The 144,179-nt window shown below is 36.4% G+C and overlaps 13 protein-coding genes and 1 pseudogene across 16 annotated transcripts in view; 7 read left to right on the forward strand and 7 right to left on the reverse strand.

Moving 5' to 3' along the window:
- Positions 1 to 22,675: 22,675 nt before the first annotated feature.
- On the reverse strand, positions 22,676 to 24,688 carry LOC113780852 (F-box/LRR-repeat protein At3g26922-like). The gene is made up of 3 exons (XM_027326635.1): positions 24,635 to 24,688; positions 23,357 to 24,199; positions 22,676 to 23,229 (listed from the first exon to the last, which is right to left on the reverse strand). Exons 1-3 carry the CDS (start codon positions 24,686 to 24,688, stop codon positions 22,705 to 22,707), a joined length of 1,422 nt encoding a protein of 473 aa, XP_027182436.1. The 3' UTR covers positions 22,676 to 22,704.
- A 13,688-nt stretch (positions 24,689 to 38,376) lies between these two features.
- LOC113781380 (L-lactate dehydrogenase B-like) lies at positions 38,377 to 39,970 on the forward strand. The gene is made up of 2 exons (XM_027327298.1): positions 38,377 to 39,087; positions 39,336 to 39,970. The coding sequence occupies exons 1-2, from the start codon at positions 38,479 to 38,481 to the stop codon at positions 39,786 to 39,788; spliced, it is 1,062 nt and encodes a 353-aa protein (XP_027183099.1). The 5' UTR covers positions 38,377 to 38,478; the 3' UTR covers positions 39,789 to 39,970.
- Positions 39,971 to 43,738: 3,768 nt separating this feature from the next.
- On the forward strand, positions 43,739 to 46,625 carry LOC113779798 (NADH dehydrogenase [ubiquinone] 1 beta subcomplex subunit 8, mitochondrial). The gene is made up of 4 exons (XM_027325521.1): positions 43,739 to 43,998; positions 44,090 to 44,176; positions 44,316 to 44,411; positions 46,409 to 46,625. The coding sequence occupies exons 1-4, from the start codon at positions 43,861 to 43,863 to the stop codon at positions 46,463 to 46,465; spliced, it is 378 nt and encodes a 125-aa protein (XP_027181322.1). The 5' UTR covers positions 43,739 to 43,860; the 3' UTR covers positions 46,466 to 46,625.
- Positions 46,626 to 54,145: 7,520 nt separating this feature from the next.
- LOC113780853 (extensin-3-like) lies at positions 54,146 to 54,868 on the forward strand. Its single transcript, XM_027326637.1, has one exon. The coding sequence runs from the start codon at positions 54,146 to 54,148 to the stop codon at positions 54,866 to 54,868; it is 723 nt and encodes a 240-aa protein (XP_027182438.1).
- Positions 54,869 to 55,651: 783 nt separating this feature from the next.
- Positions 55,652 to 59,285, reverse strand: LOC113780854 (cation/H(+) antiporter 15). Its single transcript, XM_027326638.1, has 3 exons — positions 59,064 to 59,285; positions 57,434 to 58,429; positions 55,652 to 56,959 (listed from the first exon to the last, which is right to left on the reverse strand). The coding sequence occupies exons 1-3, from the start codon at positions 59,283 to 59,285 to the stop codon at positions 55,652 to 55,654; spliced, it is 2,526 nt and encodes an 841-aa protein (XP_027182439.1).
- Positions 59,286 to 61,183: 1,898 nt separating this feature from the next.
- On the forward strand, positions 61,184 to 62,839 carry LOC113779542 (36.4 kDa proline-rich protein-like). The gene has a single exon (XM_027325137.1). It carries the CDS (start codon positions 61,776 to 61,778, stop codon positions 62,631 to 62,633), a length of 858 nt encoding a protein of 285 aa, XP_027180938.1. The 5' UTR covers positions 61,184 to 61,775; the 3' UTR covers positions 62,634 to 62,839.
- A 3,204-nt stretch (positions 62,840 to 66,043) lies between these two features.
- On the reverse strand, positions 66,044 to 66,776 carry LOC113779557 (14 kDa proline-rich protein DC2.15-like). The gene has a single exon (XM_027325163.1). It carries the CDS (start codon positions 66,696 to 66,698, stop codon positions 66,264 to 66,266), a length of 435 nt encoding a protein of 144 aa, XP_027180964.1. The 5' UTR covers positions 66,699 to 66,776; the 3' UTR covers positions 66,044 to 66,263.
- Positions 66,777 to 71,616: 4,840 nt separating this feature from the next.
- On the reverse strand, positions 71,617 to 72,056 carry LOC113780855 (annotated as a pseudogene).
- A 5,513-nt stretch (positions 72,057 to 77,569) lies between these two features.
- LOC113781269 (putative lipid-binding protein AIR1) lies at positions 77,570 to 78,183 on the reverse strand. The gene has a single exon (XM_027327179.1). It carries the CDS (start codon positions 78,134 to 78,136, stop codon positions 77,747 to 77,749), a length of 390 nt encoding a protein of 129 aa, XP_027182980.1. The 5' UTR covers positions 78,137 to 78,183; the 3' UTR covers positions 77,570 to 77,746.
- Positions 78,184 to 83,399: 5,216 nt separating this feature from the next.
- On the forward strand, positions 83,400 to 83,792 carry LOC113781523 (14 kDa proline-rich protein DC2.15). Its single transcript, XM_027327475.1, has one exon. It carries the CDS (start codon positions 83,400 to 83,402, stop codon positions 83,790 to 83,792), a length of 393 nt encoding a protein of 130 aa, XP_027183276.1.
- A 12,422-nt stretch (positions 83,793 to 96,214) lies between these two features.
- LOC113781118 (protein NRT1/ PTR FAMILY 6.3) lies at positions 96,215 to 100,487 on the forward strand. Its single transcript, XM_027326970.1, has 4 exons — positions 96,215 to 96,456; positions 96,587 to 96,804; positions 97,280 to 97,845; positions 99,369 to 100,487. Exons 1-4 carry the CDS (start codon positions 96,339 to 96,341, stop codon positions 100,222 to 100,224), a joined length of 1,758 nt encoding a protein of 585 aa, XP_027182771.1. The 5' UTR covers positions 96,215 to 96,338; the 3' UTR covers positions 100,225 to 100,487.
- Positions 100,488 to 100,845: 358 nt separating this feature from the next.
- On the reverse strand, positions 100,846 to 111,099 carry LOC113779835 (oxysterol-binding protein-related protein 2A). 4 transcript variants are annotated; one of them, XM_027325571.1, is made up of 12 exons: positions 111,011 to 111,099; positions 110,355 to 110,917; positions 108,407 to 108,763; positions 106,547 to 106,643; positions 105,583 to 106,022; positions 104,862 to 105,017; positions 103,582 to 103,749; positions 103,321 to 103,461; positions 102,976 to 103,197; positions 102,755 to 102,868; positions 101,530 to 101,719; positions 100,846 to 101,281 (listed from the first exon to the last, which is right to left on the reverse strand). In XM_027325571.1, the coding sequence occupies exons 2-11, from the start codon at positions 110,757 to 110,759 to the stop codon at positions 101,540 to 101,542; spliced, it is 2,280 nt and encodes a 759-aa protein (XP_027181372.1). In that variant the 5' UTR covers positions 110,760 to 110,917; positions 111,011 to 111,099; the 3' UTR covers positions 100,846 to 101,281; positions 101,530 to 101,539. The 4 variants fall into 4 exon arrangements, with proteins under 4 accessions (XP_027181372.1, XP_027181373.1, XP_027181374.1 ...); XM_027325572.1 differs by having other exon boundaries at positions 100,846 to 101,437; XM_027325573.1 differs by having other exon boundaries at positions 100,846 to 101,448.
- Positions 111,100 to 130,971: 19,872 nt separating this feature from the next.
- Positions 130,972 to 131,878, reverse strand: LOC113780219 (probable lipid phosphate phosphatase beta). The gene has a single exon (XM_027326032.1). The coding sequence runs from the start codon at positions 131,827 to 131,829 to the stop codon at positions 131,182 to 131,184; it is 648 nt and encodes a 215-aa protein (XP_027181833.1). The 5' UTR covers positions 131,830 to 131,878; the 3' UTR covers positions 130,972 to 131,181.
- An 11,204-nt stretch (positions 131,879 to 143,082) lies between these two features.
- The window catches only part of LOC113779777, a 1,368-nt gene continuing 271 nt past the window's right edge, over positions 143,083 to 144,179 (forward strand). The window contains exon 1 of the mRNA XM_027325491.1: positions 143,083 to 144,179. This exon is cut by the window's right edge and continues 271 nt beyond it. Coding sequence (XP_027181292.1) covers positions 143,316 to 144,179 — 864 coding nt within the window. The 5' untranslated portion in view covers positions 143,083 to 143,315.

The following is a 144,179-nucleotide window of genomic DNA, read 5'->3' on the forward strand; positions in this document are numbered from 1 at the left end:
AAGAAATGCCTTCCTTTTACTTTTCTTTTTCCATTCTCTTTTTCTCTCTTTTTTTTTCTTTCTTTTCCTTTTTTTCTTCTCTTTTGCTTTTTCTTTCTTTCTGCATTCAATCTTTCCTTTCTTTCTTTTTTCTTTCTCTCTTTCCACTCTCCAGCTACATGACGGACTACCTAGGGCTCCTGTTCACCGCTCATCTCTGCCGCTTGCTACTCCCAGCGCCATCATCGTCATCCCTGCCAATTTTGTGTCATCAAACATGATGCAAGAACTTGGACGCCTATTTTCATCACGTGGGATTCAACCCTCCTTTTGCTCCAGACTCGTAGCCGATTGCTACCCCCTCAGTTTTCAGAGAAGTTTTGTTGTCCCTTTTACTTCATATTTTGTTCTTTATTTCTTACATTGAGAACAATGTAAGATTTAGGTGTGGGGGGAGAAGTATATTAGAAAAATGCAAATGTAGGTATTTTTGTTGGAAAATTTTTTGTTCGATTTTTTTTTTCAAATTTTATCCAAATTTTGCCTATCTTTGTGCATATTTGTTATTGTCCCTGATAAACGATGGTTAGACATCTCAAAATTTTCTATTGCTAAGATTTTATACTTTGACGCGTTAAGGATGACATGGTTAAGTTTAAGAGAGTCTTTTTGGTAAATATTTTAGATTTTGTAACTTTTACAATTTTTAGTTAACTTTTCTAGGTATTGTAAATATTTTTCTGACATTTTTCATGTAAATTGGTTTACCTATTAATCATAGTTCTCCATATTTGAAAAATGAAGAAGACGTGTGGTTTTTACTTTTATTTTGGTACTTATTTATGGATTATGTTTGGCTGCACTCCGCTAGTTGTCGTTGCCTAGTAATCGGGGGTTTTCACCAAAAATATCGACTTTCGCATTAAAAAATGGTGATTACTATGAGTATGTGATTTTTAAGTGATGAGAGTTGAGTAACTGGGTTCCTTTATTTGGCTAATATCAGACTTCGTGTCAAAAGGTTTGAATGGTTAAAGACTAAACATTCCTCAAAAAAAAAAGAGAAAAAAAACTCAATTGTAGGGATATTTTAGAAAAGAAAAAAAGATGTGCTAGTAGTGAAAAACGTGGAAGAATGCGAATGAATTGTTAGCCTGCTGATCCATGGAACTTAATGTTGAGATTTTGCTTAATAGTCAAACTATTTGCTGACAAATGTTGGTTGAATATTTTATATTCTTAAATTAGTTAATCGGAAATTGGAAAAGTTTTGGGTTTTAAAAGCTAACCGGAGAGATATTTTTTAGAGATTAGTCATTAATGCTTTACATGTATTTTAATTATAACGTGACAATAGATAATTTGAGTAATAACCATTGTTTGAACTCAATGACTTAGTAGTATTTTATTAGTTATTCTCATGCTTGAGGACAAGCATGACTTAGGTGTGGAAGAAATTGATAGATTGCATTTTTGTCATAAAATTCATGATTGTTTTCCCTTTAATTTTGACCAAATATTGCATTAATTGACGGATTCTACTTATATTTGGTAATTGTGTTGGTTGCAAGGATCCGAAACAAAAAAGGGATTAAAAACATGATTTTTACTAGATTTCTGCGTAATTCGACGTAGGCACGTCAAGGTCTAACTCTACATGTTCGGAAAGATTGGGATTTGGCACACGATCCCCAAAATTCGAATTGAAGTTGCAAGAGTCGGATGCTCCATCAGATAGATAATATTTGATTTCTACTAGGACGCTAGCTATTTTGTCTATTGAGGCGTATTCTTTCTTTTCGGATAGGATGAGATTTGTTATACTTTGATTCGGCTAAGTAATAGCAGTTTACTAATATTAGGAAGCAAGACCAGAATGGTATTGTCTTTTGCATTATTTTTCTTGTTTCTCGAGCCGAATAGAGTAGTGGTAGTAGTAGTTTTGGGTTTTGTATTGTTTTTATTTTAAGGAAGAAAACAAAGGATGGACTTCTTTCTCTTTTCCTCAAGAATTCATCTCATCTTTTTGGGGAGAATGGCCGCAGTAATAAGCTCCAATATTTTGTGCGTGGTGTTTTCCATGAAGATGAGCTAAACTTCTTATTCTAGTCAAGAAACAACAAAGGATTTGATTCATCAAAAATTGTGAAATCGAGTTGATTATTTTTATTTCTTTTATTTACTGGTATTTGTAAGTTCTCTGATTTAATTTATTATGGTTATTATTTTATTTGAATATCAAGGGTGCCCGATATTTAATTTAATCTAATTACCTAAAACTAGTTAGAGCAGTTAAATTCATAATTATTTAATTGATTTAAATTAGTGGTGACTGGCATAATTGGGTTTGTGTCAGGGGGGCATATGAGCTAACTTAAAATAACTCTCGTAGCGTGTTATTTGGTTTAAACAGGGTTTCTTTAATTCTTAAGGCAATTGGAAAATTGAACTCTTTGATCGTACCTAGGGTTATTTCTTGACTAGAGAAGTGATTAACGGTCATACCTTGATCACTAATACAGTAAGGAGAAATTGATTGTTTTCGCGTGTTTGATTGTTATAACTTGTTTATCAGCGAATAAATGAAATTATCATTACATCAATTATCAATTGAGTGAACCATTTTCGAAATTATTTCTTGGTTAGAGATTATCCATAATTGATTTAATTTTGTTAAATTGTCATTTAGTTTATATTTATTTAATTTATCTGAGTTGTTTAATTATCCTCAATTATATATAAATTCTCTAAACTTTGAGCTCTAGAAGAAATGAATTATCTCCAATCCCTGTGGATTCGACCCTACTCACCCTATATGCAAAATTTGTATTTTTCTTGAATAAGTATTTATTATTGTACAGACTCGACACCTGTCACATATAGCACATAGCAATTTGACCAAAATGAACCCAATAAATACACAGTAAGGATGCCAATGAGTCAAGTCAAATTCAAATACTAATATATTTGAGTTTGAGCTTGAAGATATTTACCCTAATTCAAACTTGAAATTGGCGAATATTTATTTGGGAAAGGGAGCCAATATCGGTGCTCTTATATAAGGGCCATCTACACTTTATATTAAAATATAACTATTACACTATCCCCACATTTGGTAAATAGTAATCGCCTAACAAGGAAGGGGTTTTGGTGAGAAGACTTCTAAGAATAAAGCAACATGGTCCTATTGAATTTGATTTAATAGTTTTAGCAACTTACTATTCCATTATCTATGAATTTTTTTGTGATTACACCTGACATATTTCTTAATTTCCATAAATCTCTTTTCTAGGCGCAAAGGCAACACTAGTATATCATTGGCACCAAATGAATAAATTGGGAAATTCCATCACAATATTATGACATATTCAAAACTATTTCTTGATGATACAATAAGTAAAAAGTTAGTGAACTAGACTAAAATATCCAAAAAATGCGGTTTAGATACAAATATTAACATAAAATAGGCTGTTAAAAATGCAATGCATTGTAGCAGGAACATGATTTGCCTTGAATTAAATCCAATAATAAGACAAAAGTGCCTTGACCTTAACAGCTTGTCTTACTTTTAAAGCTATTCCTTAATTGGTGGTAGCACAGTCCTTTATCTTGGTTGAAGGTAGGAAAGACCATCCTGAACTGTTTCCTTAGTGCATTTTATTATTACATTTATAGCCAGATTGCAAATTAATGCCCTTAGGCATAAAAAAACTGTATGCTACTGGTGTTATGACTAGCTTCCATGAGAAACAAAGGAACTAATTTCAAACTGTTGAAACTTTAAGATGAAGAATGGATGAATTTTACACTACGAATTTTTCAAGAGATGACTAATCAGAATCTGTGCTGCATATGTAAACGAAATCGTTGCAGTTGAAATCCCCTGCTTTTTCAACTCTCAAACAAACAAAAAAAATTCAAGAATTAATGCTTCTGATGAGTTCTCTCTATTTCAGATACTTGAATCTTTTCCAGAGTCACCCGAAGGATCAGCAAAATGCTCTTCATGATCTGATTAGCTCGATCCAATACCTTCTTTTCTATCTCTTCCATCTCAGCCATAAGTTGTTCAAGTTCATGCAACTCCAAATCTTCAACACGGAGCAATTTTCTCAACAAGAGGCAATTGACTAGTCACGAAACAATTGACTAGTGGGCTACATTAAAATAGAAAAAAAACAGTAGTTAAATATTTAATTTTCTAGTTTTGGATACTAAATTTATAGTAGTGAAATATTTATACTCCATATTGCTTATCTAACACATGATATACGGTAACGATAAAATTCTTTTCATCAGCTTACTGAAACCAGATAAGTTATGGGGTGTGGTGATCACATACAACAAGATGGGTGGACTTGTAAGATTAAAGCAACATGATCCTGTCGAATTTGATTTTAGGAAAAAAATGCACTTTTCATTCTCAAAGGTTGGGTTGATGACTAATTTCGTCCTCAAAGTTTCACCAAGAATACATTGCATCCTCAAAGTTCCTGAATTTTGGCAAATTAGGAACAATTGACAGAATAACACTCCATTTGGACGGAAATCTGCACGTAAGAAGCATGCCCCGTTAGAACCAACTTTGCACCCAACAAAAAATGGGTAAAACCTGTTCTTGCTTCATTTATGTCCTCTCCGCTCCTCTACTTGTTGTAGTCGTAAAAAAATTTCTAGCCACCCTCACCATTCTAAATCTAGTCATTTGCTGGCAAAAAGGTTGACATAAATGGTCGACATCCACTTATTTATGGGTTATAGATGACTTGGATTTGAGTATCTATCCAAATGCATTAAATTAGCCCAGCCCATTTAATTTAATTTAATTTTTATTTTTTACCTATCAAAAAAATATATAATAGAGGAAACCCTATTTGCAAAAATAGAGGAAAGCCATAAAAAGCTGATAGGTTGTTGTTTCTTTATCTTGTATAGAAACTACCAAATGTGTATAACTTTAATTTTAGGGATAATTCTAGAAACCTCATAGGAGGATTTTGACTATTGCAGGTAGGTCCCCTCTAATTTAAAAGATTACACCTACCTTCTCTACCATTAGCATTTCAGTAACAATATAAACCCACTATACTAAATTTGTCCTAAAAACCCTAAAATACCCCTTTGTTAGTTAGAAAGGGGGAAAACTCACTCATGAATTTCTTCCACATTGTGACTATTGCAATCGGCATAACTATCAACCTAACGAAGTCAATAAGCCACTTTAACTTAATCCTCATATTCTAATAATTTCGAAAACCCAACTTTGCAGTTCTAAAGTTTCCTGTGCAAATCAATTATGACAATTAACATTTGCATTCAACCTAATCTTTATCTTCAAATTTTTTTGCCTGAATTTTGCACCTAAATTGACCAATGTCATTATTCAAACAAATTAAAATGGATGCAACCTTGTTGATGCTAAAATAATCTAACCCACCAAAAATACCAACATGGAGCAACCAAAAGCAACATTAGAGACCACATTCTATGTTTTTAGGCAAATTTGATTATAGTTCTTATATACCAAAATTCTTTTTTTTTTTTGCACAATTGGTATAATAGTGTAATCTTCCTCAATCTATGTTGCTTTTTTAGTTATCATTTTTATTTTCTTGTTTATACTCTGTATCACCACCATTCTTTTCATCTTCATTTAGTTTGACAATAAATATGCTTTGACAACTTGTCGTTTAGCAATTTCAATTCAATAATACTTACAAAGAAGGAAAACAAAAAAAAGAGAGAGGATCTATTTCCATGATAATGAGGATTCGGGATGTATTAGATGGTTGTGTACATGGCGACTATAGAAAAAAATTGGACTATGAAATACAGGAGAGAAAAGATAAGAGAAAGGATCGAAGAGAGAGAATAAGAGTTTGTTTTATGTGGTAGCCGTTGTTTTAAAATGAAAGATTAGTCTTAGTTGTAGGTTTTTTAGAAATTATCTATAAGTGAAGGATATTATAGCCATTTTACTGCATGAATGGAGAATAGTGTAATTATTCAAAACTAAGGGAGGTGAGTGAAATTGTCAGAAACCTTAGGGGGAGGTTTTTGAAATTATCCCTTTCATTTATCTTGTCCAAAAATTATCACCTCTTTATAACTTCTTTTTTTACCTTCTCTAGAAATGAAAAAAATACTAGCTATGCATGGGATTCTTTATGGCCTTCTTTTATTTCCCATAAACTATCAGCTATTTGTTGCTTTCGTCCATTTGAAAAAAACTACAAGTTATTTATGGGTATGATTTTCAGTTCCAAACTAAAATAGGCATTATATAAAAAAACCACTAGCTGTTTTTATCTTCATGCTGATTTACATGTCAATAAGGTAAGAAGGAAAATGTTGGTAGAGTTTTTTGCCTTAAATTTTAACAATCCGAAGTAGCAACCAAACTGGATATTGTAAACAAATTAAAATAACCAACTAAAACGATCAAAAAAGAAGAGGCATAGGCTTGTCAAAAGTGCATTCGAAGTGGTCCTTGACATGGCTCCTACTGAATAAGGACCATAAACAAAATAAAGCAATGGTACAAAATTTAGAATCCAAAAGTTATAACACTAGTGTCTGCACTTCCGAACGGGTTTTATCCCTTTTTTGTTGGTTCTAACAGAACATACTTCTCACATGCAACTTTCCATCCAAATTGAATGTTATTCTGTCAATTGTCCCTAATTGGCCAAAATTCAGGAACTTTGAGGATGAAATGTATTCTTGGTGAAACTTTGAGGACAAAATTGGTCATCAACCCAACCTTTGAGGATGAAAAGTGCATTTTTCCCTTTGATTTTATAAGTTTAGCAAATTACAATATCAGCATTTACGAATTCTATCATGCTTACAGTAGACATATTTGTTATTTTCCCCAAAGGCAACACTATTAAATCAGCTAATTGACCCCAAATGAATAAATTGGGAAATCCATCATACTATTGTGAGGTATTTAAAAACTAATTCTTTTGATGATACAATAAGAAAAATTTTGTGAAACAAAACTTTAAAGTAAAATATCCTGAAAACACAGTGTAGACATAAATATTGACGTAAAATTGAACGTCAAAAATGCAATGCATTTTCTGTCCGGCCCTAAAAGCTCTTGGAGTACCGCCAATGATCTGGCGATTTCCGCGATTTCTCCCTCCTGATTTCCTTGTCTACTTCAATAGCTTGCTCAAGCTCTTCTGCACTGGATTCTCTACATTTCAATTCTTTGACCGGAATACCGTACTTGCTAGCTTCATCAAGAATAGCACTTTTTTGGGGGTTGGTGGGACTGTAAACAACTTCATGGGTGTAAGTCCCTAATTTCCTCAGTACCCAAACGCACCGAACATCAGATGGTTCATCTGATAACACTCCAATAGGATTATCTCCAATTATTCTCATCTTGCCTCTTAAGTCACCATTTACCATATCATTCCATTGATTCTTGAAAAATTTGAATTGATCGGAATGCTTCTTGATATCTTTCTTGATATATGGGATCTGATTTCGTGTAGCCAATTTCATTTGGATCCCAAGCTCTTGTATCTTCTGTGAATGAGTCTCTTGTTGGTTCAGCAACCATGCAAGATGGAGCAATATGGGTTTCAGTGTAGGATAGTCATCCCTTAAGCTCATAGGAGTGATCATTTTCGTTGATATGCAGACACAAAGAAACAACTGCTTCTTGTTTTTTGTTTTTTGTTGATATAGGGAGGGAAAAAAACTCCTTGATATTGAATCTTGAGAGATCAAGATTCGAAATAGGGGGAGAGTTGAACTTGAAAAGGGATGGAAATTGGAGAAGAGAAAAGGTTTCTCTGTATCAATACTTAATGAAGATGAAGAGAGATAGAAGAGGGGAAGCGAGAGGAAGGTGTTTGCAGAAGAAAAGTTTGGATTACAGAGAGTATAAGAATGATGATTTTGTTTAATAAGCAGAGAATTGTAGTAGAAAGTATGTGGTAGTAAGAAAGAAATGTAGATAAAGATGTATAGTCGTCCTCAGCTTTGGTTTGGATTCTGTTTTGAAAATATGCATCAAATACCACCGTTTCTATTAAAGTTCACTCCCAAATCCTAATAAGTTGTGATTTTTAATTAATACAATTTCCAAAGTTGTGATTTTTTGGTTGCAAGTACAAAATGTGTCAGGAAGAGATATAATTGGCCCCATACTAAAGCTATTTCATAACACCATAAATTAAACGGGACAGAAGTTATGGTTAATTATCTTCTAATCCTAATGGTTATATGACTGAAACAAGTTTGCGATTGTGAAGCTTTTGAACTTGTCTTCATGGTATGGGAACGAATTCTAGGGAAAAGAGCTGCCTGATGAGGAAAACACAATCTTTACTTAAATACTACTCTACTAGTTAGCTGTACTTCTTATGGAGTCAATACATGTGTTTGTGGGATAATTTTAGAAACCTCCTGTGAGGTTTTGTTACAATTTCACAGGTTTCTGTGAACTTTTGAAAATCTCATTTGCCCCTCTTATTTGGAATAATTTTGTAATATATCAGTCTAATTTTGCAAAATGTGAAATAAAAAACTGTTTTTGGGATAGAGAATTGAATTTTGTACCAAGAATGCTCTTTTTATTTCCTCCAACAATTTTTCTAAAGAAAATATTATGTCAATTAAAAGTTGAAATACAAAATTAAATAAATAAATAAATAGGGCATAGGTGAAATTTTATGCATAATGTAGCATTTACAGTAGCAACCTTAAGATGATTAGAAGCACCAATGGCTACTTCTTGTTACGGCTAATTTTCATGCTAACTGAACAGAATAAAAGTCCAACATCTAAGCCATGTACTATTGTATTTAGTAGTTTATGTTGCAACTAATTCCCTTTATATCACTCAATGGCTATTTGTCCACATCATAAACATATTATTTCCATGATCAATAATAAAAAGTATTAAAAAAAGTGTAGGTTTTATGTTACTTGTCCACCTACAACTGATTATAACCTAAACAATATCATCTAAGCATGATCAGAACATGTACCATGTAAATTACTTATAACCTACACATGTACCATGTACCATGTTGTTACGAATTAAATTCACATCTCTACCGTCTAAATCTACACCTTTAATGTATTAATCACCTGTGCCATGTAAATTGATTACTTATGCTATTAGTATTAAAAGTTGTATCTTGTGCAGATTTAAGATGGTGGGATGCGGATTTAACCCCTCCTTATTCATTCTTTATCACTTGTTAAAATAGAACATATGAGATTAAAATCACAACCATCTTGTCACTTGCCTGCCAATTATTGATCATGAATTCATTAACCTAAAATGTGCCATGACTCACGAGTAGATATAAGATATAACCAATTTGATGTCTTGTATGTCTTGTCAGAATAACGTGCCTTTGTACACCCAATTTTCTAAAGACAGTCGAATAAGTTTTTTGATTCAGGTTAATTCTGTTTTTTGTCATGGAGTGTAGAGAAATTGCAGGGAGATCTTCCTAGTCCAGCTTGAAGAAAGAAGAAGGCATGTTCCAGTTTACAAAGAAGGCGCGATTGATCAGCTTGAAGAAAGGAGAAGGCGCGACGTTAAAACCACGCCTTTTCCTAGCACAATTGAATTGTGCTTCTGTTATGAGCAAGTGGAGCTGATTATTCTAGAATCCCACGTGTCCTTACCTTATTGGCCTGTTTAGAAGTTAGTTAGTCCGGAAATGGCCATAAAGGCTCAAAGGCTCCTAGTAATAGCTAAGTTTTGTCATTTTTTCCAATTGGTTGTAAAATGAGACTTGGCTCTGCCAATCTCCCTCCTCTCCCTCGCACATTTTTTCCTTCATTCTTTCCCCTTCACTCTGAATCCGTTGTTTCTGTTTCTGTAATTGATTTCCCAAGTTTTTAGTGAGAAGTTGAATTCATTATTTTCCTTCAATTTCCTGTTCCATTCAATTTCTTGTTAAGAACTAGTTCACTGCTGCTGCAAATAATCTATCACCATTGCTGTAATCTGGTTCTATACCATAATAGTGGTATCAGAGCTTAGCTACGAGCCATTGGGATGACAAAATCACACGATGAGGTGTTAAGGAAGGATCTATCTGAGCTAGGCAATATGGTCAAATATCTGGAGCACAGACAAGAGTGCACAGAGAGAACACTTAAAAATCTAGACCAAAAGTATGAAAGTATGATGTCTATGATGGCACAGATGATGGCAAAGTTCAATGACAAGGACAAAGAGGCGGAAAGTAGCAGCTCCATAGGAGGACCCAAGGAAGGAGGTAGGAAGGGAGGACCCAAGTTTCTGTCCATGCTCTAGCAGGAGGAACTGAGCACAAAACTATCAGACTGAAGAGGATAATAAAGGGGAGAGCTGTCACTGCACTAATTGATAATGGCAGTACTCACTGCTTCCTAGATGAGCAGCTAGCTAGAAACCTGAAATTGGACAGTAGTGGACCTCCCTAGTTGTTAAAGTAGCTAATGGGGAGAAGGTACAGTCTAGAAGTCTAACTAAGCCAGTTTAACAGTATGGAAGATGCAGTATGGAAGATGCAAGGCTATGAGTTCTAGCACCAGTTTAACACGCTGAAGTTGGAGGGATGTGATATGGTGCTAGGAGTAGACTGGCTTGCCAAATTCAGTCCCATGGAGTTTGACTTCAAGGGGCTGAGTGTGAAGTTCAAGAGGAAAAACAGCAGGTAGAATTGAAGAGAGAGAGTGATCAGGTGCAACTAAGGTTGATAAAAGGAAGTAGATTGCACAAGTGGGCTAGGAAATAGGCCTATGGAATTTTGGCACAACTGAGTGCAGTAAATGAAGAGGTGCATGATAGTGATAATATATCCCCAGAGATAGAAGGAGTATTGTAGGATTTTGATAGGGTATTCAAGGAACCTTAAGGACTGCCCCCTGAGAGGAGTCATGATCATTCCATTATCCTTAAAGAGGGATCCAAGCCTTTCCAGATCAAGCCATACACATGTCCCTATGTTCAGAAGACTGAAATTGAGAGGCTGGTGCAGGAAATGTTGGGAAATGGTATCATTCAGCTCAGCAACAGCCCCTTTGCATCTCCTGTCCTGCTGGTAAAAAAGAAGGATGGCACCTGGAGATTCTGTGTTGACTATAGACAGTTGAATGAGCTGACAATCAAGAACAAATACCTAATACCCCATATTGATGAACTTTTAGATGTGTTGAATGGTTCCAAGTTCTTCACCAAGATAGACTTAAGGGCAGGGTACTTCCAGATCAGAGTCAAGGCTGAAGATATTCCCAAGACTGCATTTAGAACTCATCAGGGGCTCTATGAGTTCAAGGTGATGCCATTTGGGCTGACCAATGCCCCTGCTACTTTCCAAGGCTTGATGAACCAGGTGTTCCAAAAGCAGCTGAGGAAGTTTGTACTGGTGTTTTTTGATGATGTCTTGGTATACAGCTCAAGTTTACAGGAGCATTTTAAGCTTGTTGCAGAGGTTCTGAACATCCTCAGAGAACAACAACTGTATGCCAAAAGGAGCAAATGTGCCTTTGCTCAGACACAAGTGGAATACCTAGGGCACATCATCTCAGCTGAAGGGGTGAAAGCTGACCCTAGGAAGATTGAAGGTATGATGAAGTGGCCTAAACCAGAAAATGTAAAACAGCTGAGGTGATTCCTAGGCTTGACTGGGTACTATCGAAGATTTGTTAAGGGATATAGCAGTATAGCTAGGCCATTGACTGCACTGCTGAAGAAGGACAGCTTCTAATGGGGGACAGAAGCTGAAGAAGCATTTCAGAAGCTCAAAGGAGCCATGTGTGACACACATGTACTGGTCCTACCTGACTTCAACAACACCTGTACTGGCCCTACCTGACTTCAACCAACCCTTTGTAATTGAGACTGATGTCTGTTACAATGGAATAGGGGCAGTATTGATGCAGAACAGGAGACCATTAGCCTATATCAGTCAAGGTTTGGGGCCAAAGAATATGGGATTATCTATCAATGAGAAAGAATTATTGGCTCTAGTGACAGGAGGCACTACCTGGAGGGTCAGCACTTCATCATTAACATTGATCATCAGAGCTTGAAGTACTTATTAGAACAAAGGATCACCACTCCCCTGCAGCAGAAATGGTTAACTAAGCTCATGAAACTGAGTTATAAGATCCACTACAGGAAAGGCAAGGAGAATGTGGTAGCAGATGCCTTGTCCAGGAGAGGTGATCAAGGCTTGGAGTGCACTGTAATAACTACCATAGTACCAGAATGGATCAAAGAAGTGATTAGCAGCTACCAAGGGGATGACTGGGTGCAGAACAGCATCAAAGAGGTGTTATTGAAACTAGACCAAATTCCCAACCTCAGTTACCAAAATGGTGCACTGAAGTTCAAAGGGAGAGTGGTTGTGGGATCTAGAGGAGAGATAAGGAAGAGGCTGATCAACACCCTACATGACTCCCAATCGGAAGGACATTCTGGCATACAAGCAAGCTTCATGAGAGCCAAGCAATTGTTCTACTAGCCAGGCGTGTACAAAGACATTAAGACAGTAATTCTGGAATGTGATGTCTGTAGGAAATGCAAGGATGAACATGTGTCCTATCCAGGGCTACTGCAGCCCCTACCAGTTCCACAGCACCCTTGAAGCCATGTTACTATGGATTTCATTGAGGGATTGCCTAACTCTGAGGGGAGGGATACCATTATGGCAGTGGTGGACAGGTATACCAAATATGCCCATTTTCTGAGCATCTCACATCCTTTTGATGCCCCAAAGATTGCCAGAATATTCCTGGATGGAGTAGTCAAGTTACATGGAGTACCCCAAAGAATGCTATCAGACAGGGATAGGATCTTTACTAGTCAATTTTGGAGTGAATTGTTTACATTGTTGGGAGCTAAGCTGGACCTCAGTACAGCTTACTATCCACAATCTGATGGCCAAACTGAAAGAGTAAATCAGGTACTGGAGATGTACCTCAGATGCTATTCACATTTTGAACCAAAGAAGTGGAATCATTGGTTGACTATGGCAGAATGGTGGTATAACACCAGCTACCACACAGCCATCCAAATGACTCCCTTTGAAGCCCTATACAGGCAGGCACGCCCCAACTGGCTCTGGGACCATACACTCAGGCTAAGGTGGCTGTAGTTGGGGACTACTTGAGGGAGAGGCATAAGGTTGACATTACTCTGAAACATAACCTGAAGCAGGCTCAAGAGAGGATGAAAAGATATGCTGATAAGAGGAAAAGTGAAAGGAAGTTTGAAGTTGGAGATTGGGTGTACTTGAGACTACAGCCTTACAGGCAAGGTTCAGTGGCTATGAGAGGCAACACCAAGTTGTCAACACGATACTATGGACCCTATGAGGTGGTAGAGAAGGTTGGGGAGGTTGCATACAGGTTGAAGTTGCCAACAGGTTTAAAGATACACCCTGTTTTCCATGTCTCTCTACTGAAGAAAAAGGTTGGGAACCAAATTACACCTGTCTTGCAGCTACCAGAGGTTGATGGAAAGGGGCACTTGAGGGTCGAACCAGTTGCAGTGTTAGACAGAAGAATAGTCAAGAAAAGGAATGCAGCTGCAGTGCAATGGCTGATTCATTGGTGGGGAACAGATCTAGCAGAGGCAACATGGGAATTTCCAGAAGAAATTGGGGAGCAGTTCCCTCAGTTTCAATCTTGAGGACAAGATTTTTTTAAAATGGGGAGGCTTTGTCATGGAGTGTAGAGGAATTTGCAGGGAGATCTTCCCAGTCCAGCTTGAAGAAAGAAGAAGGCGTGTTCCAGTTTACAAAGAAGGCGCGGTCGATCAGCTTGAAGAAAGGAGAAGGCGCGACTTTAAAACCACGCCTTTTCCTAGCACAACTGAATCGTGCTTCTGTTATGAGCAAGTGGAGCTGATTATTCTAGAATCCCACGTGCCCTTACCATATTGGCCTATTTAGAAGTTAGTTAGTCCGGAAATGGCCATCAAAGGATCCTAGTGATAGCTAAGTTTTGTCATTTTTTCCCATTGGTTGTAAAAGGAGACTTGGCTCTGCCAATCTCCCTCCTCTCTCTCACACATTTTTTCATTCATTCTTTCCCCTTCACTCTGAATCCATTGTTTCTGTTTCTGTAATTGATTTCCCAAGTTATTAATGAGAAGCTGAATTCATTATTTTCCTTCAAATTCCTGTTCCATTCAATTTCTTGTTAAGAACTAGTTCACTGCTGCTGCAAATAATCTGTCACCATTGATGTAATCTGGTTGTATACCATAACATTTTTTCCTTTTATTTGTCGTAAAAATGTTTTATGTCAAATTGTGTCTTTAGTAACACCAAAGAGAAATGGTACTGTAGTCAATCCGCAACACCTTCTATCAGCAATAGGTCCTAATATTCTTTCTATCAAGGGAGGTATATTAGCATTTCAAAAGTTTTGGGGGAGACAAGTGAAATAGTCATAAATCTCGTAAACTTAATTACTCATTTTTCTCTCTCCTATTTAGCATGCCTAATTAAAACGAATTAATGAGTCGTATGGATATTTGGGTTTTACCCATGTTCATATTCAACTCTTCACTAACCAATTTTTTTTTCATAATTTCTCTCTTTTAACAACTTAATCATTTTAAATAAATTTTAATTATATTTTGTTACATTTTCCTCTGTCTTCTAACAAACTTTATTGTTATTATTTTTTTTATAAATTGACTTAATTTATTTTATCCATATATATCATTTTATTTGGTGTTATTTTAATTGTTACTTCATTAAAGTTGCTAGAAACTTCCCTTCATGAAGAAAATATGATTTGGCATCTTTGATATTTAGTTGAATAAAGACGCATAGTTTTCGGCTTTTAATTATATATAAAGTTAATAATCTATTCAAAGATTAATACACTACTTGAAAACTTAGATACAAAATATCAGTATTCACAAATATATAAGAAAATTATTTTTCTTTTGAACTCTTCATGCTTACATAAATTCACAACTAATACTAATATAAAAAGAAACCTTGCTACAGGTTGAAATGCTTGTATGGCAATTGGTCATGATAGTCAAATCCCATGTTTGAAGTCATCTAGAAAACTGATGAAGCTTACAGAAAGAAACCAACTACAACCAAGAAGTCACCAGAAGGATTAGCACTGCTCTTCCTGATCTGATTACCTCGATCCAATACCTTCTTTTCCTTCTCGTCCATAGGAGCCATAAGTTGTTCAAGTTCATGGAACTCCAAATCTTCAACACGGGGCACATTTCTCAACAAGCTTGGCATCATCTTTGAATCTGCAGTTAAAAGCCCCTGCTTTTTCCCCACTTTCCTTAAAATCTACTTCTTCTTGATTGGCTTAATTCTTTTGGCTTCGTCCCGCAAACAAATCACATGCTGGAACCTTTGCAGATATTTCGGACTTCTTCTTGATCATCATGCCGGAACTCTCATTTTGAACTCTCATTTTCTTCTTCTTCTTTATCATGCCTCACAGGCAGTGATAAAGACAATGGCAAATCCATCTGATTCTGATCACACCCGTTCCTCTTTTTACCACCAAGCATATATTGTACTTCTTGATGATCATCATATCATGCATGATTAGTGCTTTAACATTTGAGCTATGTCCGAACTCTGACGAAAACAGATGAATCTTGAGGAATTATCAATGTAATTCAGCAATGTTATTGAAAGAAAAAGGGAGAAAGAGAGCGAATGAGATGGAGAACTGAATAAAAGGGGGATTTGTTGAAACTGAACGAAATTGATTTTACATAAAGAAACTGTAAGGGTGGTTATCTAAATTTAACCACTGGTGAAAACCATCACCTATTGAACCCAAGATCTATATGGCGATTATTAAGAAATAAATAAACGATAAAATAGCGGAAGCGTACCTGAATCCATATTGATAACCTTGATACTTGAATCCCTAGAGATTTGGGGTGGCCTTCCAGATCAACAGGTATTCACCGATCCTTTGAGAGAGGCCTTTAGTTTCTCTCTGGTATCTTTCCTGACGATGGGATATCAGGGAAGAGGTATTTTGTGGTATTAGGGAATACGACAACTAAAACGATACCTGTGACCTGGGGACCATAACCCTATTTATAGGTAACATTCCTGTTACCTTTGGAGCCCTATTTCAGCCCATCATTGAAATAGGAGCCCATAAGTTTCTACACATAAAAGGGCCCACATCCTATTAGATACATTAAACCCAAACTATATTTGATCACTTTAATTGGGTTTAACCTTAATTGACAGTTTGCAATACATAATTATTCACATATAAGTCCAATGTTGGATTAAGGATCCAACAATCTCCCACTTGGACTATATGTGTAACCTTATAATTATATTTTGTAATTAACCGTATGAGCTCAACTTTACTGTCATTATCACAATGTATCTGCAACCAATTCGGTCCATCAATTACACCAATATAGGATCAAAGCGGCCTTTGTTACAATTTCGTAACTCGACCCATCAATGGTCACATATATCAATGCAATTGAATGACATGAATTATGATGTGGATGTGTAGCATGAAAATTTCATGTAATGTGACCAAAACATGCCTATTTCCAACTGGTCCACCTTAAATTTTATGAGATCAAACCATACCAAAATTAGAGTGCAAATAAATCCAAACTTTATTTATGCATAAAATATCCTTAAATCCTTAATAACTGAAAAATATCATAAGAGCATTTAAAATAACAAACTCCCACAAAAACTATACATCATTTAACACGACACCCATATGAGCAGTATGCTCATGAAACATTTTGGGTGGCAATCCCTTAGTAAGCGGATCCGCAACCATGGAGTTTGTCCCGATGTGCTCTATTGATAACTGTCCATTCTGCACTCTTTCTTTAACAGTCAGGAACTTGATATCTATATGTTTAGATTTGGTCGAGCTCCTATTGTTATTGGAATATAAGACTGCTGACTTATTGTCACAGAATAATTTGAGTGGTCTTTCAATGCCATCCACTACACGTAATCCTGTGACGAAATTTCGCAGCCAAATTCCCTGATTGGATGCCTCATAACAAGCTATAAACTCTGCAGCCATAGTGGAAGATGCTATGAGGGACTGTTCAGCACTCTTCCAGGATATGGCACCTCCAGCCAACAAGTAGACATAGCCTGACGTTGACTTCATAGTATCTTTGCATCCAGCATAATCGGAATCAGTATACCCAATGATCTCCAACTCATCTGACTTCCGATACGTGAGCATGTAGTCTTTTGTTTTCTGTAGATACCGTAAGACCCGTTTGGTTGCTTTCCAATGATCTAATCCAGGATTACTCAAATATCTACCCAACATTCCAGTAATGTATGCAATATCCGGACGCGTACATACTTGAGCATACATTAGACTCCCTACTGCTGAGGCATAAGGAATCTTTTGCATCTCTCTTTCCTCAAAAGCATTCTTGGGACACTGCTCAAGACTAAATTTGTCTCCTTTAGCCACAGGGGTGTCACCTGGTTTACAATTTTGCATGCCATACCTTTTAAGGACCTTTTCGATATAGCCCTTTTGTGATAGTCCTAAAATACCCCGAGAGCGATCACGGTGTATCTGTATGCCTAACACAAAAGATGCATCACCAAGATCTTTCATCTCAAAATTCTTAGTTAGAAATTTCTTGGTTTCATGCAATAGACCAATATCGTTGCTGGCAAGCAAAATGTCATCAACATACAATACCAGAAAAATATATTTGCTCCCACAGAACTTATGGTATATACAATCATCCACTAAATTCATCTCAAAACCAAATGAGATGATCACCTGATGAAATTTGAAATACCATTGTCGAGACGCTTGTTTGAGCCCATAGATGGATTTTTTAAGTTTGCAAACCATATTCTTTGGATCTCCTGATACAAAGTTTTCTGGTTGCACCATATAAATCGTCTCATCAATGTTACCATTGAGAAACGCTGTCTTTACATCCATCTGATGTAACTCAAGATCAAAATGTGCCACTAATGCCATAATAACTCTAAAGGAGTCCTTTGAAGAGACTGGAGAGAAGGTTTCTTTATAGTCGATACCTTCTTTTTGTGTAAATCCCTTAGCGACAAGACGAGCTTTGAATCTTTCCACATTGCCTTTCGAATCCCTTTTGATTTTAAATATCCATTTACAACCAATGGGTTTCGCACCTTCTGGCAATGGGACAAGATCCCAAACATCATTGTCCTTCATGGATTTAATCTCCTCATTCATGGCATCGATCCACTTTTGAGAATTTGAACTTTCCATGGCTTGACGGAAGTTGATTGGATCATCTTCCATCAATCCAGAGTCATCCTCATGTTCTTGGAGAAAAACAATGTAATCATCTGGCACTGCACTTCTCCTTTCTCTAGTGGATCTTCTTAATGGCACTGGTTCTTGAAGAGGAAGAGTTTGTTCTTCTATAACAGTTTGCTCTTCGACATTGTCTTGATTTGTTGTATCATGATCAAATTCAGGAATAGGGTCCTGAGCAAGAGTAATGACACCTGTGGGAATATTAATATATTCCTCTTTAAAGACAATGTCCCTTACTGTATGTTCTCCCCCAAACTCGACATCCTCAAAGAACCGGGCATTTCCTGTCTCAAAAATTGATTTGGCTGTGGGATCATAAAACTTGTAACCTCTGGATCTTTCAGAATATCCAATAAAATAACAACTAATCGTTCTTGAATCCAGTTTCTTTTCATTTGGCCTGTAAGGCCTTGCCTCAGCTGGACACCCCCAAACATGCAGATGCTTTAAACTGGGCTTTTTCCCTGTCCAAAGCTCATAAGGGGTTTTGATAGTTGCTTTAGTTGGAACTCTGTTAAGAATATATGCTGCAGTCTTAAGTGCTTCTCCCCAGAGTGACTCTGGTAAGGTGGAATGACATATCATACTCCTTACCATGTCTTTAAGCGTTCTATTTCGTCTTTCAGCTACACCATTCATAGTGGGTGAACCCGGCATAGTGTACTGTGGAACGATACCGCATTCCTCTAGGTATTTAGCAAATGGTCCTGGACGTTGTTCACCTGAACCGTCATATCTACCATAGTACTCACCACCACGGTCAGATCTGACGCTTTTAATTCTTTTGTTGAGTTGATTCTCAACTTCGGCCTTAAAATTTTTTGAACACGTCCAGTGACTGTGACTTTTCAGAAATGAGATATATGTAGCCATATCTTGAAAAATCGTCTATGAACGTTATAAAATATTGTTGACCATTCCAAGCAGATGTAGGAAATGGTCCACAAATATCTGTATGTATAAGTTCTAAGACGTCTAAGGACCTATTGGCTTCAAATCTCCTTTTATTGGTTTGTTTCCCCTTTATACAGTTAATACAATCATTAAAATCTGTAAAATTCAAGGGGTCGAGAATTTCATTTGACACAAGTCTTTCCATTCTCCGTTTGGAGATATGTCCTAATCTCTTGTGCCATAATGCAGCTGAATTCTCATTGGCTAATTTTCTTTTAACTCCTCTAGTACTCAAATGCAGAGATTCATTAAATGAGACAATTGTGTCAATTAAATATAGATTATCGTAGTGCATTAAAGAACCAGAGCCAACCAATTTTGAATCATGAAACAATTCAAATTTTCCATTTCCAAATGAACAGAAATAACCAAATTTGTCCAAAGCAGAAATAGAAATTAAATTCCGTCTAAATGACGGTACAACAAATGTCTCATTGAGATCCAAATAAAATCCGGTCTTTAACAATAATCTAAAAACTCCAATTGCCTCAACTTGAACTGTTTTGCCATCGCCCACGCAGATATATCTTTCACTATCATTGGGCTTTCGGCAATTCAGGCAACCCTGCATAGACACACTGATGTGAGTTGTTGCACCGGAATCTAACCACCATGTGTGTCTAGGTACCGAAGTTAAATTAACCTCAGAACAAACCAAATTAAGAAGCATACCTTTCTTAGCACGCCAAGCGTGATAGTTGGTGCAATGCTTCTTTTGATGCCCTTCAGCCCCACAGAAGAAACAACTATTCTTTCCCTGATCATTTGATTTCTTTTGTTGTTTCTTTTGTGGCGCTGTACCTGCAGCTCCTTTTTCCTTCTTTCTTTTAAGTCCCTTACTTTTATTATTAGTGGTTGACACCAGATGAGCACTTTCTGTCTGCTCTTGCTTCAACCTTTCCTCTTCCTCTACACAGTGTGAGATGAGTTCATTTAGAGACCAAGTCTCCTTTTGACAATTGTAACTCACCTTAAATTGGCTAAATTGTGTAGGAAGAGATATTAAAATCAAATGCACTAGTAACTCTTCGGAGAGTTTCAACTTAAGTGCATTTAATTTCGAAGCAAGATGAGACATCTCCATGATATACTTTCTGATATTGCCTTTACCACTATATTTCATTGAAACCAGGCGTGTCAAGAGCGTACTAACTTCAGCCTTTTCGTTCTTGACAAACCTTTTTTCAATGTTCTGAAGGAACTCTTTAGCGGTTACAGTCGTTTCTGACATTGTTCCCCTGAATGCTTCTGGAACGGCATTTTTAATGATCATCAGACACAAGCGATTTGATCTCTCCCACCTCTCATTATTTCTCTTTTCATCAGAGGTACTTTGATCTGTAAGAGGTGGGGGAGAATCATCCCTTAACGCAAGGTCGAGATCCATTACTCCAAGTACTATCAAGAGATTTTCTTTCCAGGACTTGAAGTTTGTGCCATTCAGCATAGGAATATTATTGATGTTGGAAGTAATATTTGTAAGATCATTCGCAACTGAACAGAAAACATAACATAATTAAAACAAGCTCACATAAATCAAAACAATAATAAATTTAAATAATGGTAGTCCCATCTCAAGATACCGATATTCCATTAATATTTCGTCTTTGGACAAAAATATTAACTAGTGAGTGATATCTTGGTGCAGTAATAAATACTGATAATAATAACATGTCGAAAATAAATTTTCCTTTGGGCCAATTTATAAATCACATGTAAAATCCAAATAATTATCACGTATTTATTACCACAAGTGCACATGTAATTTTATTAAATATGGACCTTCCTTTGGGCCGATCAATATTCATAAAATTACAAGTACTCAACTAGTTATATTCTAAAATAAATTAATTTTCATAATAGAGGTCACTTTGGTGGCATATTATTTCAATTAATTCATTCCAAAATATATATAATCATACCAATATTCAAATTTAAAATTATACAAATTAATCAAAATTTTGATCAAAGTCAACTTTAGTTAACTCTGATCAAACAATTAATTGAATCAAAACTTATTGGACCAAAGGTCCATATCCATAATTTGACCCAATTTATTATTCAAGCCCAATTTTTTTTTTTTAAGTCCATAAATACTTTATAAAATTATATATATAGTGGGCCAAACATATGGACTTTGTAGGGCTTAAATATCTTATTAGCTTTATTAGGGTTCACTTAAATTAAAGAAACCCTAATATCCTTAACATAAATATAGGCATATATATCCTTAAACAAAGAAACAGGTCAAACAACTCAAGTATTAACTAAATTAATACTATGGACAAAAATTGAAACTCAGGATATTTCATGTCAATTTTAATTCTTAAAACCAGGGAAAAAGACGAAAGACCTCCCGAAGCCAGAAACCAAATTGGTTTACAAAGGAAGTTGGCACACTAAAATACCAATGAACCGTGGCTAAAGTTTGATTACCATGGAGCCCACTTAAATATCATATCAATTCATATGTAAGAATTCATGGAGCCCACTAACTTCAAGTGTTGACCGAATTCATGAGTTATCTGATGTAATTGTACGAAAGCATAAAGACATCAATATGGATGAAATCACACTGCGTGCCATTAGAACAACAATTGTTTATCACAGCAATTCATACCATCAGCAACCGAGACTTCCAAAATAAATATCAAATCCGAAACATGAAGCCGTATCATGAAACAATTATTGAACTTGACAATGAACCACGGAACAAAGACTTGTTAGCCGTGCAAGCAAAGCCAAAATTAATCATAGTTCTATATGAACAAAAACTCAAAAATTATGAATTTCTAAATCCAAATTATTTCCCAATAATCAACCATATGGGCTCTGATACCACTTGTAAGGGTGGTTATCTAAATTTAACCACTGGTGAAAACCATCACCTATTGAACCCAAGATCTATATGGCGATTATTAAGAAATAAATAAACGATAAAATAGCGGAAGCGTACCTGAATCCATATTGATAACCTTGATACTTGAATCCCTAGAGATTTGGGGTGGCCTTCCAGATCAACAGGTATTCACCGATCCTTTGAGAGAGGCCTTTAGTTTCTCTCTGGTATCTTTCCTGACGATGGGATATCAGGGAAGAGGTATTTTGTGGTATTAGGGAATACGACAACTAAAACGATACCTGTGACCTGGGGACCATAACCCTATTTATAGGTAACATTCCTGTTACCTTTGGAGCCCTATTTCAGCCCATCATTGAAATAGGAGCCCATAAGTTTCTACACATAAAAGGGCCCACATCCTATTAGATACATTAAACCCAAACTATATTTGATCACTTTAATTGGGTTTAACCTTAATTGACAGTTTGCAATACATAATTATTCACATATAAGTCCAATGTTGGATTAAGGATCCAACAGAAACTACACATAAACAAGCACTCCAAACATGACAGTCTCAATAACAACAGAATAGTTCTGTTGAATTGGATTTTCAAACGCTAAACTATAATCAACTGGGCTCTGGGAGGTAGTTTCCTCTGAAGCTCCTTCGCACTTAGTAAAGCAGCTTCCCTGTTCCTTGGCATTGGACTGAGCTCTTCATTCCATGCTGTTCGAGTATAACGAGGAATTCGGCAATCAACTATGATCTTCTCTAGTGAGATGGCAGTCTCGAGCAAATAATTGGCAAGTTGAACATCGGTCTTGATCCCAGCCCAACCAACAAATTCGATCACGTTGAGACACTTGTGACTGTATCTCCTTGCTTGCTCTTCCCACTCCTTCTCACACACGTCTAACATTCCTTGGTTTCTAAATACTTCTGGATTTGATAAGGTTTGGTGTCTTGTTGCCCAATCAATGTCATACTTCAATGTCAACTTAATTAGTCCAGGAGATGCACCTATGATGGAGCTGAAGAAGAGAGCACTTTCATCGGCAACTGCTACAAATTTCAATTCCATGTGCTTAAGGTTGCTGAATTCCGGAAAATTAGATGGAAAACCTACGCATCTTGCTGAACCCTACACTCGAGATGTTAAAAGCAGAAGTTAATGGTTAAAAGCAAACCAGCACCAGCGAACAATTTAGGAAACAAAGACAAACAAGTAGCACATAAATAAAAATGCAGAAACTGTTAAACGATATTACCGTGAACCTCAGATCCAATTCCAGTTTCTCCAGCCGAGAGAGATACAAAGAACTTGGAGAATTGATGATGAACTTCTCACAGTATTGATTACTAAAGGAAACTAAAGCGAGTTCTGGAACTTCTATTAGGCATATGTTTATCCTTGGCCCGGCGTATTTGAAAGATACAAGACTTGCAGCTGAAACCTCAACATTCTGCAACTTCTGGCAATATCCAATCTCCAAGTGCTTCAACTTGAGTGACTGACCCGAAACTCTGAAGTTTTGCAGAGAGGAAGAATTTTCCACCGTTAGTTGCTCGAGGAAAGGACATGTTGATAAGAAGTATGCCAGATCTTCTTCAGTTATCGAAACAGACTTCAAGCACAGGACTGTTAGTCTGTCAAAACTCGGAAAATCAGAAGGTAAATCCAGCAACCAGGACGGGAAAGTATAGACACTATCAGAACACGTATAACATCCGGCAGCTGCAGTCAGATCCACTTCAAGCCTTTGGACTCTTTTCACGATGGCAAAGTCGATCCATTTGTCGACAGCAGTTGCATAAATATATGACCCGCCCAAGTCAAAAGCAATTCTCAGTCGTTCTAATGATGAACCTTCATGGGAATCTAAGACTTGATTAACCCAATCTCGATATTTTGGTGCTTCGATGTGGCGTTCTTTAACCCCATCGAACATAAGCCGCATTGTTTCCGATGCATCAAAATCCAAATGGCTACCATAAACTTTCCAGAGGTTCCTCCACCTACGAGAAAGGATACTTGTCCTTGCTGCCTCTTTCATCGCCATGCGTGACAATATGTTTCCCAGAATTTCTTCCGGCAACTGATCAATCCAATCCTGCAAAAGCAATATTTCCACATTCAAAAGACAGGTTTGAACAAGTTGTATGGTTAAAAAAAAAAAGTAAAGCTTAATCTCTAAGACACAATCAACATAGCAAGAAATACAAGTTTTGATCAGATATTTATCTACAAAAACGCAGGTGCAGATTAATATGCAAAGTAATATGCCCACGCTGCCAATATCCAATATTGGATATATAGCTAGCGAAAGAAGACGTGATTTCATATTCCAAAGTACTTGATAATTTAAAAGGCAACAAAGGAGAATGAACAATTCATCTTTTTATGATTGTTTTTCAATGAAAACCCCTAAAAATTAAAGAAGCTGATAGATAAGATAAGCCCAAGACGCAGCAGTGTGGCAAATAAGATAAACTCAAGAATAAACAATCTCAAAAGAAAAGGGAGACGAGAGGAGAGAAGCTTTCACCTTCTGGCGCGACTGCGGTGGTGCACTACGGGCCTTCTTCGCCTTTTTCTCCATGGAATGCACACAATTAGCTGCTACAATAGCCAAACTTCAAGACGTTTTTGTTGAACTTAGAATAGCCAAACTTCAATCGATGATTTAATGATCCTTAAAACCATCCATCAGCCTGGTTAGCTTAGCGTGGGGAAATCTTTTTCCTCATAGCAGTAGGAATTAGTAATGCTTAATAATTGCGGATTTGGATACATATTTGAAGCAGGAGTGGGTAACCAACCGTTAAAACAATAAATTGCACGGACACCCCTTGAGGTTTCGTATGATTACAATTATTTCCTTCAATTTTTACTAAATCGCAAAGAGCCTCTATTTATAGGGAACAGGTATTGATAAAAGTCGTTGCTTTAGTAATTTTTTTTTGGGAGGAAACATATGCTATTGAAATACACAACCTACTACCATTGCAAGGATAAATCAATTTAATTTAGGGGTTGCCCTTATATTACAAAGATACCGCTCTATTACAGTACTATTTAAGTTTTCAGGCATGTATGGTAAGTTAAAAAAAAAAAACACTAATATCACGTTGGCAGATCCCAAACCCCCTAATTTCCGACGTATTTTTGGAGCTTGTTTTTTAACTGCACTAAAATGTGATTCATGTGATCAACACTAAAAGCTCTTGGGTACGAATATTTTGTGCTCAGTTTTTCTATGGCTAGCAACATATAAATTTGTCAATATACTTGAGATGTTGAGCTAATACTTAGCTACTTAAAAATCTATTTGCTGAGTTGGAAATTATCTCTTTGTATCTTAAATCACACAAATACATTTTTTTGTGTAGGTCGTTAACACAAATTCATGCATTTCTTATCTTAGATAACTAAAAAAATGCGTCGTACAAATTATGAAATGTCACTCTTACTCGATTACTTATACTGATTATAGATTCTAATTTTGAATAATTATTTAATTTATGTTCTTTCTGTTTGTATTTAAATTATAAATTTTTAATAAAAAAGAAAGTCAAAATCCATAATCTACCAAATTATATCCTTCAACGAAATTATTGTAATGAAGTAGTATGTATACAACACATTATCTAAAAAGCAGGACTAAAAGGTGATTGGATTTTGACTTCACATATTGATAGGTTACATTTTTGTCATAAAATTCACAATTGTTTTCCCTTTAATTTCAACCAAATATTCCAGTAATTGACAGATACTACTTTTATTTGGTAATTGTGTTGGTTGTGGGGATCGAGAGCAAAAAAAGGGATTAAAAACATAATTTTTACCAAATTTCTATGCAATTCGACATAGGCATGTCAAGGTCTAACTCTATATGTCCGGGAAGATCGGGATTTGGTACATGATCTCTAAAATTCGAATTGAAGTTGCAAGAGTCGGATGCTCCATCAGATAGATAGTATTTGATTTCAACTAGGACACTAGCTACTTTGTTTGTTGAGATGTATTCTTTCTTTTCGGATAAGATGAGATTTGTTATACTTTGATTCGGCTAAGTAATAGTAGTTTACTAATATTAGGAAGCAAGGACAGAAAGGCATTATCGTTTGCCTTATCTTTTCTTTTTTTCTCGGGTCGAATAAAGTAGTAGTAGTAGTTTTGGGTTTTGTATTGTTCTTATTCTCAGGAAGAAACGAAAGGACGGAATTCTTTCTCTTTTCCTCGGGAATTCATCTCATCTTTTTGGGAAGCATGGCCGCAGCAATAACCTCCAATATTTCGCGCGTGGCGTTTTCCATGGAGATGAGATAAACTTCTTATTCTAGTCAAGAAATAACAGAGGATAATTGATTCATCTAAAATTGTGAAAACGAATTGATTATTTTTATGTCTTTTATTTACTGATATTCGTATGTTCTCTGATTTAATTTCTTACGGTTATTATTTTATTTATATATCAACGACGTCTGATATTTATTTTAATCTAATAACCTAAAACCAGTTAGAGCAGTTAAATCCGTAATTGTTTAATTACTTTAAATTAGTGGTGACTGGTATGATTTGATTCATGTCAAAGAGATATATGAACTAACTTAAAATAACCCTCGTAGCATGTTATTTGGCCAAAACAGGGTTTCTTTAATTCTTAAGACAATTGGGAAATTGAACTCTATGATTGTACCTAGGGTTATTTCTTGATTAGGGAAGTGATTAATAGTCGTACCATGATCACTGATATAGTAAGGAAAAGTTGATTATCATTGCATGTTTGACCATTATAACTTATTTATCAGCGAATAAATGAAATTATCATTGCATCGATGATCAATTGAGTGAATCATCTTCGAAATTATTTTTTGGTTAGAGATTATTCATAATTGATTTAATTTTGTTAAATTGTCATTTAGTTTTAATTTTATTTAATTTATTTGAATTGTTTAATTATCCTCAATTATATAAAAATTTCCCAAACTTTGAGCTTTAGAGTAAATGAATTATCCCCAGTTCCTGTGGATTTGATCCTTCTCACCCTATATACAAAATTTATATTTTTCTCATAGGTATTCATTATTGTACAGGCTCGACACCTATCAATTTTTGGCGCCGTTGTCAAGGACTGGCGTTAGTTAATTTGTTTCTTTTTAAATTCATTTTATTTTTAATTTTCTGGTACTTTTCTATTTTATGCCCCATTTTTTTTTTGTACAGGTGAATTAATTTTTGATCCTAAAATAGAGAAGATTCCATGTAGAGTAAGAAAGGAGACTAGAAAACACAAAGAGGAGCAATCAATTGCTGCATCTCCGAGGTTCCATTTAGAACTCGAATTGGCGGATTCTTTTAGTGCCATCTTGAGTGATTCTGATCAAGAATACGTCATCATGGTTAATGCTCGAACTTTGAGGGAGTTGGCTACCCCAAATTTACACCAACAACCACTTTGCATTACTTTTCCTGCTTTAGCTGATAATACCCCTTTTGAATTAAAATCTAGTCCAATTCACCTTTTACCGCCTTTTCAAGGTCTTCCAGGTGAGGAACCCCATAAACATTTGCGAGAATTTGATGTTGTGTGCACAAGTATGAAACCCCCTAGGATTATTGAAGAATAGACAAAAATGAGAGCATTTCCTTTTTCTCTTAAAGATTCAACAAAAGATTGGTTGTACTATCTGCCAGCAGGTTGTATCACAACCTAGGCACAGCTAAAGAAGAAGTTTTTAGAAAAATATTTTCCTACATCCAGAGCTGCCAGTCTGAGGAAAGAGATACGTGGCATTACACAGCATCCTGAGGAGTCTCTTTATGACTACTGGAAAAGATTCAAGAAGCTGTGTACTAGATGCCTTCAGCACCAGATAAGTGAACAATTGCTGATTCAGTATTTCTACGAGGGTTTACTCTTTAGAGACAGAAGCTTTTTAGATGCCGCCAGTGGAGGCGCCTTGGTGAATAATACTCCTCAAGAAGCTTGGGAATTAATAGAAAGGATGGCAGAAAATTTTCAACAATTTGGCACAAGAAAGGATGTCCATACTCGCCGAGTAAATGAGGTAAATGGCTCATCAATTCAACAACAATTATCTAAATTAACTTCGGTTATTCGACAGTTGGCTGTAGGAAATTTGCAGTAGGCCAAAGCATGTGGTATTTGTAAGGACACGAGTCATCCCACAAATAGGTGTATTACAAGATGAAGGAGTTGAACATGTAAATATGACTAGTCACGTGCCCGTGCCAAGAGAGGAGTATCAGCCATACTCTAGTACCTATAACCCAGGTTGGAGTGATCATCCGAACCTCATCTATGGAGGAAACAGACAACAGAACTTTATGCTAAACAGACAACAGGGGTACCAACAACAATATCAGTATCAGCCACAAGCTCCTTCTTCCAATTCAAGCCCATCATTAGAAAACATGATGAAAGAACTAACTGCTAACACTATGTGGTTCCAACAGAAAATGAAGTCTGACATGCAAAATAGTAAGGCTTAAATTAATCAGATGAAAGATAAATAAGTTAGATGGCAATATCAATCAAATCGTCTGGAATCCCAAGTTCAAGAAAAATTGCTATCTCTATCCGAAGTGAACCTGAAGAATGTAAGCGCCATGACCTTAAGAAGCGGGAAGGAAGTTAAGGGACCTGAACTCGTGACTTCAAAAGATAAGAATAAAAATCGGATCAAAAAGGAGTTTCAGAAGGAAGGAATGAGAAGTGTGAATTTAGAGGTAATTCATGATTCTATAATTAAAGTTAGATCTAATCCACCGCCTTTTCCTAATAGGTTGGAAAAGCCAGAAAAGCAAGACAAAGAGAAAGAAATTCTAGAGGTTTCGAAAGGTAACAATCAATATCCTTTTGTTGGATGCGATCAAGCAAATACCAAAATACACTAAATTCTTTAAGAACTTGTGTGTCAACAAGAAGAAATTGAGAGGGGATGAGCAGATCGTGGTAGGTGAGAATGTCTCAACGATTTTACAAAGAAAATTGCCACCTAAATGTGGGGATCCAGATATGTTTACTATCCCTTGTAAGATTGGACATTCTAAAATTAAAAATGTCATGCTAGATTTAGGGGTTTCTATTAACGTGATGCTTAAATCAATGTATGATTCTCTAAATTTAGGACTTTTGAAAGAAACAAGGGTAATAATTCAATTGGCTGATCGTACATTTGTTTATCCGGATGGAGTAATTGAAAATGTTTTAGTGCCAATAGATGGATTAATTTTTCTTGCTAATTTTTATGTGTTTTACATGGATGTTAGAAGTGCTCCAAGTCCATCACCCATTATCTTAGGAAGACCCTTCTTGAGTACTTCCCAAACTAAAATTGATGTTAGTAAGGGTACTCTTATAATGGAATTTGATGAAAAAGTTGTCCATTTTTATATTTTTGATACAATGACACATCCTATTAACTCTCATTCTGTATTTGCCATTCATGCTATTAATCTTTTTGCGCGAGAATTTCCTGAATTTAATTGTAGTGGTAAATTGAAAGTTGCTACGAACAAGCATCATGGGTTGAAAGCAACTTATAATGTGAAAATAGACAAAAAGTTAAAGAAGAATGTTGCATTCAATGGCGATCTAGATCTTGAAAAAATGCCACGAATTGCAAGAAAGCTCGAATTACAACCGAATTAAGAAATGATACTTTATGTCTAGCAAAAAATATTAAAGAAAGGCGTTTATTGGGAGGCAACTGAATTAGTTTTTAGTTCATTTTCATTATTTTTGTTTCAGAATTCTTGTGTTTTGTGTGTTTGATTTTGATTTTGTTAATTTAGTGGACGGAAGACTAGCCCTTCACAAGGCATATCTGCATTTGACTTACGGGTCCATTATTTTCACAAGTGCAGAATTTTAAGATTGACGTGTCTGCGTCTTCTGGACATGTGCAAAAGGAAGAAAATTCCCAAAGTCATGATCAGAAAACTCTCAGTCTTTATGATGTGCCCATGCTTCCTGAATGCGAGCTAGGAAAGAAATTTCACGATGTAAGGTTAGAAGACTCCCAGTCTTTTTGACGTGCCTGCGCCTTCTGATCATGCACTAGGAAGAAATGCCTTCCTTTTACTTTTCTTTTTCCATTCTCTTTTTCTCTCTTTTTTTTTCTTTCTTTTCCTTTTTTTCTTCTCTTTTGCTTTTTCTTTCTTTCTGCATTCAATCTTTCCTTTCTTTCTTTTTTCTTTCTCTCTTTCCACTCTCCAGCTACATGACGGACTACCTAGGGCTCCTGTTCACCGCTCATCTCTGCCGCTTGCTACTCCCAGCGCCATCATCGTCATCCCTGCCAATTTTGTGTCATCAAACATGATGCAAGAACTTGGACGCCTATTTTCATCACGTGGGATTCAACCCTCCTTTTGCTCCAGACTCGTAGCCGATTGCTACCCCCTCAGTTTTCAGAGAAGTTTTGTTGTCCCTTTTACTTCATATTTTGTTCTTTATTTCTTACATTGAGAACAATGTAAGATTTAGGTGTGGGGGGAGAAGTATATTAGAAAAATGCAAATGTAGGTATTTTTGTTGGAAAATTTTTTGTTCGATTTTTTTTTTCAAATTTTATCCAAATTTTGCCTATCTTTGTGCATATTTGTTATTGTCCCTGATAAACGATGGTTAGACATCTCAAAATTTTCTATTGCTAAGATTTTATACTTTGACGCGTTAAGGATGACATGGTTAAGTTTAAGAGAGTCTTTTTGGTAAATATTTTAGATTTTGTAACTTTTACAATTTTTAGTTAACTTTTCTAGGTATTGTAAATATTTTTCTGACATTTTTCATGTAAATTGGTTTACCTATTAATCATAGTTCTCCATATTTGAAAAATGAAGAAGACGTGTGGTTTTTACTTTTATTTTGGTACTTATTTATGGATTATGTTTGGCTGCACTCCGCTAGTTGTCGTTGCCTAGTAATCGGGGGTTTTCACCAAAAATATCGACTTTCGCATTAAAAAATGGTGATTACTATGAGTATGTGATTTTTAAGTGATGAGAGTTGAGTAACTGGGTTCCTTTATTTGGCTAATATCAGACTTCGTGTCAAAAGGTTTGAATGGTTAAAGACTAAACATTCCTCAAAAAAAAAAGAGAAAAAAAACTCAATTGTAGGGATATTTTAGAAAAGAAAAAAAGATGTGCTAGTAGTGAAAAACGTGGAAGAATGCGAATGAATTGTTAGCCTGCTGATCCATGGAACTTAATGTTGAGATTTTGCTTAATAGTCAAACTATTTGCTGACAAATGTTGGTTGAATATTTTATATTCTTAAATTAGTTAATCGGAAATTGGAAAAGTTTTGGGTTTTAAAAGCTAACCGGAGAGATATTTTTTAGAGATTAGTCATTAATGCTTTACATGTATTTTAATTATAACGTGACAATAGATAATTTGAGTAATAACCATTGTTTGAACTCAATGACTTAGTAGTATTTTATTAGTTATTCTCATGCTTGAGGACAAGCATGACTTAGGTGTGGAAGAAATTGATAGATTGCATTTTTGTCATAAAATTCATGATTGTTTTCCCTTTAATTTTGACCAAATATTGCATTAATTGACGGATTCTACTTATATTTGGTAATTGTGTTGGTTGCAAGGATCCGAAACAAAAAAGGGATTAAAAACATGATTTTTACTAGATTTCTGCGTAATTCGACGTAGGCACGTCAAGGTCTAACTCTACATGTTCGGAAAGATTGGGATTTGGCACACGATCCCCAAAATTCGAATTGAAGTTGCAAGAGTCGGATGCTCCATCAGATAGATAATATTTGATTTCTACTAGGACGCTAGCTATTTTGTCTATTGAGGCGTATTCTTTCTTTTCGGATAGGATGAGATTTGTTATACTTTGATTCGGCTAAGTAATAGCAGTTTACTAATATTAGGAAGCAAGACCAGAATGGTATTGTCTTTTGCATTATTTTTCTTGTTTCTCGAGCCGAATAGAGTAGTGGTAGTAGTAGTTTTGGGTTTTGTATTGTTTTTATTTTAAGGAAGAAAACAAAGGATGGACTTCTTTCTCTTTTCCTCAAGAATTCATCTCATCTTTTTGGGGAGAATGGCCGCAGTAATAAGCTCCAATATTTTGTGCGTGGTGTTTTCCATGAAGATGAGCTAAACTTCTTATTCTAGTCAAGAAACAACAAAGGATTTGATTCATCAAAAATTGTGAAATCGAGTTGATTATTTTTATTTCTTTTATTTACTGGTATTTGTAAGTTCTCTGATTTAATTTATTATGGTTATTATTTTATTTGAATATCAAGGGTGCCCGATATTTAATTTAATCTAATTACCTAAAACTAGTTAGAGCAGTTAAATTCATAATTATTTAATTGATTTAAATTAGTGGTGACTGGCATAATTGGGTTTGTGTCAGGGGGGCATATGAGCTAACTTAAAATAACTCTCGTAGCGTGTTATTTGGTTTAAACAGGGTTTCTTTAATTCTTAAGGCAATTGGAAAATTGAACTCTTTGATCGTACCTAGGGTTATTTCTTGACTAGAGAAGTGATTAACGGTCATACCTTGATCACTAATACAGTAAGGAGAAATTGATTGTTTTCGCGTGTTTGATTGTTATAACTTGTTTATCAGCGAATAAATGAAATTATCATTACATCAATTATCAATTGAGTGAACCATTTTCGAAATTATTTCTTGGTTAGAGATTATCCATAATTGATTTAATTTTGTTAAATTGTCATTTAGTTTATATTTATTTAATTTATCTGAGTTGTTTAATTATCCTCAATTATATATAAATTCTCTAAACTTTGAGCTCTAGAAGAAATGAATTATCTCCAATCCCTGTGGATTCGACCCTACTCACCCTATATGCAAAATTTGTATTTTTCTTGAATAAGTATTTATTATTGTACAGACTCGACACCTGTCACATATAGCACATAGCAATTTGACCAAAATGAACCCAATAAATACACAGTAAGGATGCCAATGAGTCAAGTCAAATTCAAATACTAATATATTTGAGTTTGAGCTTGAAGATATTTACCCTAATTCAAACTTGAAATTGGCGAATATTTATTTGGGAAAGGGAGCCAATATCGGTGCTCTTATATAAGGGCCATCTACACTTTATATTAAAATATAACTATTACACTATCCCCACATTTGGTAAATAGTAATCGCCTAACAAGGAAGGGGTTTTGGTGAGAAGACTTCTAAGAATAAAGCAACATGGTCCTATTGAATTTGATTTAATAGTTTTAGCAACTTACTATTCCATTATCTATGAATTTTTTTGTGATTACACCTGACATATTTCTTAATTTCCATAAATCTCTTTTCTAGGCGCAAAGGCAACACTAGTATATCATTGGCACCAAATGAATAAATTGGGAAATTCCATCACAATATTATGACATATTCAAAACTATTTCTTGATGATACAATAAGTAAAAAGTTAGTGAACTAGACTAAAATATCCAAAAAATGCGGTTTAGATACAAATATTAACATAAAATAGGCTGTTAAAAATGCAATGCATTGTAGCAGGAACATGATTTGCCTTGAATTAAATCCAATAATAAGACAAAAGTGCCTTGACCTTAACAGCTTGTCTTACTTTTAAAGCTATTCCTTAATTGGTGGTAGCACAGTCCTTTATCTTGGTTGAAGGTAGGAAAGACCATCCTGAACTGTTTCCTTAGTGCATTTTATTATTACATTTATAGCCAGATTGCAAATTAATGCCCTTAGGCATAAAAAAACTGTATGCTACTGGTGTTATGACTAGCTTCCATGAGAAACAAAGGAACTAATTTCAAACTGTTGAAACTTTAAGAAGAAGAATGGATGAATTTTACACTACGAATTTTTCAAGAGATGACTAATCAGAATCTGTGCTGCATATGTAAACGAGAAATCCCCTGCTTTTTCAACTCTCAAACAAACAAAAAAAATTCAAGAATTAATGCTTCTGATGAGTTCTCTCTATTTCAGATACTTGAATCTTTTCCAGAGTCACCCGAAGGATCAGCAAAATGCTCTTCATGATCTGATTAGCTCGATCCAATACCTTCTTTTCTATCTCTTCCATCTCAGCCATAAGTTGTTCAAGTTCATGCAACTCCAAATCTTCAACACGGAGCAATTTTCTCAACAAGAGGCAATTGACTAGTCACGAAACAATTGACTAGTGGCCTACATTAAAATAGAAAAAAAACAGTAGTTAAATATTTAATTTTTTAGTTTTGGATACTAAATTTATAGTAGTGAAATATTTATACTCCATATTGCTTATCTAACACATGATATACGGTAACGATAAAATTCTTTTCATCAGCTTACTGAAACCAGATAAGTTATGGGGTGTGGTGATCACATACAACAAGATGGGTGGACTTGTAAGATTAAAGCAACATGATCCTGTCGAATTTGATTTTAGGAAAAAAATGCACTTTTCATTCTCAAAGGTTGGGTTGATGACTAATTTCGTCCTCAAAGTTTCACCAAGAATACATTGCATCCTCAAAGTTCCTGAATTTTGGCAAATTAGGAACAATTGACAGAATAACACTCCATTTGGACGGAAATCTGCACGTAAGAAGCATGCCCCGTTAGAACCAACTTTGCACCCAACAAAAAATGGGTAAAACCTGTTCTTGCTTCATTTATGTCCTCTCCGCTCCTCTACTTGTTGTAGTCGTAAAAAAATTTCTAGCCACCCTCACCATTCTAAATCTAGTCATTTGCTGGCAAAAAGGTTGACATAAATGGTCGACATCCACTTATTTATGGGTTATAGATGACTTGGATTTGAGTATCTATCCAAATGCATTAAATTAGCCCAGCCCATTTAATTTAATTTAATTTTTATTTTTTACCTATCAAAAAAATATATAATAGAGGAAACCCTATTTGCAAAAATAGAGGAAAGCCATAAAAAGCTGATAGGTTGTTGTTTCTTTATCTTGTATAGAAACTACCAAATGTGTATAACTTTAATTTTAGGGATAATTCTAGAAACCTCATAGGAGGATTTTGACTATTGCAGGTAGGTCCCCTCTAATTTAAAAGATTACACCTACCTTCTCTACCATTAGCATTTCAGTAACAATATAAACCCACTATACTAAATTTGTCCTAAAAACCCTAAAATACCCCTTTGTTAGTTAGAAAGGGGGAAAACTCACTCATGAATTTCTTCCACATTGTGACTATTGCAATCGGCATAACTACCAACCTAACGAAGTCAATAAGCCACTTTAACTTAATCCTCATATTCTGATAATTTCGAAAGCCCAACTTTGCAGCTCTAAAGTTTCCTGTGCAAATCAATTATGACAATTAACATTTGCATTCAACCTAATCTTTATCTTCAAATTTTTTTGCTTGAATTTTGCATCTAAATTGACCAATGTCATTATTCAAACAATTAAAATGGATGCAACATTGTTGATGCTAAAATAATCTAACCCACCAAAAATACCAACATGGAGCAACCAAAAGCAACATTAGAGACCACATTCTATGTTTTTAGGCAAATTTGATTATAGTTCTTATATACCAAAATTCTTTTTTTTTTTTGCACAATTGGTATAATAGTGTAATCTTCCTCAATCTATGTTTCTTTTTTAGTTATCATTTTTATTTTCTTGTTTATACTCTGTATCACCACCATTCTTTTCATCTTCATTTATGCTTTGTTCACACAAATTTTTTGACCAATTTTTCTACAAGAAATACCCCTGGAAATGAGCAAGCAAGTGTGGAATCTTGTAGAAACAACTTTTTGTGAGTTTCAAGAGCCAACTTTGCCAACTGGAAACAACTTATTTGTGACTTGAATCTCTCTATAAATAGAAGCCTTGGAGGAAATTTTTAACAACTTTGGAAGGTTAGAGAAACTCCACAAAAATGTAGTCTTCACTAGAATTTCCTTAGTTCATTAGTTAGGGTAGATTAGTATAGTTAGTGTAGTTATTCATTCTTATATTTATAGTTAGATTTGGATGAAGATTTGAGGAGCAACGATGGAGAAGTTGAACCTCATGTGACAAGAGTGACTTCTCTCCTATTACTTTCTCTTTTGTAATTGAATTCATGTTTAGCTATAATACAAGTTTGGATTTTTTATCACGCTTTCCTAAAGTTTATGTCTAGAGTGTGGATGAACTTTTTATATCTTGTTTGTAATATTTACTTGGTTATTTGGTGATATTATTTTAAGCAGGTTATTTATCACTTTTAATCTAATTATGATCAATCGGCCATTAATGTGATAATTTTAAGGTGTTAAGTTTGCAATGAAAATTAGAATTTAACACTAGTTCAAACAAGTGATAAACCTAAGGAGTACACTCATGAGAGTGGAGGTGCACCTTGTGGATTTAGTGACTTGTTTCATATGAAATGAGCTTGTAGTTAGTTTCATAACCACGAGAGTAGGTATGACTTAGTTACAAGTATACTTGATTCACTATAACAATAGATTTCACATATATTAGGAAATTACGATATAACTAACCAAAATAATAGCAATCACTTAACCACTAATTTCATTTATAAGAATAGTGAGGAACTTCATACCTCTAGGAGTTTTATATTGTTATTTTATTGTTTTTATCTCATGTTTGTAGAGTAGATTTAATCTCTTGCATTTGTAGTAGTCTAACTAATAAAGGAGTTTGAAAATCATCAATAATTGATAATCTTCTCTGTGGGTTTGACTCTTAATATCCTATACCGTACATTTGCAAAAAATCGCGTGTGGAATATTTAAAAATTTATAAATATAAAACTTGATTGTGGATGAGCTAATTGTTATATATATATCCCGTGCTCGTCATCTTGTAACTTTTGCTTCAATCTACCAAGGTCACAAGTTTTTCTTCTACTAAACTACCTGTCTCAAGACTCTCTAGAGTCTCTAAAGATTATCTTCTAACTCCCCTTGATCCTCCAATACAATGTGTATTTATAGAAGAAAAGGCTGGGAAATGTTGTAATTGAAATGACTCAAAGTTTCCCCTTGAGCTTCACAATATTCCTCGAGCAACTTTCTAAAAAATTCAATCTAAAATTGAGCTAGAAAACTGTATAAAAACTAAGCAAATGGCTATACAAGTTGCATAGCCGCCTCATCAATACGCAGGGATGTGGATTGCATATTGCCTCGCGTTTTTGCCTCTCCTGTATTTTATTTTTTTATCTGCTTCAATCCAAAATGATGGGTAAAATGTAGACTGCCTCGCGTATTTAGGTCGCGTTTTGCTACGTAGAAAACTACACTTGTTTGTTTTGTCATCTCCAATCCATCTTCGAATCGCGTCAAATATTTTGCTTGAATTCTACTTGATCCGAATTGACCATAATTCACCAAATCCTACAACTGCAACAGGTTTTGCAGATTAAACTGTCAAATGAAAATTTTACTATAAAAAGAAGATGAGTGTACATAAATATATATATATATATAATTACAAGGTTATTTAAAAGTTTTCTTTTAGCAATGTTTATCATTATATTGTGTATGTATACCTTAACTTTGTGCTTGTACACCACGATGCTATATGTGAACAATAAAGATTGTTTCAAAAATTTAAAAAGCTCAGAAGTTGCTAGCTAATTTTTTTCTTCTATTTTGTCTCTAATCTCTTATTTGAAGTAGTTTAGATGATAGTTCTGAATTTTGGCCTTGCACTATACTTGTATTGAAGGACAATCTACTGGTTTTTCAAACCACAAAATTCTTATGCTATATGTAGAAGAGTAGAAGTAAATTTTTTTTCCCAATACGTAGTCCCGTGACCTTGTCATCATCATTTCTTGTTTACGTCTTTTTTTTCCTTAGCCCTTCCCAACTTTTTCCCCCAAATTAGCCTGAAATTTAAATGGAAAATAGCTGAAAAAAAAAACTCTGCTCAAACTCAAATATGAAAAAGATTACATTTTCTGCAAAATTTCCACCCGGAATTGAGCTGATGTATCAAAACCTACTTGCAAATGATCTTCAATTAAAAGGATAAGCGGCAACATTGGCTCCGCAGCTTATTGATGAGTTTTTTCATGCGCCCATAGGTGATCATTCACTCCCTCCAATCTAGTTTCCACGAAACCGTTGACCGTTGAAAATGCCAAAATACCAACTACCAACTACCAACGAATGAACGAACCTTCTTCCAGTTTCCTACTTTCCTTTCTTCTTAGTCTTCTTCTCCACTCCCTCAATTTCCAGTTTCATCAGTCTTTTCCCCTCCTCCAATCCAACGCCTTCCTATAAATAACTGCAACACTGCCACCCCACCACCATCTAAACCCTCTCCTCCCTCGCAAACAAAAAACTCTTTACTTCACACACACTCATATCACGCACAATGAAAAAGGCTGAATCATCTTCCACATTAGGCCCGGGTGGCCTAGACATCTCCAAAGCCTTCTTCAAACCCATTCTCAATTCCGCTCCACCTTCACCCACAAAAAGGCACACCAAAATCTCGGTCATCGGTGCTGGAAACGTCGGCATGGCCATAGCTCAAACCATCCTCACCCAAGACCTTGCCGATGAGCTAGCCCTCGTTGACGCCCAGCCCGACAAGCTCCGCGGAGAAATGCTTGACCTCCAACACGCGGCTGCTTTCTTACCAAGGACCAAAATCCATGCTTCCCTGGACTACTCAATCACGGCAGGGTCGGATCTTTGCATTGTCACAGCAGGTGCCCGGCAGATCCCGGGCGAGAGTAGGCTGAATCTTATCCAGAGGAATCTGGTCTTGTTTAAAAATATCATTCCTCCGTTGGCCAAGTATTCTCCGGATTCTATACTCCTGATCGTGTCCAATCCCGTAGATGCTTTGACCTACGTGGCCTGGAAACTTTCCGGTTTTCATCCAAATCGAGTTATTGGATCTGGAACGAACTTGGATTCTTCTAGGTTCCGGTTTTTGCTTGCTGATCATCTCGACGTCAATGCTCAGGACGTGCAGGCAAGTTTAGTTACAGTACTAGTATTAAGTTGATTAAACCTGATAGTGCAGGAATATGTTCTTTAATTGTAGTTTGCTTCTTTAACTTTTACAGTTTTGTTTATAAATTGTCAATAATCTGGCTCGAGAACGAGATCACTTTTCGGTAATGCTGTTATAAATGGCTAATATATATACATATATATATATTTATTGCATACGGTATTTGATTTACTTTTCCCTGTATATATGAAAATTATGATCACTAGGCATACATTGTTGGGGAGCATGGAGATAGTTCAGTGGCGCTTTGGTCAAGCATAACCGTGGGAGGAGTGCCGGTGCTTAGCTATTTAGACAGGCAGAAAATTGCGTACGAGAAAGAAACTCTCGAAAACATTCGGAAAGAAGTTGTGGAGAGCGCATATGAAGTAATTGATCTTAAGGGTTACACTTCTTGGGCAATTGGCTACTCAGTGGCTAACTTGGCTCGATCCCTCCTGAGGGATCAGAGAAGGATTCATCCTGTCTCGGTTCTTGCTACAGGCCTATTTGGAATTGATGGTGGACATGTTTTTCTGAGCTTGCCTGCTCAACTTGGTCGGACTGGAGTCATGGGTGTGGCCAATGTGGAGTTGACGGACTATGAAGCACGGCAACTCAGGAACTCTGCTACTACGATTTTGGAGGTGCAGAGCCAATTGGATATCGAGGACCTTTAATTCAAACTTCCAAGTTAACTGGCATTTGGTTTCATGAGATCAGATTCTGCATGGGGAATTTTTTGGACTTTTCAAGTTGCTTTCTAGGTTCTCATACCACTAATCTTTATTTTCGTAATTTTTTTAGTTTCTAGTTTCTCTTTTGCGGTTTCATGAGATAGTAGTATTTGTCATATTTCTTCTTTTGGTTGTGTTGTTATTGTCAACAGTTCGGAAATTCATCCGAAATATCTCTATTCTCTACTAATTGCAAATTCAGTGTTTATTATGAAACTAAGTTAAAATTGATGCTTAAAGCTGAAGATGAGAGGGACATGATTATTATAGTGTAATAGCTAAGAAATAGTATGGTTTTTTAAAAATTTTTTTTTTTTTGAAACTTGAGACTCCTAAGCTTACCCTTGTTTATTTATTTTCGGATTAATTATATTTACCTCCCTTATAGTTTTAACAAATTACAAATTAAAGCTTAAGGTTTGGCCAAATAATAATTACGTACCCTCTTGTTAGTACGACGTTTAAACTCATGGAATAGAATCCATGAAATGACGAAAAGGCTTCTGTACAAAATACTAAACTAATGTTCAATAACAAAGGGATGAAAGAGTGCCAAGTCTGAAATAGAATATCCCTACGGACTAAGATTAAGAAAAGATGATGGAAAACTATTTTCCTCAGAAATATAAAAGTTGCTGAAATTTGTGGAGCCATCCCATTGTGGCTGATCTTTAGGGGGATGAGGAAGATGAAGAAGTCACGTTAGAGCCCGGGGGTAATTTGGGGCTTTTGAAAATGTTTTAAGCTAACATCATTAGATGTTTAACAGTCAATGATTAAAGTAGTACCAGTAGGGGTGTACTTGTTATAAACTAATCAAAACAGAAGACATTATTGTAATACGGCCAAACCTCAAGGTATGGTTTATAATTTTATCAAACCCCAAAGAAGGTAAATGTAATTAGGATTAATCTTTACTACACCATCAGTGTATACACTAATGAGATTGGATAATGCCACATCATCTGAATTTGAATTTAAACATCAAATTTTGTATATGTGACGTGCATATAGATTTACTAGTGTATACATTGTAAGTGTATAAAAGATTTATTCAATTAATTAATCCTTTACTTTTTGCCGAGACCCCACCTTGCATTAATCCTTTGTCATTTAAGTAAAACGAAAGAAAGAAAATATATTTATGTAAGAGCCCGGTGCAACCCAATGAGTACAAACAAATTCACAATGATGCACAAAGATATATCAAATTTAAGCACAATAAAGAAAACTTAATTAAAGAGAAAAGATAAGAAATGCAAACCAAATATCAAACCAATAGCCTCTTCAATTGATGGCGATGCTAACCAAGATGTACAAGTGAAGGCTCACTCCTTCCTCACCCCAAATACTCTTTGGTTGAGCCAAGGAGTTTTACAACTATTCTAGTTAACCCTCAACAACCTACACTTGAAAGATCACTCACCCAATTAAGAACTATTTTATACAAATGAGGCAACCTTCACCAAGGTTTTACCACTCCAAGTGATTGGTTCACCTTCACCAAGGTTTTACTACTCCAAGAGAGTAACCTTCACTTGAGCAACCTCACAACCCAACTTCCCCAACCCCTTATACAACCAACAAAGAATCTTTCTACTCAAAAATCTCACTTGTAAGCTTGTATTTTGTGTTGGCAAAAGTCTCTAGTCTTCTTGTGCTTTGGGATTTTTATAGAAGGTGAGAAATGGCTCCAAAAGACTCTCCAACGGTCAAATATTAATTGCTGTCAAAACTAGCCGTTGGCCTGTCGGACGTCCGACAGGTGCCTGTCAGACGTCCGAACCACCTGTCGGACGTCCGAACCCTGCGTCCGAACGTAGGCAGAGAGTCATCAAATCTTTGCGAAATTTCTCGGACGTCCGATGCGATCGATGTGCGTCCGAGGCGTGCGTCCGATCCTTCCGGACGTCCGATGCTTCCTCACGAGCGTCCGACAGAGTTTCCTTCTTGATGTTCTTCATCCTTTCGGACGTCCGATAATTTCCTTTTGGCCGTCCGACATGAGTGACCTGATTTTGCTTCTTCATTTGGTTGGTTTTCTTTCCTTGACACCATTGATCCTGATTCTAACAAATTTCTCACATAAAAACATTAGACCAAATCTACATTTTGGTTTGTTAATCATCAAAACCAAGGATTGATCGACCAAGGTCAACAATTTATAAACAACTCATACAATTGGTAATTTAGAAATTTAAAGACTGAAAAAGCTTTGTGCTGTATGTGACGAGAGAAACCTGAAAATTTGAAACAATTAACAACCTGAGAAAAATGTGAGAATCCTGATGGGGAAATAAAGTATCAAATGATTTAAGTATTTATAAACCCAAATCAAGGTTATTTGATCATTGTACAACCTTACACCATACTATAACTTCATATTTTAAAAAAAAAAAAACAGTCACCATTTCAAAGATTTGAAAAATTATATTAATGGTAGCACATTTATTCATCAGATACAACAAATGAAACATATCTACTTCCAAACAAAAGACCAATATAAGAAGGGATAATTCAGAAACCTCCCCTAAGGTTTTCAACTATCTTGTAATATCTCGGTCCAACCAACAATTAAAAAGTAATATTAAGAGAGAGAAGATAATATGATTCCACTATGGCCCTTAATTTACTAAATTGTTTAATTAATTTAATACCCAACCAAACAGTAAAGAAAACATTATAATTTGCTGTTTATTATCAAGAATTAAATTGCATAGGGTATCAAAAATAGTATATTATTTTATATATTTTATTTAATGTAAGATCTAAATTACTCTTTTCAATTAGAAACCTATTATCAAACATGATCAATAACAAATAATTAAAAATATGTGACCAAAATATTATAATGAGTGGATTTTAATACCATAAAAATCTCAACAACTAATCTTAATATGTTGACAAGAATATTTATGATATTAGAGTTTGTTCTCTGTAATATTTTGATTGCAAATTTTTGAATTATTTATTGTTGATCATGTTTAACATTGACTAAGTAATTGAAAAGAGTAATTTAAATATTGTATTAAGTGAAAAATATAAAATGATATATTATTTTTTGGTGCTATATGTGATTTGATCCCCAATGATAAATAGCAAATTTTAGTGTTTTTCTTTAATGTGTAGATTTGTATTAAATTAATTAAATAATGTAGATTAGGAGAAATGATGGAATCATGTTATTTTCTCTCTCATAATATGACATTTTAATTATCAATTGGGTCTAAATGTTATAAGATAATTAACTTCAAGAGAGGTTAGTGCAATTTTTAATACTTGAAGGGAGGTCAATGAAATAGTTAGAAACTTCAAGGAAGGTTTTTGAAATTATCCCATATAAGAAACCCTTAAAGCTTCAAAAATTTCTCTACTTTTTCATAAACTTAATTCAATATAATTGCCGAGTTCACAACTTTTTCACCTTTACTATTATCTAATGTAAAAGGTAAAGGTGCAAAAGGTGCAAACTCAACAATTCTAGCATCAAAGTTGACTAAAAATCATTCTTTTTCAATAATAAATGACGTAATGACTTCTTTTTCTTTTTTTTTTCTTCCCAATAAAACATAATCAATTTAAAAGGTTGTACAAAAGAAATTTCGCAAATGTTCTACCTCGGAGGAAACTTTACTAGAGATCAACTCTTAGAATTCGGGGAGGGTTGGGCTGGGTTCGATGGTAAAATAGAAGGAATTGCAAATAACAGATTCTGCTTTCAACCTCCTACTTACAAAAAAATCTTTAAAAAGAAAACTCCCATTACTCCTATGCATTTTTCATAATTCTGGGAAAAATTTGTGAACAATACCACACCTTTTTCATTTGTCCTTGACCAAACGACATCGTTTAGCGGTGTTGTCTTTGGCTTCACTGGCAAAAGTAGCAACTCTAGCCTCGTTGCTCGACAGTCAACACTTCCAGTAATTTTCTCAAAATCCAAAAACCTTTTTTTTTTGGGAGTTAATAATAGACTAGTGAAACTAGCAGTCGGAAAGACACCGATCCGGCGAAAATGGCTGGCAGACTGAGTCACATGGCATCCCGCATCATGGGCGGCAATGGCGTCGTCGCCCGCTCCGTTGGCTCATCCCTTCGCCTCCGCTCTGGCATGGGCCTACCTGTTGGCAAACATATCGTCCCAGACAAACCTGTAATTAGCTTTCCCTTCTGAACTCTTCCTGATAGACCCTATCTTCCATTTTCCAATTGCTTAATTTTTACATTTCCGTTTCTTTTCTCAGGTTCCGGTGAATGATGAGCTGGTATGGGACAACGGAACTCCATTTCCGGAACCTTGTATTGATCGAATTGCTGAAACAGTTGGAAAGGTTAGATCGTTTCATTATTTTCTGTGGAAGTGTATGAGTCATATCTTGGGTTTTCTATTTTGGGAATTAAAGTTGGAAATTCTAGGGTTTTGAGATTTGTTGGTTATTCAATTGGGTGATCATAATTATTTTGTTTCAGTATGAAGCATTGGCTTGGATGTGTGGAGGATTAGGGTTTTTCGCGAGCCTTGGACTGTTAGCTGTTTGGAATGACAAAGCTTCAAAAATCCCATATGTAAGTCCACAACTTATGACCCCTCTTTAACCGTTTTCGATTCTTATAAGCTGTGTTGCAATGTAAAATGCTGTGATGCTCCATTGCTGTTAGCCATTATACCGGTAGTTCAATATATCTATTCCATTCATTCAATATGTTTATCCATTAGTTGAATTTAACTATGCAATTGGTTTAATAATGTTTATCTAACTGGTTAATATATTGAAGTAACAATGTGGTACCAGGTGGCACTATAGAGTCTCCGATAATATAGTGTGCTGAAATGTTTCTCACGAAAGATACACTTTAATGTGCATCGTTTCCTCTTTCTTGTCTTTGATCGTGCATGTGTGGAATTGGATCTTATGATGATTGAGTTGAGTGTGATTTTCTTTTTGAAGAAGTTTTGAAGTCGGAATAGTTTTGGGTATTACATTATTCCTGTTTTTTTACTAACTTAAAGCCTGAGATTTTTGCAATTGGAAGCTGAGAATTTATTTTTTTAAATTCTTTTTCGGTGATAAGGTACTGGATGGGAGTCCAGGCTTATGTGAGATATAATGTATGACATGGATGGATTGACAATATAAGTCAGGGTGATCTTCTAGAAAAGAGTGTGAGAGTTTTCAACTCGGAAAACCATCTTGGATTATAGTTTAGCACAAAGCAGGGTGTCCTGATTGCTAAAGGTGCCTGTACTAGGCTGTCTGCACTATCTTATGGTAGAAAAGCCTTGCATGACTGTCATTTTTTTGTATCTACATGGTATGAAATCACCTATTCAAGAAATGCTGAAAAACGCTACCTGTGGCAAAAGATGAATATGTCAAGGTGTCTAACTTGTTAGATAACTTGTTAGATGAAGGACTGAAGTCTTCTGGCCTTCACTATTATAAGATTTCTTTTTTGGGGGCATGTTCTTCCTTTTATGCACATGGTTGTTACTATTATTATATGGAAGTCACCAACTCTGCACTTTCTGATGAATTAAATTTGTTGCATTTATACAAATGCCAGACTTTTGTTAATATTAATTGTTTGTAAGCTTAATCGTGGGATGGATCTTCATGTTCCTTTAACAAAATATTACTGTTTCACTCGTCCTCCTTTTCATGAAAGTAAAAACCCTGGTACCTGCAGTAATTTCTGGGTGACTTCTGTTGAATTGTTAGAAAATAAAAATGGTTTACACTTTACAATGGGGAAACTCACTTGTGAAAAGAATGCTTTCTTTCAGTTCCCTCTCTTGATCTCTCTCTAATAGGGGAGACGTCATTATTTTGTTCATCATTCCAGCAGTTGAAAGAACAAGTAAATCTTTGAATGAGACCTCGCTCTTTTCTCACTCAAAACGATGCCAGGATGTTCACATTCTTGGTGGGTAGTAAGCATGAGAATGTGACTTTTGGTGAGAAGCAAATTGTCAAGTAGATGAACATTGTTTTCTCTGAACTTGATGACCAAAAAAACTTTTCATTAGGTGTAAAATTTCTGATGGGTTCTGTCTGTCTAAAAGGGTGGGCGCTTAAAGAGGCCCAGTGTAACCTGTAACCTTTGTACAGATATTATTGTTAATGTGCTTAATCTGTACCGCTATAGATGACCATTCTTGATGTGTGGTAAGCACGAGAATGTCACTTTTGGTGAGATGCAAATTGTCAAGTAGATGACCATCTTTTTCTCTAAACTGATGAAGGGCGGTTGACAACCAAAAAATCTTTCATTATGTGTAAAAATTATGATGGATCCGTCTGTCTAAGACAGGCAGCCACTTAAAGAGGCCCAGTGTAACCTGTAACCTTCAATATGGACATTGTTAAGTGCTTAATCTGTATTGCTTTACTTATTTATTTATTTATGTGTGTTTAAAGTGTGTAGAGAGGCTTGAGGGGGGAACTGTACCTTGATTGTATATGGTTTACAAAGTTACTGAAGTGCAATTAATCCAATTGCACTCTTGACTAATCTGCCATTGGGCAACATTACTCATTTGGTGTTGTTTTTGTTTTGACCAGACGCCAAAGGTCTATCCATATGACAATCTCAGAGCGGAGCTTGGTGAAGAACCCTAGATAGCTTGTTGAACCTAAATGTGCAAATGCATTTCATGGGTGTTTTGTTTAATTGTCCCTTTTTAAGTCAATAGTATGAAATAATCCTGCTGTATCTAACGTTTTCTGGCAAACAGTTGAATACTGATTCTGTTTTAATCCATTTGTGGCTCCTTTCATATGTTTTGTGTCATCTGGCTTGTGTGGACGATTTACTGCTTCACAAACAGGGCTCGAATTCTAAACTTGAAAGTAAAAGGGCGAGAAGGGTGTAGGGAGAGATAGGAGGATTATATATAGACTTTGAGAAACTTTATATGCATTTCTCAATAATAACAAGTGAATTGGTTCATTCTATCATATTCATTGACTAATTTGAAAAATTTATCTACTGTCACGATAAACTGAATAGAGTTGAACCCTGATAACAAGTGTTTTTTTTTTTGGCTCGGTTTCAGGTTTCTTTGCTTTCATATTTCTAATCTTTTACACAATTCTGCGTCATACTCCGAGATTCCGTCCAAACGAAACTTTTAAAGTGATGCTTTATCCCTTGAAGGCACATGTAAGATACTCTACTTCTTATGCCAAGATTAATGAAGGCGTGAAAGGAGGCACTATAAACTTTACGCCTTTGGGTAGTATGAATTTGACGATAAACACATTGAGCAGGACCAGATTTATGACGTCTTCGATATTGATACAAGTAATGAAACCCTTTCCTCTGTCATGAAGTCTAACTGAAGGCGTGAAGACAAAGTAAGGGAAGGCGTGGAAAAGGTAGAAGAAGCAAAGGAAAGCGTGGGTTCCAAACCACGCTTTAGCTAGCAGATGATTCTGCAACAAACTCACAAGAAGATACTGGAACTTGAATAACAAACTTTCAAATGTCTGCAACGACCTCGCAGCCACTTGGTCACGCAAATTAAAAGATATGAAGATTGGTTACCAGCTAGTAGTCTATAAATAGAATAGAATGAATGTAATAGGCAAGCATTTTTTGTGTAATTCCAACAGAGATTGGGGCTGAGCCTCTTTCTGTTTCTTCCCCCCAAAATTTCTTCGTTCTTGCTTATCCCCTTAATCTTTCCCGCCCTTATTTTCTGTATCCATTAATACATTCGATCAGCCATAGTTTTCGGAATCTATTCACAACTTATCTCTGCAATTGATTAGTTACTATCAAGTTGAATTACCCATTCCTGTTATTAATTTAGAGTTCCCACAATAGCTCAGTCTGGTACCATTACAGTGGTATCAGAGCTAGCTACGAGTCATCAGGGATGACTAAAACACAGGAGGAGGCGATGAGGAGGGACCTGACTGAGCTAGGGAATGTCATGAGGACATTTGCCAATAAGAATGATGGAATGGAGCAAGCCATGAGAGCCATGGAACAAAGGCAAGAGAGTACTGAAAAAACTATAAAAAACTTGGATCAGAAGTATGAGAGCATGATGAATATGATGGCACAGATGATGGCCAAACTGACTGACAAGGAAAAGAGTGAAGAAGGAAGCAGCTCAGGAGGATATCAGAAATTGGATCTGGTCAGCAAAAAACCTGAGAAAGCAGAAGGAAGAGGAGGGAACAGGCTGCCTAAACTTGACTTCCCTGTGTTTGATGGAGAAAATCCCAGGGAATGGGTCAGGAGAGCCAACAAGTACTTCCAGATCCAGGGAGTAGAAGAGGAGCTGAAATCTGATCTGGCTCAACTGTATCTTAAGGGGAAGGCAGACATATGGTTCCATGGAATGTACCATGGGAGAACTGAAGTTCCATGGGAGGAGTTGTCCATAGCAATATGTGAGAGATTCGGAGGGGGAACACCAGAGGAGACCATAGAGGAGTTCAACAAGCTGTCGCAGACAGGGAGTGTAACTGATTACCTGGAGAAGTTTGAGCTGCTAAAATCCCTGGTAATGCCTCTGCTACCTAACCAACCTGATTCCTATTATAAATCCTGTTTTCTAAGTGGCTTGAAGAGTGAGATTGTGAACATGGTGAGAATGGCTAGACCTCACACTTTAGCAGATACTATAGAAGCTGCTAAGCTGCAGGAAAAGAATTTGGAAGTTATAAGGAGAGCACAAAGGCCAATGTCCCACGGGGTCCCAGTCAACCCCAATGCAATGGGGAACAACAGGCCAAATACTGTCCCACAGCTGAGGAACAAGTGGCACAGTGAAGGCTCTAAAGTACTCAAGGACAGTGACCACAAGGCAAGGGAAACCACAGCAGGCCATTTCAGGAAAATTTCTCCCACAGAATTCAACTACAGGAGAGAAAGAGGTCTATGTTATAAGTGCGCAGAACCCTACACTCTGGGCCACGTTTGCAAGCAAGCTCAGATTCAGTATATCTTGATTGACGAACCATCTGAACTGATTGAAGAAACTGATGGGAAAATGGATGAAGGAGAGGAGTTCTGTGACTGTATTGAAGGAGGAATCAGTGATGAGAGGATAGAGGTTTCAATTCACACTTTGTCTGGGGGAAATGGACACAGCACCTTTAAACTGAGAGGAACTCTTGAGGGGAGGGAGCTCCTGATTCTGGTTGACAGTGGCAGCACCCATTGTTTTCTGGATGAAAGGTTGGCTTCTCACCTACAACTGCAGGTGACAGGAGTTCCCCTGACAGTTAGAGTGGCCAATGGGGAAAAACTGGAGTCTAGGCAATTCAGCAGACCACTGAATTGGAAGGTTCAGGGGCATGAGTTTCAGCACAACTTCAACACCTTGCAACTAGGAAGCTGTGATATGGTACTGGGAGTGGACTGACTGGCCAGATATAGTCCCATCGAATTTGACTTCAATCAGCTGAGCATGAGGTTCTCCAAGGGAAAAGAGAAGGTAGAACTGAAGGGTGAATCTAATAAGCTTAAGCTGACAACCATTAAAGGGAGCAAGTTGGCAAAATAGAAAAGGAAGCAGGAGTATGGAGTCACTACATTTCTCACTATAGTGGAGGAGGGACAGGAAAGACATGGAAAGATGCCAACAGAGGTGAAAGAAATACTGAACCAATACCAAGATATATTTGCTGAGCCCCAGGGTCTGCCTCCTCCTAGGAGCCATGACCTTGGGATACCACTCAGGGAAGGTGCCAGACCATTTCAGATCAGGCCTTACAGATGCCCCTATGTGCAGAAGTCAGAAATAGAGAGGCTGGTAAGGGAAATAGTGCAAATGGGGATTGTACAGCCTAGCAATAGCCCCTTTGCCTCTCCTGTCCTGCTAGTTAAGAAGAAGGATGGTAGTTGGAGGTTCTGTGTGGACTACAGGCAGCTCAATGAGCTTACAGTAAAGGATAAATTTCCAATGCCTTTGATAGATGAGTTGATTGACGAATTACATGGATCCAAGTATTTCACTAAAATTGATCTAAGGGCAGGTTACCATCAGATCAGGGTCAAGGTGGAAGACAGATACAAGACTGCATTCAGGACTCATCAGGGACTGTACGAATTCAAGGTGATGCCATTTGGGCTAACTAATGCCCCTGCTACATTCCAGAGCTTGATGAACCAAGTCTTCAGGGAACAACTGAGGAAATATGTGATAGTATTCTTTGATGACATCTTGGTGTACAGCCCCACCTTAGAAGCTCATCTCCAACATGTAGCAGACGTATTGGACCTGTTGAGACAACACCAACTGTTTGCAAAACAGAGCAAATGCTGCTTTGCACAGACTCAAATTGAATACCTAGGCCATATAATCACTGCTGGAGGGGTGCAGGCAGATCCTAAGAAAATTGAAGGGATGATGCACTGGCCAAGGCCTAGAAATGTGAAGCAGCTAAAGGGGTTCCTAGGATTAACAGGCTACTATAGGAAATTTGTGAGGGGTTATGGATCCATTGCCAAGCCCCTAACAACTTTACTAAGGAAGGGGGGATTCCAATGGACTGAGGAGGCTGAAGAAGCATTCCAGAGGCTTAAGATGGCTATGTGTAGTACACTTGTACTAGCTTTGCCAGATTTCACCAAGACCTTCATCATAGAAACTGATGCATGCTATGGAGGGATAGGAGCTGTGCTTATGCAGGAAAGGAGACCTATTGCCTATTTAAGTCAGAGCTTAGGGGCAAAGAATTTGGGACTATCCATTTATGAGAAGGAACTATTGGCACTAGTCACTGCAGTTACCAAGTGGCGACATTACTTGGAAGGTCATCACTTCATAATCAGGACAGATCACCAGAGCCTCAAGTATTTGCTTGAACAAAGGATCACTACCCCACTTCAACAGAAGTGGCTCACCAAACTGTTGGGATTAAGCTATGAAATTCAGTACAAGAAGGGCAGAGAGAATGTTGTTGCAGATGCACTATCCAGGAGAAGCAGCAAAGAGGAAGGGGAGATAGCAGAAACGACATGTGTCATTCCTGAGTGGGTCAAGGAAGTGGAGGAAAGCTATCAAGGAGATGAAGAAGTTCAGGAGCTGATCAAAAGTCTGGTGCTCACACCAAGTTCCCAGCAGAACTACTCCTATCAAAATGGGATAGTCAAACACAAGGGAAGAGTGGTAGTAGGAAAAGGAGGACAAATCAGGAGGAAAATCATCACTGTCATCCATGATTCACAACTAGGAGGCCACTCTGGGGTACAAGCTAGCTACCTGAGGGCCAAGCAATTCTTCCACTGGCCAGGGATGTATAAGGACGTCAAAGATACAGTGCTGCAGTGTGACACCTGTAGGAGATGCAAGGACGAGCATGTTGCTTACCCTGGTCTCCTGCAACCATTGCCCACACCACAGTACTCCTGGAGTCATGTCACCATGGATTTTATTGAGGGATTGCCTACTTCAGAAAGGAAAGACACAATCATGGTCACAGTGGATAGGTTCACTAAGTATGCTCACTTTACCAGCCTAACTCATCCTTTTGATGCCCCAATAGTGGCCAGAGTCTTCCTGGACCAAGTTTGTAGACTACATGGAATGCCACTAAGCATGCTGTCAGACAGAGATAAGGTATTTACCAGTCAATTCTGGACAGAGTTATTCTCAATAATGGGGACTGAACTATGCTTAAGTACTGCCTACCACCTTCAGACAGATGGGCAATCTGAGAGGGTGAATCAAGTACTTGAAATGTATCTACGATGCATGACACATCAGGAGCCCAAGAGATGGAATGCCTGGCTATCCTTGGCAGAATGGTGGTATAACACCACTTATCACACTGCCATACAGATGAGCCCTTTTGAGGCATTATATGGAATGAAGCCACCTCAGCTAGCTTTAGGTGTATATTCACACTCTAAAGTGGCCACGGTGGCAGATCACTTACAAGAAAGGGAGAGAATCGAAGGATTACTTAAGAAGAACCTGGAGGAAGCCAAAAACAGAATGAAGGTCTATGCTGATAGAAGAAGGACTGAAAGGGAATTTGAGGTTGGAGATTGGGTGTACCTTAGGCTGCAACCTTACAGGCAAAACTCTGTGGAGATGAGAAGCAACACAAAATTGTCAGCAAGGTACTTTGGACCTTATCAAGTCATTCAGAAGATAGGGAAGGTGGCCTACAAACTTCAGCTCCCAGCTTCATCAAGGATACACCCAGTTTTTCATGTTTCCCAGCTAAAAAGGAAGATAGGACAGAAGGTGGTTCCAGTATTACAACTGCCAGACACAAATGAGAAGGGTCACTTCAGGGTAGAGCCAATGGCTGTGCTAGATCGAAGGATTGTTAAGAAAAAAAAATGCAGCAGCAGTCCAGTGGCTAATACAATGGTGGGGAGCCTCGCCTGCAGAAGCAACGTGGGAAGATGCAGAAGAGATAGAACGCAAATTTCCAGAGTTCCAATCTTGAGGTCAAGATTTAATTGCAGGGGGAGCTATTGTCATGAAGTCTAACTGAAGGCGTGAAGACAAAGTAAGGGAAGGCGTGGAAAAGGTAGAAGAAGCAAAGGAAAGCGTGGGTTCCAAACCACGCTTTAGCTAGCAGATGATTCTGCAACAAACTCACAAGAAGATACTGGAACTTGAATAACAAACTTTCAAATGTCTGCAACGACCTCGCAGCCACTTGGTCACGCAAATTAAAAGATATGAAGATTGGTTACCAGCTAGTAGTCTATAAATAGAATAGAATGAATGTAATAGGCAAGCATTTTTTGTGTAATTCCAACAGAGATTGGGGCTGAGCCTCTTTCTGTTTCTTCCCCCCAAAATTTCTTCGTTCTTGCTTATCCCCTTAATCTTTCCCGCCCTTATTTTCTGTATCCATTAATACATTCGATCAGCCATAGTTTTCGGAATCTATTCACAACTTATCTCTGCAATTGATTAGTTACTATCAAGTTGAATTACCCATTCCTGTTATTAATTTAGAGTTCCCACAATAGCTCAGTCTGGTACCATTACATCCTCGTATGTTTAGAACTTAGAAATCCTTTGCACTTCCAAAACGCGCATACCCTGGATGTGGATGGTACAGAATCCCAAAATGCATACATACATTAAGAAACTTCTGCTGTGATTAGAATCACTCTTGTATGAAATATTAATTATTTGATCTTCTGGAGTTTTTGAATTATCATCATCATCATTATCATTTGTCAAAGCCTTCCCCAAACAAATAAGTTTCACTTTTTTTTTTTATTTTATTTTAATGGCCTTCAAGGTTGTGATTTGCGAAGAGATCATCTCTGTTTACACTGCTTTTGAGCTTTAGCTGATTTTGATTTCTTTCTATAATTAACTTTTGCAAAATTTACAACAGATGGGTATGGGCCTATAGAGAATTTGACTCCTAAACCACGCGGTTTAAAATATAAACTCACAATTATTACATCATAGCATGCCAAGACTAGATAATCACTTTAGCTTTAGTTATGGTATCCACTAAAACATGTGCATCAGCACTCCATCCATCCCGCTTTGAATTTACTCTTGCAGACTAGCATACGCATTGCGAGGAAGTCAAACAATTAGCTGTTTGTATGCCCAATCCCAGACCACGATTTTGCACGTATTTTTTTGGTAATAATCTACACACACACACACACATTTCACACACACACACACATATATATATGTAGCATGTGCGAGGAAGTCAAACAATTAGCCTTAAGATCTGCCGAATCGCAGACCGCGATTTTGGTAATAATCTATACATATACACTATGCATGACTCCGAGAGCCCCAAGTACATCTGAGCAAGAATTTTCAGCTCTGATTTGCTTACTGTGGCACTGGCAAATACTAACCCCCCGATTGAATGTACAATTCTTTACACTGTTCTTGAAGCTCATGAGCATCAAAAGGGCAAGATGTTGATCCATAAAATAGATATTATTATTATTATTGTTGACTCAACATGGTAAAACCTTGCACGTTCATCTCAGATTGATCCTTGAGAAAAATCCGTTATCGCCCACTTGAGAAAAAGACGAATCAGTTTATAAAACATTAATTTTGATTCCCTCGTTTGACAGAAAATAGGCAAGTAACGCAGATGTCCAAAAACTCAAGAACAACTGGGCTAATGTTTAATTTGTAAAGCCAGCTTGTTCAAAATCCTATAGGATTTCGTTTTGATCTTCCCACATGGAACTTGTTATGCAGAAAGAAAAAAAAAATTTGGAAAAATGATGTAAGTTTCATCTATAAAAGCCTGAAATTCTTTGCCATTTTCCATCAGCATTCACCAATCTTTGAGAATTTCCAGGGTCCGAGTGTCTCCAATATGGCTTCAAAAACTCATGCAACGACTGCAATTGCTCTGATCACAATCAACCTCCTTTTCATCACTTTTGTAAGCTCTAATAACCTCCCATGCCCAACACCCCCACTCCCACCCCTTCCCCCTCCCCCACCAAAAGACTCTAGCTACACTAGTACCCCTCCGAAGCCTTATTATCCAGAAACTCCCCCACCTCCAAAAGACTATAGCTATAACCGTCCTCCCCCCAAGACTGATCACCCCAAATCGCCTCCACCACCAAATGAATACAGCTACACTAGTCCTCCCAAGCCTTACAGCCCCATATCTCCTTCACCACCAAAGGATTATAGCTACACTACCAGTCCTCCAAAGACTTACAACCCCGCTCCACCCCCAGAAGACTACAGATACACCAGTCCTCCCAAGCCTTACTACCCAAAACCATCTCCACCACCTCATTACTATTATCCCAAGGAAACTTGCTCGATTGACATTCTCAAGTTTGGAACATGTGCCAACCCGTTGGACTTTTTGGTAACCAATGGTAAAGTTGGAACACCACCAGAAGCTCCAACTTGCTGCAGTCTGGTTGAGGGTCTTGATGATTTTGAAGCCGCTCTATGCCTGTGCACTGCCCTCAAAGGAAATGTCTTGGGATTTATATACGACATTTCTCTTAAGTTTAGCTTGCTCTGCAAGCACTGCCAAAGAGAGGTCCCATTTGGGTTCCAATGCGGATATTAAAACAAGCTCAATTACTTTTCTGCTGCTTCCTGTTTTCCAATTCTTTTAAGTTCTTCCCTTTATTTATTTCTGTTACCATTTTTTGGGGAAGACTATTGCTTCTTGTTTGTTGATTATTTGATTTGGAGGAAACATCTAAGTTCTAACCTTCCTTCTCATGATTTTTTTCTTTTGTTTTTCCATCTTAAAGGATGTTATGCTATTTTTGTCTTCCGCTATTGTTCTTGCTTTTGATTTATCCTTTTTTTAAATCCTCGAATAAACTAACGTAACATATCGAAAAATTGCGCTTGTCTTCAGTGGCACGAAGTTATTCCCCTTTTCTAACCACGCCTCTCCCCAAGAGAATGGGTTTCTTTGGAGACGTGACTGTACTGCCTTTCTGGTCTCACGTCTTTGAGAAAGGGCGAAGCAATAGTTTAATACTCTAGTTTAGTTGGATGCGACATTTTCTCATCTTTCTTATGGGCCTATATCCCAATTGTCAGACAAGTAAATACACTACTGCTTTTCCATCTTCAGATGAATAATTTGTGTTCCACAAAAAGTTATTTGAATTTCTGCTCCACATTCTTTAATCAGAATTATCATGTTCTGGTTTCTACCTTAGAGGAATTAGATTCCTGTCTTACAACATCGAATTAGCAGGAATCCCTGGACAAAATTTTGATCTACGTCACATACACTTTACAGGGGAAAAAGAAAAAAAAAAAAACAAAAGAGAGGAATGTGCTGGTATGACATTATAAAGAATTGACATATGCACATCGCTTCTTATGGTCTTCAAGGTTGTGAATGGAACAGCTCCGGCCCTCTTGGCAGTGGCGGCCGTCGACTCGTATGATTGTATATAAAATGCTCAGGCTGCTCATTTGGGCTATCTTGAACTCCAAGCATATCCCCATGTACACCCATCCCTACATATTGTTGCACCACCAGCACCGAAACCGTGGTAGCAAAATCTGATGACGCTAATAAATCCCCTATCGCACCAAGTTCGGGGCACTCACTCCAATCAGTAAGCCCCGCCGTTAATGGTGATACCGTGCCTTGTCCTCGTCCAATGATGAATAAATCATGAATGCTGTCTATAGATCTAATTGCTGCTACCGTTTCTTCACCATTTCTCACCACTCTTTCCGTGTAAACTATAGAATCATCATGCATTGTTCTGCTCCTGAACTGATTTATGTAATCCTCATCTAGTTGTTTTTCTCTATCATCATCTGTTACCACCGTTAATATTCCAGGAGCACTGGCTTCCCCTCTCCGCCCTGATGAGGATGACGGTTCAGCTGTTTCTTCCCCTGGAATAAACCGCATCACAGTTAGATTAATCCCTGGATGCTCACTCATCCTCCATGCATATGCCAAGGCTTCTCGATCATCCGGACCACCGAAGAATAGTATGGCAACATGGTGAGAAACCTGGCCTGCTGCTAACCTTGTGGAGCTGCTAAGGCCTCTGTCAACAAGAATACCAACTGAGCAAGGTGCATTGACTAAAACATTCTGATTGATAGTTCTAAAAGCTGGATTGGTTGATTCCATCCCTCCATCAACTGTTTGTTGCTTGTGAAAAGGGATTATAATGAATGCAGCCCTTTTATCCTCCGCTAAATTGCAGATGTCTTCATGCATCGTGGAGTAAGGAGAGATTGCTGTCAGAGGTTGGACTGAAACACAGCCAGCATGCTGCTCAAAATTTTCGAATGCGTTGATAATATGATCTGATTGTGCTTGAGCTCGATTGAGGGCTGGTCTGCCCGATTTTCGGCTGTTGTGGACAATTAGCATTGCTGATGCACGGCCTGAAAGTTCAACCAGGTGCAGGACATATATGCATATTGGAGATTTTTTGGTTGGGTGAGATGCCTCAAGGAGGTTGATTATTGTCGGGACATTTCTAGGAGTATGGACGCATACAAGTACTCGGAACTCACTGTCTGGTTTTGATCTCTGAACTGTTCTCTTCTTGTAGGGTGCAAACTTTCTTGCTGGCTTGTAAATTAGTGTAACAATTGGTATGATGATTGATGTTTTAACCACTGATATAATTACCATGATTGCAAAAGACTGGTCATCTAAGACCTGCACTCAGGTGTATGTAACCAGTTTAAGAAGCAATTTGCTACAAAAACATCGCAAATGACAGAAACAAGAAATTTGCTAATTTGGCTATTGAACTTTATCTTTTCTCATCCCTTGAATCCTAGATAAGTTTAAAATTACAGATATAAACTCTGGCGTCTTGGTCCAAGAACCTAATTGAACCGTTAAAAAAGGATAGAATGACTAACGCGATTGCTTCCGTGCTATAATTTCTCAGTTGTAGAAAGTGGCGACCATTTACTTTGCTTCTGCCAAGCAACGTGTTATGTTTTTCGCATCAGGTCATGAAGGAATAAGAACAGTTAACATTACTTCATTGGTACTTATATTAGAGGGGTTCCACGTGTTGATTCGCTAAGTTATGAAAGGCTTGAAACAATCAAGATGTAGGGATACGTATGCATGTAGATGCAAATTCAATCGATGTAGGTGGTAATCAGCTAGAGAGAGTACCTTTTGGTCTTTGCCAACATTGAGGATGATTATTTCCACGAGGCCCTTAGTGTTCATGAGAAAGCCAAGAGTTAGACCTTCATAAAATGGCATCTTGTAGTAGAGAGCGACGAGAAGTGTGCCAGCAATTTTCCCAGCACAAGAAAGAACTATGACCAGAAAGAGAATACACCATGTTCCCACTCCTTTGATTGTACTAATTTCTGTCTTGAGCCCGCTAATAGCAAAGAAAAGAGGAAGCAGAAGTCCTGAAACGAAGTCCTCTAGCCTTTCTATAAGCGTTAAACCGATAGGTCCATTTGGGATAATTAGGCCAAACACAAATGCTCCAAAAACAGAATGTGTCCCAAGGGCATCAGTAATAAAACCACATATCATCACTCCAGTAAGAATTAGGCATATGAAGAAATCACTGATGGTTTCACCTTCTGGGGTTCGTCGTATCATCCATGAAATAAGAGGCCTAACTGCAAATATGCAGAAAAGCACAAAAGCAGAACTTGACAGGATCACCCAAACGGAAGCTAAGGACACGGATGCATTCTCTGCCAGGGCAATTGCAAAAGCTAATAAAATCCATGCACACATGTCGTTCACCAGGGCGGACGACATGGCGATTCTACCTATCTCCGTGTTAAGAAGTTTAAGCTCTGCTAGGACTCTCGCAAGCACTGGAAATGCAGTAACAGAAAGAGCAACTCCAAGAAATAGTATGAAAGTGCCCTGCTTCATGTACTGTGATTTCTGGTGCAACATAAGGGAAAATGAAGTACCAATAAGAAAAGGTAGTATCATGCCAGCGACAGCAATTGCCAAGGCCTTTTTCCCAGTACGACGGATCACGGCAAGGTCCATTTCTACTCCAACTAGGAAAAGGAAATAAAGAAGACCTATATTTGCCATTGTCTCGAGCACCATCACACTTCTGAGGGGGAAAACTGCATTTGCGAATTTAGTGCTTTGTCCTAGTACCGATGGACCCAATATTATTCCACCCTGAAAATTAATGAGCAAAAGATTACTAAGTAATCGAATTAATCAGTGTTAAATGGACGCAGCCGCTTAGTTGCCTATAGAAAATAGAGAAAGAGGTAGCTACTTGGGATTGCATGACTGTAAAGCTGTGTCTTATGATATTTACACATGAACAAAGTTGTAGTGGAAGCAGTCGATGGAAGTAGGACTAAGATTACGACAATAACGCAGTTCAACTGCGGAACAGCTGTTCAGTAAATTATAATCCTTTTCCTTACTTTGGCAGAAAGTGAAACATGTTAGAAAATTGGATTTATAAGTATCTTACTTTCAGTTCCATAAAAGTTCAACAGGTGGAAAGTGATGCATATGTTACAACTCTTTCGAATTTGCTATTGCTTTGAGATATTATCTGATTGACGCATACGTTCAAATGGTACCCTTGATGGACCGAATACTTAGGTCTATGCAAACAGGTTTGGCTCGTTTTTGTTCGTTATCCAACAAGCTAATCAATCAACTACCAATTCAGTAATTGATCAAATTTCAGATCCATGTCAATCATCTGGAGTATACTGCATTTCTAAGTTGATCCAAAATTTCATTAGAAACAAAATGATTTTGACCAAAAAAAAAAAAAAAGAAGCTTACTTACAAGAATTTCAGAGATCACACGGGGCTGGCGAAGGGGTTTCAAGATGTAAACAAGAATACGAGTGACAACCACAACCAACGTTAATTGCAATATAAAGAGTGGTAGGGAATAGTCCAGTGGATTATCACCCTGCCAGATACCGTTTGTTGTTATCATCGTCGGTGCATAACAAACAATTGTCTCATCAGTTGAGTTTGCCGTTGTTGCTGCTTCGTCCGCCATTGTTTCCTTTGTTGTATCAAAACTATCAACCTATCCTTCTGAATAATCACAATTTCTTAAAATTTTATACACTTGAGAACGTAGGCAACTTTGTTGATTTGCATGGCTGCTACTTTCGTGGTTATGGATGTTACAACACCAAAAACATGTTGTTATTCAATTCAAATGATGAAAACATGCTCAGACACAAAAAATTTACATGAAAGAGAGGGATATAGAAGAGAAAATAATTAGTTTTTTTGGATGTTCCTTTGGTACTGGGGAGAGAAAGAGGGAGAGAGACAAGAAATTAGGTGTTTTCTTGTGGATACCCGGTCCATATGGCCGCTCTATCTTCTGCGGTCAAAACTTAATACTGTACTTCACTAAGAATGTAATGTGCCTATATTTAGAAAATTTGCTTGCTTGCAATTTCATGCTTTCTTCTTTGTCAGAAGAAGTAACCACTAACCACATGATGCGATGCAAGTAGATAACACTCAAATTGACTAATTTCCACCACATTTTCAGGATAGTTCCACGTATTTCAGGTCATTCTTCGTTTGAGAAAGAAGAAAACATTGAGAAAGTCATTCATGTTTACAGTCCAAGACAATATATGGTCAAATAAAACGGTTGTTGGCCAGTCCTGAAAACATGATACATTTATCTTCTTATGCGCACTAACCAGTAAGTAAACAGTAACTTTCACAAACGTAGGCAATGTCCATATTGGCCCTATTTTTTCCATTTCAATATGAGCCCATTTCTATTTTGGAGTTCCACTACATTTTTTTAATATGTTTTTGCTAGCCCTTCTATTTTGCTTGAGATAGTATTTTACGCACAATTTAGACTAAAAATTTCTCCTATATGTATCAGATAATTTAGAAAATTTGGTTTTCACCTGTTCAATGGTAAATTTAGTAGCGGATGTAGAATTTTTCTTCCTCTCTATTTGGGTGAGCAAAACACCGTTGGATTAAAGTGAGTCAGTGGAGCAACAAAGGATTTCTTATCGAACCTTAATTTTTAAATGAAACTTAAAAGTGACCTCCAAAGCCATACCAATATTCCTCTAAGGAAGAATAAGCATTTGTATGAAAAACTATTGTTCAATGTTAAGGGTGTGAACTATTTTAGTCATGGGGGGAAGAAAACACTTGCACTGCCAGTAGACTGCTATTTCATCAAATGGATCAAATTTCTCCCCCTAATTTGTCTGTTTCACATAGAGACGAGCATAAGCACATGATGAAGTAATGCATGAATCCGCAAACTAAGTTTTTAGTGATATTTGTTTAATTGCTCGATCTTTCTCTAAGATCAAAGAACCCTATGTTCTCTTCCTCTTATATTTTTCTTCATGTTCTTTAATAGAAGATCAATCATCACGCATGATGCCAATCCAACTGAAACACGACCGATTCAGCGGAAATCCTGTATACAGACGGTAGATATATAGATCATACATGCATGATCCCTTTAAAATAGAAAGACATTTCATCTTTAAGGCAAATCATGGATTATAGAACTTAATCAATAATGTAATATACAATTTTTGGTCAACAATATTATCAGAGACGCTATCAGTATCCCCCTTCCGCCTGACTTCAAAATTGAGATGATTTTTTTTATATAGCTTTATTACTTTTTTTGACATATGAGCAGCAGGCAGCGACCATGCAATTGAAACTCCATTTTCTGGTCGCAAGGGGACTAGAATCCTCAATTCTGCACTTAACGCCAACTGGCCAACTTGGTCTATTATAATGGAATGGAAATACAGGAGAACTCATGCTCTGATGTATACAAATTTCAGAAAGATAGCTCACACCCTCAATAATAATTTTCAAGGACACGATTTTTACCAAAAAAAAAAAAAAGGAATAGACCACGATCCCAGATAAATCCAACAATAGTCCTAAAAGCAGAACTTTGGTGAGAGGGGTCTATGATTTACTGAATTGGCCTCCACCATGAGAAATAGGGTAAAGCAAATATAGTAGTAGCAGCAGTAGAGGGTAGAGGATGGAATGAAGCAAGAAAACAAGAAAAGCAGAGTCAGGATAGGAAAGCATCCAGCCAGCCAGCGGGGCTGTCCTGAAAATCCGTGCAAAAACTGACTTTATTCTGAAATAAGAGACTCCTCCACCTTCACGGATTCAATTCAGCCTGTCACGGATTAGCTATTGAAATTCGCGAAGGCCCAGCAACCCTCCAAATTCTCTATTTCTATCATCAGAGTTCAGTCCATCTCTTTGGAATCCTCCATCATATAGTACTAGTACAACCCTTTCCAACCATGGCTATGTGTTGTACGTACAAAAAAGCTGGAATGCACTCTCCTCCTCATCATTTCTGAGTCCACAGAATTATTCATGCATTCACGGGTTCGACATAAATTTGCGCTATAAAATCTTAGGATCATCACAACTTATCCCAAGACAAAACATTCAGCAAGGAAAGAAAGAAAGAAAGAATAAGGCGATCCTTTAGGAACCCGAAGCCATGGCTTCGCCAAAGGTTTCAGCTATGTTCTTCATCTGCATGTTTTTCATGCTGATTGCATTGCCACCTGCTTATGCCTGGGAAGACTGCGACTGTCCACCTTCTCACCCGCCTTACACCCGCCCTAGTCCGCCTAAAACTCCGAGGCAGCCACACCCTCCCAAAAGGCCTCATCCTCCATCAACTCCGCGGCCACACCCTCCCAGAGCTCCTCCGCTCCGTCCACCACCTACCAGACCACCTCCAAAAGTTTTACCGCCCATAATTAACCCTCCAGTTGTTGTTCCACCTATCATTAGGCCTCCACCGATAATCTCACCGCCGATCAACAACCCTCCCGGTATTATTCCACCTATCATTAAGCCTCCACCGATAATCTCACCGCCGATCACGCACCCTCCGGGTATCACTCCTCCTATTATAAGTCCTCCAATAATAAACCCTCCGGTGACTGTGCCACCGCCTCCCTCGGGAGGCGGCTACCCACCTTACACGCCTGCACCTCCTGGAGGAGGAGGTGGCGGTGGCGGAGGCGGAGGCGGAGGCGGAGGAAGAGGTGGTGGACCACCAGGTGTGTCCCCACCAGGCAATGCTACTTGCCCTATTAATGCGCTGAAGCTAGGGCTTTGTTTGGATGTGCTTGGTGGATTAATCCATGTTGGGATTGGGAATCCCGTGGAGAACGTATGTTGTCCGGTGCTTCAAGGGTTGCTTGAGCTAGAAGCAGCTATTTGTCTGTGTACTACTATCAGACTTAAGCTCCTTAACCTCAACATTTTCCTTCCTCTGGCTCTTCAAGTCCTAATAACTTGTGGGCTGACCCCACCCCCCGGTTTTGTATGTCCTCCACTTCCTTAACTGATTGTTGTGTTTTCTTGCTAATAAGTCCTCTATTTCCTAATTAGTCTTTGTTGTTATGTGTCTCTTTTTCTTTCTCTCTTTACTTCTCTTTTAATATTGGGCAAGAAGATTTTGTGTTGTTTCTATTTCTATTATCATTCTATGTAACTTGCTCGAGGAACCTCATTGTCTGTTTTGGTGATTTAAGATTCCCTTCTGCATTATACTACTTTCCCTTTCCTGCACAATATTATACTTGGAAGTTGATTGGAAAGGTAGCCCTAACATCAGAGCATACAATTGGGCTACAAAATATAGTTTGTTGTGAATCGGACATTCACTTTAGTCATGGTTCATATCAAAAACTGGGTTTAGTTCCAACATTCAGCTTGTAGATAATGAAAGTAATGTAAGCGGGTAGTGTTTGATGATTGAACTTTCTTAACGTAATTTTCTCATGCATACATAGACTGAGCTGCCACTGCAATTTTTTATTGATACTTCTTCCTAGCTAGATAATGTAGCTTTCCAATATGTCCATGCACCAAGTATAGTTTCCATAACATATCTCCGCACACAGTTGTAAAATTCGTTCCCATTCATGTAGGTGCACAATTTTGATTCAGAAAGTAGCCAGATCCCCAAAAAAAAAGAAAAAGGCAAAGATCTGAGGTTATAATCAGCCAACGATGAGTTGAAAATAACAGCTACAGAAGTTATTGAGTGAGTGACGCACGATCGGAATTAATGTGAATGGATTGAGCCAAAGATGGCTCACGGGATTTTTTTTGGTGATTATAATGGTAGCAATTACTATATTGGAATTACAACAAGAGGGGACCGCAGATGCTAGCGAAATCAGGAGATATCCAAGCCACAACTGTGTGGTATTTTGTAATCCAGTGGGTGGCTATAGTGATATTCCTGGATGCTATGGTACACGAAAGTTAGTACGATGAGATTAGTTAAGGGCAATTAGTTTAGAATTGTCTTGACAAATGGAAAAGGAAAAAAGGATCAAGAAAAAGACAATCACCAAAGTAGTTTAATACTAGTGGGTTACAGGATCCCTATTGATTTGATTACTATGGAATGGCTATCAAAAGAGAAAATGACACCTAGCTAGCTTTTCTTCACTCATCATTAATTTAACTTCACTGCATGGGCAAACATGACTATATATGGGATTAGTTTTGTCATTATGGGATTAGTCTTAATGAAATTAGAGTTTTGTGTCAGGTCTTCCTAATATTAAACATTAAAACAATAACAAAGCCTTTCCATAACAATCAAACTTATGTAATAGTCCTTTCCATGTAGAAACAAAAACTTGCTCAAGACACCGACTAGATTTTCAAAGCCTTTCGATGTCAAGGAGACTGGAAAAGTAGTCAACGGATTCTGGACGTACATGATGATCATCTTTCTGAAGTTTTTATTCCCAAATACTGGAGCTAGCAGTCGATATCAAACAAACAAGGAGCTAAAGAATCTTGGCTTTTAAACAAACCAACCATACATACGTGAGATAGGCATTTTTCTTTGTCTGGCTATGAAGAGTTATGGATTTTTACCAACCCAGCATCACGGGCATTGCTAGCATCTACTGTTCAACAGGTCTCCAGATAACGTTCTTCTAAAATATGTCCTGGTCCGTGAACGCAATCATGTCATGTGGAACTAACTAATTCATACATCTCTAAAGAATCTCAGTCCACATTTTATTTTATCTGGTCTGGAAATATTTCTATCTTCATTTTGCTTTCAGTCGGGTAAGCTAGTGAAGAGCGAATATTACTACTGGTCACAGGTCAACATTATTAGTTTAGGCTAAGTCGTATAACTTTTCCAGTGATTGGGATCGGGGGACTAATAATATTTGATCAAGTTGCATGGAAAGGAAATACGTACATGATCAGGGGCAGTCTCACGGCCATCATCAAATTAAGGATAATAAACGTCAGGCTCACAATCTTGTCAAAAAGGGAAAAAAAAAATGATGTCGGCACACACACACAAAAGAATGTAATATTGTATGCAGGATGGTTAACTGATAATGACTCGCATGTAATCACCTTCGAAAAGATCATTAGACTGCTTTGTCGTACTGTTTGAGCATGTTTAATTTGGAAATTTGCCTGATTTTGGGTCATTATATATGGAAAATCGCTGTTATGTTTTAACCTCACTCACCAGAGATAGTGTCAAATATTCGAAGGTTTAGACTGACAATACGTAAATATATATGTTGGTTGGTTATTTTTAACGTACTTTCTGGCTTTCTTCGGCTTTGCTCCAATCTTTAACGCAGAAAAAAGTCCTAGGGTTGCAACTACAATTATTTTATTTTGGATGAATGATCTTCTTTTTTTTTTTTCACATTTCAAGGTAAACTTTTACAAAAGTAAATCAACAAAAATGATTAATGGTTGCAAATAATTGGACAGTTGAGGAAAGAAGAACATGCAAAGGAACTAGTTAAGTACATGGATGAATTAGCTGCATGCACTACAAGCGTAATTTTTTTTTTTTTTTTTTTTGTTATCTCCTAAGTGGAAAGAATATATTCTGCCCCTACAGCGATAGTCCTGTGGAAACTCCAACTCTACAAGGATGTGCTTAAAAGATATCCATAAAACTCTACTTCCTGCTTTCTGGACTCGTTCTAGGATTCATCCTCCTTGTATATACCATTTTGTCCCTCCTTATTTTAACATTTTAAAAGTTAATACTACTGTGACGAATTTGTCCAGCAATTTGGCAATGGATAAAAGGATCAATTATTACTTTCAATAAATAAAATTTATCCCAAAACCGAAATAACATCAGAGTAGCTTAATCACCACATATTTATCTTTTATGTATTCTCGCTTTCTCAGTCCCACCAACACACAAAATAAAGGACAGAATTTTTTAGGACGTCGATATTTCACAGCCTAGGTAAAGCATTATGGACCCGACTTCTCTCGTCCATTTTCCATCATCAGGAGGACAGGGAAGTGCTGCGAAGCGTAGTTGGTACACGGAAGAGTGTACGTATCAACAGATATCAACATCGTATTGGGTACTGATCCGTAATTCCGTCCGCTTCCCAAGTCCCATTAGATAAGAAAGAATCCCAACGCAGGTTCTTAGCTAATGGAATTGATTGATCGATGGAAAGTTGCAGAAGCCATTTACCAAACATAAACGTACGAATTTGTAGATCAAGAAAGCAGTATATTAGACATCCATTTTTGTAAACATGTCTCCAATACATACTAGTAATAATTAACCAAGAATCGATTGATTACTGCAGGTTGCGGATATCTTACTGCAGTAGAATCTTGGCTTTAGACCAACAACGAGAATATCCATGCATTAATCCAAAATTTATGCTTATAAAATTAGTAATCTTCCTTTACAGAATCAGAAAATGGCATCATGAATGTACTAAAAAAGGCTTATTAACTTTTTATTGATCACGACATTGAAAGATACAAGCTTAGACCTTATGAGAAATCACAAACATCAAAGCTGAGAAAACATTTAGACAAAGGTAACAAGAAGTTACCCTTACCACTGTTTAGGGGGAGGACTCTTTAGAAGTAAATTCATGGTTGAGCAACAAATGAAAAGCACATTAGAACAATAAACAAGCAAGTCTGTTTAGGCACATTGGAACCCGTTTGGAACCTTCTTGCCACAATCATTCAGAATCACGCTCAGGGAAACTGGGACATTAAGGTTGATGCCCAAAATATTGGCTTTGATGGCTGTGCAGAGGCAAAGAGCTGCCTCCAGGTCAGCAAGGCCTTGAAGGAGAGAGCAACACGGTTCTGTTGGAGGAGATCCGATGGAGATCCCAATTATATTCAGCAAATTAGCACATACACCCAGTTTGAGGGCATCTCTTGGGCAATATTTTTGAGGAGGATTGGGAGTAGGAGAATATGGAGGAGGAGGGCATGGTACAGCAGGTGGTGGTGATGGCTTCGGTTTTGGCTTTGGTTTTGGGCAATCACCACAAGCACTGACCAGAGTGAAAAAGATAAGGTTAAAGGCAAGAAAGAGAGCTAGGGTTGTAGTGGCCTTGGAACCCATATTCTCAAGCCCCAATAGTAGCTAAGTATTGTTGGTTTAGTCAAGAAAGAAGGGTTTTTGCTGTGCAATGTTTTGGAAGAAGTTGAGGGTTTTTATAGTGAGCAAGGAGTGAATTTTCTGATTTATGTTGAAGGTATATTATTAAAGAATTGCGTTGGACCCATGTGCCCTGGAGATTTTAGCTGGCAACACAAACATAGATTTGGCAAACCCATTGGATGCGTGCATGTGAGGTGGGGAAAATGCAAATTGCCATGTTCCTCGATAACTCAAGATCAAGTCTGGAGTCTGGACAGGAATTAGAGTTTATCCCACCCTAATCTATGGTAGTTTCAGATTACAAACTATACATATTCCACATGAAGTACATTTTTTCACCAAAACTTAGCTATGCTGTAAACTTTCTACTTTCTAGTGGGTTTATTTATTTCTTGTTTAATGTGTTTATTCCTTACAAGATAGCTTGGATGGAATGGCAAAAGTTTGTGTTATTTATGCAGCTCTCTTATTTCTACCGGGTCCAAAAAAGAAGGCTTGAATGGCATAGAGATTCAAAAGCAACTTTATTAGCCTTTCTCGTAAAACTTAATTTATGCCTGACTCGTGTTGGAGCTAAACCTAGCAAATGAGAATAAAAGACAGTTGGTTTTTTTTTTTTTTTTTTTTTTGTAATAAAAGGGACTATATATTGAAAAAAACTTAAATTATAGGTACAAAACAAAGGAAGCAAATTCTCTTAATATCTGCGCCTACAGTTCGTTAGCAGTGATGGAATACAACCATCAGTACCTCCTAGTACATACATGGAGATTTTGAAGTTCACCCATCAATCTTTGTTGGCAGAATAAGAAATGGCAGTCATTTCGTTGCGAGACATGCTGGAATTTTTCAAACCTTAACCCTTCAATCCCTGTATCCGCGATGCGCGAAGGAACAAAAATCCCAAGTCATTCAAGGTCCCCAATAGCCTAACAAGCCAAGTTCTGAGGTCGAGGTCATTGCAGGGCCTAAAATTTTCCTGGCCATTCAATTTTATACCCCATGTGGAACTCAGTTGGGATCCTCCGTGCTACTACTCAATGCCAAATTCAGTGTCAATCCCACTAATCACGTGATGGTAGAAGAAATTTAAATAAATAACATATGACAAATTAAATAAATAGGACACTTGGTATAAATATAGAAGTGGCACTGAATTGTCACTGAAAAAGTGACACCGAGGATCCCGTGGATGTAGAACCTAGGTTATGCGTAGCTATCTAGACAAGGTCGTGCCGCGTGTAGACTTCATGGCATCAACTCGAGTGATAATTTTCATCCCTAAACAAGGGGAAAACCAGACTCGGTAAAAGCAACGTTCTTTTCCAGAAGTAGTCAAATGCATGACCAGTACATTTGATGTTAACCATACTTCTACCATATCATCCACTAATTGGCGCTGGGATTTGATTTAACTCTGATACAATTTGTGCTAGTCAATATGAGCTTCATTTGTCCAGCCGACTCACCTTGAAATTTGTTCACATATTAGACAAGAAAACTGGTTCGCATCTTGGAATTATGCGGTAGCAAGTTTCTTCATTGGCGTTTCTTGGCCACCGTTATGGAATGTACTACGGGCTCCACAGCCTCGACTACAGAATGTTAACTAGCTTCCAGCCAAAATCACATGTCCAATACCGTCATTAACAAATCTTTTATTCCATTCTCACCAACTAATCCCCGTTATTTATTGTTAATTATCGTACCTGTGGATCACTTGAGAGTAGATTTGGACGTAATTAACGGAGAACGAAGCCCTTATATTATGCAAAACCTGTGACACTTCGTCTAAGATTTCATATTCTACGTGCAAAGAATCACACAAAAGGTCGTTAGACAATAAAATGATTGAATCTTTTTCTTTCCTTGGAACTTATAATAAGAAATGAAATAATAATTTTGCAATTTTCGTTTCTTATTCTCGAGATATATACTTGAAACTAATCGGGTCATATCAACATCCGTTTACTTAAATTTATTATTGTATACCCATGCAGCGACTTTCCCTATCAATGAGGAAGACTTCAATAGGTGGATGAACTTGGTCTTATTTATATTTGTATCAATATTCAAATCCAATTGGTCTACAAAGAACCAAAAATAGGGCTGCAAACGAATCGAGCTGCTCGCGAGTCAAGCTCGAGTCGAGCTCGATATTAATCGAGCTCGAGCCGGCTCGAGGCAAACTCGAGCTCAGAATATTAAGCTCGTTAGCTCGCGAGCCGGCTCGCAAGCATGAATATATATATATATATATATATTTTATTTTTATTTTTATTTAATAATAAAATTACGTATATTATATATATTTTTTTTTTATTTTTTATTTTCATAGTAAAATTACGTATATATCCTTAATATTTTATTATTTATTAAGAAAAAAATATTATTTCATTTATTTTTTAAAAAATAAAATAATTATTTTTTATTTTTTTCGAGCTCGAGCTCGGCTCGACTTGATTCGAGTCGAGCTCGAGCTTGAAAATTGCCGGCTCGTCGAACTCGAGTTTGGTAAAATTTAGTCGAGACTCGGCTCGATTAGCTCAAAACTCGACTCGACTCGGCTCGTTTGTAGCCCTAACCAAAAACCTATAAAGTCCAGTTAAGCTAAGGCATTGTGGTCGATTAATTATCAGCTGATTCCCTTTCCTCTATTATTGTTTGGTTTCGTGTAGAAAATCTCGATTTTGATCTATTTTTTGTATTGTTTTGTTCGTGTAGGGATAGGCATGACCTTTCAGAATTATAACACGCGCTTTTGCACTGATTACCTGGTAGAAGGCAATTTGTGTTCGATCCATCGTTGTGAAGCGTAGGAGACGGGCCATCATATCAATCAACTCTATTCAAGTTACATCAGGCTACTCAAACAGGAGACCATGCGGCCCTCTTGGCCTTGAGCCCTTCAAGAGAACCCGAGAAGTGGAAACAAGGCTTTTTCTTTTCTTAAAGAATTAATTCGTAGTAACTAAAATAATTTGCCAAAAGTTACTTTGGAAGGAAATTAGACAATTGGATCACATATAAATATTGTGTGGAGTTAAAATGCTTTCAACAACTTGATGCTAAGTTAAGTCAAAAGAAGGAATTAGGCCTGTGTCCTTTAATTTTAAAGTTGACTTGGAGAAAAACTGTTTAGGCAAAAAATGTATCATGTTAATCTGTGTAGCATGGTAAGTGTATTAAGGAAAAAATGTACATAACCATTAAATATTAGGGAGAAAATGTATATCACCATTAAATATAAGTTATCTACTGAAAGTATGTGTTACAATTAAAAAAAATGTTATTTGCACTTCATATTTTATTATATGCGCTCCCACTATTTATTATATCATGTGGTCTAATAAATGGAAACTATATAATAAAAATAATAGTAAGAGTGTAAATAACAAAAAGGAGAGGTGCAAATAACATTTCCCTTAAAAAATACGAAGGTAGTGGCACAAGTTTAAAATAGACGTAATCACCCTGTGTTACGTACATCTGTTTGAATTTTGTTGTATTTTAGTATAGCATTCAAATAAGCTTCATAAAGACAAAGAAAATATTAGGTTGTACATGTTTAATTGAGCTATTATCATCTGGAAAAGGCTGAACATCACAAAGTGAAACTTTATCTGTGCTGGCTTGCATGTCATTCTTCTTAGCTTTTCCTTCTTATTTCTTAAACAAACATGAAAACATGAAGAAGTTATTGATGGTAGTGTAGTTGCATAATATTTTCTTAGCAAACTATAACTATATGCTTCTCGCGTATACCTCTAATTTTTGAGTTTCTTACTTTTTCTCGCACCCTGAGCTATAAAAATGAGCACCTAAAAGTTGAGTTGGAGATTGGATAAAGATGAGCAAGAATTAAGCTTTTTTTCCATTTTATATCGAATTAAATAGAATTCTGACACATTCATCGGTGGTTCTACAAAAACTAGATTTTTTTTTTTTTATCTTTTTAAAGGAGGCTCTAAAACTTTATAAGAGAGAAAGAGAGAGACTTGAGAGTCTACAAAAACTAGGACTTTAAGCATCTAAAGTTGAAACTTTGAACTAGCTAGATTCTTTATATGTCATGGTTATCATAGACAATCCGTGGATAGTAAATGCTAATAATAAGGCCGATTGGCATAGCATAGTCCAAATTGTTTTTTTTTTTTCCTTTTTTACAAATTATGATTGCTTGAATGAGAAAACGAATTTTTGAGATCAATCAATATGTCCGTTTACTGAAAATTTACATATGACATTTTTTATGTCAAATTTATCGGTGGAAACTTACTTACAATAACTGCAACCGAATTGCATAGTTCTGAGTAAGGAAGTTGAAGATGGATCTTAGCCATTATTTCATATTGACTTTCTTTTTCTTTTTTTTTTTAAGCTGTTGAAGATGTGCCGTCTGTCAATTTGTTTGTCCTGAGTTGTCAGTTACATGGTTTAGTAATTTACATGACAAAGTACTAAGTGAGAAAAAAAAAAGATATAAATGTTAAGGTCGTGACTCTATGGCACAAAAACGATGTGTAGATTTTTCAATATTTGTATTTGGATTGCAATTTTCTAAGGTTTTATAGAAAAATGTACTATAGTAATTTGATATATTTAAGATAAAAGTATAATTAAAAAATATGTTCACGAAAATTATAAAAGCTTTTTGAGAAAAAATGGCTATCCAAACAAGAGTTTGAGCTCTTGCTGGTACATACACAGCATTTTGTAGATGTGACGAGATTCATCATGTGATTTTACAGTAGAAAATTTATTTAATGTCAAACAATGAAACTTACAAACAGAAGGAAAAATGGAAACAAGAAGTTATCAAGTAAATACACATGCCAAACTATTTTCTGGTTTATCACACACAACAAGAATTTCAAAACTAAGAGAGGAAAAAACAAAACAGAAGGAAAGAAAAGTTCAATGAGGAAGTCCTCTTAGCTCTCTGGGCACATATGAAGTCCTTTGGGACCTTCTCGCCACAGACGTAAGTAGCAAGCTTAGGCAAAGTGGGACGTTAAGGTTGATACCCAGAATGTTTGCTTTAATCGCGGTGCAAAGGCAAACAGCAGCCTCGAGGTCAGCAAGACCTTGAATCCATGTGCAGCACGGTTTCTTTGGAGGGTTACCAATAGTAACATTAAGCAATCGGCTAAGGACATTTGCACATAGACCTATTTTTAGTGCATCCTTAGGGCATTTGCCTGGCTTTGGCTTTGGTTTTGGAGGACAACCGCCTCCACATGCACTAGCAAAAGTGAAAAAGAGAACGTTGAAACAAAGAAAGAGAGCAATAGCCCTAGTAGTGTTCATGGAGGCCATATCCAAAACTTGAAACATTTACAAAGGAAATAGGTAAAAGATAGTAGGGTTTTATAATTTGATGTTGGAGAAGTTTTAGGTGAGTTGGGCTTTTTATAGCTTGCATGGACGACTATGTATATTGATCTTCCTGAATATGAGTTAAAATTGAAGCACATAAAGAAAATTGTGGTGGTCATGTGTCTCGTCGGTAGTTTAGTTGGCATGCCCGACCATATTGACGCAAAAACTTGGGTATGTTGGGTCTACAAATGAGAGGTGACTATTGTAAATTTCTTGTTTATATTTTGTAAATTTTCTGCTATTTCTTCATCTTCTAAAATTAATACCGGTACAAACCAAAATCCTGTTGTATCATGTTCCAGGTTAGTGTTTCTTTCTTTTTTCTTCCCCAAAACTCCATCCTACCCTCCTTGAAAGATATTCAAATCCCCCCTCCTCCATCCAACGGCAATCTTCACTTTTTCGTTTTGGTTAAATCTTTGTTTAGATTTGGTTTGTGGGTTTTCTTCAAAATTGATCAATGTAACCAAAAAAAAAAAATGGTAAAACCTTAGTTCCTATGCCGTGTGAGAAAGAGTGGAAGTAGGCATAAAAGGCATAGAGATGGAGAACATAGACGGTAGCGAGACTGGGTTTGGTGAAAATCTGACCCACCACCACTTGCACAAGAACACATCTATCTCAGTAGGAGGGAAAGGGAGGGAGGAATGAAGATTTTGGGGGGAGGGGGGAAGAGGGAGGAGATATGAGAGGAGTGTTGATAATGGTGGTGGCGAGAAGTGGCTTGTGGCAGAGGGTCGAAATGATCTACCGGAATTGAGGGCTGGGGCATCTAAAAAGCTCGAACGGTAAAATGATTTGGTAGAGAAGAGAACAAGTGTGGACTTTAGGAGCTTAGAGCAATCTGAATTGAAAGCATCACTGACCGACGTGGCATAGTTTACATCAGTGGGCTCGTAAATCGGATCTACCTAAATTTTTGCGTTAGACAAATATTTGAGAGCTTGCATGTGAACCGAGGTCATAATCGCCTTTTTCGCTTTAATCCAGATGCATGCTAAACTACAAATTTGTTGAATTATTTCATAGTGTACGAAACTGTTGAAATCCTTTTTGGGTTTGAGGATGCAAGTTCTATTGTGTCTTATTCATGATTGTACATTTTAGGCAACTTGTCTTCTTTTGGCTTTAGATTGAGGGATTTGACAAAGATTTGAAATTCTCTCAAATTCTTCTAGTTGTTTAAATTACTTAGAAGGTATTTGGAATTGAAATTATCAATTATTCTAATATTTAAAATGCATTTATATAATTAGAAAATTACAAATCTAAATACCTCTTAAGATATCTAAACAATTAGAGCAATTGGAATGGATTTCAAATCCTTAATTAAAATTTTCAATCCAAACGAATCCTACCAGTATTTTTCCCCTTAGTCCAAAAAGAGATCTTGAGTCAACCATACAAAAATAGATCTTGAATCAATCTCAGAAAGGTTGACGGGGAAAAGTTTAAGACAAAGAATATCTATTTTCGTTGTATTATTTATTCACCATTGAGAAATTGCATTGTGGAATATTAACTAAGTTCAAAAGTTAGTTAATTATCAAGTGGAAGCCTCAATGTTTTGGATTTTAAATTTATTATATATTAAAGTTACAAAAATTAAAACAAGGTGTAATATTTAGATTTATTTGAAACATGCTTGTGTGATTAAATATGTAATAGAGTCGACTCAAGCCATGCTTTTTTGAAAGATTATACGATTTAGGGTACGTTTGATAAAACTGAAATATGAAAACTGAAGTTTGAAATCTAAAATTTGAAATCTGAAATCATTAAATTATTAAATTGTTAAGAATTAAATTTGATACATTTGAGTGTATATTGTATTAAATGATAAGTAAATAGCTTATCACTTATTTTTTTAGAGCAAATTTTTCCTAAAAAATTTAATGCCACTTAATTAATTTAGATGTTCAATTTTTAGTCATTAAACGCATATTAATATATTAAAATCTCAATATATTAAATTCAAGTGTTGAATTGGGTAATCAAACAAGGTCTTAGTCAATCAAACCGCAATTTATGTGAAACTATACAATCTTTTTACACTGCCAATCCAATTAAAGAAGTCCGGATTTTCTTATCTAATTGATATATCATTTGGCATGCAATCTTACCAAAGAAGTATTTATAATTACGAGGTCTTCTCTCAACATCAAGGCACCTAGCGAAAAGTCATTGAACAGACAGATAACAAACGAGAATAAGAAAAATAATAACTTGAGAAAACTTTAAAATGTAACCTGATTGAAACAAGGTTGGATTGCTTGCGGCCAACCTTATCATTACATATGAAACGATTAAGCAAACTTCAATAATCCTAGCGAAACTGGAAGCCGTAAGAATTAGAGAAATACCAAAAATGATAAAAGGTAGCTCCAAAAGTGGTGAAATAGTAAATCTTGAGCGTCAAACAAGTACTGTCATGCCAATGGACATCCAAACTCTCTAGCGGAGCACAATACTATGACCGTTTTAATTAAAATTTGTGGTGTGTTTTAGATTTCAACAATTGAATGATCCTACACGACTAAATTATACTCTGCAACATGTTTCACATGAATATTTGCTTTCTTGCCATATGTACATAGAGAATCAAGTACTGATTTTATTCTCCTTCAAAACCTTTGGTTTTCCACATTCAGGTTTCTTTTCTTTTTTCCTCCTTTGTAAACAAGGGAACCCGCAGCCGCTCTGTGCAATATCCCGCCAATTCAGGTATTAATTTCCCACATCTTATCTGCAAAGTCACCATTAAAGGTTGAATGATGTGGTTGCAAGTTTCTTGATTAGAGTTTTGCGGGCGCCGTTATGGAATGTGCTACGGGCTCCACGGCCCTCGACTACAGATTGATTAGTAGCTCCTACCCAAAATCACATGTCAAATGTCATCATTAACAAATCTTTTATTCCATTCTCACTACCTAATCCCAGTTGTTTATTGTTAATCGTACTTGTGGGTCACTTGAGATTAGAGTTGAATGTAATTAACGAAGAACGAAGCCCCGCATATTACGCAGAACCTGTGAAATTTGGAGTAAGATTTCATACATATTCTGCATTCTACATGCAAGGAATAATTCTATGTCAATATTTTAGTATGTTCCAGCAGACAGTCATGAAGGTCGTGAGACAATAAAATAACTGAAATTTTCTTTTTCTTGGAATTATAGCGGTGAATGAAAAAATAATTTTTCAATTTTTGTTTCTTATTTTCATGGTACTTGAAACTAATCGGGTCAAATCAGCATCCCTTTACTTAAATTTATTCTTGCACATCCACACCTGATTTGCCCCATCAATGAGGTGAATGAATTTGGTCATATTTGTATTTGCACCTATATTCAAATTCAATTGGTTCACTAAGCCAAAAAAAAAAAAAAGCCTATTGAATCCAGTTAACCTAAGCCATTTGGGTCAATTAATTATCCGACATTTCCCTTTATTATTGTTAGGCTTCGTGTAGATTTTAATATAGTTTTTGTATATTTTGTTCGTATGCGGAAAAGCGTGACCTGTCGTCAAAATTACAATACACGATTTTGCGTTCATGACCCATTAGAAGGCAATTTGTGTTCGATCCGTCGCTGTTAAGCCTCGGAGATGGGCCGTTAAATCAATCAGTTCTCATCATGCGGCCTTGAGCCCTTCGAGAGAACCCAAAAAATGGAAATTACCAAGGCACCGTCTTGTTTAGGTTAGATACAAGGGAACAAATTAAAAAAGAAAACATTGAAAATATTATTTGGATTAGAGAAGGAAAGGTAAGGAAAGAAAAACTATCATGAGTTATTTATTTTTTTATTCATTATTTAAAATTTTAATTTGTAAACACATGGACTTTTTAGAAAATTTTCATAATTTTGATTTCCTTACCCCCTGTTTCTACCCACTTTTAGATAGAAAATAGACTAATAAAAAATAACTATATCTCATCCCTCTCTATCCTTTCTTTTCCCTTCTTAAAAATCAATTCAAACATCAAAACTCTTATCCCTCCATTTTCTTTCTTTTCCTTTCCTTTCTATTCCCTCTAAACAAACACTGTCCAAAAGTTCTAAAAGATGAGCCTCCCCCCCCCCCCCTCCTCCCCCACACACCCCACAAACAAAGTTTTTGCCTTTTCCAAAGTAGTAACTAAAGTAATTTACTAAAGGCTACTTTGGAAGGAAAGTAGACAATTGGATTACATAAAACATATTGCGAAAAGGTTAAAATGCTTTCAATAACTTGAAACTGAGCTATGTCCTTTATTTATGAAGCAGACTTTAAGAAAGACTGCTTCGGCAAGGATAGAAAAGATTCAAATGAAAAAAAATTGTTATTTTAATCTGTATAGCGTAGTAAAAGTATCAAGGAGTAAATGTATATCACCATTAAACATAAGTTTACTGAAAATATGTGTTATACGTATAGAAAAACATATAGATATAGTGTTTGCTTCTCCATTTCATGGGACGTAACCACGCTTGTGTCATCTATATTCGGTTTGAATTTGGTTGTATTATAGTAGAACCTATTCAAATAAACTTCTTAAAGAAAAAGAAAATATTAGGTTGTATATTTTTCATTGTGTTTTTTTTTTTTAAATTCAGTTATTGTCATCTGAAACAGGCTGTACATTGGTAAGTGAAACTTTGTCTTTGCTGGATTTCATGTCACTCCTCTTATCTTTTCCTTCTGATCATGTTCTTAAGAAAAGGTAAGGAAGTTAGTGACAGTAGTGTAGTTGCATAATCTTTTCTTGGCAAACTATAATTATATGCTTGTCGCATAATCCTCTATGTTTTGAGCTTAATTATTAGTTTTCGTGCATCCTGAGATATGAAAGATCAGCACCTAAAACTTGGCATGAAGATTTGTAATTGTAAATATGAGAAACATTCAAGCTTTTTCTCCATTTTATATTGAATTAAATAGAACTCTGACATATAGTCGTCTATGTGCACGATTCTACTAAAACTTTACATATGACAATCTTATCTCAAATTTGTCGGTAGAAACTTATCTACAGTAACTCCAACCAAATTGCATAACTTTTGCGCAAGCAAGTTGGACTTCGATCTTCTCCATTATTTCGTATTCCACTTTCCTTTTCCAACCAAAAAAAAAAAAAAACTGTTGGACAAATGACATATTCATCAGTTTTTTTAAAGAAAAGGAAAAAAAAAACATTTGAATATGCCATTTGTCCTTAATTGTCTCTTAAATGGTTTAACAATTTACACGACAAAGTTCTAAGTGAGAAAAAGAATAAAAATGTTAAGATGGTCATTCTATGGCAACGTTAAACTTATAGCTCTTGTCCTTTTGAAGAAACCACATAAGAAAAGGAAAACAAAAGTGTAGAGTTTTTGTCAGGTACATCCGAAGCATTTTGCACACCCAAGTAACAAGACTGATCATGTGAATTCACAATAGAAAATTTATTTAATGTCAAGCCATCAAACAACACAACTATTAGTACAAATGGAAACAAGAAGTTACCAAGTAAATATACACACCAGATTGCTTTTCTGGTATCACACATAACAAGAATTTCGAAATCAAGAGAAAAAAAAAGAACAGAAGAAAACAAAAGTTCAAAAGTACTTCAGTCTTCAGGAAGCCCTCTTCGCACTCTAGGCACATACGAAGCCCTTTGGGACATTCTTGCTGCAGACGTTAAGGAGCAGGCTTAGGGAAAGTGGGATGTCAAGGTTGATACCTAGAATGTTTGCTTTAATCGCGGTGCAAAGGCAAACAGCAGCCTCGAGGTCAGCAAGACCTTGAATCAATGTGCAGCATGGTTTCTTTGGAGGGTTACCAATAGTAATATTAAGCAATCCGCTAAGGACATTTGCACATACACCTAATTTTAGTGCATCCTTAGGGCATTTGCCTGGCTTTGGCTTTGGCTTTGGCTTTGGTTTTGGAGGACAACCGCCTCCACATGCACTAGCAAAAGTGAAAAAGAGAACGTTGAAACAAAGAAAGAGAGCAATAGCCCTAGTAGTGTTCATGGAGGCCATATCCAGAACTTGAAACAATTACTAAGAAAATGGGTAAAAGAAAGAAGGGTTTCGTAATTTGATGGTGGAGAACTTTTAGGTGAGGTGGGCTTTTTATAGCTTGCATGGGTAGTGATCCTCAGGAATATGAGTTAAAATTGAAGCACATAAAGAAAATTGTGATGGCCATGTGTCTTATAGGTACTTTAGCTGGCATGCCCGACAACATTCGGCATTTGGAAGCTTGCATGTGAACCGAGAATCTGACAGGTTATTGCCTTTCTTTTTGTTTTTGGGCTTTAGTTCACCTATGTGCTAAACTACAAGTTTGATAGAATTATTTGATAGTTTACGTACTATTGAAATCTTTTTCTGGTTATGAGAATGTACGTAAGTTCTGCTGTATTTGACTGTACATTTTGGCAACTTGTCTTCTTTATAGTTTCTTCTTTCGAGGTCCAAAAAGAGATCTTGAATCAACGATGGTTGATGTGGAAAATTTTACGACATAGAATATCCATTTTCGGGGTACTATTTATTCACCATCATCGAGAAATTGCAAAGTGTAACATTACCTAATTAAGTTAAAAGTGTTTAGTTGATGTATCCAGGGCAAACTTCAATATTTTGGATTTTACAACTATTATCAGTGCTAAAAAGATGTAGTGTTTAGATATATTTGAAGACATGCATCTGTGATCAAATATGTGGTAGAATAATCGACTCAAGCCAAGTTTCTTTGAAACGGCCAGGTCGATCAAACCATGGATTATGTGAAACCCACCGTATATATGTCCAGTGCTGTTACACAGCCAATTTATGTATAAAAAAAAAAATCAAATTCTTGGTTTTCTTGTATAATTGATACATCATTTGGTAATCGGTATACGAAAATCAACAATCCTGGCGAAACTGGAAGTCGAAAAAATTAGAGAAATACTCTAAAAACTGATAAAGGTAGTTCAGAACTCGTGAAATAGTTATACTAACAGACCTCCAAACATTCCAGCAATGTTGTGATCTTTTAATTGAATTTTGTTGTGTGTATTAGATTTCAACAATTGAATGATTACAGATTTGTTGTGTGTTTTAGATTTCAACAATTGAATGATTCTCTGCGACATGTTCCCCATTAATATTTGTGGCTAGCATTCTTGCCATCCGTTGAGAATCAAGTAATATTATTCTCCTTCGAAACATTTTCCTTTTCTTGTCTTTTGTCAAATTCAGTATATACATACCACACCTTATCTGCAAAGTCACCATCAAAGTTTGGATTACGCGTCGGTTTACCTTGACTTCAAATTAGTGCTGCTATAAACCTTCATAGCATCTTTCTGCAATAGGAGGAGATGCCATGAATCTCAAGTCTGGTTTGGATCACCATACAAAATTTGTTTTTGAAGCACCAAAAATAAAATGATGCTTATCAATACACGTATACATATTTATACACACCCAAAAAAGAAAAACAAAAGAAACTAGTTTATATAGGTAAAATGTTCAATATTCTGGCAGCTTCCAGCCCTCAATGGAAATCCCATATTTGTTGCTTGGCGTCTTCACTCGTTAGCTCCTAGCTAGCGTCCTGGAGTGTCACGGGCTGTATAGGAAACTAACAAGGGCTCCACCAAAATTGCATGTCGACGAGAATTTTACATCATTTGATGCTGATCAATGAAGATTTGTCGTTTAACTGCATTGTTTTTCTTCGTTTCACACTAACATGGTGCATTAAGTAGGTTTCAAAAAATCTGATATGGGAGCCATGCCCGATTAGTCTATTGAAGAGTAAGCAAATTGGTAGGCCAATTTGATGATTGTTTGCGCTAATTAAATGAAAGACCTATTTAAATAAAAACTAATCTTTTATACACTGACAGTATATACACTTTCATCATTGGATGTATAACACATAATCTGAATTTGAATTTGAAAATCAAATTTTGTATATGTGTCGTACATCCAATTGTGATAGTATATACACTGTCAGTATATATAAAATTTACTCTTTAAATAATAATGATGAATCAGTTCTTAAATCGTACATCCAATCGTGAATCAGTCCTTAAATGGTTAAACGAATCTTAGGTAATCAATTTTTATTCATTGTACTTCATTCTTTCTGAAATGACATCATAAGGTCCTGATCCCTAACCAGAAAAATAAGTGGTCAGAGGACCAAACCATTGATTAAAGATCCAAATTTGATTTACTATTTTTGAATGCAGCATCAAGTCAAAATTCAGGACTAGTTGAGTGTTGATCTCCATAAATCCGCAAGTTGGATCCTACTTCCATTTGTTTTTGAGGTTGTAGACAAGTATCTCTTTTCCGTAAATTGTGATTCTTGCTGCTTTTAGAGGAAAAGTCTACTCTAAATTAGGTTTCATGAAGCTTCTTTTATCCCGGCTAAACTTCGTTGCTGCGAAAATGGTAGCCTAGGGTCGTAGCAGCACAGCCTGTACACAACAAAGAAAATCGCATGGTAATTCTTGACTGATACTGATTTTCTTAATCTTTACCTATTGCAATTAAGTTATGGTTTCAGTGCATGTACAGAAGAAATAGAATTATTTTTGACCGCCCAGACGCAGCCAATGAAGTGGAGATGCTATCTAGGGATGGCAATGGGGCGGGGGTGAGGCGGGGGACACCTCCCCCAACCCCCGCCCCGTTACATTTTAATTCCCCCCGCCCGCTTCCCCCGCAGGGGCACCCATGGAGTTAAAAAAATTTTATTATATAACTTAATTATAATTAAATTTGAGCAAATAATCAAGTACTAAAATATCAACGCATCACTAAATTATTATTCATTGTAACTTCACAATTGAAACTCATAAAAATAATTAAACAAAGATTATTTGAATACAATCTAATATAACAAAACAAATATAACTAAAATAATCAAGTTTTCACTTTTGATACAACTACAATTACTAAATTATTATTGTGTTTTTTTAGAAAAAGTGTTATTGTATTAAGTGTAGTTAGGAATTTAATATAAATATATTAATAAATTTAGTATAAAAAATTAATAATTTTTATTAATAGACATGTATAATTAGTAGTATAATTGATAATATCATTATATATATAATTATGTACATATATATATTTCAAACGGGTGGCGGAGCGGGAGAGTATACCCCCGCCCCGTTTCTAAACGGGGGTAAAAAATTCCCCCCCCCCCCCCCCCCCCCCCCCCCCCCCCCCCCCCTATCCCTGCCCCAATGACCCCCGCGGGGCGGGTGTCCGCCCCATTGCCATTCCTAATGCTATCATTAAGTATTTAGCAGGCCCAAGAAAAGTTTTGGAGCTGGGCTGACATGGGTTTTATTCAAGAAATCTTCCTAGCATCGGGCTCTCGCGCCTATGGCCAATTAGTCGCTGTGGACTCAATTATGGTTGCCAGAGAGAGATGCTCTCTTGACCGCCCACAGTTGAAGAACAGAGGTGGTGCCGCCTAATTGCCTGCACGTGTTTAGTTGGCCGCTGATTTACCTAAACTGGAAAAACAAAAGAAAAGGCTGGTGAATGAACCCAGGTCGACAGCGAGGAATTGTCGGTGGGTAAATCTGGTAGAACTATATTTTGATTGGCTGAAATGAATAATTCATCTGCCGACACAAGTTGGCTTAGGAATGGCAATGGGAGCGGGTGACCGCGGGAGGGGGTTGGGACGGGGGCGGGGGGAATATGTGGGGCTCCGCCCGCCACCCATTTTAAAAAAATAAATATATTATATATATAATATATAATTTAATTAGTTACAAACTTATGATAATGATATTATTAGTTATATGTATTATATAATGTCTATTAGTATATATAATATAATTGATATTATTAATTATACTAATAATTATATATGTGCACTAATACAAATTATTAATTGGTTATACTAAATTTACTAATACATTTATACTAAATCCCTAATTACACTTAATACAATAATATTTTTTTCTTTAAAAAAGCACAAGCATAATAATGAATTAGTGATTGTATTTATGCCAAAAGTGAAAACTTGACTACTTTAGTTATATTTATTTCATCATGTTGGATTGTATTTAAATATTTTTTATTTGATTGTTTTTATAAGTTTTAATTGTAAAATTATAATGAATAATAATTTGATGATGTGTTAATATTTTAGTACTTGATTATTTGCTAAAATTTAACCATAATAAAATTATATAACAAATTTTTATTAGCGGGGACAGGGCGGGGGGAGCGGGGGACGGGGGATGGGGCGAGGCAGGGGGAGTTTGTAGGCAACGGGGCTGGGGATGGGGAAGGGGTCTCCCGCCCCAACCCCGCTCCGTTGCCATCCCTAAGTTGGCTCAATTAACAAAGACTGATCACTTCTACATAAAAGATCAAGTGTTGCATTCCGTTGTTGATATAAGGGTTATGTCAGTGCATGATTTGTAAGAACTCTTGTAAACAATATATAGTTTAGAGGCATATTCTAATCTGTGGTAGTGATTAGGGATGCAAACGAGTCGAATCGAATCGATCCAAATCTCAACTTAATTTTATGAAACTCGAACTCTCAATGTAAATCTCGAGTTAAAAAAATAATTTTTTTTAAAAAAAATGAATAAAACAATAATTTTTCTTAACAAATCATAAATTATTAAGAATATATATAATTTTACTATTAAAATAAATAAATATATATATATATAATCGTATCGACTCACAAGCTAACGAACTAAGTATTTTTGAATTTGATCTCGAGTTCGAGTTCTAGTTTGACTTGATCAACTTAAACTCGGCCCGAACTCGGACTCAAGTTGCTCGCGTGCAGTTCGATTCGTTTGCAACCCTAGTGGTCATTGAATCTAAATCCATCCAAGTATTTTTTTTACTCAAAAGAAAATGAATAATCCATCCATCCTAAATAAGCAAAAGAATGGCACAGACTTCTGTGAGGATGTTAGTCACGGGATTGCCTTGTGCATATGTGCTTAGTTGTTTTTTTTTTTTTTTGGGAAAAGTTTATGGTCAGTCTTGTTTTGTGATACAAAAAAAAATGATGTACCTAACACAAAAAATAAAAATTGCATACATTTAGCAGATTCTCTCGCAATTAACGAAAAAGCATTACTGGCCAGCCAGCCTTGATTCACATGTCTGAGATGACTTGGAAACTTGCTGTATAAATACCAGGCTTATTAGCCAATCTTAACCATCACATCAAACACCTGGATAAGCTTAGCTTCGCAATTTAGTCACCCTATCTAGTTCCTATTATCAAAGTTTTGTGAGCAAAAAGATGGATTCGAAAAGATCCAAATCAACTGTCATTTTCCTATCCACTAACATTTTCTTCTTTGTCCTCGTAAGTGCATGCAACACACCATCTCCACCAATGCCAAAGCCAATTCCAAACCCAACCCCTACCCCAACTAAGGGAAGTTGCCCAAGGGATGCCCTGAAGTTAGGGGTATGTGCCAAGTTGCTGAGCATTGGAACTGTAATTGGAAACCCTCCAGATACTCCATGCTGCTCCATACTTGGCGGCCTTCTTGACCTTGAAGCTACAATTTGCCTTTGCACCGCTCTGAGAGCCAACATTCTTGGAATCAACCTTAACATCCCTATTTCACTCAGCTTGCTCGTCAACACTTGCGGGAAAAAACTCCCCTCAGACTTCATCTGTGCTTAGGCTCCGCTTAGCTAGCTAGCTGCATAACTTTTGAATTTTTCCGCTGTTTAACTTAATTACTTGATTTCCGGTTTCCCAAGTGCTCAATAACTCTTACATTGAGATTGTCATACTTCTGATCGTAATTCTCAAGTTCTCATTGTGTTATATTTATTTTCTATGTTTTTGGAGCTTGAACGCTTGATTGCTAGAGGTGTTAAGTAACGTTTATATTTTATTTTTCTTCATTTCGACTTTGCTTAGTCGATTCCTTGACTTTCTAGTGCTTAGCACTTTGGTCCTTCACTACTTTTGAAATTTTTTTCCTTTTCTTTTTTACGCGAATTATGGGCTACTCTATAAAAATATATACGTAAATAATATAGTATATTATTTTATAAATGATAAAAATTCTAAGATGTAGTTGGTAAGGTTGAAGCAAAACATCTTTGCATGCAAAATAAAATAGGAAAAAAAAATCTTTGCATGCGTACTTATTTAAAACAAAACAAAACAAAAAAACTGAAGGCACGTGAATCATTTGACCGAGCTAGGCCAAGTTGGGTTCCTAGGACCATTATGCAGATTCTGCCCTGCCTAATGAAAGGACATAAGAGGCCAAGAGTTTTCTACCTCACTAGTGCATTTTCCGAACGGGCGATCTTCGACGCAAGGAAAGCGAGTACTCGAATGCGATAGCATGCGAATTCCTTGGATCAGGCCTGAAAATAACGAAAATATAAAGCATCAGTAGATTATTTTTTTCACGTAGGAAGGAGGAGGAAAAAGAAAAGGGTTTTTGTATCATCAGAACTAATTTAGTACTATGAAATATGCTTTTAAGCTTGTTTTTAATCAATGCATGGAATCAGTTTGTAAGAGGAGAAGAATCAGACAGCAGCAGTAGTTCAATACCAATAGATGTTGCAAAGATAAATTTCTCATAGACACAAACATAAGGGTTAATTACACTTTTCTCCTCTAAACTTGGCCCTTAATAACACTTTGTCCCCTGACCCCCAACCCCCTCTCCTCCAATGACAAACTCCAAATATATACACTTTATCCCTTGTGGTTAACTTATTGACAGGATTAAAATAAAATTATATTTTACACAACTACAACATCCCCAGCTCATTCATAAACACATGTAACATTTGTGACATAATAAATATCCATTTTTTCACTAGGTACTAAGGGGCGCAATCAAGTCAAGCCGCTCGCGAGTAGCTTGCGAGCGGCTTGGTAAAAAGTTTGGCTCGAGCTCGAGCTATTCGTTACATTCAACGAGTCGAGTTCGAGCTCCAAAAATAAATACTCGAGTACTCGACGAGCTTAATCGAGTTTTTATATCATATTTATATTATATATTTTGAAAAAAAAATTATAGGTTTATTCCAAAACTCGAACTCGAGCTCGAGTCCAAATTTTTTTACTCATTCGAGCTCAAGCTCGAGCTCGAGTAGCACTGATTCTGATTGAGCTCGAGCTCGAGTATGGTGCTACTCGAGCTCGACTCGGCTCGATAGTACCTCTAACTAAATCCATTTAAATACAATAACACAATGTATTTGCTCTTTCAATAATAAAAAGAATTAGAAAATCTACAAAAAAAATTAGTCTAAATAGATCAATATTTTTATCTCAATATTGATAGCAATGCTTGTTTTAGATTAAATAAAGTTAATTAGTGCATTTAGAATGAAAATTATTTGATAATTAATTTTTGAAATAGTGTAGAATCCAAATATATATATATATATATATATATATATATATAAAGAAAGGTATGATTGTGGATCTTATTGATTCGTAAGAATGTTGTGAAAATTAAAAGGAAAGCAAAAATTATGATGCCAATCCATTTATAATTTAGAGAAAAAAAAAAGAGAAGCAATGAAAAACTAGTGTAAAAAGTTTTGAAAATTTTAAATTCTTTTTTACTCCAAAACAAAATTTTTGATTCTTTGTTTTACCATCTTTTCTTTTTTTATATATATATCATGTGACTCCACATTTTTTCTAATAAGATATTTCATATTTCGACTAAAAGGATAGCATTATTCCACAATCATTATGTATGGATATTAATGTTATTTTGTCAAAAATTTAGATTAAAAATTCATCATTAATGTTTGACTAATCAATGAAGGGGATAATGTGTATATATCTAAATTCAGGAGGGTAAAGAAGGGAGAGTGGAGGAGAAAAAGAGAGTAGTTATGAAAAGAGAAAGATGACTCGGTCTAGTCTCGCCTAAATCGGATAAGAAGCAGGAGGTAAGTAATAGGTAAGGGAAGAGAGAATAGCGAGGACATAAATAGAGGAAAGAGAGAAAGAGGAAAAGAAAGAGAAAGATGGTGGCGAGGAAAAAGGAAAAAAGAAGGAGAAGAAGGTGTGGCGAAAGTAAGAAGAAGAGTGGTGGAAAAGGTGGGGACGGCGGTCATGGGAAGATGTAAAATAGTGAGGGAGAATCGATGTGCAAGAGGGGAAGGAATGTGTCTTTTTGAAGTATGTTTTTATAAAAATTGAAATGTTTTAATAAGGTACCGTAACTAAGGGTGCGTTTGATATAACTGAAATTTAAAAACTAAAATCTGAAATTTGAAATCTGAAGTCTAAACCTATTAAATTATTGAATTGTTAAGTATTAAATCTAATACATTTGAGTACATATCACAGTCAGTGATAATTGAATAGCTTATCACTTAATTTTGAGAGTAAATTTTGTTTTGAAAATTCAGTAACATTTAATTAATTTAGATATTCAATTTTTGGTTGTGAAACAGTCTGAATATTTTAAGAACTGATTCTATTAAATTTAAGTGCTGAATTGGATTACAAATAGGATCTAAATAAGACTCTGTCTATCAAAAATCAAATCAGATTTTCGTTGCCACTTAATCAATCGCAATTCAGTGCCACTTATTCATTCAACGCCAAGTGTCCAGTTAATCTAAATTTAAATCAAATATCACATGGTAATTTAAATTAATTGAATACTTGGCATAATTTTAGAGGTGACACTGAGTTACAACTGATAAAGTGGCACTGAGCATCTCAATTGATCAAAAATAGGCAAAAATCCACCTAACAATCGCACCTTTTATTGCATGTTTGCTACAAACCCAACTAGAGAAAAAACTATTTTTCGGATGAGTCTTACAGTGTAGATCCGTATTCCGTATAGACAAGACATGGCCCAATTGCTTTTCTATGTTTTTTGGGTTGGGCCTAAGTCTTAGATGTGGCCATGAAAGTTGTTTGAAATACATAAGCATCCTTCGTTCATTTTTTGAGCAGAAGAAACTAAAGGCCCGAATTGAACCTCTTTTAAAAAAAAAAAAAAAAAAAAAAATCTTTTGTTTGCTTCTTGCTTCCAAACTAGTCGGTAACACCAGTTGGACCATTTGGCTCACTAGGTTATTTCTTTTTGTTTTCTTATCTTTCCCTCCTTTCTCCATTTTTTTTACCTGTCTTTGTTTCCCTACTTATTTTTTCTTTTTAAGAAATTATCATTCATTTCAAACGTCAAAAAGATCTCATTTGCAACCATCATTTACTAGCGAGGACGGCAACAGAAATTTGCTGATATTACTTCTAGGTATCACCAATATCATGTTGGCATCCAAGCGTTTTTGAAATATCAAATACGCAACAATTTAATAACAAGCACATTGCAAGTATGAAAAATAAATGACATACAAAATTTAACTTGATTCGCATCCATCATTGAGTTTACATTTACGGAAAGAGAATTCATTCTTTATTATGAGAAAAAAATTTTGTACAAGAATACAATTTGAATTCAAACTCAACCCTTGTATACTGTCTCTTATTTTTCAAGAATCCTCTCACATCTCATGTATAAAGTTACATATCACCCTTTATGTATCACTTTGTAGTATAAGAACTCCTACCTATTTATGAGATACATTACTTGGCCAACACTCAAGTAATAATAGGAAATAATTTCTAATTTTTAAATTCATACAAATAGGATAAAACTTGACAATTACTTCAATAACTAAACAATTAAAAAACTAATTACTTACATATAAATTAAGAAATTTGCTTAAAAGAAATAAAGTCAATTTCCTAACATATCACCTACCATAACTTTATAAACTTTGAGAATTCAGTTTCCTCAAGAATTGCTATTATCACACATACGCATTATTCTAATGGTGCTAAAATCTTGATAGCTGTCGCAGATTTCATTAATTGCGACCGATATGTTAAAGGTTTTAAAATTTTCAGTGAGTTTTTCTTGAAATTTGCGGACACAAGGAGAGTGAGTACTCCAAGGCAATACTATTTCTTTTTAAAATTAGAAGTCGCTTCACCATAATCTCTTCTGAGCAATCAAAGTACAAAACAAACTCGGGTTCAGTCTTCATAATATTGTCAAATGCAATCCGGTTTTCTTCACTTGAAGGAAACCCTTCGATAAGAAACTTGCATGTTTTGTTGCGGCTTTCCTCCTCCATCTCCTGTTGTATGAGCTTGACTACCAACTCATCTGAAATAAGCTTCCTTCCGTCTTCAAAGCTATAATCATGGCTCCGTTTTCAGTTCCACATTGAACTTCCCTTTCAAGTTTCAAGTAGCTCACCGACGCTGAGATTGACAATTTTGGAGCATTGCGTACCTTTTCCAACGCCTGGTCCGCCCAGTAAAAAAACTACTACTTTGTGCTCTATCAATAATAATTGGACAAAGGTTGGAGAATCGTTTTGAAAAATTGCTTCCTATTAAAAAATTTTCTCCATCAAAAAATTTTGAGGTCAATGAATCCAAAGCAGATAAAAGAACCGTGTACGAATAATGATATATGTGAACGCAAAGTCCAATTGGATTAGGAAGTCTAATTGCAATTTGTGATAGTAGTATAATTGACGTACAAGAATCCTAATTGTAATGGTTATGTAGATGTTATATGATGAATCGCCAAAAACTTAGAATAAGCAGAGTTCCATAAAAAACAAAGCTTCTGAATTCCTACAAAAATTGTTTGTTAGATGACTAATTAAGTAGAGTAATATAATTTCTAAAGCCTAATTTTTTTAAATAGTTTTGTCTAACATTAACAATCTGCTCTACTCTTATACTATGAGGGAAGGGAAGCTCAATTGGACTTGTATGGACAAGTGCACTGCTGCATTCTTTAAAATTTTTTGTAAAACATAAATGATTTTTTATTTTTGGTTTTGACACTCAAGTAGCAAGGGTTGTTTTTTTTTTTTTTTTTGGGTTGTTGGGGGGGGGGGGGAATTGTAAAAGGAAAAAAGAAAAAGGCAAAAAAATTTCGTGGTTGGAAACTAAATAGGAGTCACAAGTCGCTCGCTTATCACTCTAAGAAAAGAAATTAAATGCTCACATGAATCCATGACCTTATTGGTCCCTGTGTCTTCTCTTTTATTAACTGGCTTTTTTCTTCTTTTTGGCAAACTTTAGGCTAGTTGGCATAATCTAGAAAAGGCCAGTTGAGTTGAATTCCCGTTTTGGCCATCAAACGCGGGTTTGTAATTGTAGAGGAATTATTTTAAAGTTTTTTAGTTTTCCTGCAGTTGAAAATTGAGATGCTTTCCTTATCTTCTTCCCAACTTCTTTCGATCATTGAAAATATTCCCCATTTCTCGACCAACATTTACTACTACTCGTATGTCATCAATTGCCCCCCCCCCCCCCCAAAAACCTAAAAATATCCCCACCCCCACCATGTTGATAACCAAAAGAAAAGTTATTACGAATCCAGAACGCCAACTGATAAGTGATAGCAACTAATAGCAATAAAGAACCCTGAGAACTTTTTTTTATTTGTACGGCATTAGCGTGAACCCTCTAGTAAGTCAAAACAATTGCTTGCCGTTGGTTCTGGATGAAAGGCCAAAACTAAACTTAAAATCATGGAATAAGTAACCCAAAAGCACCCCCCCCCCTTTTTTTTTCTGGTCATTTTTGACATCCTAGAGAAATATTCATTCAAATTGGATAAAAATTAGCAGTCCACAAAACAGATACAGGTGAACAACGAAAATAAATAAGCATGGAACATGATAAGAATGTGGACGTGGAGTCGAGGTATCATTGATGTCACTAGCTGTCCAATATAAGACTTTCGTTTTCGATCTTTGTTTTCGCAACGTGGCCAATGCTGACATCTTTTAGCATCCCAGACTCGTTAAACGGTAGATTGAGTAACTAACAAAACGACCCTTTACAAAATCCTTAATTAATTCTAACCATCTTCAAGAATTCCCTTTTTCTTTTTTCTTTGTTCCCCTAATCTTGTTAGGCCAAGAATTCACTTATTCATGCCATGCAAATGTATCGATCTTATCTTCCTGCATAATTGAGGAAAGAATTCAGCAGATAAAACAAGGGTTGTGGCTTAATTAATTTGTTCTTTCCATAACAATACTATCACCCAAATAAGCCGTGCGTGCATGCTATGTATTAAGGGAATAAAACCATGATCAACCAACCCTACATTTTTCGGAACTTCATTAGTTAATTGATACTACATGGACGGTTCCCCCTCTCTCTTCTATTATAACGGTTTTATATTGTTAAAACTTGAATAATAGTCTTTGACTCTTGAATCGTACTATAAAAACCTTAATTAAGATACTGTATATTCGGTGATTTGTCAATTCATGATGTCTCGCCGACTGGCTTTTGGAGCTCCTGAAAGAATATCGCAGAATATTTTGCTTACACCCATAGATACTTCATTGTCGCAATGATGACATGAGTCGCAATATAGCAGTTGGCTGATCGCAAATGACAGCGCCAACGCAAATGTGGTATATAGGCTAAGGAAGCAGCATCACGCCTCTCTATTCAAGATTTATGAGGACACGAGATCAGATTTTGCTGAGATAAAACCTTGTTAACAAAAATTAAGGAAGCTTGAGTTATATGAATGAATATATAATAGGAGGAAAAAGTATACACGAAGAGGCAAAATGACCGAAAGAAACAAGCGACGAACACTGTCGGATGCCAATGGACTTCCCCACGAATAAAGAACTTGCACGTATCTGTTAACGTCCAATGCTATTGCTAGCTACGATGAAGAATCGGATGCATTCTCCCTTTCATATGCATTAATTAGTCCTGCAATTGGTAAGAGGTATGAACTCGTGACCTAGAAACAGGTAAATTATTGGCTCCCCAGTACGTCATGCTATATAATAGCAACTTGTTAGTTAAACTTTTGCTCAAGAAAAAGAAATATGTGTTGCGTAAACTCATGTTGCGCGTCTTTACAGTCTGCACAAGAGGCACTTCTGCAGCTAATCTGTCGACTAAGTAAACAGGTCAGAAAGTTTTAGGCTGCCATTTGAGTTCTTTTTGTTGTTTATCTTGTTTGATTAGCTATGATTTTGTCATGTTTGCACCCTAAGCGTTGCAGAAACGGAATTAAATTATAAACATTTGTGGCTTGAAAATGCAACTAAACTATGTTAATGGTCTATTTTTAAGTTGTCCTTATTCACTGGTTTACATCCTGCTGGCAAATACGTAATACAAATTGGTTGCGCTTGGTCCAATCCACACAGCGTCGAATTCGGAAACACTTCCCACCGCGTCTCCTGTTTAAGATAAAGGCCCTGTTTGGTTCCGGGAAAATTGTGAGGAAAGAGAAACCAAGGAAATGGAGAGTGATTCATATCCTTTTAAAAACCCTAACACCTTCTCTTGTTTGGTTGACTAAGAAAAGTAGTAGGGAAAGGGGAAAGAGTTCTAAAGAAAGGCCCCGTTTAATGATCTAATTTATCACTTAAATTTAATGGATTCAAATTCTTAACATATTCAAACGCGTTTGATAACCAAAACTAAAACATCTAAATTCATTAAGTGACATTGGAAAATTTGCTTCAAAAAATAATTAAGTGATAATTTATTCACTTATCACTTAATGTGATATACACTCAAATGTATCAAATTTAGTACTTATCAATTTACTAACTTAATGGATTCAGATTTCAGTTTTCAAGTTTTGGTTTTATCAAACACACCCAAAGTAATTCTTTGGTTTTGGATCACAGATTTTGTGAAAAAATTGAAATGGAAAACTATAAATAAAGAAAAGAGTCTTCTTTTACCAATAGTGCACAAATTGCTAAACAAATAATCCTGTTTATTATATATAAAAAAAGGTCTTCCGGAGGATAATCTATATCTAATACAATAGTTGGGGGCCAATTTGGAAATTTTCGAACTGGGTATGTTTGGATTAGGATGATTTTAGATAAAATAATTTGTTTCACAAATTCGAATCACTTTTTTATCTTTTCAATTACCTTTTTATCTCACATAAATCACATCACAAAAAATGTTATAGTAATTATTTCAAATAAATCATCCAAATAAACTCTTATCCAAACAAACCTAAGTCTCCAATTTTTTAGCAAAACTGTAGCCCTAGGAAGCCTGACACCGCTGCCACTATTCTACTGATTTCAGTCGATGGTGGCAGCAGGAAAAGACTTTTTATCTCATTCAGCCCTTTTCTTTTCCAGCCACCAAAGAAAGGCGGTCTATTTCACTCAACACTTTTCTTTTCCTCTTTGTATATCACCGGGAGTCATGGTGAAAAAGTATACTTGATCTTGATGGAGGAGGCAAATACATATTCAAGGAAAGGGAGGATGGAGTTGCCATTTACAAAGGGAAAACATGGGACTATGGGAGTAGGTCTGATTTAAGTCATGGCTGAGCAGTGGAGGAGTTTTTCATTGTTCAACAGACAAAGCTTTATTTTTCAAAAAAAAAAAAAAATTCTAATACTCTCTCAGCCCATTGAAAGTGTCATACTTTTCTTTTTTGGATGTACCAAAATGTTTGTTATGTTTGATATTTTTAACTATTTTATACTCTCAAATTCCCTTATACCCTTCTTTAATGATGCATAAAGATAAATATGATCAGATTGCTTTCTATTTTTTATTTTAACCAGCACATAATTAAGGGCAAAAATAAAACAAAAGAAAAAAATTTTTGGTGGAGTGTACTATGCATAAAAATCACATGTCCCTAAACATGACTAAATATATAGGACGGAGGGAGTAACAGATTTTACCGGATATAGATCCGCGTGTTGACCCAGTTATCATTACTTTCCTTTTGTTTCCTCAGGCTTTTGTGAGGAAACGGATTTTAGTGAAAATGCATAGCAATTTTCATGAATTCTTCCCCACCCCAACCAAACGCAGGAAATCATTTCTGGTGGAATTACTTTCACTTCCCTTAGTGGTCTTCTGGAACCAAACAGAGCAAGTGAAAATTATTGGTAATTATTGAGACTAGTTGACTATATGTTGAGTGTTGTCTAATGAGATGAAATGAAGTACCCAACTAATAAAGATACATCATGTTTGAAAAGCTACATAAGGGATCGGTTTCATAGGGACCGTATAATCGGCCAACTCATAATATACGAGTTTGCAACAAAATATACGAGGTTTTGACAAAAAAAAAAAAAATGAAAAATATACGGGGTGTGGGATTTTTAGTGGTAATCTGCTGCCGGCCCTCGTACTTCTCGTGTAATTTGGTCAGACACGTCTTTGCAAAAGGAACAATAATGCCACGACCCGTGAGTGTCACAGATGACACAACCCATCTCATCTGATGCCTAATTTCTGGCCAATAATTCAAGTCTGTTAAACTAGTGGCGGGAGGTAAATACGGAATTGGATTACCATTTCTATTTAGTGCATTGACATTGGCTTCCGGTTGGGAGCAATAATGCTGAGAAAAGTGGGCAAAAGATTTAAGAAAACAGACTATTATAGTTTATTTGTCTGATCTATCTATATATTAAATTGAATTATTATGAGGGTTGGTCTATGGCCCAGCAATGCATCCAAGTAGTAGGAGAATGAAGATGAAGATAGAGAGCATTTGAAGAAAATAGCAGGAGACAAGGCAGCTGTATTGAATATTGATGGCACACTCAATTCGATCTTATAAAATTATGGTCAACTCACGAAGAACCATCGTCCGTCCAAGCCTAATGGATTCAAGTCCGAAGCTTTACATTTCTATTTTAGGATTTTAGTACGTAGCAGTATCTTAGACGCTATAAGTTTGAAAGTTGCGGACGTATACAGAGTTCTCTCAATTGTTACTTAGTATCTCGCTTTGAATGTTAAATATTTTTAGAAGTGTCTAAAATTCAGACCTTAAAATCCTGAGTAAGAAGAAAATTTCACTTGTTCCCTGAATCTAGACAACTATCTTCTTTGCTGCAAAAAATTGTAAAAACAAGGGATAATTTCGGAAACCTCCCTTGAAGTTTCATGAAATATCACCTAGCTCCCCTGAAATTTTTAAAATTTCACTTAGCACCTTTGAAGTTATAGTGGAACCATATACCAATATCAAAGATGAGGAATTGTCAATAATACCCTCATATTTAAATTTTGTAAGCTTTTTTCTTTTTATAAATTTCTACTTTTCTTTAACAACGTCTATACATACATTCACACACACACACACACACACATATATAATTTAATTGTAAATATCAATGAAATATAGGATTTAATCAATGAAATATTCAACGTATTTGGAGAAAAACAGCTGCAAATTCTTTTTTTCTTCCTTTTTTGCATTTCACAACTATATTTATCTATTTATTTGTTACTATTCATGTAGAGCGCGAGAGAAATGAAATAATTGAAATTCCAGACTCTGCGGCTTTTCAAATTCTAACCTTTTCTTTTTATAATAAAAATTTCATCTTTCACACCCATAAAAAAGTCGGTTTATTTTGAGTAAAATTTTTGTATGATATTAAAGTTGAATTTCATTTATTGCTGAGTTTTTTTTTTGCTAAAATGTATGAGTTTCACATGCTAATTGCCTTCAACACTATGGAGGATTTTATTTGCAAAAATAATTTAAATAATAGTATTTGTTTTTTTTTGTCTCTCTTTGCTATAGAAGTGGCTATTGGTTGTACCACACGAAAGTGAAATTTTGAGGGGTGCTAAGTGAGATTTTGAAAATTTCAAGAAAATTTTCATGAAACCTAAGGGGATTGTTTCTGAAATTATCCCTAAAAACAAAATCATCCTTTTCCCATGTTCACATACTGGTGCTTGTAACTTGTAGGACACGGGCGGGTGATTCCCGATTATGTTTTCTCGGCCGCAATCGACTTTTCGAAGAACTTTACCACACGAAAGCGATTTTCTGAAGGCCGCAAAAAAGTTCTATTATGTCTTACCATTTTGATTTTAAGCTACAGGTTGAATTCCACTCGCATATGCTAAGCTCTTCCTGTCCCTACTTGCCCATCAAAATGAAAATGAAAATGAAAATGAAATTGAGGGCGGTTGCATTAGAGTCTATCGAAAGAGTGATAGCGATCTAAGGATGCCAATGTGCCACCAATCTCAGTTCAATGTAACAAAATTACACATATTTGATAGATTGAAAAGTACAAGTCATGTGACAAATAATTTTGAAATCGCTCACTGGTCCGGGTTAGGGGTGGCAATGGGGGAAGGGATCCTTCCCCCACCCCTACCCCGTTGTCAAATAACCCCTCCCGTCCCCCGCCCTGTTTCCTCCGCGGAGGAAGAAATCAATTTATCATAAATGTTTATTTACAATAATACAATTGTAAACAATGTTAAATAAGATTAAAAAGCTGTCAAGATAAAAATAAAGTATAACAAGTCAAGTTACATTCAGTGCGGAGGAAGAGGACCGATCGAAATAAAAAAGGGTTAGGACCAAAACAGGTTGGAATTGGATAGCTTAGTCTTGGGGGGCATTAGAAACAAATCAACAATAGTCTAAGAAATTTCTTCAGTTGTTGCGGCGGCCGTTGACACTGACTAGCGTTGTACTCGTAATTAAGGGTGCAACTTTAGGAAATTTAAAATTTTATTATATATATATATATATATATTTTATTGTATGCGGGGGACCAGGCGGAGAATGGAGCGGATGTATGCTTCCCCACCACCGCCCCGTTTTAAGGCGAGGGGAAATATTTTGCCCCCACCCCCGCCTCATCCCCAGCCCCATTTCTACCCATGCGGTGCGGTGCGGGTGCCCGCCCATTGCCATCCTTAGTCCGGGTGAATGTTTACAAAATATTTTATCTCATTCTTTAAAAATATACTAATAATATTTTTAGAGTTTTACGGTGTAAGTTTTATCTGTTTTTCAAATTTGTAATATCCATTCTTCATATTCATTCTTTAATATCTATGTATGTATGTTTAATGATGTAACTTTTGCTATTAATGTAAATTTTAATGAAATTATGATGTTTTATCAAAAACAAAAAAAAAATTCTTTTTTGGCATTTGCAGAAAGACAAGGGAGGCAGGGTGGTCGGAACCTCCGCTATAAAAGGACACAAATGGGCTCGTTTTAAACACCCCACGGTGTACCCCTGATCGTGTCTTAACTCCTAACGTGTCTATAAATAAACTACTTAGTTTCCTATCATCTGTTGATTAAAGCTCTCATTTAATGCTTCCACTCCAATAATCCAATACTCCTTGCACAACAGATTACATCAAAGTAAGAGAAATGGCACTCCCACAATCGTACGAAGAAGCTAAGACTATCCCAGATGCCTGGGACTACAAAGGCGGCCAAGCCCAAAGATCCACCACCGGTGGTTGGGCGGCTGCGGCCATGATTTTAGGTCCTTTAAAGCTCTCCTTAACTTTATCTTCAGCCAATAATTTTCTTTGCCGTGTTCGATTCCCTCAACCTTCCTTTTTATTTTGTTTTAATCAGTTTTTCGGTTTTCTTTTTTTTTTTTGTGGACGTAGGAGTTGAGGCTTGTGAGAGGCTGACAACTCTTGGTATTGCTGTTAATCTTGTTACCTACTTGACTGGAACAATGCATCTGGGAAATGCTACCTCAGCTAATACTGTCACTAATTTTCTTGGAACCTCCTTCATGCTCTGCTTGCTTGGTGGTTTCATTGCTGATACATACTTGGGAAGATATCTCACCATTGCCATATTTGCTGCTGTTCAAGCAACGGTAAGTAACCCATGTTTTGGCGGAGATTTCGGCTCCCCCTTTCTTTTACAATAACTTTTGATAAGAAATATGGAACAAATAACAAAAGTGATTCAGTCCTTTGAAACTTGCAAGGTGGAAGACACTAATGAATTACAATTTCCTGACTCATATTTTGTGTTATACTATTATCCAACAATGAGGAGGAAGATTGAAAATGTAACACGGGATCATTCTTTAATGTTTTAATACCAATTAGTACTCCATCATCTGTTATGAGGAAGCTCGAAAAAGCGAAAGTCTGTTTCACATACGCACTATGATTATAATGATTAGAATGTTGTGCATAATAAATAGGGCAAATGGGATCCTAAATTCATTTTGTTTTCGAGAGGAGGAAAATCGAGAAAGTAAAACAATAACTTGGATTTAAGGCTTGAAAACGATATCGAGGAATTATAAATTTTTGCACTTATTTTTTCTTGTTGATCATCAGGGCGTGGCACTCTTGACCATCTCAACCACGATTCCAAGCCTGCGACCTCCAAAATGTGCCCAGGGCAGTCGCTCGTGTGTCCAAGCTAGTGGCAATCAGCTTCTAGTCCTCTATGCAGCACTCTATCTCACAGCATTGGGAACCGGTGGCCTGAAATCAAGTGTTTCCGGTTTTGGGTCCGATCAATTTGACGACTCTGACGAGAAAGAAAGGAAAAAAATGATAAAATTCTTCAATTGGTTCTTTTTCTTTATTAGTGTGGGTTCCCTTTGTGCTGTGACAATTCTTGTGTACATTCAAGACAACGTTGGAAGGCGATGGGGTTATGGAATCTGTGCTTGTGCAATTGTGGTCGGTTTGCTCGTGTTCTTAGCTGGTACACGGCGATATCGATTCAAGAAACTTGTGGGTAGTCCATTAACACAGATTGCTTCTGTCATTGTGGCGGCTTGGAGGAAGAGGCATTTAGATTTACCGTCTGATTCGTCCCTTCTCTTTAACGTTGATGACATTCCTATAGAAGGAAGCAAAAAGAAGCAAAGGCTGCCTCATAGCAAACAGTTCCGGTAAGTATTACATGCTTCAGTAATTTTGAAAATATATGACATTGATCATGACTCCAACGCCGCCAGGTTCAGGATTCGAATCTACACTTACGAGTTCCAATTATGTTGATCCTCTTAAAAAGTAAAACACACAATCTATCTACAATCTCTTAGGTAGTGTGAATATCACGTATCTCTTCCTCAACTTAAGGGTTTCATCATATGTTAAAATTTTCAACTGGCGATAAGTACAATCTATAGCATCACCTTTTTCGTTTTTTTTTTTTTTTTTTTTCAAACCCAAAATTCTTGTCAAATGCTATATGTCTTTTAGCTTGACGTTAGAAATCATCTGTGGCTTTATTTTTGGCTAACACTTCCCTTATCACACCAAAAAATCTGGATGCATGAGCCAGTTTACCTTTGCTGCAGTCTGGTGGGGTTGGTCTCAAGACTCACTCAGTGAACTCTGTAACTGTAGAGGTCTTTGGCGAACTATTCTTGAATATTCACGGTATCAATCAAATTAGATCCCAGAATAAAGACCATATATATTTTAGCCTATTATTAGGTAAACAATTTTCGGACGCTAGAATAATTGACTTGCCATTCATCATATGCCGACCAAGGAAGTGGGGCCGGAATGGACCACCACAAATCAAGTTATTATGTGTTGATAATTGGGTATTTGTCTAAATTATTTAATAAGAACAATAGGAAGTATTGGTGCAGGTCAGTTCTGGATCAGTCATAATTTATACTAAGAGTCTTATCGGAAATGGAAAGGAATCCAAGATTACGATACCCTCTTCCTGTGCCATAATATCTTCCACCTTGCTTCCCCACATAACTCACCCGGCCCTGTCTTGTTCAATGGTTATTTCTTTCTTACTTTATATTTCCTCCTAGGTTAATGCATATTCATCAACAGAGTGACTAGAACCTTTCTTTCAGCGGGCGCGGTTGATCTGCCTGATACCCACTACCTTTATAGCCCAGTGATGGGATTGTGAAATCTTGTGAATGACAGCGTAAAGAAATTGGATGTCCTTCTTTCCAGATCAAAAGATGATGGAAAGCAGTATCTATTTTGTCCAACACAAATTGATCTGGGGTTATTCTAATATATCTCTTTTACTGTTTTGGAAAAGCAATATGAACTGTTTTCCTCTAACACACGCAGACACTAGGAGTCAACGTTTATCACTTCCCCGAATACTACCGTTTTCCTATACCAAATAGTTGACGCATTACTCTAAATAGACCATCTGAAATCAGGTCCACAATGCGGCACTAATTGCTGTCATGCATTAAGATATTTGAATGCCTTGACGATTGGTTCGGATTAACAGGTAGGAGGAGGACAACGCATCAGTATGACAGGACACTAGCGTATTATCAATTGGTTCCGATTAGCAATCATTAGACTTTTTTGATTTTCTAATTTGATCACGAGTGTATTATCAATTGGTTCCAATTAGCCTTTTTTCTTTCTAATTTGATCACGAGTGTAAATTTTTTTTTGCTTTGTCTTTTCCTGGTAGTTTCTTGGACAAGGCCGCAATCAAGGACCATGAGATGACCATGAACAAGTGGTGCCTTTCAACTTTAACTGACGTTGAAGAAGTAAAATTAGTGATCAGAATGCTACCCATTTGGGCCACAACAATAATGTTCTGGAGTGTTCATGCCCAGATGACCACATTTTCAGTCTCTCAAGCCTCAACGATGCACCGGAAAATCAACAACTTCGAAATCCCTTCTGCAGCAATGACCGGATTCTTCGTCGGAAGCACTCTCTTGACCGTCGCTTTTTACGACAGAATTATCATGCCAATATGTAAAAGACTGCTCAAGAATCCATACGGGCTAACTCCTCTCCAAAGAATTGGCATTGGCCTGTTTTTGTCAATAGTAGGAATGGTAGCCGCTGCGGCTGTTGAAATCAAGCGTTTGCATGTTGCAAAATCTCATGGCCTAACAAATAATCCCGTCACCCCTGTGCCAATGACTGTATTTTGGTTGATCCCACAATTTGCCATTGTTGGAGCTGGTGAAGCATTCATATACGTTGGACAGCTTGATTTTTTCTTGAGGGAGTGTCCAAAAGGGATGAAGACCATTAGCACGGGTTTGTTCTTGAGCACGCTTTCACTGGGGTTCTTCTTTAGCTCAGTTTTGGTCACCATAGTGCACAAGGTGACAGGAAACAGGAAGCCGTGGTTAGCTGATAATCTTAATCAAGGGAAGCTTCACGATTTCTACTGGCTTTTGGGGATTTTGAGCGCATTGAACTTGATGTTCTACTTGATTTGTGCTAAATGGTATGTTTACAAGGAGAGGCGGCTGGCGGATGTGGGGATTGAGTTGGAGGAGTCCGTGGGACCTGCTTGCCATTGACGATTGCAAAGGAGATAATCTTTTTTTTGGGCTTTGGGGAAAATCTACGTTTTCTGTTTTGAGTTCAACAAACAAATCCTCTTTGAAGATTACGAAATAATGGGGGATTAATGGGCTGGCTCTTATGTATACAGTTTTTGTTTTTGGCAATATCTCAAAAGAATGTAAAAGGACCATACCTAGTTGTACTTTCATCAAAAGCTGAGTAAACTGAGGAACTCGTATGAAGTTTCTGTAGTAATCACAAACAAACCACTGCTAAGTTAAAGAGAAGCATTTGCTGGGTGCACGTGGACATCTTTTCATTTTTGTTCTTTCTCATTTCTTTGTGGTACAACCTAATCCATTCATCTCAACTGATTGCCCCATCAAACATGTTAATTAGGTTCTCTTAAGGCAAATCTGAATCCTCGTTGGAGTTTTATTGAGTGAAATTTCACTACCTGAAAGAAAATGGGGAAAAAAAAAAAGGCTTCTCTCATTATAGGAAGGTTTTGTAATGGTTTCCACGAGTTTAGCTTCAGTTCTGTTTGGGTCCTTTTCAAAACAACATGAATGTCCAGCATCGTGACATTACATTGCTTGCAAATGATGTGGAGCAGCATCAAAACAACATGGAAGTCCAGCAGTAAATTATTCTTGGCCTTTACAACAATGATAATGATATTTTGCTTCGCTGATTCCTGTAATACATTGCTTTTTCATATTTATTTTGGCGCAGAAAATACAATCGTAACCTAGACACTGCTTGCCTGGAATGCAAGCAATGAAAAAGGTAACCCTGATGATCAATGAATGGAGAGAGGTTTGTGGAGAGAGTACAAAAACTACAGGCCCCCAGAAGAAAGAAAAGGGTTCTCTACTATGGTCGAACTGTCAATGTCGCCAAAAAGATTTGATCCCTCAGTTTTCTTTTAAGATTTGACTCTGCGTCAACCCCGGGATGATAATCTCCTGAAGACCAACTCAAGCAAGGGGCTGCCAGCCATGAGCTACCAAGCACTCCCAGAGAGTATTCTTCACAGTCCACGAGCTTCAATGCTACGCAGCCAAGCATCTGTCAAAGAAGAATCTAATATACGTCATTTCAGTGCCTCGTACACAACAAGCGGTCTGGTATTTATCGTAAGATCAGTGCTTCGTCAAATGCGATTTTTTTGAACTGATAGTTTTGCTCCATGGCCATTTTGAGATGGCTGACCATTTCCAGTACCTGATCAACGACTGAGTTGGCAAAAACTGAAATATTTGCGGACATGCAAAGGTATCGAGACTAGAGAAGTTTCTAATGTTTGAGTAGTATACCTCCTTGAAGTCAGCAGCCCTCGAAAGAATTCAGAAGATCTTCACTAATTTCACCAAATATACTTGGGCATCCATTCCAGTTTCTCTGCTCCCGTGCTTCCCAGTATCCGCCAGTGTACCGAAAGGTTCCACTTTCACCATCCCTTTGGAACCATCTGGGCTTCCATCCATGTTCTTGTAATTTTCTAGACTGCAGGCAACAAAAATTGAACTATTAGAAAGATAGTTCTAAGATTAGAGGCAATGCAATCATCAAGTAGGCATTGTTTAATGAGAATTTGCTGTTATAGTTTCAGCAATACAAACATTCTTAAAAAGTGTTACCGGAGCATACACAGTCAATACCGAAAGAAAGATGTGGGAACAAGAACCAGAAAAAGGGAAAGTACCCAAATAAAAGAACAAGACAGAGAATTAGTATGATAGCTTTTGGTACCAAAAGAGATAACTGTTGTCGATTAAAAAATATTCGATGAGTATTTAGGACAGTTAAAGGAGAAAAGAAGTGTGAATAAAAATCAGAAACCAGGAAAATAGCACCACAAAAAAATAACAGCTGAAATCAAGTAAATATGATAGCTTTCATTTCTAATACAGATTATTGTAGTTAGCACAGCAAAATAAACAAACAAAGATTTATGCAGTCAATGCAACCTTTTATGCTACCTCTTATCTAGATTCAATCATACTCATATCTTAAATTTGGTATGCCATCAAAGAGATGCATGTAAAAAACTCCAGCAATAGAAAACTTATTTCCATCTTGTGATTCTTGTGCATTTGGCTATGCTATTCCGTTTATTCTTTGTTTACTGCTGTAGCACAACGCATGCATTTGTATATTTCATCACAAAACTTAACCAGGTTCCATAAAATTCACATTCAAATTATAGGCAAGACAAATCTTTAGAACTGAATGCCAACATAGACAACCACAGAAATATACTATCAATTCCTAGCTCAATACAGTATAAAAGAAATGGGCATAAGTAGGTGTTCTTGGGAACTGGTCAAGCTAGATGGCTGCCAAGGGGAACACTAAAAGTAGTTTTCAAAATCCGTGTAATAATAATTTGGACACTACTTCAAAGTTGAAGCAAGGCAATTATCATAAAACTTGAATTCAATTTTAAAAAATGAGAAAAGGACTAGCTAAAATATACCAGTAGCAACTAGTGAACATAGACCTACTTAGACCAATGATTTAAAAAGTTGTTGCAAGTACCATTCTCTGCCGCATCTCCAATCGTAGTTTCTCTGCATTCGCTTTGTCATACTCTCCATTCTCCAAATGCCGCTGGTCTGGTCTAAGTCTCGAATCAGTAGGTGGAAGCTTCTCCTTTATCCGTCACCAAACACCCGGATCAGACAAAGCTATAAAACACAATTAGATATACATAAGAAGAACCGAAAATGCATATATGAGATTTGTGTAACCACATATACCTTCAATCCAGGTGTCAACTCATTCAATGTAATAGCAAAAGAAGTTAAGTTGTAGCGGGTGAGATTTGCAGGAGGCATATTTTTTTTCCACAATAAAGATGCATTATACGTATCTTTAGGCTTGCTATTCCCCTCTCCATTCACAAAGTACATGCTTTCATCCCACTTTCCAAACAAAGTAGCAACCTTTTTACCCCTGCTGTCCTCCACAAATCCATGAACCTGTTCAGTAGTATGACTTTAATGCTATCAAACCATAAATAAAATAGCTCACGGAATTAAACTGTAAATAGATCCATCTACAAACAGGGAACTTGAGAAAAACAAATTGACTTTTGGCTTTACCTGGTGAGGATTACGTTCAAGGATAGACTGCTCCTTGAACTTCAGCTTGCATGAATACTGGTGATTACCACGTATGTGCATTATCCCATGGTGGTCACAGTATATTTTACCGAGGATAAGATTATAAATGCTTGTGGTAACCTGAAGGCAACACAAAGGTGTACAATAGGTTCCAAACATTGTTAATGAAAAGGAAAATGATCATATCAAACAATCATTGCAATGTTAAACCAATCGCCATGAAAGTGAGGCTTTTCTAACCTTGCTCCACTGGAATATCTCCCCATCGTCAAATTCAACAGTCAGAGTTCCTACAGGATCTAGCTGAATAGATCTCCCCCAGAATTTTGACTTCAGGTTACTATCACCCCAGAATTTCCAGCCTCGGCCTTCACAGTGACAGGCAATAAGTGTTGGGTGGTGACTAACCTGTTTCAACCAGTAAAACTATAAGAGAACACAGAAAACTTACTTTAAATATAAATACAAGATCGGAACAGTTTAAGAACACAAACAGAGTTGGAGGATCTAGACGTGAAGTCTTTCAAATACAGAGATCTAGGTAGTTGCCCATGACAGTATTCAACCAATGCCTCAGGTACCAATTAACTGGCAAACACTGAATGCTCTTTAAGTCCTGGAAACTTTTACACTACTGCAGCTCATGTTGAGGGGCAAGAACAAGATGCTATGCCATCTTTGTGATGCTGTTAATTCATTTGAGTTGTATCCAAGTTCCTATTTGATTGACTTATTTTAGAGTAGAAAAAATCTTACCATCTGAATAGAGGCGTGCGATCAGTGGCAATAAAGATGTCATTTGTCCATATTACTTACACAAATTGAAGATGATTTATCATTTGAAATATCACAAGGCACTGGTTCTTTCAACAATATACTGAAGGCTTCAACTATCTACAGCTGGATAAGGTTTCTTCAACTATGTTGAAGAACAATCACTATACTCGCTCCCAATGTGAAATGAGAATGGAGAAACATGCACAAATAACCAACATAAACAATCAGGAAAGTCAGGTGATGTAAACTATTGTTACATTTAAGCTTCATTGTCTCTTTTTAGTACTCCAAATTTCTATTTGATGGTCCTTGGATTACTTGCTGTACTGTTTACTTAAACCCTCAAAATTTATTTACCAGAAAAGAACAAGTTGTAACCAGTAGCCATCATAGCACAACAGGATCCTACTATATTTTTCAAAAACTCAATCAATTTTAAGCAGTTTCTCTCCTTTAAAACAGAAACCTAGTTTGAATTCAACAATTCAATCACTTACTCTCCGACCAAGTACTCCGAGTCTACTGTTTGTTGAACTAAAGTTTGGCAATAAATAAAAGATGAAACTGTACCTAATAACTTCGATTTCTTCAATTCTCTTTCAATACAAACTTCAAGAATCCAGATTAGGGCATTAATTGATGTTATGTTAGCAAGAAATCATAAGCATGTCAAATGATGATGCCATAAGACATGCATATTACATGACTTGAATCGACATGGCAACCTATATTTCATTTTGTACCTTTTCAGAGAAGAACCGGACTCCTAATTCTGGATAATCAGCTTCATAAGTTTCACCCAACAATGGATTGAAAGGTTTGCAATGACGGCCTTCAGATGAAGAATATCCAGAAACAGCAAATGCAGCAACATTCAAAATCCTCTGGAGACTATTCCCCTAAAGCAAAACAATAGTTTATCAGATGAATGTCAAACTCTTGGGCATTAACAATCTTAGCTCTCAAGGAGATAATTTTTGAAACTATAGAAGAAGATTGGGTAAATATAGATGTAAAACCATTGTATCAGTTACTAAGTAAACAAGATAAAATCTTGGATAAAATGTCAATTTAAATGGCTGCTAACAATGACTAAAAGATATACATAATTGACTCCATCCAGAGGGCAACAGATTATCATTCTTGCATTAAGTGATCATAATTGACACAAGGAATAGGGGACGCTCAAATGAAGTGCAAGTTAGAAGACACAGAAAAATGATGACAAAAATGCAAAAGAACAAAACAAAACAAGATGCAAAAATTCCAAGTCAAACAGAAATGAACTATGTCCAAACTGTCATGGATAGTGCGGATAATCAATCCACCAGTTCTCCAAAAATTACTCCATAGCAGTGACACTTAACAAGTGTAATGTGAGGAAAGTAATTAATTTCAAGAAACAATAACCCTTTTAAATTGTAACTTTAGGAGACAAATAGCTGAAAATTATATAGGTCATACCGCTTTCCCATGTTGATATGCACGATCTAAAAGATATGAGTATTCCAAGTCTTCAAAACATTTTTGCAAGGAGGATAGTGGCTCATTAAAATACACTGGGAGACATACTCGTGTGAGATCCTTTCCAACATTGTCCTTGATCATGGACCAAAGGCTAACTGCTTTCTCTTTCTCAATTGGATCTGGTAGCTTCTTGCGCCTTTCAATTGTTAAGCATCTGGATTCATGTTCTTCCTTCTCGGCGTCCAACTTCTCCATGCCATTAATATGATTTTCCAATTTGATACCTTTATCCATGACCTCTTCTCTTATTGATCCAAAACTACTAGTTGGTTCAGAAAAATATTCATTAGTATCAAAGAAATTGGTTTCCTCTTCATCTGAAACCTCTTCAAGCTCTTGTTTCTCCACGTCATCAGATGATTCAGTAGTGCTCCATTCTGAACACCAAATACCATATCAAGAGGTCAAGAGCCACATAATTACTCAAAGAAGAGTATATCTGACAAATTAAATCATCTACAATTTGAGCAATTTATCAACTACTCTCAGGTTCCATTGATCTAGAATAGCAAAGCTTACTATGCTCAGAGATGAAACCAAATTCTCTTTAACTTCATTATTGAACATGAAAATAGAAGCCCCACAAGATGACAATGTCTACAATCATGCGGAATAAGGCATAGAGGCCACATCAGTCAAAATCCCTTGGCATAGAGGGCAATGATGAGTTAACATATGGAAGAGGAAAAAGAGAGAGAGAGAGAGAGAGAGAGAAGAAGTCCATCAAGTAATTTGTCTGAAGAATCCTAAGCTTAGGAACAAAAACAATTGGATAGACAATTTTTTCACAAAATTTAGCTTGCTTTTTATTTGTCTCCATTGAGTTCTCTATTTTTGAGATTTTTCTTCTTTTTAGGGGGTGGCAGTGGGGGAGGATATGGAGCATCAAATATAAGATTACCACTGTATTTTCCACGCCCTAAATTTGAGTACTCATGCTTCATCATGTGGTATTCAGCATCATGAACTCCACTGGCATCAGCTTCAACATTAGCTGCCTACAAAAGCCAATAAAAAATAAATAGTGGTTACTCTTCAGAGGATCACTTAATGTAATATCTGGCAAATCTTAGATGCCAATATCCATTAGGCAGATTATCAATTGGAATATGGAAAAACAAGGGATTACTGTGACACCCAACTCCAATCAAGGGCAATGTATGATATGTACCTGCACTCGAGGGGTTTAGTGATGAAACAAAGTACAAAATGAATTTAAAAAACTTAAAAGACAATAATGTCAGACAACTAAGTGATCTTTTCAAATAATGCATAAACAACACCATTTTGAGTTGCACAATATAAATAGATTGACCTCAGTGGTATTTATGTACTTGGCTACCTATATATTAGTCATGCTTCTTTTTAGCTAAGATATGGCTCATGCATGCATCTTTCAGAACTAACCGAGAGAATTACTATAATCTGTTAGCGGACATAGCTAGAGAAGGAATAAAATGCATTTAAGAGATGTGTTTCCTATATGTGGTTTCCAGTCCAACATCATCACTTCACATGAAGGCAGGTTAAGATAGAGTGACGTATTTAAGTTTGTTCAGAAGTTCTGCAAAATTTTGCCGGTTATAGTGAAACAATATAGTCTGACCTATGTTCCAAATGTTTATATCAGAAAGAATATGAAGGATGAACATATGAATCCAGAAGAGACTTACTACAAGACAGTTGAAGCGTTTCGCACATTGCCAAAAATAAGACCTATAACAGTTTCACTAGAAAGTGCTTTTAACTGATGAAAATACTAGTGTAGAAAGAAAAACTGAAAATGATTCGGCAAGAAAGACAACTTTGAGATGTATACGATCACATCATAAAAGGAAATTTAAGAACTGAGAGTACAATGATTTTGATCTACCACAATCATCAGTATAGTAGGGAAAGAAAATCACAAATGCCTGTAATGGGATATGTGGATTTGGATAGTAAAGAAGAGTTACATAAAACTACAACAACTGGCAATAGGAAGATGCAACTAATTATATAAAAAAACTACTTATACAGCAGCAATCTCAGGGAGTACTAAAATAAAAAGCAAAGTTAACGTGTTTTGCACATTAGCAGTACCTTCCTCGAAAAAAGCAATTACATTGGCTATTAAAGCATGAATAAGCTGTATACAACTGTTAGCAACAGACACATTAGCTTAGCACTATTGTAAAGATTAACCAGGGGAAGGAGATAAAAGTATATAACCAAATACAAGTTAGCAACAAGCTAAGTCTTCATTGGATAATAAGAAAAGATGAGCTATGAATAAGAATTTTGTTCTATCAGCGGGAAGCGGAATATGTGCAAATTGGACAGAGTGGTGAGTTTGGTGTACACTTAGATCAGAACAGTCATTCAACAAAAATTCTTAAGAAATTATTTTTCAGCATAGCCATCTACAAAATATTTGTAAAAAGTTAGTTTAACAACATTTTCAGTAATTTAAAACTTAACTATGAAATTGGATTCCAGCACACCTGTAAAGGTAGGTAACATTTGCTATTCTTAGTTACTCAGTAAACATGGAATTCTGAACCCCATCGTTCACTAGAATAACAAGAACCCTTGTATCAGACTCAAAGGAAAAGCTCTAAGAAATTACTTTCAGTAACTGACCAAAAGGAGAGGACCCTTGCATCACAATGTGATGAGCTGAAGTGCAAGGAGCATATTTTGGTATCTAATTATCAATTCGCTAAAACAAGAACTTTTAGGAATTACTGGGGTGGTTTCCCATGTGGGGAGTCAATCTTACCTCAGATTGCCGTAATGTGTCCAGCAAATTGGAACGTTCCTCACAAAGAAACTTCAGTTGTCCTTGTACATCAGAAAATTCGGAAAGCATGATCTGCTCACAGTCATTGACAAGTGCTTCACTGATCCCTTCATCTAGCAAGCGTTTCTTTAGCCTCTCAGTTGAGATTGATATATCTGATAAAAGTGAAAGATTATCATTCAATGGTCTCAATGAAAAGAGATTTCTACTGGAACTCAAAGCTTCTATCCAGGCTGCTCTTTCTTTCTTCAAATTCGTCCTCAAATGAAGAGTCTTGGTAGCTGTAAATATGTAAAACCGTCTGTCATCTGACTTGCTCTCACGAAATGATGAGATCTGCGAAGAAAATTTATACCAATGGCAAACGGTGGGCTCAGCTCCAAAGGCCAAATTAATAATGATGAAGAAAAGAAATCAATTAGACGATCAAAATACATAAGTTATAGGCAATTACGCGATCAAGAGAGGCGAGTGATTGAAATGACAAGCACTGTCATCAGACAACTAGGGAACCTAAGAGAAACAAGAAAGAAAAGCAGCACGACATGCTGCTGGATAAATCAAGAAAAGCATGAATACAACAGAAATTAAGGTGAATTCAGCCCATCACTGAAAACATCACAGGTAACTACGAACCCTCCACTCAAAATCTAACAGAGACATTAAAGTCCATTAAATTTTAAGTAGATCAAAATGGTTTTATATGGAATATCGGGCAAAGGCTTGATTACTTTGACCAAGTTTGTTTAAGACTTTCAGGACCCACCAGAAAAGGCACCTCAAGTGCAAGAATATCCTTTCAAATTGTTATTTGTTTGCCCACATAACACTCAAATTGCGAAGCAAGAATAACCTCCTCAGGAGTCTAGACTGCTAGACTGTCTACTCCTCCTACATTCATCTTTTACTACAGCCTAAAGAAGTTACTTCTCAAAACCTCGAAAACTTCCAAGTTCAACAGCCTGTCCCAGAGCCACTGTAGGAAGTCGAGAGAAAAAACAAAAACACAAAAATCTGCACAGGAAGAGAAGCTAAAACCACTTTCTCTTTACCCTTTTCGTCTCTTTTTGGCCACTTACACTACAGTTGTCTGTATCCCAACACCAAAAACGAACGGCTAGACTTCTTTCAGTTCTCACAAATGGAAACTTTCACCAATTCTTTCTTTTTTTTTGTTTAACTGGCAGAAGGGTGCTCACTGCTATCAGCTCCCTGACCATCCCGACCTTTCATAAACCAAGAAACAAGTAGAGGCCCTAGAGGGTCTACTCCTTATCCAAAACCCCACAAAGCAGAAATTGGCCAAAAAATCAAGACACTGGAACGCACCCCAGAAAAAAAAAAAACAACAAAAGAAAAAAAAGCAAGAAAATTGATGTGACCCATCAGTTAAAACACAGAGATAAACCTAGAAGCAGAAGCCATACGCATGTTAAACCCTTAATTTGGCCTTCCAATGTATTCACCTGCTGATGTGACCCACTGCAGCTTCACAATCAGTTAAAATCACTCTCACATAACAAATCGCCCAATCTTAGAGACCGGTAACAACACTAAACAGCCACTTAGTGTAATTATCAATCCTACATTGATATATCCGTCGGTCAATGACTGAAAAAGTAACCATCAGAAATCAGGCTCAGATACCAAAGCCCTCCTGGATTTTGCTTGTCCCTTGACATAAATATGGTAAAATGACGAAATAAATTTCCCATTTGAACTATTTTTCCTGTATTGGAAACTTTTCCTTCTGTAGTCGATTGGAGACGCCTAATAAATACGTCCACCGCACTCTATCATTCCTCCCTTCCGTATTGTACAGACATCATATATGTTTGAAAATATTAACTCTCTCTCTCTCTCTCACGCACTTCACACACTAGGTCTATGATTTTACACCGCCGTTATTCATTTAGTACGTCTATACCTTGAGATGAACAATGCCAGCGGATTTGTTCCCATGCTTACGTCTTCCGCTGCCGGAGGAGTGGCGTTTATTGAAGTCGCCGCCGATTAGGATTAAATCATCGGCGGCAGCGGAGGCGGAGGAGAGATTCTCTGGCCGGGTTCGGCTTTTGGAGTAGGAAAGAACACCATTTCTCAGAGTGAACCAGCGGGATCTCCAGCCCTTATGATAATTAGTCCACTTATATAGAAGACCCGCGACGCTGACGGCGGAGTCGGATCCTCTGGCATTGGCATCAGATCCATTAATCACGGCTGACCCTGTTCGCAAAAGGGTCGGCTCCATCGGACCCTCGTCGATCGCAGATGGGCTATTGCTCTCCAATGGGATGCAACAGAGAGGGTACATTTCTTTGATCACCCGCATTTTCTCTTTTGTTCTTCAAAATTCTTATCCGGAATCGATGAAGGGATCAAGATGGATGTAAATTTTTACGTGATATTATAGCAGAAATTTTGGATTGACATGCTATGATGCTGTGGTAGGATAGGCTCGGCTGCCCACCTTCGCACTTCTTGAATTATCTGTGGAGAGAACAAAGAAGAAAAAGATTGAATTGTTAGAGAAGAATCAAACGTTTGATGGGAAAATGAAGGGAAGGGGGGGAGGAAGGGAACCTGAGAAAAGCGCTGAAACTGAGGGCAGGGTAGAGAGAGAGAGAGAGAGAGTTGTTGTTAGTATCGCAAAGTTTAAAATGTAAAGAAATGTTTAATTACTATTTGGGGTTTTGATAATCTACAACGAGTAGGGAGGGAAGGAGTGGACTAAGGAAGGTGGGAGGGAGAAGAAAATTTTTGGGATTATTTATAGAAGTAATCTTTCACCTATAATAAGAGTAGTAAGATGGAAAAAAAAAAAAAAAAAAAGACCAAGTTTCTCTTTGGTCGTAAATAAGTCGAATTTTATCTTTAGTAAAAAAAAATTTAAAAACAATATCAGAGCACTCGTCCAATCTAATTTCTTTAGACTCTCTCTTCTTGTATTCCTGCCCCTTATACAGTCTTTTTAAACTTTTTTTCTTTATAAAATATGATAGATTAGATCAATAAAAAAATATGAAAGTATAAAATTTGGTGATGGTACAAGACGGTAATTTCACTTGTGTCATGGTTCTACTCACCTCCTCAACTAAAACCAACATACACATTAATTAGTTGGGAGTTGTCACAATTATTACTTACTAGAGTTAATCTTTTATATAGTTGCCCCTCTTTAGGGTATGGCGACCACGGTTCGAGTCCTGGGGTTACCGTGTTCGAGGGTAATGGGCCTCTGCTCTCGGGCCGCAGGGAATTAGTCGGGTAAAAAGGCCGGGACACCCCTGTATCGAAAAAAAAAAAAAAAAAGAGTTAATCTTTTATATACGGATAAAATGATTAATTTGATTTTAAATTTAGATTTTAAAATTTTCATAGGTGCCATGCTCACGACAATAATGATAACCTACGTTTCATCATTATATATATAATTAACTCTTATTCGTTACTATTTCTGTAGCTTTTAATACTGCAACACCTAAGACTTTACCATTTTCCCATTTACAAACAACTAGAGGAGATACGAGTGTTCATATGCGTGAAGATATCTCCTTGGTAGGACTTGTTGCTTCTTTCTTGGAACAAGAAGGCCTTCCAAGCAAGCAGAGGGAGAGGGTTGGTTTGTTTAAGATTGGGGTCCAACTTTGGGGTAGTAATAAAAATAAAGAGGAGGGGAAGGGGATCGGGTGGAGGACGTGGGGCAGGGGGGCGTGCCGGGGGGTAGGGCGAGAGGGAGAGTTGGGTGGGTGATGGAATTTACTGCATAATCATCATCATCAGTCTGTCTGGCACTAAGATTGCGCTCCAAAACTAAAATAAAACAAAATTAATATTATTTTTACCAAAGTAGAGCGGTATTTCATTCCCTCTCTCCTATTGTACTTTTTGCCTGGCATTTCCATTTTTTAGTGGAGAATACTGAAATAAATAAATTTTAAAAAAAATATTTTTACTCCACTATTTGATTAACTTGCTCACGGGTAATATTATAATAATTTTTATGATATGATGTACAAAAAATATAAATATATAAATGGAAATTTTTAAAATATATATATATATATATGTATATATTTAAAAGATGTGTTTATCATATAATCATTCTAATTTTTGATGGGATCACTGCAAAGGCTTCCAGCTGCCTACGTGCTTGACTTGGACCTATTCAAAAGTCATTCTTTTTGGTTTTTGTGAGGAATTGACTTTATGTGAACCTTGTATACGCAACAGAAAATGTATCAATTTGGTTAAATGCATTACTCTACATATATAGATTACAAAAATAACCAATCGAATCTTTGCAAAAAAAAAAAAAAAAGTTAAGCTACGTCGTAGTAATTTACGTCAGTCAATTTGTTATGTAATCAAGAACACATGACCCATTCTGATTTGATTAGTTTGTAGATCTTGACTAGAATTCAATCTTGTCTAATCTTTGCGTAGTTCCATCTGACGATTTCCGCTTCTAGCATTTGTGGCACAATTTGGACGAAATCAGCCGTTCGAGAAGAGTCAACACAATCCCCAATTTATTTTCAACTCTTGATTACATCAATAATGATACGCTATACTTTTTTCCAACTATCCCAATAATGTGAAATAATTGAGTCTGACGTAAGGTTGCACTTGAATCCAAGAATTTGGCGAAAGATTTAAAATCCTTTCAAATCCTTCTAATATATTGTTTAGATTATTCAAAGGGTATTTGAATTTATATATCACAAATTATTGTAATATTTAAAATATATTTTTGATAATTGGTGAATTATAAATCCAAATAACTTTTAAACAATCCAAATAAATAAAGTGCTTTAGGTGGATTTTAAATCATTCATCAAATTCTTCACTTCAAAGGAAGCACAATAGAATTTACTAGCCAACCCAATAATTCATGGAAGACCTCGTTCGTAAAGCTGTAAACGAATCGAATCGATCTTTTCATAGCTTGAGTTCGATTTGATTTAATACTCAATAGATTCGAGCTCAATTTAATTTATTTAACTCTTCAATTTTAACATTAAATTACTACTAATACATGTATAGTATCACAAAAGTGTTACTTACATCACAAAAGTGTAACAATAATTATTTCAAATAATACTCCTTTCAAACACACACTATTATCAAGCCTGATGCATGACAATTAATCTCATTTTAATTTGAAATTCAAAGTCTTGCAAAGTATGCAGATAGTGTATTGTCACTGCATATAAAATTAATGCAAACTTTTTTCTTTTTTTTGGGTACGTGTTGACCGAACTTGAAATGAATGAGGTAGCATTACTTCATAGTAAACATTTAGTCATAGGAAGTGCACAGCGGTATTAGAAATAAATTTAAACTCCATTTTTCGTAGCTAAGAAATAAAACATGCATGGTCGTCCTAAAACTAGCTGCTTCTGGAGTATACTTGTTTGGCCGTTGAAGTTACCGACAACGGCAAGCAGGAAAACGACCAACCTGCTACTATTTCTCCTTTGGTTTGGATCCAACCAACTCTTCTGATCAATGTTCAGAAAAAAACAAAGAATATATATATACATATAATGCATGATTTAGCTCTTAAACGAAATTGAAAAAGTAAGAGGGAAAAATTGAAGAGTATATATACATAAAAAAAAAACTATTTTGTGAGTTCTTGATTAATCATGAAGAATACATAAGATATGTACCAAAACGCTATTAAAGCTTCATTCGACAATCAAAACAGCGCAACGGACCTCGTAGTAGACGAAAATGCAGGTTCCAATTCTCTTAACGAAAAACAACAGAGAGAATTTACTTGGACCATTGAACTTCACGCTTCTTATGCTTCGTAAGTATTGTTGTTAAATTTTGAAGCAAAAAATAATATGATCTTCTTGTTGTACGCTTGTGAACAAATTGTAAGCATTAAATCAAACGAACAAAGTGTAAGAATGATCATGCAAAATGCAAGATATATAAACCGATGAACAAAGCGAAATAACTATGCAGTTCGATAGCAAATTATTTACATAAATTTATCTACTTGTATCATAAATATAATTTTTAATTATCTTTTTTATGTCACAAATAACACATCAAAAAAGTATTATAATATTTTTTTCTCAAAAATTATATCAAATGATCTCCTATCTAAACATACTATTTTTATTAGAATGGATCATTTTGGAAAAATAGAATCGGATATGTCTCATCCTCCTGTATCCCATCCAAGAACCAAACTATAGTGTATAAGAATTCGGACTACGATATGATACAGGACAGTGCCAGGTAAATTGGCCATGAACGTAATGTTGAAATTACATAATGATATCTTTACTGGGGAAAAATGTACAGGCTTTAAAATCCTTGGGGAATGAGCCCGCGTCCGTAGTTATTTGTGGAAGCTATTGTGAAGTTTCCCCTTCGCCAACGAATTGAGCTGCATAAATTGTTTTTCCTCTTCAATATGAACCCTTATCTTCTATAATGGCTGAGCACGTTAAAGTTTCTGTAGATATATTAGAACCCTTATCTTCTCTAAACGTATTGAGGTCCGCACTGATTCAAAACTTGCTGCAGATATCTTAAATAGCAAAATTGACTGTTTTTGGAGGGATCTAGTTGTATATTCTGATATAAAGGATTTAATCTCATGCTTCAAGGAGCTGAGTATATATTGTGTATATCGCTAATGTAATCAAGTTGCGGACTTTATGGCTGGTTATCTCAATAGGGTGAATAAAGTTATTTTTTAGTCAAATTTCTCTCCTGATCATCTTAGAATTGTAGAGGAAGATAAGAGGGGAAAGTTGACGGTTAGAGTATAAATTCTTATTTTGTTATATAAAGCTTGCCAATTCTCCCAAAAAGTTAAAGTTTCTGTAATGGCTAACTCACCTAAATGAGTTGATTATCTAAGTGATTTTATTCACATCTTGTTATAAATTTGAAGAAAGAGTGAGGCCCAAAATTTGTTGGAGATTTTCATAGAAGAGGTTAAAGATAGAGCATTTACCAATCAACATGATATAAACTCATATGGTTCATATGAGGCACCATTTCAGAGGAAACATCGCTAGTTTTTTTTTTTTTTACTGTCATAAGCGTACATGATAAAATACAAATGAGCTTGGGGGTGCTTGGTTCATGCTTTGGAATTGGTATTGGAGATGGAATCATATACAAAAAATTAATATGGGTTTGAACCCTTGGTATCATTCTACAGACTGGTGCTTGGTATAAATATAGTTGGAATGGTATCAAAATTAATTTTTTATTTTTTAATTATTGTTCTCTTTCCTGGATTGATAATCACACCCACCATTAGACCAACACCGAATCACTACCAATCCAAATCTATTTTTGTTTTTTGTTTAACAATTACCAACAAAAACTCATGACTAATCAATAAAAGATCTAGATGTTTGTCATTTTTTTCCTTTTCTCAATAAGTTGCAACTGGAACTTTCAAATTTTCGCAAAAATTTTGCAATGCTGAAACCTATGAGAAACACCATACAATGCAATCCAGTTAGAGCCCTTCACAAAGAGAAGAGAAGAGATCGATTGTGATCAGGAGGACAATTTGATGGCAAGGGAGGAGAGGAAAGGTCAACTGGGGGTGAGGGGAGAGTGACTGGCAGTGGGAGAAGAAGAGTGATTTGTCAGATGCCATGGAAAAGGAAGAAAATTGGAAACAAAGGAGGAGAGGGTGTTGTTAGATGCCGATAAAGAGGGAAAAGTGGTCAGAGATAAGGAAAGAGAAAGGAGTTGTCAGATGCCATGGGGGAGAGAGAAGTGTTGAAGACGGGAGGAAGGGGAGGCTCGATGGTGGGAGCCTGGGAGAGGGAGAAATGAAGTATTTTAACAAAATATTTTATCTTTTATTTATTCACTGTTGGAAATGAGTTGAGGATTTTGAGTGATTCCTCCCAATTTAGTCAGGAATCATGAATTGGACATGATTCCAATATTTCAATTGCCATTACAGTGTACCAAGCACTAAATATTTGAATTATTGTTATTCCACGTGCCAAACCCCTCAAACCAAGCGGCCCCTTAGTATTCCGAGTTTTGGTATTACCATTCATCATTGAATTGTGTGTCTATATATACTCCCTGCCTTTTTTTATAACTGACGTTTAAGATTTTGCACACCAATTAAGAAAAGTTTTTCATTGCTTAAATCTGTACACTACTTTCCTTTTGTACCCTCATTAATTGTCCAATTCACCCATGTTTTCTCTCACTAGAGTACTAAATGGTGCTGTTTTACTAGGCCAAAAGCAATGCAAACTAACTCCCACCAAACTAACTCCTGTATTGGAAAAGAGAGATAAAAGGGTAAAATTGTGAAAAAATAATTAATACTGTATGGGGATAATAAAACGACAGATAAAAGTACATTAGAGCAAATTTCTTAAACGTCAGTTATAAAAAAAGGGAGGGAGTATATATATGGGGACTAACATCTTATTGTGTGTTTTTGAAGCATTAAATAGACAAATTCAGATCTTAATTAAGGTAAGGCATATAGTGTAGACTCCAGGTCAAGGGTTCAAACTTTTACACCTATGGTAAAATATAAAAAACTTGTAATAATGCACCCCTTTGGTTTAGAGGTAGGATCTTCTCCCACTAGTCTTATTGTACTCGTTGAGCCCTTTACTAGTGTGTATATATATATATATATATATAAAAGAGTAAATCCATATCGGACCCAATTCTGGTGTCAGCAAGTGCAATAAATTTGGACTAACGTGCATACCCTCCTTCCATACATATCACATGCATAACAAAACCTTGAGACTCTCAATAAATGATAGACCAAATATCCTTAAACCCACAATAGTGACATGTAACTACAAGGAAAAACAAACATACAACTTGTGTTTGTGCGTGTACATTTTCGACTCCTACGTTGTGCATTTCTTTTCGTACATGTTATGTTAGTGCTGGTCTGGAACTGTGAAGTCAGAACATTATGTTGCTGCATTAACCTTGGGTAAATTTGAAGCTCCAATTAGCTGTATCTGCCCTGGCTTTTGTGAAGAAACATTTATGCCGTGCGCCGAGAGGAGGCGATGGTTAGAAGGTTCAAGACAACCAGACAAGGAACCATTTGGAACCAAGGAAGGAGTGAGGACCACCAACCATAATTCAGAAAATGCATGCTAGAACAACTTAGCCATGGACGGTTGCCATATAAATGCAGGCGTGACCCGTGGAGTGTTTGACCGAGAACTGGGATTCTTGCTACCATGAGGAACCGTGTATCGGCATTCTGCTGGAGTCTGGACCACCAGCCTTTTGATTTTTCTAATTCACGAGCACGATGATGAATAAAAAGAAAATGCTGCCACAGATTGCTAAGTCGAAATTGAGACCTCTAAATTCAGCTTTCTTTTTAGATGAAGGGTTTTTTTTTATTCTTAAAAGAAGGAAAAAAAAAATGCAAGGTTGTCTTTGGAACTTTGGGACTTCAATTAATTAATGAGCCATTTACGTTGGCGAATGCTTCTCAGAAATTGTGGTACAACCGGGAAATAAAAGTAGACAACTAATTTGCTGTTGCGGGTTATAAGTTGCTTTCTGGTGATGCCATTTTGGTTGATGTTGAGGAACACGCTGCCAGATTTCCATGACACTTGAGTTTAAAGCGCATTTCTGTGGTATGGATCAATTTTGGTAGGTTCAACAAAAAAAAAAAAAAGATTGATCACCTTGTTTATTAGTTTGCTTAGGCTACATATGTTCTGTTTTGAATACATGCTTAAGAAACTACCTACAACTTATTTTGATACCTTCTCTCTAAGGGTGTGTTTGATAAAAATTGAAGTTTGAAAACTGAAATTCGAAATCTAAATTCGTTAAATTACCAAATTGTTAAGTACTAAATTTAATACATTTAAATGTGTATCACATTAAATTATAAGTGAATAACTTATCACTTATTTTTTGGAGTAAATTTTGTTTAGAAAATTCAGTGTCATTTAATTAATTCAAATATTCTATTTTTTTTGTTATCAAACGCATATTAACATATTAAAATCTAAATTTATTAAATTTAAGTACTAAATTATGTTATCAAACGGATATAAGCTATGACTTACATGTGTGAAAGGATTTTCAATTTTGCATTTTCTTTGTCCTTTGGATTTTCTACCGCATTGATATCTAGTCTAGAAGTACAATTGTGATCACTAGTAACGATAAATTGAGTAGCCAATTTTTGTTTTTAATTCGCAAAGGATAGTAGCAACCTCAAACTCTATATTTAATCATCGACTTCTAAAAGATGTTTAGAAGTCGACGATGACTTGAGAATGTAACGTTCCACTCTAAAGTTCCTATATATATATATATATATATGAAGAAAATGCAACAACTCAATGAGGAAAAATAGAGACTGTTTCGACAAATGGAAATGTAGATAAAGATCCCGTTTTAAGTTCACACTTCACGATTCTGTATATGTGACTGCATCTGTCTAAGTTTATTATGTAGGTTTCTGCGACTGAGTGAGTGACAGAATGTTTTATATATGTTTGTAGTACATACCCTTCATTTTGTCCACTCAGGAAAGAAAGGAAAGCAAATAACTTTTTGAAGACTTATACGAACATGTTTCACCTTCTTTCGCTGTCTACAGAAATGATATGGAATAGTACCCAATTACCGAAAGTATAAGTTATTTAAAAGAAAACCAAAAGAATCTTTACGCCTTTTTTTTTTTTTTTGAAATCTATGTTTATATTTTGCAGAAAGTAAGAAATATTTTCGTTACAAACGCTTGCTAACAAGATAAAACTCAAGCCCTATATTCTTTTCTTTGGGATAATGTATTATGAAGGGGCGGACAACGTAGTATGAAGGACCTAAAGATCCAAAAAAACAAAGCATAACAGTCTCGCATACAATTTGTAACACTTCACAAGGTTTTATAAGATTTTCTAGGAGGCAAATTGATGAATTAACCATGAAATACAATTTAAATGGCTGAAACAATTCGGAGGGCTTCTTTTTCTGTCCTTTTTATGGGGGGGGGGGGGGGGGGGGGACAAAAGGGCATGCCTGCTGTTGGAAGGAGAGACAGAATTAGCTACAAGAGAGATACCAATTCATCTTTCAATGTGGTAACTATATACTAGCTGGCTGAGGAATGCAGAATATAATATAAATCAGATTTTCAAATGTCAAGATATCTAATAAGTTTTGTACAAGATTTTGTTGTCTATTGGTGGCTGCAACCATCACTCTTGAATTGTGATGGGCAAATTGTTTGCACAGTGCCAAAGTACCACCTCCATCGTGTCTTCACAGTGAGTTTGGAGAATTTTGCATTCGTTGGCCCTCCCTTTGTCCCCAAAAGTGAACGAGATTTGTCTTTAAGAATCTCTAATGCATGAAGTTTCGAAAATTGTCAAGCTAAGCTACGGCTTTTTACACTTTAGTCTTCTTTTTTATCAAAGAGAGATAGGATAAGATAAGTAACAAGTTGAAGCACATGTTTTCCCTTCCCAGGTCCGTTGTGATTGAGATATTTTCGTGTTCTCGGTACTTTTCGCTAGTGAAATTGGCTTTCAAACTCCAAATATCACTTCAAAATCTGCTCCAAATTGGCTCCAGCCAAGGAAATCAAATCATTAAGTAGAGTCACTTCCTCCAATAATGGTGCCTACTGCCTAAACTTTGCGAGACCAAATGACCAATTTCACTGTGTTATCTCCAGCCCGTGTGTCCTTATAATTGCGGGTTACTTAAAACCCTACTAATTTTGGGTCCAGCCAAGCTTAACTTAGTCCCAATCACAAGTCTCTTCCGAGACATCAACTTAAAAGCCAAAACCCACGTCTAAATGTCACATAAGGAACACAAAATCCTGGAGTTCGCAACCGCATATATGAATCGAACAAAAGCAAATCTTTTCGTATCACTTAATTTCTTTACACAAATTAAACCCTATTATTGTTTATTCGTCTCTTTCATTCTTTTCAGTCCAATCGTTCGGATCTGGACTAGTAGAATAGTAGTTCTTTACGCGTACGAGAACAAGGATAATGTATAATAATAGTAGTAATTAACAGGCCATGCATATTTTTTTGAAGTAAAAGTGAAGCTTATATATATATATATATATATATGTGTGTGTTTGGATTGAGAAGATTTGAAAAAAAATAATTTGCTTCACAAATTTCAATTATCTTTTTATTTCACAGACATCACATCATAAAAGTACTACAATAATTATCTCAAATAAATCATCCAAATAAACTTCTATCCAAACAAACTATTGTCAAAGTTCAACTTCTATAGTGAAGCTTATACATGCTTGATGGCCTTTTGAGGGTGCCGTCGCAGTGGTGGGGATCCATATAGTACGCCTTAATACAAGCCCTCGTGATTTGATGTCACCACATCTCTCTCTCTCTCTCTTTCTACACACTCATTATTTCAATGGCAATCAATAATATACTAGTGTTTGTGTATCCCTTACTGAGAATTAATACGAGATCCACAAATATCCATGAGTATCTCTGATAAAAGATTAAATAAACTTCTGGCATTGTTGGAGATGAGAGACAAGATAAACCCCTAAAGTGTGACAGAAACGTGATTGGCCGGCCATGAAAATGATCTAATGTGAGGCCCAGTTTATATATATATATAAAGCCTGGGAGGGTCATATGATGTAAAAATTTTTATCATCTTTTAAAGGGAAATTTGCCAAATTGGTTCCTAACATTTTTCAAAAAAAAGTTTTTAGTCCCTAACATTTAAAATCAGCTATAATTGTCCTTAACATTTAAATTATGATCCATTCTGGTTCTAATGTTGGTATTTGCTCATTTTTCCGACCAAAAATAGCACGCCTCTCTCACGTCGGCATTTTTTCAAGGGCAAAACTAGAAACACACTTCATTTCCAGTTGAAAGTAAAAGTACACAGGACCACCACCCCCTTTTCACCTATCTTTGTCCTAATTACAGTCTCAAGAAATCCTAGATCCTTGCATCCCCTAATTAATAAGCATAACATGAGGAATTATGCTGACGATGATAACAACGAGAAAGTTGTAGGCATATGATTGAGGAACGATTGAAGAAAATCTTCAAAAAGATGCAGAAGGAATCGAGAAAATGGAACTTCACTAGTGATCCCAAGAGTTGTTCAAAAACCAAGGATATAGTCTCAAGTGATCACCTAGTTTTTGAACAACTCTTGGGATCACTTGTGAAGTTCCATTTTCCCGATTCCTTCTGCATCTTTTTGAAGATTTTCTTCACGATTTTCTGGCCAAACCTTCGATCATTCCTCAATCACATGCCTACAGCTTTCTCGTTGTCATCATCGCCACCATAATTGCTCAGGTTATGCTTGTTAATTAGGGGATGCAAGGAACTAGGGTTTCTTGAGACTGTAATTAGGACACAGATAGGTGAAAAGGGGGTGGTGGTCTTGTGTACTTTTACTTTCAACCGAAAATGAAGTGTGTTTCCGATTTTGCCCTTGAAAATATGTCCACGTCAGAGAGGCGTGCTATTTTTGGTCGGAGAAATGAGCAAATACGAGCATTAGGACCAACATGGATCATAATTTAAATGTTAAGGACAATTATAGCTGATTTTAAATGTTATGGACTAAAAACGTTTTTTTGAAAAATGTTAGGGACCAATTTGGCAAATTTTCCTCTTTTAAATTACTAAATACATTATTCTGTTCATATTTTTTGTTATTGTAGAATAAAAGATTGACCTGCTTAAAGTTTTAGCTTTCTACTTTTTCTGTTGCTATACAAATCTTTGAGCTCCAGTAATTATTTGAGACACACACGTAGAGTGTCCATTAAGCGATAGTAGTGTAATAATTGGTTTGCAGTTTAATGTCTTAAATCAGGGAGTTTAAATAGGAAAAGTGCATATAACACTAGTGTTTTCCTTTGTTCAAGAAATTTTGAGTTTGTCTATGTGGGGCAAAAAGAAAAAGAAAAAGAAAAAGATACTCATCAAAATGTCGTTAGAATAAAAAAGAAAGTGAACAGAATATAGGCATTCATGGTTTTAGTTCCATATTATAACTTTTTTGTGACCTATAATACATGTAATTCATGCATGGCGGCATGTCAATGGCTTCATTATTTGTAGTTGGAAGAGGTAACAACATGAGACAGAATAATTTAGGAGGGCAAAATGTGTTTTACAAATGCATTTATAATCACAACAACGAAGAGATCGTTCATGAAAAGGGAATCAATAAAGACCCTAATGTCCCGTGATAGGAAGTAAGTAGACTGGCAGGAAGACAATGAAGCAAATGGCCTTGTCTCCCATAATATTACACCCCTTGTTTCTCTTTTGATCGTTTGCATTTCGCACTTCTTTTGGAAGGGCAGTTCTTCATACCAAATATACATTTCATATAGTATAATTTGGCAAAGCGATCGGCAGGAGGTTTTGGGGTGGACAGCTGCATAATGCAATATTTTAAAGGACAAATCCAAAAAGAAGCAGAACGAGCAAGAAATTGAGGACAGGCATTGTAGAACGGTTAGGGAACACGAGTACAAAACTTTATGGTCTAATTATTTAAAAAGAAAAAGTTTTTTTTTTCTCTTTTCTTTGGGTAGAGAAGCTACTCATAGAATAGCTAGCATGCATTTTGATAGGATGAGTTGTATTATACAACTCGACATTCTAGGTTTCATTTCAGCCAGTTTTTTGCCAGATGGTTTTTGTGAAAAGGTATACTTAATCAGCTGGGAGAAGATTTTGGTGCAATAAACATCTCATATGTATTGGAGTAATTTTGAAGACAGATCCCGGTGGATGCAATTAATGAGTAGTACGCAAAGCTTGTGAAGAAGGGAAAAAAAAAAAAAAAAAGTCTTTGAGCAGGATTTATTACTCAATCTAATGAGATAACTGATCACACAATCATAGAGCTGCTGCATTGTACAATTATTGAGAAATGATATTCCACCTCTCCTCGTTGAGAGGAAGAGTACTTTTATTTTTCATGCCTTCTAGCAGATGCCCTGGCCATATTCTCTTCCCAACCCGTGTGAGCTAAATTCCTTAAATTTTGTTGAAGTTAACATCCTCACTTGCATAACTGACCAGAAAGCTCCTAAGCAATAACAAATCAGATACTAGTATTGATTTTGATGGACTTTGTTAGTTCATACAGTTCTAAAGTAAACATCGTTTTTCACCTCCCCAATTCTATATATATGTAAACATCATTTTTCACAAATTGGTGATCCATCCATGCAATTAGGTTGTGACATGTGGAATATGTACTAGTACATACGGACAATTAAGCTGATTGACATTGCACTCCAAAAAAAAAAAAAAGGGAAACCATTCAATCACCGATTTTCTATTAACCATACCCAAAGAAGGGCAGACAGCAGGGAAGTCTACTCCTATTATTGGTGGTTCTTTCTATTAACGAAAGATCAAGATCACCAATTTTCAGAACTTGTGTTCCAAGTAATTTTGAACATTTATTGTACTAGAAACTAATAAATTAATTTGCTCATGTGAAACTCAAATTCGTGCATTGATGATAGTCAGTCAAGTATTGCTCGACTTGCGCCTAGGGAAGAACTAGAACTTTCAATTTTTCATATACACAACTGACTGAAATTTTTTAATCTTTAATTGAGTCAATTAGCATGAGGAAGCAATGACTTAAGCAATGACTTAGGTTGGGAAAGAGTAAGGGTCGAAGAATATTACAACTGGCTATGAAAATTCATGTTTCAAGAATGCTTGACATTGAAGCTACTTTCCATAAAAAAAGTCTTTTGAGGAACGATTCCAGAGGGGCATGAATGAATGACCATTCACCAAATCCCAGTTGAGAAACAACCCTATGGAAGACCAACAACAACAGGCCCCCCTCCCCAACTGCTTTTAATGTCTTTTGTAATTTATCAAACATTTTTCAATGCTTTTCTATCATTTCAAGTACGTGTCCCTCCAGCAAGACATGTGCTTGCCCATGCATGCGTTTGGATGCTCTTTCTTTGAATCAAAGCCTTTGAAGGAAATTTCAAGCATTGCTGTTCCCAGACACCATAATTCCATCTTTCACATTCACACATGATTCACACTCCTTGAAGCTGATCTAATATTTCTTGTCCCTTTTTCTTGTTTTCTATTTCATTTTTTGGACACGTACGTACCATCCTAACATAATGCGTTAATTTTTGGAAGAATCCCGGCTAGGCATGAATACTATCTAAAGGGACATTGAGGGCTTGTTGGTATACCGACTTAAATAATTATTGAAGTAGTGATGATTACTTTGCTTGATCCATCACTTTCTGATGGAGATTTGGAGGGCTAATGAAAATGACTAACTGAACAAGAACATAAAAAGATGTCATCTTGTTCTCGAATCACTTTTCACCCCTGCAACTTGGCTCCAGTTACTGCAGCAAAACCATGATTGTGCTTCACTTGGTTCCAGTTACGCCACTTTATTAGTACTATAAACATTTTTACCTTCCCAATTCAACCCCACTAACTCTTGCCAGCCAAAATGCCAAAAATAAAGAAAAAGCACGTTTGTGGCTAGCATGTTTTGCTTCTACCACGATGTAAGAAAGCATGGGATTATGGTAAATTGTGGTGCTTACAACATTTAACCAGATTGAAGCTTCGAATGTCTTCGTAAAAGGTCGGAGAAAGTTTTTCAATCCACTTAATTATTGCCCTACACATGCAGGGCTACACAGATATGACGTCCTTTCCAGGTACTTTGTCTCCTTTGTCTAATCAAGACTTGGTTCTTGATCTTTATGCTTCAGTTTGTGCGGTTCACTTTTCACCCTTCTCCCAATCCCACCCGACATCTACAAAACAGAAGGGTGGAAAGGTGCTAGAAGTTAAAGATATCAAGCCATCTTCCCTCCCATCTCTGTGGATGTGGCAACTATTTTTCAGTAACTATTTTAAAACACTTCATCATCGGATTAAAAAGGTTTGATCTTGTTTGCGAACTTCTGAATTGGTAATTTAATTCTTATGGCATCTAATTGGATTTTAAACAGCTTTTTATTGGTTTTGCCACAAGATTAAACAGTTAATCTTCCTGAACCGTGTGAAAATTATTTGTGTTAATCTTTTCTCTAAATTCACGCGTTAAAATATAACCTGCGTAGAACTCACATGTAATTGGAAACCTCTGAATACTTAGCATTTAGAAGCAAATTTGATGGTTAAGTCGCCACAAAATAGAGATTTAGGATTCAACTGTCATTAACTCCACGTTTAATTTGTTTAGCTTTATGTTAGTGTTTATCTCGTCATTTGAGGTTAATTAATTGTAATGCTAGCTGCTGAACTATTACGGCGATTATAATTTGTATTGAGCGTACCGATATAGTTTGTTGTAATCTTATATACCCAAAAAAAAGAGGCTAATTTGGTGGTTAATAAATGACTACCAACTTTTAAGTTTAGAGCCCAAAATACACTCTTACCAAAAGCTCAAAAAATTAAGGGAACCTCTACAACCGTCATAAAAAAATATTCTATTAGGCACCATATCCAGTCGACGAAATATAAAGGAAAAGGAAAAGAGAGCAGAGAAAATTGGTTTTCTTCCACCTTCTTTGGATTAGATTATGAAGGCAAAAAGCAAGGAAACATCAATACGTTGTTTGGGGAGGGGACGGAAAAGGAAGGAAAGAACAAGGCTTTACTCCCATTGTTCCTTGTTCAATGCAGCCGGCTAAACATATTTGGGAAACTTCGTTAGTGCTAATTAAAGAAAGAAATCGGTTAGACTAATTCTTTAGCTCACATGCATGCAGGGCAGAGCCCGCCTCACTCTAGAAAACCTAATCTTGCTGCTAGAGTACTACGACCAAATTATCAAGATTCCGTAAATTAAGCCCGTATAAGTTTCAGTCTTCAATCTAGCCTAGGTTTAACAAAGGCACGAATTATCTGCCCTTAATATACATGCCCTTAAGCAAAAATTAATGTGGGGTCATAGAATTTTAAGCAACTTTACACATTTATTGTAAATCCTAATCCAATGTAAAAGCATAAGTAAAGCAGGGATTATGAGTAATAGAATCGAGTACAATTTTAGTACTCCTTTAGCTGAAATCCTTCAACATTGAGAAAGCACACAACCAATTAAAGAAAACATCTGTAGTTAGAAAGAAACCCAAGAAAAAAAAAATCATAAAGGGGAATTACACCCAGAAAGAGGAAGGAAGAATGATGAACAAAAGCAGACCCAGAACAAAAGAGAAAAGGACCTGGGCCAAGCTTTTTGTGCATCATAATTGGTGGGGTAAAGTGGGCAGACGGTGTAGTGGTACTCTGACTTCGTTTTTGCAGGTTCGTCCAATGTGAATCCCTTTCAATGATGTCAGTCTAGCTTTCTCTACTGGATCTTTTTACTGCCTACATGTTAATTACTTTACTAGAGCCTGTGCAGCAGTGACGACGAACTCCAAGTCTTTCAAGTATTAGTAATGGAGAGAGCGGGGCAAAGGGCAACCACTGGTAGTGATGAGTGATGATAATCCTGGTGTTGCCCAGGTGGTCCTGCTTTCCAAATCAATCACTCCATCGATGATCGATCCCTTGTTATTGACAGTGGCTCAAAATATCCAAATGTGGAGCTAATAGCTTCACGTGTTTGCAGCACAATCAGGGCTTGCAATCAATATTGGATTCAGATGGATCAGCACAATTTTTTCTCAGATTTCTCTGACTAAATGTTATCCGAAGTACGGTGATGACATAGTAAGCCATAAATTTTGACCAGGACCAAAAATTCAGCAGCTCAGTCTTTGAGGCTTGTCTGAGCCAGAACACCAGCAATGCAGTAACAAGTCTATTTCTAGCTTGGCTGTTAGGCACTAATAATGCTAATGCCAGCCATTTTTTTCATTTTCTCTAAAGAGAATGCTAATGGTGGTTTATCTCCAATTTTTTTCTTTTTTGTTTTTGCCAATGGTTTCTGGAAATTAAAGAATCACGTTCCATAAAAGAGTTTGTTTAGAAAGCTAGCCATTTTGCCAGACCCTCAGAAAGTTAAAACAAGGTTTGGCTCCCATTTCTTCAAAATACCAAACCAGCTGTATTTTTATGGTCAGTTTACGAATTTATATGGACTTTCAGGTGCCTGTAGCATTCCCATTGGGCAGGCCATGACAAAGTTCCGCAGAAGAATCATTCAGAGATTGTCTGGAACTTGACCTACTACACAGGGAAGAATGAAAAATCATAAAATCACCCAAGTTACGAACAATAACAGGCAATGCCTTTATAGGACCGAACGTGTGATTCAAAATCTCAAAGTTAGGTTTCAGAGGCAAAAAATGGTAAATAGGACAATATCCTAAGAAAACTAGGAAGAAATCCGACCTCCTCCTGCAAGATTCTGCGTAGGACATCACACATGCATTCGTGATCTGATTGAACATAGTTGCTGCTTTTGCAAACGTTTATTCAAAACTAAAACAGTGCAAATAATTGACAGATAGTAGCAATGCAATTTTTATCTACAGCAAAAGTGCATAGATCTGGACCAACCACAAGGATGTCAGCACAACAGATTGAAGAAAGACCACACCGCTTCAAGTGTTATTGTCCTCATGGTTGACCCATAAAACAGTGGTTCTAGCTCATCAAGAAACTTATCACCGACTGAAGTTAGGGACAGGGCCACCAAGGCATCCGCCTAATAACGCGACAGCAAAGCAAGTGTACAGTAAAACACATTAGAAATCTCAAGGCATGCATCTTTCTTTTTTTGGTACTCAACAGTAGAACTAGACCGAAAAAACATAGTAACATCTTAAAGGCATAGGTCCTGCAAATCAACACTAAGTTTCAGTTTCCTTTGATCCAACAAGTGATATATGCATATCAAGACCCTTTTAGTCCCCTCCTCCAAGCAGAGGGTAAATGCCGACTTCTCATCTCGAAAGATTAAAGGAAAAGGAAAAGAACATCTTTTCGGTCAAGCAGTGCGGTCTTCCTTTCGAGTATCAAATTTCAAAGCAAACCTATCAAAAGATGGTCATGATAATTGAATCAATCACGGTTTCTGTGACTGTGTTACAAGTAAATTAGAAAGAATCTAACCGAGGACAATCAAACAGAGTTGTGAATAATTAAATGTAAAAGGAATGGTTTTTTTTTTTTAAAATAGAAGATTTTGGATCAGGACTTTCTTTTACAGTGTCTGCCATCAATGTCTTTTAAATAGAAGATTTTTACAATGTCTGCCATCAAATCACTCAATCCAACCCTAAAGATAAACAAAACTTCTAGAAGGACTTGTTAACGGGTAAAGATTATGGATCAATCAAAGGGCTGTTCGATTCAAAGTCTGTACGTGACACAGCAGATCTTGGGCGTTGCTTATCTTTTTGCTCACTGTCAAGCAAGGTGGCTGGACCAAAAGTTATCCACAAGCTGGTGCCTCGAACCCAAGACAATATGACTAAACCGTCAATCAGAATAATTTAATGGGTAACAGGTATGGCCCAAGTTTGGATGCTCTAAGTGTTGTTTTGGTAACAGGATCAGAAACTGCAGATCAAGAAACTGTATCAAAAAATGTCATACCTATTAGGTAATTCCAACTGAAACCAAAATCATTCCAGATTCGAAAATAAGTTATCTTCTATGTGTTTGTTTGGATACGAATTTATTTGAAGTATTATTATTTGGAATAATTATTATGACACTTTTTAGATATGATATATATAAGATAAAAAGATAATTATAAAGATAAAAAAATCGGTTGAAAATTGTATCTGTAATACAAATAAATAATTTTTATGCAAATATTACCTATCCAAGAAGACACACGGAAAAAGAACTTTCTTGGATTAAACTGTAGAAGCGCAGATAACTTCTTGAATGATACTTACTAAGTTTCCCCACATAAAAAGGGTAAGGAAGGAAATTCAATGGAGAAAAATCGCTTATAAAAAAGTGACTAGCTCAAGGATCCATTTTCGTTGTAAAAGAAATGAGAGAGATTGAATCTTTGCTGCTGTTTGAATGCACGCGACAACCTGAACAATCTATCGAAGCAAGCACGAAGACTAGAATCAGAGACCATGCTTTTCTGGAATCAACCAGCAAATCCACCAACCAAAGCAATCTGATCATTACTCGTAAAGATTTGGTATAAGATCTTATGGCATAATCTGTCGCTCGTCTGTCTCATTTCAACCATATTTGACTAAAAAACCGCACTTGATGAAAGCATAATACATACAAATCAGAATCATGCACGGTTTAATTTAACCTAAAACCAAATCTAAACGCCAAATGAAATACAAACAACAGAGTTCTGCTGTCAAGAAATAAATCTGCAATGCCACCTTATACTCTACATGTCAAAGTAACATAAAATGTATCAATCTTGAAGTCATATTACTCGTACATCTCTTGCAAGGACATTTCCTTGATAATGAAAAGCTAATACTTCCACTCTTCAGATTTATCACCTGATGAATATGATTTCAATTTACTTGCATATTATATAAATTCCATAAGCAAATGTTTTGCTCCCTCGTACTTTTGGGTAGTGACACATCTTACATCTACCCTTTTTAGGAGGACATTGACAGCAAAACAAGGACACAAACAGTTTCTCCATCTTCTTAAAGTAACCCAAGATGACCAATTCTCACAAGCCAAGCTAGGATCTTTATGAAACAGAACAAAATACACGACCCGGTAGAAGGCTCGAAAAATGGCCAATTTTCCACAAAACCCATAAAGCACACAACCAAAAGCCCGTGGTGCTTCAAGTTTTGAAACAGTGTAAAACAAGGACATGGAACCAACCACAGAGCCACACTTATCATTACACAATCATGTGATATACGTATGATTAATTAAATCGACATTTGTAGAATCAGCAACTTTTCAGAGTATCAAACCTCGGATGGTCAGATATAAACAGAAGGCAAATGAATTAGATGAGAGTCTCCAACTAATCTACAGATACAGGTACAAGTACAAGAAGATGTAAAAAAGCTCTTCCAGACCATCTTGCTGAGATTTTGGGAAGCAAAACACACTTATTAAACTGGGAAGCAAAGCACTATTAAACCGACTTAAATGCTAAACCTACAACACATACTAGGCATCCTTTGGGAAGCAAAGCACTCTTAAACTGATTTAAATGCTAAGCTTACAACACATTTCAGAGCTTTAAAAAACAGATGCTCTCTTGACACAATCGCTAATAGCTTCCTAAATGTAAAACAATCTTCGGTCATCCAAAACTGTACACCAAAGTTTTAACTTCAGCTGAAACTATACCAAATTGACTAAAATACTACACATTCCAAACAAAATTCCAATAGCAAATGTCAGTAGAAATCTTTATATATCCTTCATAACTACACGAGGGTTTCATTCCTTGAACTGTCATGGAACAAAACATTCAGACACTCCCTCATCATCCACATTCAATTAACTATTGCACTTATGCAAAACAACTTTTAAGAGACGCAACATTTCTTCCAAGTTCAAAACCTAGACAAAGGTAAATTTAACGGTGCAAAACTGTCATAATTACAATAGCCAGATTTAAGCAAATTTTACCAAATGGGATACAATATCAACATCAGTTGTTACTGCAATAATTACCATCCAAAAGCGGGAAAATATGAAACCAATAACTATAGAAGATCTTTCTCGTAACTATTCAATATTTATCTCAATCACATGTCCAACAAAATACCCACCAGATCACTACAGAAAAAGGTCTTACATCCATTGTTATCTAAGAAATGAGCTGAGATTCTCACTATTGAAAACCCGAAAAACAAAAAATCCTTCAAGAACTCCCAGAAACATCCCTGCGAAAACATCGAGGACAAAATGCCTTCCAAGTAGAACCCGAGAAACCGAAGTAATTACAGCCCAGGAGGCGACGATCAAAACAATGTTTTCCACCACGAATTGATTAAGTCTTGAATTAATCAAAAGATTGCGGACCCAATTGGAGTAAAAGTAAAATAAAGTGGCAATGAAGGAAACTCGAGAGCTATGGCCAGAAGGGAAAGACCAGTGGTCGACGGCGAAAGACACAAACATGTTTTTGTTGTAGACGGGTCGGGGGCGGCGGATGAGATGTTTGAGGAGGCCAATGAGGAGGAGGTCCAGAAGTGCTCCTAAAAACAGGTCGAGGAGAAAAGGGTTGGTGGTGGCGGCGGTGGTGATCGAGAGAGGGTAGAGGAGGAGGGACAGGATTAGAGGGAAGAAGAGGCGACCGTCCCCTGAGAATTCGAGGGATTTGAGGAGACTGTAAGGGAGGATGGGCTGCGTTATGGTGTAGAGGCGGAGGGAAAGGGCAGTGTCGAATTTGATGAGGTCGCGGAGGACGGAGGAGGGCGGTGGTGGAATTGTTGGGGACGTTGAGCCCATGTTTTGAGGGTTTGAACGGGTGGATTTTTGGGAGATTTTAGGAAATTGGGATTTTAACTAACGGCTTGGATGTTATAGTTAGTTGGTCGTTGGTGGCGTTGTCATCTTATTCACCAAAAAAAAAAAAATCTTATTCACATATTACTAGTAACATTGACCCCCCAAAAAAAAAAAATCACACACACACCAAAAATAAAAAATGAAAGTTTAGTAATGAGATAGAAAATCGATTTTAATTCTTTCTGTTCAGCTTCTCATTCTCTTTACAAAATTTCACCCCCAAATTCAAGTACGGTACGGTGAACAAACTAAAGCTGCACATTGATTTCACCCCCCCATCCAAAAAAAAAAAGCCACATATTGTAAGAGAAAACATTTGTGATCTTTGAGAACTTTTTCTCGCCTTATTAGTCCTGGAAACAGGAAAGGATGAAATCATGCATGGAAGTCAAGTGAACTTCAATGACTATTTGTTGCAAAATCTAAGAATTTAGCCTGCAAGACTTTGTTGTAAAGTCCAAATTTATTGCGAAGCCCATGATCCAAACACCTTGGTCAGTTCCAAGTTCTAAGCAAGCCACAAGGATGGCTTTCTAGAGCAGCCCCCATTAACAATTAACCCAACCAGACATACTATTTGTAAGCGCTGTTCCATAAACCAGACATCCAATAAATGTCACATACTGTTTGCTAAAATTTTGGGTTGGAGTTGCCCTGTTGGTGTTGCAGGAGTCGTGAAGTGCCGGGCCGTCATGGAACTGATGAACACCACATTTTTTGTCAGTTCAATAGTCCATAACCTTTCTAACTGGGCCGTAATACAGAAGTGGCCACATTCGGACATGTGGAACTCCGCCGCTACTATGGGCACGCAGCATCAGCAGAATCAATGCCGCCTGAATAACGAAAGAGATGAAGCTCTCACAGAACTAAATTCCATGGAAGGGGAGGAGGGTTTATTTCACTTTGCACCCCAAGCATTCCCATGTTCATTTCAAAAGTCTGAATTTTTTTATTTTAGCACTTTGCACCTTAAAGTTTTAGCGGAAGAAATCGCTAAGAAAGATATCTTTAAGGGCCAAAAGAGGAAAAAAAGGAAGGAGCAGCAAAAACTTCCTCGAAACAAATGATCATTGCATGTGGAATACATGAGAAGAATGTAATAGATCCACCTCCTGGTAGAAGTGGATGATTACTAAAAGCATTCAATAGTTTTGTTGGATAAACGTATGGTGATGATGTGTTTGTTGAACACTATATAGCTCAGTGGAGCTGATTGTGTGGAACAACGCATGACATGGGCTCAATGATGTTTTGATCTTCAGGAGGGAAAACGTACTCGAAACATTTGTTATTCAACATTTCATCCAGTCTCCCATAGTATCAATTTATTTTGCTTGAACTGATGAGTAAAACCATCTCCGTTCAAGGCCACAGAAAAACGACATTTACTTGGCAGTACTTTTTAATGCCAATTATTAAAAATTGTACTACCTCCACCTCGAAGTCTGGTTCCTCAGGCTGCCACATTGCCGCTGAAATTGTCCCTAAAACCAGCATTAAATTCAAAGTTTAATGAATTGAAGTGGTGATGAAACTCACATTAGCTGGTCATGTTAAAAATGATCAGCATTTAATAGCCGAAGGTTGAATACCAGTCACGACTCCGTGTCTCGGAGGTTGTCTAACATATGAATATTTTAGCGTTCCAACTGTCTCTTTAAACTTAAGCAGTGAAGAAATATTCTAGGCATCAACATGTGTATATTATTATTTAAAAAAAAAAAAGAGATTGAATAAATTAAATTGTATATAAAGAAGAACCAATTTCTGCATACGAAGCTATAAAGCTTTCCTTTTCAGGCCACCTAGACAAAAGATTTGCCAATTGCTCATGACATCTGGAAAACTAATTATTCAAGTTTCTTCTTTTTCTTTTTCTTTTTTTGCATCCCAATAATCGTTTAGAGAATTGACATCTTTTAATCGATGGTAAAAATTACTACAGCTAGCAATGATTGGAGTGTTCGAACAGAACAAAGAAAATAAAATGAAAAGGGATATATATATATATATATGTATATATATAGAGAGCGCTTGAGGATCCGAGAGATTTTAGTGAAATAACTCAATATATAACATCCAAACTGGGGCCATAAAATGATGAAGGTTTAACATTTTATACAATGCTGCCAGCGGACTTGACTCGCACCTGCCTGTTTTCAGGATAAAAACAAGCGAAAGAACACAAAACTATTTAGTGAATACATAGTACACGGTAGAGTTTACCCTGTCTAGGGTTGGGAAAATAACAAATGAAAGTAAATGCTTTCATTTGCTGTCGTTGAAGTTGCTCCATCAATTCTTCTCTTTGATTTTTTTTTTTTTTTAAAAAAAAATTTGTTTGGAAAGATCAGGGAATTCTTCTATTACAAGCGGCTTAACCTCATTAAGTCACATGACATGATAACTACTCTCCTGCCAATCCTCCACTTTTTGCCATGATAACGTATGTTGGCAATACTGCAAGGGGAAGAAACGAAACTCATAATAATATTTAGGGATAATTTCAGAAACCTCCCCTGAGGTTTCTGACACTTTCACTGACATCCCCTGAGGTTCTCAAAATTTCACTTACCTCCCTTGCTTTTGATTTTGTGGTAACAATCCAGTCCAAATCAGATTAAAATATTATTTTCATGTGTGAGAAGGTATTTTTATTCCATAGCTACCCTTTGCAGAAGTTGTATTAGTAGAAGATTCAAAGAAGAATAAATGATTTGGACTAATTAGTAAAGTTGAGGGGGGGTAAGTGCAATACAAAAAATTGCATGCACCAGATGTGCCATGCAACAGTTATTTGGCAGATTTTGCAACGGCTAGCTGCAAATTGCAACGGCCAGAAGGTTTGCTGTTTCAGTAGCAATAGCATATAAAGCAAAGCAACTTAACTACCTCTTAGGTTTCAAGCTATTAACATTCTTTGCTACTAATTTGGAGTGATAACAAGTGCATTTGCTGTGCTACAATTAGAGCTCTGAGTAAAAAGTTTTAGCTGCAACCATGGCCTCTTCAAGCCATAGGGGAGAATCATGGAATTCACCTACATCTTTCTCCATTAAAAACAGGTTTTGCCGCTGTAATCGCAAAGCAACCGTAATGATATCAGAGAGTGAAAGGAATCCAGACAAGTTGTATTTCTATTGAGAAATTTCCAACTTTGTGATGAATTTTAAAAAAATTCTACAAAAGGGGTGATTTTGGGTTTAATTTCCGTCAGGGGGGTCTTCGCATTTGTGAATTTCACAAATGCGAGCTTACAAGAGCTCGCATTCGTGGAATGCGAGCTCTGGTTATTGAGCTCGCATTCCACGAATGCGAGCTCTTCTCAATTTTTTTTTTCCTTTTTTAAGAGCTAGGGAATTATTTCTAGGAAGCAAATGCGAGCTCTTATCTTTTTTATTTTGGTATTTTTTGAGAGGTAGGGAATTATTTGCAGAAAGCTTCTAATTTTTGTTTTAAAAAATGTTGCAAATATTTAAAATTTTGCAAATAGCTCGCATTTGTTAAATTTGACCTGCAAAAATTGTATTTAACTTTTTTGTTAGATTTCGCATTTATAAGTATGACTTGTAGAAAATTAGATTCAAATTTAGATGTATTAGGGTTTTAAAAATATTATATAAGTGATAAAAATTTTATAAATTGTAAAAATAAAATCAAACTGCTTGGATAATTAAATGTTATATTTGCATAAGAAATAATACAATAATCATAATAATGATAATACAATAATATTGGTGTAATAAAACTGCCATTAATTTAAATATTTACTTATAATGCCCAAAGAGCCTAATTACCAATTTTTTCTTCTCGCGCTCAAATATAACATTAACCCGCATGCGAGCTAACCTTGAAATAGAAAAAACACAGAATCCCGCTTGCGGGTTTCAGGAGTATTCGGATATTCTCATATGCACCTATGCAAATCGAACCAACCGGATATCTTATCCGTATCCCATTTTTTTAAATAAAAATCTTATAAATTTGAAAAATAAAATCAAATTTAGATGTATTAGGGTTTTAAAAATATTATATAAGTGATAAAAATTTTATAAATTGTAAAAATAAAATCAAACTGCTTGGATAATTAAATGTTATATTTGCATAAGAAATAATACAATAATCATAATAATGATAATACAATAATATTGGTGTAATAAAACTGCCATTAATTTAAATATTTACTTATAATGCCCAAAGAGCCTAATTACCAATTTTTTCTTCTCGCGCTCAAATATAACATTAACCCGCATGCGAGCTAACCTTGAAATAGAAAAAACACAGAATCCCGCTTGCGGGTTTCAACGTTATTCTGCGCTTCGTGTGTTTGCTTTTGTTTTGCTTTTGTCTTTTTTTTTCGAAATGGAGGGTTGGCGGTGGAGCTTAGTAACAATTAATTCTTCACTTTGTTGCCGCTACTCCAGTGCATATTAGGACCACTGGTTTGATCACAATTTCCTTTCCATTTTTGTTCTTGTTATTTCCTCTGTTTCTTTTCCTATATCCAGAATGTCGTATAAGACCACATATAAGTGATCTTATATGTGATCTTGTTATTTCCTCTTGTCAAATCACACCAGGCACAAAAAATGGCGCCAATATTGCAGCTCAATTGGCGCCTTACTCCCAAAATGACTGGATTAATTCATGTATCAGGAATCAAGTTTCTATTATTGTTGTTAAGCTTAATTAATCATATCAGATGCCATTATGTAACTAAACGGTAGTAATTAACCCCAACTACTTGGGATATATCTGTAATTTTGGCCCTGATGACGTCAGAAAAGGGGCCCAATTTTTTATCAAGGGAGGTAAGTGAAATTTTGAGAACCTCAGGGGATGTCAGTGAAAGTGTCAGAAACCTCAGGGGAGGTTTCTGAAATTATCCCTAATATTTATTGGACCACAATCGCATCTAGTGACTAGTGCACTGTTTAAGTATCAACATACTCTCTAACATAATACTTTTTTTTTCTCTTTTTTGTTGGCCAGGAAGGACTAATAACCAAATGCAAGATTCAACAAAGATATATATATATCCATCATTAGCTTTATTTGGGTTTCTACCAAGGCATCAACAAAGATTCGTTCAAAAAAAAAAAACAAGGACAAAACAAAACGAAAAAAGGGGGAAAAGGTAAGTAGCAGCGTGCATGTTACACCACCAACCAACTCGATTTCTTTAGTACATAACATATACTTACAGAGGTATACTTCTTAGTTTATACCTTCTCCTGCAAACTACAGTACAGTGCTTCGTCCTTATTTCTCAAGCACACGACACATTAGCACTCTATTAGCTTATCACTTAATCCGATACCAGCGACAAATCTTGTTGGCTGTTTTGACGCATAAAATTATTAAGTCAATGCATTTCCGGCCGGCCGGCATCTACCTCAGCAGTCAGCACCATCCAAAATGATGAACCAAACTAGCATGTAATTGCTTTCCAGGTTGTTAAGTTGCATTCTTGGCCACCAACACCTCTCACTATGTGTGTAAGTTCCGAAATACTTATAGTCCTCAACTCCTAACCCCAACCGAGAGGGAAAATTAAGAAATGTTTTGAAAGTGGACTGGCTTTCTTTTCTTTCTTTTTTTCTAAGGGGTTGAGGGCAAAATAATATTGCTGTGCACCTAGAGTATATTATAGTGGTTCTAAGAAAATTAATGTACAAGTTTTTCACAAAAAAATCTCGACCATTTGAATCATTTTTGAAGATAGGACTACATGATCATCACCAAAATCACCTCCCCAAAGTAGTTGAACAACATTAATCTCTCCTAGTTGCATTGCATTTCTAATTAAATAGCATACGATTTGGGAAAGGGTTATTTTAAGTGCTAATGCGGCAACCTTAAAGGTAATCTCGATCCAATTAGATTTCATCAAATAATTCAATTAGATAAGGTAACGTGTTTTATTCGAAAAAGTTAAAAGATCGACTAATGGCCTGCGATTAATTTTCAAATATTGCTGCGCTTGTACAGCCTGCACCTTAATTAGAACTCGAATGGAGGTTGCAGGCTCAAACTTCAACTGACAACTTTTTTTTTTTTTAAGGTGACAGTGTGCCAAATCATTTTTCTTCGGTTACTGGTGTATTAGAAATTAAATATAGTATACTCAGTCACTTTTCACTTTCAAAGGGATATTCCGCAAAGCCAAAAAGAACTGTTTTCAACTTTTTTTTTTTTTGGGGGAATACGTAGCAGTACATGCAAGTGATAGTTGTTGCAGAACTCCTTTACCCTACACTAGGACATGCCCATAATTTGAGTTCCCCCAGCCGAGTTCTGGGGCTTCTAAAAACATGTTTGGAGACGCATTGGTTGTTGGTATAGGATTCAGATATTTGAGCAATACCAAAAGAGGTGAAATGAAAGGCTAGAAAAGGTGAAAAGTATGAATGTGGGAGGTCGAAAAATGGAGCACGCCAAGATACATTTTAACACCATTCCCGGGACTCCGATATATTCTGCAGGCGTGAGGCCAAAGGCTGGCAAAATTCCTCGGCCCACCTTCACCAACTAAACAGTAAACACTTATTCTCATTTTTACAGCACAAATTTTGTGATGAGCCAAGTCATAGAAGAAGATGAAGAAGCAAGTGATGTAATTATCCAAAGCAAATGCTACTAGAGCTCTTTCTCTGATAACTGTTCGAAAGGGTTCAAAATTCTAAATATTTAATGTCTGAGATGTGGTCCTAAATGGTTGCCATTCTAATTTTTTAAAAAACAATTTATCCAGGAATAATTTTTTTCATTCTAATTGATCATTTTGTCATGCTTCAAAAATAATTGTTCATATGGATTATTTCCACATAACAAATTTAGGACGTATTTGGATTGTAGTTTTTGGGAGTTTTTATAGAAAATTTTACTATAATAATATGATATATTTGAGATAAAAAGATATTTAAAAAATATGTCAAAAGAATACTTTAAAAATTTTTGTAGAAATTAAAGAAGCTATCCAAATGGCCTTTTTTAAAAAAAAAAAAATTTGTTAAGCTTAATGTGGATTGAGACCCAACTGCCAGATGATAGTATCCCTAAGGCCCCCAACGAATTTGAATTTCTCAAATGCCTTAATGAAAAGAGTCTCCACAGCCTATATTAATCACGAATTTTTATGCTATCTAGCCCTAAGGAGTAAGGAATGATGCTTAATTCAGTGCTTTGTTAGCTGTTCGATGGTAGTATTTGAATTTTGATGAAAGTTCAAAAAAAAAAAATGGTTTAGAGCTTGATAGGCGTTTCACATCTCAAGGTTGTCTCCTTAGTCCGAAAATAAAGGGTTTTGTCCCAATAATGAATAGTAAACACCAAACTTAATTTGCGATTTAGGACATTTCACCTTGAGTGTTGGTGGTAGTTAGAGGTCTACCCTCTTACCAAGATGAGATTAAACTTTAAAAATTGCAGAAAAAGATGTCCTTTTACTACCTGTTGTGCTAGTAAAAGTAATAGTTTAAATTTCAGTGGTTTTTTTTTAAAAAAAAAAAAATTTTGGTTGGATGCTCTTTAGCCAGCTTCCATTCTCATTCTTCTATTCTTCTATTCTGTATTCTCCCACCTGTTTCATTTCAAACTCCCATGTAAGATTCCACCCTGATTCCTCCGTCACCTTTTTGAAGGTCGATTATTTGGTAACCGTGCTGCGATCATGTGCACACACTCTCAATTCTTTTTGGTCCAAAAGAAAAAGATAAGGGACAATTCCCAGCCCCATGAAAATGCCAGAACTGCCCATCTTTTACATGCATATATGGCCAAAGTTTACAACCATTTATGGCTTTTGTACTTACTCTTTCTCTACGGCTTCTGCAGTCAAGGACGAGTATGATACCCTCTCGTGCGTACATGTTTAATACTATACGGGTCCAAATGCTTCTAACCTTAGACAACCAAAAATAATTGTTGATTCCATTTTGATTTGACTGACCACGACGCTTACAACTCACAGGAGTTTTGCATGAACCAATTTCAATTAATTTATTTCTGAGGCCATAAAGGCACTCTCGTGTGATTGTTGCAGGTGGAACAAGTTAGGATTGGGACTTAGAAGATGAAAAAACGAAAGGGGTGGCAACAAGAGAGCCCTATGGGTATGGGGTCGTGGTCCAACTCCAGAAGAAAGAACTGGCCAAGAAATTAAAGACTCTTGCACGCAAGATCTTGGTAAAAGCCGAAAGGCAACAAAAGCCTTTATTACAAGATTCTTTTGCGAGAAACATTTAGAAATCAATCAAACCAGTGAAAAGTGCTTGTATGAAGAATACGTTGTAGGATTTTTGGCTGCTGGTTTCAAACCTCACAAAGGTTCCTGGAGCAAGCAGAATGTGTTGCTTTTGGGTTAAGGAAAGGAAACATGGCATTTAAAGGTTTGTTAGAACGAACTAGACTTCATTGCCATACCAATGTGACTTGAATATGCGTCCACCAACCAAACTTAGGGAAGTTTTAATGTCCCTATAGATCTTTTATCCATTTGTTTGAGAAAATGTGGCTGATAAGAAATGAACAACTGTCCTAAACTCGTTCTTTTTTTTAAAAAAAAAAAAAAAAAAACAAAGTCTTTTTTTTCTGCTTATTAATTTGATGCAGTAATTTCGATGATCTCAAAGTCAATACTTGGCACGCATTAATTAAATGCAGAGGAATAGGCTACTCATGTGATTTTGCGCCTGACGTTTCAAAGAATATAAAACTGCTTCAAGCAGCAGCAATTTTGACGGACTTTAAATGCACTTTTAACCTTATTGAAAACATTAACGTCTTGTATATAACAGTTTCCAAATTTTTTTAAATTCTCTTTTCAGTTTATAAATAATACTAGTAAACTTGAAGCCAAAAAAAATGAGACTAAAATTTTGCAAGTACAATGCCATTTCTACCTTGTGAATAATTTGTAGGCTGGTTGAGGGATAATGTACTTAAAAAAGTTTATGGGAGGATATGGGCATACATCTGAAATGGTCCAAACTTGTACTCTTGCCCTAATTTTCTTTCAAGTCTTAACAACTTTTTATTATCTTATGAACAAATAATTAAAGACCAATAGGCTCGGGGGACCCCCGATACACTTGTATGCCATTCGTCTCTCGCCTTAATGTTCTTTCTTCTGTCTTTGTTTCCAAGGCAAAGTTTAACCAAATTAGGCAGCAGATGGCAATAATTTGCATAAATAGATTGTCGACCAAAGGTCCCAATACACTTGTAAGGCTCTCGAGTATATATGGCATTCGTCTCTCACCTTAATTTTCTTTCTTCTGTCTTTGTTTCCAAGGCAAAGTTTAATCAAATCAGACAGCATGCAGCTTGTCATGTTTACTGCCGGAACCTTTAGAATGGGAAGTTTAGGTTCGCAGTTCATTTTGTTTCAATCTTTTTTGCGGATTTGCCTAAGTCTATTAAGGGCATTTGTAATGTTGATTGGGTAGGAATTAGATGATTCAGGTATGGCAGAAGGTAGGTGAGTTCCATAATGTAAGGAGGTAAGGTCCAATGTCTATTTTCCGTTTCACTGTGCTTTGTTTAATATTATTAATAAAAGGGGTAATTAAGTTCACTCGTCAGATATAATTGACGGTTTTTTTTATTAAAAAAAAAAAAAAAAAAGAACTACTCGAACCAAAAGTCCCAACTATATATAATTTCTTCTAGTTGATTGATACAGAAACAATACAAATACGAAATTAGTCTGTTTGGGTTGCATTTTTCTAGATTTTTTATAGAAAAATTACTGTAGCGATTTAATATATGTGAGTTAAAAAGATAATTAGAAAATGTGTTCACAGAAAACGTAACAATTTTTCTTTGGAAAATGGCTGTCCAAACAAGGATTATAGAAGAATGACTCATTAGTTGCCAAAACAAATACGCAACATAAAATGTTACTCAAAAAAGTATATACTTCAAGATAAGCTTAATTGGTTTGGAGGCTTAGCCAATGAATAGAGAGCACAAAATTAACCCAAAAAAAAAATAATTGAGCCCAGAATGCTATTTTGTCTGGATGGGGATTTATGGCCATCAGTTTCAATCAACAACCATTAACTAAAATTTAGTCTTTGGAGCGTGAGGATTTAATTTATCATTAAGGATATTCTTCATGACCCACTAAGACCTTGGTTTCTATTCTTTAGGCAAGCATGATGACGATTTCGGGAATATGACAAAAAAGTACTATACTCTCAGTCAAATCATTTTAATTTTCTCAGCCTGCCTTCAGCATTCTTGATTAGGGGCAGTTTGAGTGGGAAATTTCATCAAGTAGGATTGAAGACTAAATTTATATCTAATAACTAATTAGGTAGGAGGACATATATATTACTTAAATGCAGGAGTTTGAGAAAAAAAAAAATTTTTTTGTGGAACTTCTAAAAGATTGATTGCGTGTTGTTAGCAAAAACGATATGGAAAAGAATAAGCTGTAACTTGAGCATGAATGCGAGCAATGCTAAAATAGTAAATCTTTCATATACTAACAGTGTATACACTATCATCGTTGAATTTATAAAATTTATATAAAATATTTTCTTATTTGAGATAGATATTGATTTACCAACAAGTTAAACAAACATCTTCTTATTTGATACTAGACACATTATTAATTAAACCCGAAACATATTCCATAAAATTATTCTCTTCAAATCGACCATTTTAACAACCTTAAAGTTCTATCAACCGTTGTGCACTATTCCTTGAACAAAAAGGTAAATCCGGAGACTTGATCCACAATAATCAATTATGGTCAAACAATGCCAATCTTACACAAGTGAGATTACTCCTCGTATAAATATACATATATATATATATGTATATTTTGATGATCCCTCTGGTTCTATTGATGTACCAATATCATGATACGCACCAGACGGTAGGACCAAAAACATTTGTCTCATCAAAAATCTTCTAATCTCCTTTCTCTTTCTCCCTGTGCAGAGCCATTGATGAACTCTTGTATGGCTTTCTACAGTCAATTAATGAATTTTGTTCTCTCATGATTTCAATTGTTTCTCTTACACGTACTAGAAGTCCACATGGGCATACTATTCCCACCCACTCCAAGGCCATTTATGTCATTTCACCTCCCCCAAGAAATTTTTTTTTTTTTCTTTCCCCCACACATGCCATACTACTAATACTTTCTGATCCTCCCTCCCATATTAAATCCCGCCATGTCTCTTCCATTCCATTCCTTCCAGCTCAAAACCTAATACTCTACTATTAACCCCTTCCTCCCCACTTGGCTCTCCTGAATTATTCTTCTTCTGAAAGAGAAAAAAAAACTTACATGAACATCATTACATGATTTGCATGTATGAATGTGCAGTTTTATCAGTAGAGTTTAACTAGAGAAAGAGATTTTTTGAAAGCCTGAAGGGGGACATCTCATTTTATTCTAGCCTTGGATGGCCACGGCGTGGATGAAGTCGTTACAATGCAAGTCAAGAGCAGTAGACGACGTCGTCCACCACAAACACAAGGTCCTAACCACCACCACTACCCCCCATTCGAACCCCAAGAACCACCACCATCTCATTCCCAACTCCGGCGGCTGCAGAAATAGCGTTCAAAGTCTGAAGGACGTGGTGGAAATGACTAAACAAGCAAAACCCAGAAAGCTAAAGTCCCCACCGGCGGAATCACCGCAGCCACCACAAACCCCACCGGCTAAAGATGCAAAAAGATCGCTTCCAAGAAAGCCCGAACCCGTTTCACACCAACCTGCCACGAGGGGTCGTCCTAGTAGTTCCCGAATCTCACGCTCCGCTGAGTCGTTCTTCCCCGCTTTGACTGAGCTTCCTGAGGGCCATCCCTCCCGTAATGTGGTGGAGATTATCTTCCACACAAGTTGGTCGCCCAAGGCATTTTCGGGTCGGATCGAGATGGTGTTCAAGGTCCAGAATTTGCCCCGGACGGTGACCCGTTTTGAGGAGTATAGGGAAGTAGCGAAGTCCAGAGCGGATGCTGCTGGTGGGCTGGGCGTGAATGGTGGCGGTGAAGATCACGCTCGGTGTGTTGCGGACGGGAACGAGGTGATGAGGTTTTATTGCTTGGGACCCACAAGTAGCAGCGGCGCGTATGATGCTGGTGGTTGCGCGTGGGCTTTCAGCGGGGTTAAAGGGGCGGCGATATGCACCTTTTCGGGGAGTGGTGGGGCCCATGAGAGCGCCGGCGGTGGGAGGGGTAGGAGGGCAATGCTGGTCTGCCGGGTCATAGCTGGTCGGATTTGTAAGCAACTCGGATTTGACTCGTTGGTGGAAGGGCGAGGT

Source organism: Coffea eugenioides, chromosome 8 (assembly GCF_003713205.1).
Source record: "Coffea eugenioides isolate CCC68of chromosome 8, Ceug_1.0, whole genome shotgun sequence".
Classification (NCBI taxonomy): Eukaryota; Viridiplantae; Streptophyta; class Magnoliopsida; order Gentianales; family Rubiaceae; genus Coffea; species Coffea eugenioides.

What these genes read in the sequence shown, in the direction of transcription:
- LOC113780853 (XM_027326637.1), top strand. Translation starts at nt 54,146, where the DNA reads ATGGCTTCAAAAACTCATGCAACGACTGCAATTGCTCTGATCACAATC.
- LOC113779835 (XM_027325571.1), bottom strand. Translation starts at nt 110,759, where the DNA reads ATGCGGGTGATCAAAGAAATGTACCCTCTCTGTTGCATCCCATTGGAG. An exon ending in ACACATTACGGCAATCTGAG is followed by an intron (nt 106,644 to 108,406) that starts GTAAGATTGACT and finishes TGGCTTTTGTAG; the next exon opens with GCAGCTAATGTTGAAGCTGA. An exon ending in AGTTGACACCTGGATTGAAG is followed by an intron (nt 102,869 to 102,975) that starts GTATATGTGGTT and finishes TGACGGATAAAG; the next exon opens with GAGAAGCTTCCACCTACTGA.
- LOC113779557 (XM_027325163.1), bottom strand. Translation starts at nt 66,698, where the DNA reads ATGGGTTCCAAGGCCACTACAACCCTAGCTCTCTTTCTTGCCTTTAAC.
- LOC113779542 (XM_027325137.1), top strand. Translation starts at nt 61,776, where the DNA reads ATGGCTTCGCCAAAGGTTTCAGCTATGTTCTTCATCTGCATGTTTTTC.
- LOC113781118 (XM_027326970.1), top strand. Translation starts at nt 96,339, where the DNA reads ATGGCACTCCCACAATCGTACGAAGAAGCTAAGACTATCCCAGATGCC. An exon ending in TTGCTGCTGTTCAAGCAACG is followed by an intron (nt 96,805 to 97,279) that starts GTAAGTAACCCA and finishes GTTGATCATCAG; the next exon opens with GGCGTGGCACTCTTGACCAT. An exon ending in CCTCATAGCAAACAGTTCCG is followed by an intron (nt 97,846 to 99,368) that starts GTAAGTATTACA and finishes TTTTCCTGGTAG; the next exon opens with TTTCTTGGACAAGGCCGCAA.
- LOC113780219 (XM_027326032.1), bottom strand. Translation starts at nt 131,829, where the DNA reads ATGGGCTCAACGTCCCCAACAATTCCACCACCGCCCTCCTCCGTCCTC.
- LOC113781380 (XM_027327298.1), top strand. Translation starts at nt 38,479, where the DNA reads ATGAAAAAGGCTGAATCATCTTCCACATTAGGCCCGGGTGGCCTAGAC. An exon ending in TCAATGCTCAGGACGTGCAG is followed by an intron (nt 39,088 to 39,335) that starts GCAAGTTTAGTT and finishes TATGATCACTAG; the next exon opens with GCATACATTGTTGGGGAGCA.
- LOC113780854 (XM_027326638.1), bottom strand. Translation starts at nt 59,285, where the DNA reads ATGGCGGACGAAGCAGCAACAACGGCAAACTCAACTGATGAGACAATT. An exon ending in GTGTGATCTCTGAAATTCTT is followed by an intron (nt 58,430 to 59,063) that starts GTAAGTAAGCTT and finishes ATTAATTTTCAG; the next exon opens with GGTGGAATAATATTGGGTCC. An exon ending in ATGTTGGCAAAGACCAAAAG is followed by an intron (nt 56,960 to 57,433) that starts GTACTCTCTCTA and finishes ACCTGAGTGCAG; the next exon opens with GTCTTAGATGACCAGTCTTT.
- LOC113779798 (XM_027325521.1), top strand. Translation starts at nt 43,861, where the DNA reads ATGGCTGGCAGACTGAGTCACATGGCATCCCGCATCATGGGCGGCAAT. An exon ending in TTGCTGAAACAGTTGGAAAG is followed by an intron (nt 44,177 to 44,315) that starts GTTAGATCGTTT and finishes ATTTTGTTTCAG; the next exon opens with TATGAAGCATTGGCTTGGAT. An exon ending in AAGCTTCAAAAATCCCATAT is followed by an intron (nt 44,412 to 46,408) that starts GTAAGTCCACAA and finishes TGTTTTGACCAG; the next exon opens with ACGCCAAAGGTCTATCCATA.
- LOC113781269 (XM_027327179.1), bottom strand. Translation starts at nt 78,136, where the DNA reads ATGGCCTCCATGAACACTACTAGGGCTATTGCTCTCTTTCTTTGTTTC.
- LOC113781523 (XM_027327475.1), top strand. Translation starts at nt 83,400, where the DNA reads ATGGATTCGAAAAGATCCAAATCAACTGTCATTTTCCTATCCACTAAC.
- LOC113780852 (XM_027326635.1), bottom strand. Translation starts at nt 24,688, where the DNA reads ATGGAGAAAAAGGCGAAGAAGGCCCGTAGTGCACCACCGCAGTCGCGC. An exon ending in CACCGCAGTCGCGCCAGAAG is followed by an intron (nt 24,200 to 24,634) that starts GTGAAAGCTTCT and finishes TTGCTTTTGCAG; the next exon opens with GATTGGATTGATCAGTTGCC. An exon ending in AATTGGATCTGAGGTTCACG is followed by an intron (nt 23,230 to 23,356) that starts GTAATATCGTTT and finishes TCTCGAGTGTAG; the next exon opens with GGTTCAGCAAGATGCGTAGG.